General features: G+C 47.8%; 28 protein-coding genes and 2 non-coding genes across 30 annotated transcripts; 16 read left to right on the top strand and 14 right to left on the bottom strand.

Moving 5' to 3' along the window:
• Nucleotides 1-3575: 3575 nt before the first annotated feature.
• On the top strand, nucleotides 3576-5656 carry CLUP02_16749 (HK97 family phage prohead protease; the record flags this gene model as incomplete). The annotated part of the gene is made up of 5 exons (XM_049295667.1): nucleotides 3576-3708; nucleotides 3773-4005; nucleotides 4071-4211; nucleotides 4272-5108; nucleotides 5171-5656. 5 exons carry the CDS (start codon nucleotides 3576-3578, stop codon nucleotides 5654-5656), a joined length of 1830 nt encoding a protein of 609 aa, XP_049152814.1.
• A 1107-nt stretch (nucleotides 5657-6763) lies between these two features.
• CLUP02_16748 (uncharacterized protein) lies at nucleotides 6764-12368 on the top strand (the record flags this gene model as incomplete). Its single annotated transcript, XM_049295666.1, has 3 exons — nucleotides 6764-6845; nucleotides 6937-7947; nucleotides 8497-12368. 3 exons carry the CDS (start codon nucleotides 6764-6766, stop codon nucleotides 12366-12368), a joined length of 4965 nt encoding a protein of 1654 aa, XP_049152813.1.
• A 1084-nt stretch (nucleotides 12369-13452) lies between these two features.
• CLUP02_16747 (uncharacterized protein) lies at nucleotides 13453-14922 on the bottom strand (the record flags this gene model as incomplete). Its single annotated transcript, XM_049295665.1, has 2 exons — nucleotides 13453-14295; nucleotides 14353-14922. 2 exons carry the CDS (start codon nucleotides 14920-14922, stop codon nucleotides 13453-13455), a joined length of 1413 nt encoding a protein of 470 aa, XP_049152812.1.
• Nucleotides 14923-15891: 969 nt separating this feature from the next.
• Nucleotides 15892-16428, top strand: CLUP02_16746 (uncharacterized protein; the record flags this gene model as incomplete). The annotated part of the gene is made up of 1 exon (XM_049295664.1): nucleotides 15892-16428. One exon carries the CDS (start codon nucleotides 15892-15894, stop codon nucleotides 16426-16428), a length of 537 nt encoding a protein of 178 aa, XP_049152811.1.
• A 1848-nt stretch (nucleotides 16429-18276) lies between these two features.
• Nucleotides 18277-19375, bottom strand: CLUP02_16745 (uncharacterized protein; the record flags this gene model as incomplete). The annotated part of the gene is made up of 2 exons (XM_049295663.1): nucleotides 18277-19272; nucleotides 19340-19375. 2 exons carry the CDS (start codon nucleotides 19373-19375, stop codon nucleotides 18277-18279), a joined length of 1032 nt encoding a protein of 343 aa, XP_049152810.1.
• A 2227-nt stretch (nucleotides 19376-21602) lies between these two features.
• On the top strand, nucleotides 21603-22484 carry CLUP02_16744 (uncharacterized protein; the record flags this gene model as incomplete). Its single annotated transcript, XM_049295662.1, has 2 exons — nucleotides 21603-21782; nucleotides 22071-22484. The coding sequence occupies 2 exons, from the start codon at nucleotides 21603-21605 to the stop codon at nucleotides 22482-22484; spliced, it is 594 nt and encodes a 197-aa protein (XP_049152809.1).
• A 113-nt stretch (nucleotides 22485-22597) lies between these two features.
• On the bottom strand, nucleotides 22598-23076 carry CLUP02_16743 (uncharacterized protein; the record flags this gene model as incomplete). The annotated part of the gene is made up of 3 exons (XM_049295661.1): nucleotides 22598-22638; nucleotides 22709-22795; nucleotides 22869-23076. 3 exons carry the CDS (start codon nucleotides 23074-23076, stop codon nucleotides 22598-22600), a joined length of 336 nt encoding a protein of 111 aa, XP_049152808.1.
• A 330-nt stretch (nucleotides 23077-23406) lies between these two features.
• Nucleotides 23407-23766, top strand: CLUP02_16742 (uncharacterized protein; the record flags this gene model as incomplete). The annotated part of the gene is made up of 1 exon (XM_049295660.1): nucleotides 23407-23766. One exon carries the CDS (start codon nucleotides 23407-23409, stop codon nucleotides 23764-23766), a length of 360 nt encoding a protein of 119 aa, XP_049152807.1.
• Nucleotides 23767-26344: 2578 nt separating this feature from the next.
• Nucleotides 26345-26923, top strand: CLUP02_16741 (uncharacterized protein; the record flags this gene model as incomplete). The annotated part of the gene is made up of 1 exon (XM_049295659.1): nucleotides 26345-26923. One exon carries the CDS (start codon nucleotides 26345-26347, stop codon nucleotides 26921-26923), a length of 579 nt encoding a protein of 192 aa, XP_049152806.1.
• Nucleotides 26924-26958: 35 nt separating this feature from the next.
• On the top strand, nucleotides 26959-28194 carry CLUP02_16740 (uncharacterized protein; the record flags this gene model as incomplete). Its single annotated transcript, XM_049295658.1, has 1 exon — nucleotides 26959-28194. The coding sequence occupies one exon, from the start codon at nucleotides 26959-26961 to the stop codon at nucleotides 28192-28194; it is 1236 nt and encodes a 411-aa protein (XP_049152805.1).
• Nucleotides 28195-29219: 1025 nt separating this feature from the next.
• Nucleotides 29220-33320, top strand: CLUP02_16739 (LEA domain-containing protein; the record flags this gene model as incomplete). Its single annotated transcript, XM_049295657.1, has 3 exons — nucleotides 29220-29292; nucleotides 29345-32958; nucleotides 33021-33320. The coding sequence occupies 3 exons, from the start codon at nucleotides 29220-29222 to the stop codon at nucleotides 33318-33320; spliced, it is 3987 nt and encodes a 1328-aa protein (XP_049152804.1).
• Nucleotides 33321-33452: 132 nt separating this feature from the next.
• Nucleotides 33453-35788, top strand: CLUP02_16738 (uncharacterized protein; the record flags this gene model as incomplete). The annotated part of the gene is made up of 12 exons (XM_049295656.1): nucleotides 33453-33470; nucleotides 33848-34127; nucleotides 34269-34326; nucleotides 34380-34476; nucleotides 34541-34622; nucleotides 34693-34838; nucleotides 34895-34992; nucleotides 35082-35171; nucleotides 35215-35248; nucleotides 35308-35362; nucleotides 35441-35505; nucleotides 35579-35788. The coding sequence occupies 12 exons, from the start codon at nucleotides 33453-33455 to the stop codon at nucleotides 35786-35788; spliced, it is 1233 nt and encodes a 410-aa protein (XP_049152803.1).
• Nucleotides 35789-36062: 274 nt separating this feature from the next.
• Nucleotides 36063-36759, top strand: CLUP02_16737 (uncharacterized protein; the record flags this gene model as incomplete). The annotated part of the gene is made up of 6 exons (XM_049295655.1): nucleotides 36063-36191; nucleotides 36274-36338; nucleotides 36483-36495; nucleotides 36543-36611; nucleotides 36668-36678; nucleotides 36741-36759. The coding sequence occupies 6 exons, from the start codon at nucleotides 36063-36065 to the stop codon at nucleotides 36757-36759; spliced, it is 306 nt and encodes a 101-aa protein (XP_049152802.1).
• A 220-nt stretch (nucleotides 36760-36979) lies between these two features.
• Nucleotides 36980-37906, bottom strand: CLUP02_16736 (RNA recognition domain-containing protein; the record flags this gene model as incomplete). The annotated part of the gene is made up of 2 exons (XM_049295654.1): nucleotides 36980-37736; nucleotides 37827-37906. The coding sequence occupies 2 exons, from the start codon at nucleotides 37904-37906 to the stop codon at nucleotides 36980-36982; spliced, it is 837 nt and encodes a 278-aa protein (XP_049152801.1).
• Nucleotides 37907-38967: 1061 nt separating this feature from the next.
• Nucleotides 38968-41197, bottom strand: CLUP02_16735 (GMC oxidoreductase; the record flags this gene model as incomplete). Its single annotated transcript, XM_049295653.1, has 2 exons — nucleotides 38968-40477; nucleotides 40554-41197. 2 exons carry the CDS (start codon nucleotides 41195-41197, stop codon nucleotides 38968-38970), a joined length of 2154 nt encoding a protein of 717 aa, XP_049152800.1.
• A 213-nt stretch (nucleotides 41198-41410) lies between these two features.
• On the top strand, nucleotides 41411-41771 carry CLUP02_16734 (uncharacterized protein; the record flags this gene model as incomplete). Its single annotated transcript, XM_049295652.1, has 2 exons — nucleotides 41411-41544; nucleotides 41633-41771. The coding sequence occupies 2 exons, from the start codon at nucleotides 41411-41413 to the stop codon at nucleotides 41769-41771; spliced, it is 273 nt and encodes a 90-aa protein (XP_049152799.1).
• A 34-nt stretch (nucleotides 41772-41805) lies between these two features.
• On the bottom strand, nucleotides 41806-43309 carry CLUP02_16733 (uncharacterized protein; the record flags this gene model as incomplete). Its single annotated transcript, XM_049295651.1, has 8 exons — nucleotides 41806-41886; nucleotides 41974-42129; nucleotides 42178-42202; nucleotides 42263-42324; nucleotides 42379-42628; nucleotides 42892-42968; nucleotides 43042-43201; nucleotides 43281-43309. 8 exons carry the CDS (start codon nucleotides 43307-43309, stop codon nucleotides 41806-41808), a joined length of 840 nt encoding a protein of 279 aa, XP_049152798.1.
• A 567-nt stretch (nucleotides 43310-43876) lies between these two features.
• CLUP02_16732 (uncharacterized protein) lies at nucleotides 43877-45398 on the bottom strand (the record flags this gene model as incomplete). Its single annotated transcript, XM_049295650.1, has 5 exons — nucleotides 43877-44414; nucleotides 44492-44895; nucleotides 44949-45016; nucleotides 45085-45217; nucleotides 45294-45398. 5 exons carry the CDS (start codon nucleotides 45396-45398, stop codon nucleotides 43877-43879), a joined length of 1248 nt encoding a protein of 415 aa, XP_049152797.1.
• Nucleotides 45399-47708: 2310 nt separating this feature from the next.
• CLUP02_16731 (dihydrodipicolinate synthetase) lies at nucleotides 47709-48665 on the bottom strand (the record flags this gene model as incomplete). Its single annotated transcript, XM_049295649.1, has 1 exon — nucleotides 47709-48665. One exon carries the CDS (start codon nucleotides 48663-48665, stop codon nucleotides 47709-47711), a length of 957 nt encoding a protein of 318 aa, XP_049152796.1.
• Nucleotides 48666-49343: 678 nt separating this feature from the next.
• CLUP02_tRNA301 lies at nucleotides 49344-49440 on the bottom strand. Its single transcript has one exon. It is a non-coding gene; the product is annotated as a tRNA-Pro (tRNA).
• Nucleotides 49441-50080: 640 nt separating this feature from the next.
• Nucleotides 50081-53929, bottom strand: CLUP02_16730 (hydantoinase B/oxoprolinase; the record flags this gene model as incomplete). Its single annotated transcript, XM_049295648.1, has 1 exon — nucleotides 50081-53929. One exon carries the CDS (start codon nucleotides 53927-53929, stop codon nucleotides 50081-50083), a length of 3849 nt encoding a protein of 1282 aa, XP_049152795.1.
• A 1214-nt stretch (nucleotides 53930-55143) lies between these two features.
• CLUP02_16729 (fungal specific transcription factor) lies at nucleotides 55144-60402 on the top strand (the record flags this gene model as incomplete). The annotated part of the gene is made up of 10 exons (XM_049295647.1): nucleotides 55144-55430; nucleotides 55486-55526; nucleotides 55576-56973; nucleotides 57046-57632; nucleotides 57963-58084; nucleotides 58155-58314; nucleotides 58579-58599; nucleotides 58747-58926; nucleotides 59001-59710; nucleotides 59784-60402. The coding sequence occupies 10 exons, from the start codon at nucleotides 55144-55146 to the stop codon at nucleotides 60400-60402; spliced, it is 4125 nt and encodes a 1374-aa protein (XP_049152794.1).
• Nucleotides 60403-60625: 223 nt separating this feature from the next.
• Nucleotides 60626-63206, bottom strand: CLUP02_16728 (uncharacterized protein; the record flags this gene model as incomplete). The annotated part of the gene is made up of 6 exons (XM_049295646.1): nucleotides 60626-61401; nucleotides 61498-61698; nucleotides 61766-61964; nucleotides 62026-62323; nucleotides 62412-62733; nucleotides 63179-63206. 6 exons carry the CDS (start codon nucleotides 63204-63206, stop codon nucleotides 60626-60628), a joined length of 1824 nt encoding a protein of 607 aa, XP_049152793.1.
• Nucleotides 63205-67028, top strand: CLUP02_16727 (uncharacterized protein; the record flags this gene model as incomplete). The annotated part of the gene is made up of 7 exons (XM_049295645.1): nucleotides 63205-63357; nucleotides 63424-65287; nucleotides 65350-65556; nucleotides 65600-65659; nucleotides 65722-65769; nucleotides 65828-65983; nucleotides 66037-67028. 7 exons carry the CDS (start codon nucleotides 63205-63207, stop codon nucleotides 67026-67028), a joined length of 3480 nt encoding a protein of 1159 aa, XP_049152792.1.
• A 1911-nt stretch (nucleotides 67029-68939) lies between these two features.
• CLUP02_16726 (rhamnogalacturonate lyase) lies at nucleotides 68940-71282 on the bottom strand (the record flags this gene model as incomplete). Its single annotated transcript, XM_049295644.1, has 5 exons — nucleotides 68940-69914; nucleotides 69977-70105; nucleotides 70163-70611; nucleotides 70679-70938; nucleotides 71146-71282. The coding sequence occupies 5 exons, from the start codon at nucleotides 71280-71282 to the stop codon at nucleotides 68940-68942; spliced, it is 1950 nt and encodes a 649-aa protein (XP_049152791.1).
• Nucleotides 71283-78568: 7286 nt separating this feature from the next.
• CLUP02_16725 (uncharacterized protein) lies at nucleotides 78569-78835 on the top strand (the record flags this gene model as incomplete). Its single annotated transcript, XM_049295643.1, has 1 exon — nucleotides 78569-78835. The coding sequence occupies one exon, from the start codon at nucleotides 78569-78571 to the stop codon at nucleotides 78833-78835; it is 267 nt and encodes an 88-aa protein (XP_049152790.1).
• An 847-nt stretch (nucleotides 78836-79682) lies between these two features.
• Nucleotides 79683-80929, top strand: CLUP02_16724 (pectin lyase; the record flags this gene model as incomplete). Its single annotated transcript, XM_049295642.1, has 3 exons — nucleotides 79683-80246; nucleotides 80305-80497; nucleotides 80562-80929. 3 exons carry the CDS (start codon nucleotides 79683-79685, stop codon nucleotides 80927-80929), a joined length of 1125 nt encoding a protein of 374 aa, XP_049152789.1.
• A 1292-nt stretch (nucleotides 80930-82221) lies between these two features.
• CLUP02_16723 (uncharacterized protein) lies at nucleotides 82222-85059 on the bottom strand (the record flags this gene model as incomplete). The annotated part of the gene is made up of 1 exon (XM_049295641.1): nucleotides 82222-85059. One exon carries the CDS (start codon nucleotides 85057-85059, stop codon nucleotides 82222-82224), a length of 2838 nt encoding a protein of 945 aa, XP_049152788.1.
• A 184-nt stretch (nucleotides 85060-85243) lies between these two features.
• On the bottom strand, nucleotides 85244-86279 carry CLUP02_16722 (uncharacterized protein; the record flags this gene model as incomplete). The annotated part of the gene is made up of 7 exons (XM_049295640.1): nucleotides 85244-85342; nucleotides 85412-85473; nucleotides 85537-85614; nucleotides 85700-85803; nucleotides 85889-86044; nucleotides 86100-86151; nucleotides 86267-86279. The coding sequence occupies 7 exons, from the start codon at nucleotides 86277-86279 to the stop codon at nucleotides 85244-85246; spliced, it is 564 nt and encodes a 187-aa protein (XP_049152787.1).
• On the top strand, nucleotides 85584-85670 carry CLUP02_tRNA316. Its single transcript has one exon. It is a non-coding gene; the product is annotated as a tRNA-Glu (tRNA).
• Nucleotides 86280-101372: the final 15093 nt, after the last annotated feature.

The following is a 101372-nucleotide window of genomic DNA, read 5'->3' as shown; positions in this document are numbered from 1 at the left end:
TTAATATCGTCGATTTCATTATAATCTAATTCGTTAATATAAGGGGTAAGATCTTTTTTATTTTTTAAATCTTTTATAAGGGGTATATACTTTAGGCCGCTACTTTAGTTACCGTTACTAGGTTCCGTGCCCCTAGATCTACCCTTATATATAATAAAGAATTAGTTAAACCGACGAGGGCTAGTTTTACTATCTACTACCCTCGACGTTTTATATTATTTATACGATTTAGTACGCTCTTCCTCAGAGTAGTTACTTAACTAATATCTATCCTTTTTATAAATATAGTATTACTTCTTCTATTACCCTACCCGTAAGTTAAATCTCTATTTATTTAATAAATCTAGGCCTCCTTACTAGCGATTGCTATATCTAGCCTCTTTTCCCTTTTTATTATACGTTCGATTAACTTAATATTATTAATAAGGGCCGTTATATACTTAAAAATAGGTTTAGCGTAGTATTTTTATTTTAATATTAAAACTAGATCTTAGCCTCGAGTAGAGCGTCTCGTAGTTTTTAAGTACTTAGTATAGGGTGATTTTTATCTCTAGTATATACTAAATTGCGGTATAAAAATATCCGACTTTCCGCTCGTTTATCCCCTTATTTAGCTAGGTTTTTATTAGCTTATCGATTTAATTAATAAGCTCTTTAAGGATCTCTACTCGTAATTTACCCTCTATTATCCTAGCTATAAATATAAAAAAAATCGCTCATAGCTTAGATAGGAGCTCTAGGTTCTTATCGTAAGTCTTGAAGCGGCTTCGGATTACGTTAATTATACTAAAAAAGTCGTTTTAATCGAGATTACGCACCGCTTCGTAGTAATAATTAGAGGCTTTACTTACGAGTACGATATTAATTACCGAATAGTACTAATATTCTCTAATTCTAACTTTTTTATAATAATCGTAAAACATTATTAGGGTTTTTTATAAGACCTTATACTTCCCCTTAGAATATAATTTCTTTTTTAAGAAGATCTTTTTAAGGTCTATAAATTACCTCGTATTCGCCGCTAGATTTTTAATATTTATATACGAACCCTACGTCGCTACGTACTATTAGTAACTTCGGGTCGTTTACTTCCTTTTTTATTAGCCGATCGGTACTAAATTTCGTATTAGTAGCGGTGACGAGTTATAGATCGAAATAAATAGAATTGTTAATTATCGTACTTCTAGTACTATATTTTACCCCGGTATATCCTTTTATAATAACAGATTTCTATTAGTAATTATAAAAAGGAAATCTAGGTCGTTTACCCTTTTTCTAAATTCGTTAAAGCGATTATACGTTCTATCGACCTATGCTTAGTTCTATAGTACGAATTCCTCTTCTATAATTATTACTATTAGTATTTCGTATAGCTCTTACGATTATAATTATACTAGTAATACCCCTCGCTTATAGAGGAATTTATTAACTACTTTTATAATTCCTAGGCTTGCGCTTACGAACTATTTATCTAGTTAGTAACTAAGGTCGTCTACGATCTTATAAAATAGGGGTTGCCCCTATAACCCCTTTTTTTTATAGACCTTAATTAAATAGATTAATACCGCGTCTATTTACTTATTATTAGGCTAATCTATAATTTTATATATCTACGTCCCCTAATAGTCCGGGTTAATATTTACCTATTTATAAAGGATTAGGATTCTATTTAAGATCGGGTTTCGTCCTCTTCTTTTTTACCCTAACTCGCTAAGGGTCGTGCTTTAGCTTATACTTATATTAATAATTACTAGCGTATTTAATTTTAATAAGGATATATTTAATCCGCGCGCTAGTTATAGTAAATCCGTACTTTTACTACTTAACGAATTTATTAGGGTCTAAGAGATTCCCGCTTCCTCTTACTATCTCGCTATTACTCTCGTTTTTACTATTTTTAGCGATTACTATTACCCTTCTAAATCGCTAACTATCGTACTTACTAAGATCTTCCTTTTTATTTAGTAAAAAAGGGTAGGTTTTAGTAGTTCCTTTTAATAATAATAGCGGTAGACGTTTATATTACTATAAAAAAATATAGTAATTAGTCTCGGGATCTTTATTAGTTACCGATTTCCGCTATTTTATATACTTCTAGCCTCCTAAGCCTCGTGCTCTTTATAATCTCTAAATAGCTTCCTTAGTTAATTTCTTAAAATTAGTAATTTCGCGCCGGGAGCTAGTATAAAAAAGAAGCCCTTTAGTAGCCCTCTAAAGGATTCTTTTCTTTTCCCCTTAGATCCTCGTTTTTTTAGCCTTTTCTTAAGCTAATAATAACTTTAGTAAGAGGTCGTAGGACTACTTTAGGGTAGCTACCTTCTTCTTAGGTTAATCTCCGAGATTTATAATACTCTTAGCTCGATATTATTAAGACCTCTAAATCCCCTCTTCCTTTATTAAACCGTTCCCTATATTATATTCCTAAGTAATACCCGGGGGGTAGTTAAGGGAGTTATAAAGAGGTCGTTTAGATCGCGGGCTTAAGGTCGTACTTATAAAGTCCTCGTAGTAATAAACTTTCTTATATACTATAGATCTCTTAGCTTAATAACTCCTATAGGGTTATTTTTATTACTAAATAAGAATATTTATATTTAGATATCCCCTTCTTTAATTACGCAGTACTCTTTTATATTATATTTTTACTAATTTAACTAGTTAATTTCTAATCGCGGGCCGGCTATAAAAAAATCGTTTAATAAAAAAGCTACTTAGGGTAATAGTAAAAGGCTAGTTACTTAAGCGGTTCCGTTAATTAACGTAGTTTAACATAATAAACGTCGACCTCTCGTAAGTAATAAAGGGCTACGATTACTTAATTCTATATAGTATTCGAGAATCGCCCCCTTTTTTATCTATTTTTATAAGGTTAATTAATACGAATCTCTTATCCCGTGCGGTATTAAGAGGTCGTCTTTTCTATATAATAAAATACTTTACTAATTTATAATAATAGAATTTAATTACTAATTAGTGTTAGTATCCCTATTATAAGGTAGTTAGTTCGAACCGTAGTTAACGAAGAGATTAATTAAACTATATAAATATCTGCGTAGTAGGTATAAAAAGGAGGTTCTAACCGTAGGTTAGGCTGGCTATGATAATCGTAAATAGGGCCCCCAATTGGCCCCTGCGCAGTCGGCTGTATGCCGCGGTCGAATTGGACTTCTAATCCGACAATAGCAGTATCTTTGATAGGGATATCGATGCAATGCCACGAATGCGGGCAGACGTTGGTGCGGAGAATGTAACTGCGGTTGCCTCTTCCAAGGTATCCGTACATGATGTTGGAGTACAGTGTCCCCATGGGAGTGCTCTGGGGATGCTCTAGGGATACCCGTTGCAGTCGTCTGATGTCACGTAAAGCAACACGTCTCAGCGAAACGAACTGGATAAGGTAGACTTCAGTATGTCGTCACACGAGGCTATAAGAAGCATTGAACTCCCTCGACTCTGTGTGTAAATTGGATAAATTGGACGAAAGAGCAGTGTTCATCGTGCTTCAACACCCTTCATATCATTATTATCCTTGTTTGACATTTACTTCTGAGAATTTGATATTGCAAATTCCAGACATGGCTACGATTACAGCTACCCAGCAAAAGAAATTTGCGACCGATCTGACGGACTATGCCAAGCGTCGTCAGACAGACGGGCCCTACGCCGATAACCTCGATGTAGATGTTCTCATCGTAGGCGGTGGATTTGGTGAGTGATCAAACCGCAAATCTTACCTAGTGATCACCCTCATAGACTAACATGATTATCAAAGGCGGAGTCTTTATGCTAAAGACTCTCCGGGAGATGGGCCTACGAGCAGTCATCTACGAAGCCGGAACCTCGTTCGGAGGAACCTGGCGTTGGAACCGCTACCCCGGTGCCCGAGTCGACTCAGAGGTCCCAGAGTATGAGTTCTCGTGGCCCGAGGTGTTCAGGGACTGGACGTGGTCAACCAATTACCCCAATTACCAGGAGCTTCGTCAGTACTTTGATCACGTTGATAAGGTCAGTCCACACAAGATAATTCCAAGGAATACACCTGAACAAAAGCTAAGATATAAGTCACACAGGTCTTGGATCTCTCCAAAGACTGCTCATTCGATACCGTCGTCACCGGCGCCCAGTTCCATCCAGACGAAGGCAAATGGCACGTAAAGACCGCCGACGGCCGCCTGGCCAAGAGCAAGTACTTTGTCGTCGCAGCCGGTTTCGTAAGTCAAACCCCCTTCTCACTCCTCACGTTGGCCATGAACTCACCATCAAAACTCTAGGCCTCAAAACGCTACATCCCCAACTGGCCCGGCGTCGAAAAATTCAAGGGCGTAGTCCACCACTCCTCCTTCTGGCCCGAAGAAGATGTACCCGTCCGCGGCAAGCGCTGCGCCGTCATCGGCACCGGCGCCTCGGGCGTCCAAATCTGCCAGGAATGGGGCAAAGCCGTCGGCGAGAGCGGCGAGCTCAAGGTCTTCCAGCGCACGCCGAACCTGGCGGTGCCGATGGGCAAGCGCAACCTCACGGCGCAGGAGCAGAACATCGGCAAGGAGTGGTACCCGCGCCTCTACCAGCTGCGCGAGAAGTGCTTCGGCGGCTTCTTCTACGGCATGGTGGAGCGCAACACCTTTGACGACTCGCCTGCGGAGCGGGAGGCGTTTTATCGGCAGCTGTGGGAGCACGGCGGGTTCCGGTTCTGGTTGGGGAACTACAAGGATATGTTGTTTGATGCGGATGCAAACAAGGAGGCGTACGACTTTTGGGCGAGGAACGTGCGGACGCGGATTGGGGATGCGAGGAAGAGGGATATTTTGGCGCCAAAGGTGGACAAGATGCCGCATTTCTTTGGCGTCAAGAGGCCTTGCTTGGAGCAGAACTACTATGAGCAGTTCAACAAGGCCAATGTGGACGTTGTCGACATTAGCAAGAACGAGATTGACAGCTTCACGGAGACGGGTATCAGGTTGAAGGATGGGACGACGTACGACTTTGATGTGGTTGCCATTGCCACTGGTTTTGTAAGTCTTCTTCTCTTTATATGCACAGGCAAGGGGATGGGATCTGGTACCAGTGTTGTCGAACGCGACAAAGCACAAGGCGAAGGACCTCAGTACCATGTCCTCGCCCTGCATGCGTAACGTTGCAGACCTCGTCAAAAAGCTAACACAGAATTTCTTAGGATATCACCACCGGAGGCATGACAAACATGGGCCTAAAGAGCATAAACAACACGTACCTCCAAGACGAATGGAAAGCCGCGGCAAACACCTACCTCGGCACCACCGTCAGCGGTTACCCCAACATGTTCCACATGTACGGCCCCCACGGTCCCACGCTGCTGAGCAACGGGCCCTCGACGGTCGAGGTCCAGGGCCGCTGGATCGCCGACTGCATCCGCAAGATTGAGCGGGAGAGCATCAAGTACGTCAACCCGACCGCTGACGCGACCAAGGCGTGGAAGCAGCGGATCAACGAGTTGAGCGACGCGAGCTTGTTCCCGACGACGCGGTCGACGTATATGGGTGGGTCGATGCCGGGTAAGGCGTTTGAACAGGTCAACTTTGCGGGTGGCATTCCGCAGTATGCCAAAGAGATTCGGGAGAAGTTGGATGGGTGGACCGGGTTTGATGTTGTCAAGGATACCAGGGATAAGAGCAGAATTTGAGTTGGTAGAGACCGTTTTCCGTTGATGTAGTTGCGAGGTTTTCATAGTAGTATTTCTGAAGAGGTTGTTGGCATCTCCAGGGAATACAATCTCTGAGATTACCATGGACATTTTCCCTTGAGTTGGAAATTATTATGAAGTGTCCATTTTCAGAGGGCAAGAGCAATGGAGCTGGGTAATACAAAGCGGCTTGACAAAGACCTGTCCAACAGTGATAGCGATTCCGACCGAAGGAATTCAAGTGAATCTTTCGGTGTAGGGTTCTTGAATCAAAGGCAATGAGACACATGAATGGTTGCATTAACATACCTTACCTTAGCCTATGCCGAGTAGTCTTCTTCTATTTGCTACACTCGCACGTGGTGATAAGTATTGTCTGGTAGCTCAACTGAGGGGCCAAATAGAACGCGTAGAAGCTCAATACCACAAAGAATTCATGGCATGTACTCCTATTGAATTACCTTCCATGGCAAATTTTATCGTCATCATATCATGCCACAACATGTCTCTTCTAGGGCAGTCAGGCAAGAAAGCAGGAGAATCAAAAGGCTGAAAGTCATGTTGCAAGCTCTGAACCACCTGCCAGAGAAATGTAAACCTTCTCTATCTGTGATACAACTTGAAGAACACTGATATAAACTCAGAACCATTGATCCTTGCTGAGTCTCACCTTCCGGTAATGGTGATCTTCTTTAATTACCCGATATGGATGAAGGTGGTGAACGAAAGGTGAATTATCATGCCCAAATTCACTGCGTCGCTTGAGCTCCTTCCTTGAATGAAGAACGGGTCTATGGTATATTCATCCACCCCATCTTTTGTATTCGTCTTAGCCGAGGCCTCGAATATTTCTCGCACAACAGTCAAGCTGGAGGAAAATCAATTTGTTTCTTTCTTCTATTCTCACTCCATTACCTTCCTCCCCTCTCTTCCCCTCATCACCAACCCAACCCATCGTGACTTGCCAAACACTTGCGATCTACGGAATCCCCCAAACCTCACTCCCATCCTCTGGCATTCAGTCGTTTGCCTTCAATCCCACTGCCAGTAAGTTTTCGTTGAGCTCGACAACTGTTTGATATTTATCTGACGTCGTCTACAGTAAGGATGGCCGCCGCCCGACTCCATTGGGCTCCCGGAGTCCTTTGGGTTCTGCTACTGTTCCAGTTGCTTGCCCTTACTCTCGCCCGTAAGTATCATCATCAATGATCCTGTTATTTCTTTCTATCTTCTTGCAATGTCCTTATGGCGATTGACAATGAGCTGATAATATTTTGCAGAATCCGTCCCGACCGTCACTACCGCTCTCGAGTGTGCCTGTGAGAACTTGACGCCCGGCACCGTCGCCCCCAAGTTCAACAACGGATCTTCCTCTGTCTGCCCTTGTGCCTGTGGAAAGACCACCTGGGTCCCTACCACGTACACTGAGGTCTACACTCTTTACGATTCCACGACTTCTGAAGGCCCGATTGTCGCCGCTCCTTCTGCTACGCTGTCCAATTCTTCTGCTCTCAGCAGCTTCTTCAGCAGCATAGCCTCGTCCGTTCGAAACTTTACGACTTCAATCAATGGCACCGGCATCGTCTCGTCGTCTTGGACTCACTTGTTCCCTAGTCACAATGTGACAAGTGTCCAGCATACTACTACGGCGTCTGGCATCTTCTGGACTGGACCAGGTAGCGGTATTGGTGGAACCTTCACATCTCAAACCGTTATCTGGAAGAACTCAACTACGAGCTCTCTGTTGTCGACGAACAGAACCAGTAGCATTCCCATTTGGATCAACTCCACCATGACTACCCTCAGATCTGGCGGCCACCTCTCGTCCAATTCCTCAGCCCCTTCGAGATCTACCATGTCGACTCTCAACTCTGGTGGATTCCAATCTGCCAACAATTCGGCCCCTCTGAGTGTACCAACGCCGTCTGTTCGATCCAAGCCTTCAGTCTCTTCATCCTCCGGGATTGGTTCGGGAACCACAACTCCTGTCCCAGTCAGCACCACTGCTCCCCCTGCCTCGCCCATTGCATCTAGCACTCTTCCACTCCAGACAAACTCGTCCGTGCCTACAACCGGATCAGAGAAGACGTCGAGCAAGGCTTCCGCTGCATCAACAAGTTCCCAGCCCACAGAAACATCCAACCCTGCCCTTGTCCCGCCTTCCGGCACCATCACCGTCGAGCCTCTGGCCGGAAAGAAGACAGATGGAAGCTTGAAGACCACCAGTGTCACCTGGCTGTCCATCGACGTCCCAACCGGGACTACCATCAACGGCGATGTCATCACGACCAGTTTCCCCGCCTGGCGATGCATCTCGCTTGATCTTTGCAACCCGGATTGCCTTGTCCCTGATGAGATCTGCCTGCCTGCCCCCTCGGCCAACCCCCTCGGCTATCCCTGGCCTGAGAAGCCTGAGAAGCCCCCGTCGTCGGTTAATGGAGTTACACTTCCTGGACACACCTCTACGAAGGGAGTTGCTATACCTGGCGATCCTGGACATGGAGGAGGCGGCGGCGGAGATGACGATGATGACGGCGACCACGGTGGTGATGACGATGATGATCATGGCGGCGATGATGATGACGATGATGGCGACGACGACGACCACGGAGGAGACGATGATGATGGTGGAGATGACGACCATGGCGGCGACGACGATGATGATGGAGGAGATGATGACCACGGCGGAGATGACGACGATCATGGAGGAGACGATGATCATGGAGGCGACGACGGCCATGGCAGCGATGACGACGGCCGCGGACACACAAGCGATGATGACGACGAGAAATCCCTCTTCGACTTCAGAATCGACCTCGGCCTCGACATCATCGACAAAGCACGCAACATCCTTGGCCATGGCATGGATATTGGCTTCGGCACCAATAAACCAGCGGGCAAAACGGAGCCTGATGAACCCGAACCCTCCCAGTCCGAGAAGGAGACATCCACGTCCACTTCAACCTCATCCTGCACCCAGACATACACCATCGCTCCTCACTGTACTCAACCATGTGTCGTCTCGCAAATTCGAAGCCAGGGAACGAGCAGCTTCACCACCAGCTGCGCGACAGCCACCTGTCGAACCACGCAGCTCTGTACTAGCATCGAAACCACCACCACAACCACTTACACGACCAAGAAGCCCAAGCCCACCGCCGGCTGCATGGCCGGAAAGTGTCTCTCATGCCAGGATGACAACAACAAGCTGGAAGCTCGACAAGGCTGGTGGGACGAGGACATTCTCACCGAGACCATTTCCGAACCTGAAGAATGGCACGAAGGCGAGTACGAGTGGTGGGAGAAGATGCGCCGCGTCGCAAAGTACTACGGTCCCGGTCTGGCCATGGGAAGCAAGACGGGACACGACTCCTCGGCCTCCTGGGAAGCTTTCGGTCCCACCCCCCACGGCGGCGGCGCCGGTCCCGTCTGGGGCTGTACCATCATCGCCTCCTTTTCCCCCGAGGGCGTCTACGCCAACCACCTGTGGGAGATTCCCAACTTCAACATCCCGCCTGATGAAGAGAAGTACTTCAAGGTCGAGAAGGGCTACCGAGAGCCCTACTACTTTGAGCAGAACGTCAACCGCTTCCTTCAGTATGGCTCGCTCGACACGCCCAAGCAGAAGGAATATCCCGCGCTGTGCCCGATGAACCTCCCCGGCGGTCCCCTCTACGGCGATAACTACCAATTCTTCCGCACAATCATGTTCGTTCCCATCGAGACGACGGGCAAGATGTACTACGCTCACCAAAACTCCATGATCATGTCGATTCTCACCGAGAAGTGCAAGATTGACAAGAAGTACATCACCATTTACGGGTACGAACCCAAAGAAGTGCTCGACAAGGACTTCCAGTACGATTTGGGCCGCGCCACACCCCCTGCCGACCGCCGCGCCTCGAACCCCTGGGACGGCCTCTTCAGCTGGCAGTACACGCCCAAGGGCCCCAGTGGCAAGAAGGAGCTCGTGGTTCGCTTCGAGAAGAGTATCATCCACCGAGATGCCTGGTGCGGAGACGGACTTGTCACGCAGCCGGAGGCCCCCGTCCGGTTTGACCTCAGACCGAGTCCCCCTCGCGATCCGAACCAGGATACGACTCGTCCTTCCGCTAACAATTCTCCCCCCCCTTCCGACGACGAAGATACTCCCCGCCCGTCCGACACTGGTACCCCTCGCCCTCCAGCAAAGAAGCTCAAGCTCAGACAAGATGAAGGAACCTGCCCACGCATGATCGCCTGCGGTCTCGGCTCTCCCAAGTTGAGCGTGTGCGACTACAAGAAGTTCCCTCCCCCGCCCCTCGAAGGTCCCTCGCGCCTCAAGCCCCGAGCACCCCCTTCCAACGACCCCGCCAAGGGCCCGATTCAGGCGGAGATAGATCTCGAATCAGAGATCATGATCGAGCCCAAGGACTCCATCGGCGGTGAGCGATGGTGGTACACCCGCATGCGCCATGTCGTCGACGAGCGAGGCCCAGGCTACGGCGGCGTCACCAACGTCCCGGAGATCTGGTCCACGAGTTCCATGGTCAGGTTCAACCAAGAGGTCGACGGCACGTACACGAACAGGCCGCGCTTTGGCGGCTCCGGACCCGTCTGGGGCTGCACCGCCGTGGTCGTCGCGTCCCCGGCCGGCGTCTGGACCAGTCACATATGGGAGATTCCCACCTTCAGCCTGGGTGCGGAGTTCGGCAGCGGCGACACGACCGAGTGGGCCAGGATCTACCCAAGATCGCAGATTGAGTACTTTGGAGAAGGCGTCGTGGACTTCCTCTCCTGGGGCAACAATCGCGGCTCCTACAGGCAGCTCAAGGACGGCAAGGTCCCCACGCGCAACCCGGGCTTCGTCGAGTTCGCGGCAAAGAACTCGGGCGAGCCCTTTGACGTCAAGACCAAGACGTGGCTCTGGGCCGGCATCATCACCCGCGCTCACAAGGACATGAGGGGCCCTTCCTTGCAGTATCAGGACTCGGCGATGCGGACAGCGTATAGCTGGCAGGTGGAGCAGATTCAAAACATCTTGAAGCAGAAGCTGGGCATCAACGACAGAGACTTTGTCAAGATCTTCACGTACGCGCCACGCCCGAACATGGCGCAAAACAACCCCGGCATGCCGCCCGAGTCCGGCCTCGTCAACTGGCAATATCACCCCTCGCACGTTGAGGAGGGCACGAAGCACTCGGAGAGGAAGCTGCGCATTCGGTTCGAGAAGCACGTCATCTTTGAGAAGACGTGGTGCGGTTCTGGCAACAAGGTTATCATCGCAGACGGATCCACCAAGCCGCCTCCGCCTCCGCCCCCGTCGAAGCACCGTCGTCAGGAAGATGAAGGTGGTGAGGTCGAGGCCTGTCTGTTGGCGCATAACTCTTTGTCAGCTGCCGCTTCCGCGTCTTCCGTTGCCGCCTCGGCCGCCTCCTTGCTTCCGCGCCCTACCCAGATGTGTACCGCCGACGCCCAGTGCGGCTCTCTTGCATGCCCTCAGCCCCGGTTCGGTGCCTGCTTGTATGGTGCTTGTCGATGTGTCCTCTCCGAGAGCCTCAGCTACACCAAGACTCCAGCCACTCCGGTGCCTGGGATGTACACCAACACTGCGTTGCCTGTGAACTACACATCCCCGACAAACCTCATCACGTTGTCCACAGACTCCCCGACAAGCAGCATCTCTTCCAATGGTTCTACTTCAAGAACCTCCTGGACTGGCGATAACGATTGGTTATTCCCCACAGCCACCAAGAACGGTTCTTCTTCCACAGCCTCCGCGCTGTTCACCGTCACCCTCTCGGCCTGGGACCCCTCCCAGACCTCCATCATCGGCTGCAACACGACCCAGGACTGCTCTTCCCTCCCCTGTGGTAGTAACCAGACATACGCTTGTATCACTCAGGGCGCGAATCCCAAGCCAACCTGCCGCTGCGTCAACCGCCCCAAGCTCTTCGAGCCCTGCACCGCGCCAGCAGACTGCGAACACCTGAAGTGCGACGCAAACCACTTCTCCGCCTGTCGCCCGCTCATTGACTTCCCCGGAGCAGACCCCATCTGTCTATGCGATGCCCTCACCCTCAAGCCGGGCGCCTTCTGCACAGTCGACTCCCACTGCGACGGCCTCCCCTGCGACGGCACCAAGAACCGCCGCGGCAAGTGCATCAAGCCTACCTCAGACGACACCGGCGGTGTCGGCCTCTCGGGCGGCTGCCAGTGCGACTACTACCAATCCGAAGGCGTCGGCTGCGCCTCGCACGACGACTGCTCCACGATCCGCTGCTTCGAAGACAAGCCCTACAAGTCCTGCACCATCCCCGACGGCCCCCTCGACAAGGAAGCCAACTTCTGCGCCTGTGCCGCCGAGAAGCCTCCCCGCCGTCTCGCCGAGGGCGACAAGTGTACCGCGCACAAGGAGTGCGCCACGATCGGGTGCACAGAGTACGAGGTCTCGGTCTGCGAGAAGGACACGTGCCGCTGCCGCTCCTTCATGTGCAGTGGCAGCCGGGACTGCGACTCGAGCGCGCTCGACTGTGCTGGCAAGGGGAACCTGCTGTGCGGTGAGAAGGGTATGTGCGAGTGTAAGCCCTGCACTGAGAACTGGAAGGGCTTGACTTGTTTGGTGGATTCGGATTGCAACCACTGCTGCAACCGCGGGACCTTGCCCAAGTGCAAGTTTACTCGTCTCGAGTTCTGGTCTGGTAATGAGTGTCAGTGTGATCTTTGGAATTAGATGGGGATCGTTTCTTGGAGGAGAGGAGGATGGCCTTTCTTTTTTCCGGTTTACGACCTATCTGAATACTGGGGAGTGCACCACACTGGAGGAAAATGAAGTCTTGGAATGATACCGAGATACCGCCCTCAAGGCAAAGATTGAGATAACGAACGAATGAGAAATTCCTCTTCAACATGATGCTGTGTGTTGGTCGGTATGGGTGGTGAACACTTGTAATATGTCAAGAACTCCCCTCGTAGGCTGGTACCGAGTCTTTCTTCGACTAAGTGATTGACCTTGAACAAAATTAATCGTAATCCAATGACCTTGAAAAAGGTGTCTTCAAAGCTAAGGGTTTGGACTCGAAAGAGTGAGAGCCACTCAGCAACTTGACTACATGGCATCATCAAGATGGCTCTCATTATGACCTCGAACCTTTCATCTATGGATCGTCCAAGCTTGAGTTAACTCTCCAGTAAATGTGATATATGGTCAAGTCATATTCTTGAAGCAAGGCCTTGCAATAGCAATGGATCAATAGGCTCAGCAATGGGTACTGCGAAACCGCAAGTCGACAATGCGGATTGTGTAGCTCTCTGGAATTACATGAAGCTTTCAGAAATCTGATGTAGCTGTAAATTGCAATGATTTCTCTCCGGTTCTGTCAAGATGATGTTTGTATCGCCTTATATATAGTACAAGAAAAAGAAACATTGCATTTGAAAGCAATATCTTGACATTCAAATTATTTCCAATGCCTTGAATTAGGCCATCACTTTTACAACCTGTTAAAATCGTCTTCATTTTAGAACTCAACTCTATCCGTTCAAAACTCATTTCAATCGAACTAGGAACAAGATATTGACACGCCCAGACTAAAATGCTTCTGTAATAATGCAAGTTCATAATCCGTGATGGTTCAATGTCTCTATTACTATGAAAAGTCGTGAGCCGGATTCGCCCCTTTGTGAGGGCAAGTTCCCTCATCTGCAATTCCCAAACGCCTTTCTTAGTGTTGTCATGACCCATGATTCATTCACAATAATCTCATCGCTAGCAATGTCTTGAATAAGGAAACATCCGCCTCCACTGTCGACGGTTCTCAGGGCTTCACGCCAGAGCTCGCCGCACTCTCACCAACCTGCACCTCCTCATCAGGCACACCAACAGCAACACTGCTCGCGACGCTCATAGCCGTCAAAGACCGCTCCCTCTCACCTCCAGGACGTCTGCTGGAGCCGGCTATACCAGCACCTCCAGTAGTGACGCCAACGCTGGTGGCATCCGCCGCAGCCGCAGCTGAAGCATTTGCGCTGCTCGTACTCTCGCTCCGCTCCCTTCCAGCGGCGGCGGTCTTCTCCCTGACCATCTTCTCCAGATCTCGAATCCTCTGCTTCAGCACCTCGTTCTCCTGCTTGGCCTTCTCTAGTTCCTGTCGGTGCAATGCTGTCTCCTCGTACCGCGACGTCGTGGTCATTAGGCCGGGCGAAAGCTGCGCCTCGCTGCCGCCGGGCGTGGCGGCGACCGAGGTGTTACCGGTATGCTGCTGCGGCAGACGCTGCTGCTGGAAGTATGTCAGGCCACTGGTGCTGGTCGGGTCCAGATAGTGTTGCGACGGTGCCGGCGAGGACGATAAGCTGTGACGGGAGGCCACGCTGTCTTGGCGACCCGGTTGTGGGGGCCGGGCGATGGGGATGGACATGGTGGATGCGGCGGCTGAGCCCGCTACGGCGGTTTGGCTTCGGGTGCTGGCGTTGGACGCGGTGCGGTGGTGTCGGCGGGAGCTGTTGGACGGGACGGCGGGGGTGGAGAAAGCGGCGCCGGAGAGGAGATGGGTGTCGGGTGCTTCGGTCGTGTTCGAGGCTGATGTCGAAGAGGCGTTGGATGCCACGGAGGCGTTCTGCGCTGTTCGAAGAAGTTGGAGCTCTCGTGTGAGGCGGTTCACCTATCACTCGTGGTTAGCCTTTGGTATTCCTGGAGCGTGTAAGTCTGCCTGGCGCACCACTGCCTCTTGCTCTTTTTCCAACTGCATGTGAAGATCGGACGCGGTGATGGGTCGCGGGTGACGGATGGGGCCTGGGCCGGAGACAGAGGGCTCAGGGAAGGCTGGCGGCGATGCTGCTACTGCTGGAGCCATCGGTGGAGATCCTACGGGAGGGTTGGAGGGCGGATGGTTGACTGTGTTCTGGTTTGACGGAAGGATGTTGAGGGCCGAGGAGTCGGAAGATTGCGCTGGAAGTGGAGGAGGCGGCATCTGATGAGAAGAAGAGCGCCGCGAGGTGCTATGAGGATGTGGCGAGGCCGGAACAGAGTTGAGGTCGGGCATCGTGACTGAAGGTGAGGTTGGTGATGTTGGTGATGGGTGTTGCTGTAATTCGACCGCTGATGCGAAGCTGATGCGAGAATGAAGCTTCTGTCTGGTAAGGAGTTGCGTGATAATAGCTGCGATATAGCTCAAACGCGTGATTGTTTGTTGCTTTGTTTGGTGGTCGCGGTCAACACGTCCTAGGTCGTCCAATCTCGCAACAGACTGTTTATTTGTCTGGGTTGCTTGGGTTTGGAGCTCCGTCATGCTTCATGCTCCCATTCATGCGTCGTTGCCCCACACACGGCCCCGCGATAAGGTGAGGTCAAGCCACAACCCCGCTTCTGCCACAATGGTGAAAGCCACCAAGTCCAGCCACAATATCTAGCTATCTTATCAATTCGTATCTACCTTATGTAATCTCACTCACTGAGGAACATTGGTTTCTCCTCCGCCGTGGACGCGGGTCCCATCGGCTGCCGTTGTCCCGTCCCAGTGACGCACGTTCCGCCCGTCTCTCCCTCTCCCTGTCACACTCAACTCTCACAACCGCCCCCGATCTACCACCATTGCGATCCGACGTTGTATTTCCGTGCGTGGTGCAAACTCTATGCGGCCCGGGTGTTACAGTTGAAATCCCATCTACCGCGAATAGCCTTACCAACGACAACATGCATTTCCGGAATGCACATGTTCGACTTCTGTGCGAATACAACCTCGCCGCCAACATCACATCAGCTCGAGATGGCCAGCGACACATGCCTTCGACGACAACGATCAAGATGGAGGGCAAAACCCAGCATGGCAATCCTCAACGCCGCCTAGTTCGAATTTGAGAGTTCTGGTTACAAGCTCTACTACGACCAGCAATAGCACCACCACAGCACCACCACACCAGAATCAAACGTTCAAGCGCCACACTCAGCCATCTTTCTGCCTGCCGGCCTGAACTCTCTGGTGGAGAAGTCTTCTGTTATCCTGGATCCGACTGCAATAACGGCATTACCCTTACACTTATTGTGGACGAAACACGGAGACAAGGTTGATAACGGAGTGTTTTCCACCGTTTTCTCGCAGATCACCCGCCGTTTTGCCAAATGTGGCTGCCTTCCTAGCGTCGGCGCCACACTCTTCCCCGCAGCTGCCCCGCTCCTGACGTTGTATGGGCCAAGCGCCCCTTGCGACTCCGTTCTCACCCCCTGACGACGGCACAGACGGCAGGATGGTTGGACGACCATGCAAAGAGATGCTATTCACCTTCGGCGCTTTTCCTCCGGACGTCTCGGGTATGCCACGCGTCCCCTGTCAACAGAGCTTCCCCCTCCCAAGCGCAATCTCTCCCCCGTCACTCATTGTCCAGTTCGAGCGGGCAGTTTGGTCATAGCTCCAGCGATGATCTCACCTCTGGGCAGCTTCTTTCGCTTCAGTCGGAAAGGAGGTCGGTTAACGACAGCGTTTGTGCAACGGCGGACACACAACGCTAATCAAAGTCGCTCAACGCTTGCGACTTTGACCGGTCACACAATCCCATTATTCTGGCACGATTGTCTTACCAGACGTCGTCCGAACAGAGTCTACCAACCGTTCTTGCCTTTTGGAACTGCACCCACCCGACGACCACTCTTCCCGCCAAGCTTGGCTTCCCGCCAAGCTTGGCTTCCCGCCATAACGTGCCCAAATATGATCGATCCCGCGGATACGACGCGGCGGCGGCGAAAAGCGGTACGGGACACGACTCAAAAATATGGAGCAGAATCTCTGCCATCGGTCTAGATCATTGCGGGTCATCCGTTGAGTACATGAGTACCGTCCTTCTGGCCCAGCCGCAGTGCCTCTTCCGTTCCCCTGGGGAGCCTGGGAGGGGGTGGCCTGCGATCGCCCGCTGTCAACATCGTGAGGAACTCGCAAAAAACAGGTTTTATCCCCTGCACCTGCTTCTGCCCGGTGGACACCTGATGAGGCTGAAATGTTTCATCATTGGAACTCGACCGCATTGGCACTTCACTCTTACTGCATTGTGATGCTGCACTCGGCCAACCTCGCGGATCGGGTAACGTGAATGGGCTTTGGGCAGGCGCGGTTTGCCATCCTCGTGATGTCGATGATGCGGGAGCGCACGCATCGGGTACGAGCACCGCATATTGACCGGGACCACACCAGTCACACCTTGAAGATATTCACCGGTAACTGACCCTCTCACCACGGCCGACGGGTGCGAATCCTCGCATATTCGTCCACGGGCATGATACGAGACTCGCCAAAATGCAGGTCGCCGTATTGGCCCACGGCCCCTGCTAGTCAAGACAATCTTCACCGTTCACGATACTCAGAGTAGTAGCTCACTTCACTGTTTGACACTTGACGGAATGGTAAACCAGAATCTAACGGACGGTACACACTCTCAGGTCATCCACTGGATTCCGCAATGGAAGTTCCAGCAATCTATGTATACTCCGTACTGTTCGGAAGGTTGGACTAGCTCATCGAATGTGGAGAATAGAAGACGACGAACACCTGTCAAAGTGGGTTCATAAAAATCTCATTTCGGCGGCTAAAATTACACTGGGGACCAGATCGTATCCGCCGCTAAGTCTGACAAGCTCGATTCGCTGTGGGACGTATTGGCACACCGACAAACTTCCCCATCCGAGAATAACACCGTCTTCTAAACGGAGACTAGCAAGCAAACACGCACGAAGCGGTCTCGCGTTCTGTAAGAATGAACAAAGAAAACTCGTTAACAAAAAATCCTATACCCGCTTACGCCTCTCCCTCTCTGCAGAAAGCTTTTCGCCTTTATGCCGTTAAAATTTGTGGTATGTTGAAACATTTCGATCGTAATGACTGATTTCGATGCTGGACACTCCCGCTTCCGCTGTCGAAGAGCAGGGGGAGTGCTTGTCGTGGTAGACGCGATTACCCATCTCTACATCATGTCGCTATGCAGTTAGCCTTGTGGACAAGGAATTCGAATCTTTTTCGAACGCAAAGATGACGTAAAGAGAATGCCCAGAGCGTTGAGCGGCCCTTGTTGGTTTCGGGTCTGTGGTGGTTGTCGACGTGCTTTTTTACATTGATCTAGGGAGAAACCGTCGCGGTCAGTCTCTCCTAAACCGCTTTCGCTCGGGTCTGATGGCCGAGGGGTACACGGATGCCGCATCTCAAAAAACGGTCGACGGACTGCGCACGAACTTTCGTGCTACTGCCTCGCCTGCCGAGATGCACCACCGACCTCGGCCCAGAAGAATTGTGGAGGTGTTTGTGTGTAGGATAGGGAACAACCGTTTCCTATCCTCTCCCACAGTTTGCCAGCTCTCGTCAAAAAGACAAAGGAAAAACAACGGAGACTGGACTTGAGAAGTATTCTGGCTGACTCGCCGCTGCGAACACTGCCCCCCCAGCGAGGCCCGAAAATCGGTCCCCACACGGAAAACGGTGATGGCATTACGTGACAGAGTTCGACAGCAGGTAGAAGCGCAGTGGGCAGCAAACGCAGAAAATCTGAATCGCGGACACTACTGCAGATTTGGGGTAACAAAGCATTGACCAACAAGAAGAGAGGGAAAAAGATCCAGAGAAAAGACATAATCAACCGTGAACAGAGAGGAAAAGAGGGAATACTCACAGCAATGCCAGCGTCAAATCACCGTGGATCTTGGCCTTGAGCGTAATCTCAATATCCAAGTTCAGGTCAAGCCTCAGCTTGAGCGGGTTCTTGCCCGCGCCGCCGCCGCCGCCCTGCATCTGCTGCTGCTGCTGTTGCTGCATCATCATCTGCTGTTGTTGCTGCTGCTGCATCTGCTGCTGGCGCTGGCGCTGCATCATCTGCTGGTTCTGGTTGCCGCCCTTTTGCGCAGTCGTGTAGTTGCCACCGTCGTCCTCTTCTTCCTCCTCTTGGGAGTCGTAGTCCTCATCATCGTCGTACTCGCCTTCGTCTTGCGAGTCGCCAGAGTAGTACTCGTCGTCGTCGTAGACCTCGCCGTCCTCGCCTTCTTCAAACTCCTCGTCGTCGTCGTAGTACTCGCCCTCACCTTCCTCGTCGTCTTGGAGTTCAGTGGGCTCCTCGAGGTCAGCTTCTCGTTCTGTGCGGCCAGAGTCGCGGGAGCGTACCTTTGCGGGCTCTGCTTGCTCCTGCTCCTTGCCTCCTACGGCGGGCTTCTTGTCGTTGTCGACAACGGACTCTGGCTCCGCTTCGTCTTCGACGCCGGCCTGGTTTGACGAGGCCTGCTTCTTGTCCGTGGTCTCTTGCCCAACGGGCTTTTGCTCTTCCGTCTCAGGCTTCTTGTCTTTTGACTGGGTGTCGGCGCCGGCGGCAGCATCTTCGGGCTTCACGTCGTCGCCGGGCTTCTTCTCATCTTCTTGTTGTGTCTTGTCGTCCGTCTTGGCAGCCGCGTCTTCCGGCTTACTATCTTCGGCCTTCTTCTCATCGGTGGTGGGGGCACCCTCGCCTTCTGCGGGGTTACCGAACTCCCCGACCGGTGTGGTACCTTCGGGCTTCTGCTCTTCCGTCTTTTGGTCTAGGGAAGACTGCTGCTGCTCCTCAGGCTTCGTCTCCTCGGGCTTGCTGCTATTGCCCGGCTGGTTCTGGTTGCCGGCGGCGCCTTGGCCTTGGCCCTTCTAGAGGAACTCACCATTAACACCGTGACTTACAGTGAGAGTGTATCGTAGTGGATGAGCGGCTTACCTTGTTCTTGTTTCTGGCCATTGTGTCCGAGTCCATTAATCTGACGGGGGTGGTTTATTGATATGTGGAAATGAGAACCTCTCAATCGCCCTTTCAGTGAGGTTTCTCGAGTGAAGCTATTCAGATGGGGTGTGAGTTGAATTTGGTGGTCGCGGTGTAGTAGGCGTTTAGCTCAATGTGTTTAGATATCTCCCCCCTTCCAATAAAGTGAAAAGAGATCAGAGTGAGTTTGTTCAATGAATATGGGAATCTTTTTCAAAATTGGAAAGAAAAAAAAGGTCATCTAAGAAGATTGGGGGAAAGCTAGGTACACAGGTTGGTATAAGTGAAATCGGATGCCATGAGAATCAACAGCATCATTACCTCACACCCCTCCCCCCTCAACGCCATCAAACAGGAATTTCTGCACAGGGACACAGGGACACTGGACAGCGAGGCTGAACCGCAATCCGGATCTTCGTCTCTTGTGACGCAATAGGGTGTGAATGTGGGAACCACGGGCTTACACACACCTACGCACTACCTACTCCCTACACGGGGATGGGTGGGAAAGGAGGACCCGGTGAACAGGCAACGTTGGCACAAAAGAAGGGGACCCAGCAAAAAGTTGGCCAAAGAAAAAAAAAAAAGTGGCATGGGCGGGTGGGAGTGAGACTCGAGAGAGGCAACGGGTTACAATCGAATGAGGTCTGGACCTTCGCGAGACCCAGGTTGGCCTCTGACTTCCGAGGGGAGAATGTCACTGTTGGCAGATAATACTGGGGAAACGGTACAAGGGGAGGGACGTGTACCTCCTGGCAAACACGTGTATAGACTTGGACCCGCCGCTGTGATATCACATTCGATACAGGTTTTGGATGAGAATCAAGATTTTTGATCTTCTGCTTCGGGGGAGCAGCGGCTGTCCGAACTCCCTCACCTGTGGTAAAGCTCACCGTATGCTGGCACCTGGTACGGGAAGAGCAGCGAGCAGGCACGTAGGCGACTTAAACTGCAGCCAGCCCGTCCTTCCCGATCGACAGGGTCCCTAGACACAAGAAGAGAGGGGGCGTGTAAGAGGTCCTTTGGCATAAGGCGATAAAGCAGTCTAGCAATAACGGTAGACAAGCACCAACTATGCGAGAGGACCAACAAAACAGAATGAGGATTGAGAGAGTGACGTCGACGGGCTGGGACCCGAAATGCGTGCTTGAGCCGTGGTTGGTCGAAACTCAGCACTCTGCTGCGTTGCGAGCAAAGAGCTTCGGGAGCTACCCCGGTCGATCATGTTGGAAAAGTCTATGAACCTAGCGTGAGTGAAGGATGGGGAGGGATCTGGAGTCAAAGCAGACTAAGCCCGAGTGTAATCCTCTCGAGAGAATGACGTCGATGGGGTGTGAATGTATTGCACTTTAAAGAGGATTCGTAAAATGTATCAAAGTATCGAACCGCAAAAAAAGAAATGGAGTATGCAGAGAACAGCGAACGGTCTAGACATGCATATTGTGGACCACACCAAACGTGAGCATTGGGTGTGGGCTGACCCCAGACAGGGGTACCCGAAACGGGCATCTCGATCCAGAATGACTTCCACTTCTCTTCTCGTCCAGGCGCTGGGTGCATGTGGCCCGCAGACTTTTGTGAAGAAGAGTGAGAGAGAGCCTGAGAGAGGAGAAGGAGAGGGATATTCGATGCCTGACCGTACCGTGCCGTGACCGCTAGACCAGCCGGCCCAGACCTGCCACGCCTGCCAGCCACTCCTCGCCGCGGGGAGGAGAAGAGACGCGAGGCACAGGGCGTGCGTGAGTCTTTCGATATGATGACCACACGAACCCCATAGAACATACCCCGTAAACCTGTTTCTTCTGAGAATCCATCAAAGAAGGTCCCTCGGAAGCCCTCTGAGACAGTGACATTCCGGTATCGATCTTCAGGACTCCAGCAGCAAAGAGAGTAACTCGGCCCCGAACCACGTCCCAACGATCATTGCAAATCCGTTGATCCATACACACGCTCGCACCGGTTTGACCCCACGGCTTGGGCCAACTTGACGTTTCCGAGTCCCGACGCGACACGAAGCAGACCTCGAGTTGTGAACAGGCAACGGCGAGGCTCCAAAGAACTTTGACTTCAACTCACTTGAGCTCGTCCCTGTGCCCACTCTCACTCGAAAAGGCCAACGTCTCCCACCGCCCACAGTCACTCGCCCGGATTTTCGTCCCTTGATTCCCACTTTACCCTTCCTGCATTATTAGTCGCCCACCTCGGAAAACAAGTTCGAAACATGGTTATCGGTCTGCTCGCCATCGCCGCCATACCCACAGTCATCGGCACTGGTCAGGCCGTAAGCGCTCAGAAGAAGCAGAATGCCGCTGCCAAAGAACAGGCCAAGTTCAGCCTCACGGCGACAATGACCATTGACGGCAAGCAAGAAGAGTGCCCATGTATCGTTGTTGACAACAAGGTGAGCAAAGCCCACAAACCAACAGCCAACAGCCCACATCCAACGCCCTTCACACTCCCTCCGACTTCCCTCTCGATCGCCAATCGACCCCCGTTCCCGCGTCTGCAGACATCTGCATGCTCTTTCTCTTTTTCCTTGCTTTTCTCTTTTCCCCGTTACCCTTTGCGAGGGTTGGCACACCCACTCGGCCAACCTCGCCGCGTGTTTTGACTTACACTAGCTCCCTCGCCAACTTGGAAACCTTGCGACGCATCTCAGTTGGGCTAACACGCACATCCTCCCCCGCAGATATGGATAAGTCATAGTCTGGCACCGGCTCCAGGGCACAAGTTCTCAGGGTATTACTTCAACTACCCCAGCGAACCACCAATGCGCGCCTTGGTATCAACGATAGCGGAAGACCCGCCCATGTTGAACTGGATTTACGTCGACGCTGACAGCAGAGCACTCCGCCACGGGGGCCGCAAAGATACCCTAGGCCATGTTATAGGACCTTGGGGCTGGACTGACGATGAGAGGTATCTCTCACTCAGAGGAAGCGGGCTCGGCTTCGTAGCCGTACTGGAGGAGGACGGCAGGTGGGCTGCATATTGGGATCCGGATGGGCGGTTGCGGGAGGGCTATGATCCCGAGGACTGTATGGAGATAGCTCTCAGGCGGCAGATGGCGCTAGGCATTGAAAGCGCCTACGTGAAAGGATAGGCGAGCCAGATCATCGAGAAGGATAAACTCAGTGTGTGTCAAATTTTGGAACAATCCGGGGGGAATCCAGGAGTCTCGGAGCTTTGGGGGGAACGTGCAAATAGAACAGGTCTCTAGGCGTTCTGCAGGTTGCAAGGATAGGAATAGTTGGCATCTGTAACCCGTGAGCCCGTACATCGTCAGTGCATAGCATTCAGCAAGCTTGCAAGCTCAAACCAACTTACAAGAAGCTTGTTTAGTTGCAGGAATAGAGTAATGCTGCGTCATGCCTGCATTGGCGGCACCAGTGATCGCAAGTCCGTGGTGCGAGTCTGATAATGCATGATTGGGTGCAAGCCAGCGAAAGGTGCGCGTTGAATCCGAAAAGGAACAGGGATGGCAGACACCATCTCGACCTCTTTGGTGTTTTTTGGGAGCGCCGGGATGTGTTGGGCTGGGTTGGCCGCGCTTCCTCCTCGACGGCATAGGCAGATCGGGGACGCATCGAGCATGAGACAAGACCAATGCCCCAGCGGCCCCAGTGAATCCGCCCCCCCTCCCCTCCGCACGCATGCCGCTTGGCCCTCTTCAACGTCATTTCGGTCCAGAACATCGAGAGAGTCGAGTGGTGTGACGCAAATCTAGAAGGGGTGAGAGCAGTGAGAGATGGGAATCCTGGATGCCCCAGGGTCCAACATGATCTCATCAGCTGGAAAGGGTGTAAGCTTTTACATCCTGTTTTGACCCCTTCCGGATACTGTCCGGAATCACTTATATGTTGCGTCCTCATCCAGAGTCGTTGGACAGAATCAGACTTTGAAGAGACACTCCAAACTTACCGGTAGACAAAAAGCCCTTAATATCAGTTCTCCCTTCCTTCACACCAAGGAAAGTCCATTCGCCCGTCTTTGAACCATCAACTTCATCAAACTCATCAGTCACAATGGCCTCCCCCCGCGAGAAGAACAACACTAAGTACGCCTCCGAAGATGAGACCTCGGAAGCACCCAGCGAGCAGCAGAAGCCTCAGCGCCGTCAGCGCCCGCAACGCAGGCAGATGCAGAGACGCCAGCAGCAATCAAGTGGCCCTCTTGACAACCTCGGTGGCATTGGTGATGTTGGCGGCGTGACCAACGGCGTGCAGAACACACTAGGCAACGTTGCTGGTGGTGCGTTGCAACAGCAAGGCGGCGGTGGTGGTGACAAGAGCGACACCCTTCGGTTGCGTCTTGATCTCAACCTCGACATTGAGATCACGCTGAAGGCACGCATTCACGGTGACCTCGAGCTGGCTCTCTTGTAAGTACCACTCATTTCTCTATCTTCCCCCTCACCCTCCACAGTTACGGCCCTCCCTCTTGTCTGCGCTAGGTAGAGCTCCGATTCGTCCTCCCTTCTTATTCGCAGGCAAGCACGGGCTAGTTAGTAGCTTGTAGCCAAGTTCAAGATGGGCTAATGGGCTTTACCTCGTCTTTTAATCAGGAACTGAGAGACGTTTTCCACAGGGACCAATCTTAAAACGACATTCTTATCGTCGAATTTCTTTACAACACGGAGTCGCGGGTCTGAACAGTGGGCGAAATGCTTTTCGACCCAGTCTGATGGAATGTGTGGGTTTCTTTTTTTGTCGCCCGCTTTTACAGCCCAACCGTAAAAAGAAACGGTTGGGCCAGCAAGGGTTCGAGGAGTTGGTGGACGGATGGGATATCGGGATCCATCTGCCGCGTGTATTATGAAGGATTTGTGCATCATCGACATCATGAGATACGGACGCTATTTCGGGAAGTTTTATGGGTATCCTATTCGACGTTAGCCAAAGCATTCTGAACAGTTTCTTTTAACGAATGATACTTGACCAAGACCAATCAAATGATGAGATGCTGCAGCCATCGGTGACAAGCTCCCATACACACGCCCTCACCTTCCCTCAACTTACCTCACTCATATCTCAGTATGCTGACACTCCCCCCATACTCAAGGGACATATCCTACAGGGCCTGAGAACGCCAATGATCCCAAGCCTCGATAGAACTGCGAATCAACTCTGTTGACAGACTTAGCGCGTGTCGTTGGTTTCAGCACACCATCAATGCCCTCAGCCACCCGCTAACTGCCAAGCTCGTGTGGAGTAGCGTCGAAAAAACAGGCAGAGCCATGTGTTGTGACATCCGCCGTCAAGCATGCCAAGGGGCGGAGACGGTGGCCAGCAACCGTTTGTAGCGCCAATTTCCACTAGCCTCCGTCTGTTTCACGCTTCACGTCTGGCGCCGTTGATCTCGGTGACGGGGCAAATCTCCAATGCGACGGTGGGGTGCTCTCCACCCACCCAACCAGCACAGTCAACAGTGTGGTTGCCCATTCCTTCCAGAGGCTAGTGTCATCGGGAGCGAATTACGAAGGCGTGGGAGTGTCGGCTGGAGGACCTGGAAGAAGTGGCTGGATACACAGCTGGAAAGCGACGGCGCCAGAGACTACTGCAGACAATACTCGTTGTGCCTTGCTTTCCATGCGTCGTTGCTCCTGGGCTTAACTAGCGTTAGTTTATTCTGCCCAGAGACAACGCATTCAAAATTTCAATGTCCTGACGGGATCATGCTGGGATCCTGACTTCATTTCGCGTCGTCAAAAGTGCTCACCGAGACATGGAGATAGAGGGAAAAAGGAAGAAAGAACCTTGGAGTTTGGCTGGCCGATGTCAATGGTCAAGCCACAGAGCGGCTTCGGCCCTCCCTGTCCGTCCAATGTTGCCGCAGCGAAGCAGCCACATGATGCGATGTAACTCAGGCCCAGTATTGAGTTGGTGTGTGAGTGAGTCGTCTTTTTTGGTCGCCCGCCGCCAAATGTAACGGTGGAACGGCCCCCCCTTGCTCCCCTCTCAAAGTCTCCCCACCTCATATCCGTAAGAAGGCCCGGTAAACGGTATCCACAGTACCGTCTCGACTCTGTGTGGCGGAGACACTCGCAATCGTACGGAGACGGTCGAAAAACGCTAGACGTGCAGGGTAACCGTGGCTGAACGGGAAATTTTTGCGTCGCATCCCGGCGCATCGGGTGGGAGCATCAGCCACTCACGTTCAACGTCGTCCTGGTCGCTGTGAAAATGTCAGTCAAGCGATCTTCACCAGTCTCAATCGTCAAGCCACCTGCCGATAAACGTATCGCGCCGATCGTACTGCCTCCGTCTCATTTCCAACGGTCTGGACTCTTGTCGGCTTTCTTTTTCTTCGCCTCTTTGCGTCTCATTGCCTCTTCAGGCTGCCATCGAGATCATCCTTCGCCAGCCTGTGTCGGTTGTGGCGTTGATGGCACGCGGCCTTCGTCCATTGACAAACTCGAGACGTCTCTGAAGGTCTGCTGAAGCTGTTCGGGCATGAGGACCAACCCGAGCTTCTGATGAAGCTGATTCTTCCCACCAAGTGCCCTTTGAACAATCATGAGCCACATCTGAACTCTGAGTGTTTCGGCTGGGTCAATGTCAAGAGCCTTTTCCAGAGTCTGTGGTCGGTGTGTGGTCGGTAAGCTCGAAGCTTCCTATGGGTCAACTGAGTACCCCCGGACTGCCATCAACCCAGCTGAGATAGCGTCGACGCACGTGTATGAATGTCCAGGCTCATGCTCACTCACCGTGCTCTTCAGCAACAGTTGACGGCTAGCCGTGCGTTCCGTCCGTACAGTAGCTCAGGCGCCAGCCTAACCATTCAGCACCACGGCCGTTCGCACAGTCGTTCGTGTTTCGAAGGAAAACAGGCTTTTCCAGACCTTGTTGGACCTTTTGCTTCCAATCTCAGTGCTCTTTCGGCGCCATCTTCGGAGTCTTGCCTCGTTCCCATTCTGCCATCTTCACCACCCGCCAACGATCCCTTCCTCTCGTGCTTCTTTGCATGCCGTTTCCGAAGCACCCGGTGGAGACATTTGCGTGTATCTGGAGACACTGTGGAGTCAACAGATCTCGGTTCGACAAGTCCTTGAACAGTCCCATCCTTGCACAGCAAGCCTGGCAAGGAGTCAACGTGAACCGTCGCCCCGTTCGCCAGTTCTGGAACCCCAAGGTTGCCCCAGTTGCCAGTCTCGGCAGACACAAGACAGAATCCACTCTCGATCTCATCGTTGACCTGACGTCACAACGACTCAGCCAACCCCCTTCTGCCTTGCAGGCCTTGCAGAACCGCTGCCCGCGCCCCGCGAGCAATCAGAAAACCTCTGCCCGCGTGTATCGACCAAGGGGTGCACCGAGAGAAACGCACTCACGCGCACTCGACAGCAACACCGAACACCGTCCCTCCTCACACCTCACTTTCTCTCTCAACCGCCGCCCAGACTCTCTGAAGCAAGCAAGCAAGCAGGTCGGTCGATCGATCCTCAGGTGGGTTGCCGGCTCTCCATTCCTTTACAGCTGGCGGTCCTGGCCTCGCTTCCCTTCCCTCCCCTTTCCCCTCTCTTTGAAAGCAAGGCCTAGCTGACGCGGAACATCCTTCTTCTCCCACAGAATCATCCAATGATGACGGCGTCCGCTCCTGCTCAGCAGACTCCACTCCAAACTCTCCGCGACGAACCCGACAGCCCTGCCTCGAAGCCGCCTGTACAGCAATCTATGCAAAGTCCTGTACCTGCGCGCCCGGAATCCTCGTCGCACACTATGCACCATACCGAGCCACGACCTGCGGCTGGAGCCAGCGATCATGATCATACTTCCCGGCACGATGAGTATGAGGTTGTCGAGGTCGAGGATGGACAGGCTGGGGTGGAAGAGGCGCCCAAAGCCACCTTCTCACGCCCGCCTCTGCCTCGTCTGAACTCCCAGTCGCGGGCAGCTTCCTCGCCGGCGCCATTCCATGAAACCAATCCTCCGGAGTATCCTCATCGACAGGTTAGCTACACGAGCACCCCACAACCAGAGCAAGGCGGGCCTGTCCACCTGCAGGGCTCGCGGGAGATACCTATCCCAATGAGGCCATCGTCTACACAATACCAAACGGGTCCCGAGGCATCAACACCGCCGACAACCGAGACCACAGACAATGGCATAGACGAGGGCTCGCAAGATGCCAAATCATCGTCGCAAGGCAACACCCCGAAGCCACAAGAAAAGAATGCCCCGATCGCGATCCCAAAGGTCACACCTCTGTCTTCAGACCTTAGGTTGCCCCCAAACCTTGCTGAGCTAGCGCAAGGTCTGGATGGCAAGTACGTTGATGAGTTTGGAAACATTTTGGACTGGAATGGTCAAGTGCTTGGACGTGTGGAAGGTGACCTGCCGTCCATGATCGGACGACCAGTCTCAGTAACGGGCGAGATCTTCAGCGAAGACGGCGAGGTGGTCGGTTACGTAGCGGAGAACGATACCATTCCACCAACGCCTCCGTCTCCTAAGCCCATTGAAGGCATGGGAGACGGACTGAAGGTGGACCACTTGGGGAACATCCTCGACAAGCATAACAATGTCGTCGGTCATTTTGACGGCGCTCCTCTGGCAAAGTCTGTTCAGCAGACAGGCCAGTCGAGTAGCTCAAACCAGTCCAGCAATCCTCGACCCGGTTACATGCCCGACACGCATACTAGCTGCCCTCAATGTACTGCTCATCGACAGTCTAAGCCATCAGCTGATACTCCCAGCCCGTCCGAGATATTCATGGACGTCAAGTCAACCAATGATGGTATTCAGCTCATCATCAAGATCCCAACTGTATTTCACGGTGGTGGGAATCCCAATATCCATATAGGAACCAGATGAGCCATGTAATGGGATTTACGTATTTTGGATGGGTTGTTGATCTTCAGGAGTTCTGGAACCAGCGGTAGATACTAGCAAGCGGCGGCGTTCAGACGGTAGTGAGATAGACATAGGCCAGGGTTTGAATCGTAGTTGCCATCCAGACAGAACTTGGCAACGAACCGTTTGCACAAACTTGTGGCTTCGAGACCCATTACCTGGCCCGATGTGTGAGGCTGAAAAGGAGAACAAGGGCGAGACTTTCGGATGCTTGCGGGCGCATAGACGCGGATGGTGATTTGGGAACTTGCAGAGCGTGACGAATAGTAGTTGATTTTTCGTGTTTCGAACAGCGTCATGACGTCCGCTGTGCATGCGAGTCCAGCCTTCATGAACTTTCGCAATCCGCATTTTGGAAAAGAAAGTTGTTGGAAGTGACCGGGGGGACTGTGTGTGGAGGAACTGACGAATGAATGATGCAGGGCAGGGAGACCCCCGGGAAGCACTAGCCACACCAACTGAGCGTCTCCAAGAAAGGTGGCCGTCGATCGATCAGGAAACCAATGGTAATTCCCCAGGCTGGCTGACTGTCACACCATACCCCAAGGTGCATCTCCCCTTCTCAAGTAAGGTTGCGTCATGATAGCTGGGATCCAGCCGTCCAAGGGCTCGGACGAGGTGTGGCTTTGCGTCATGATGGGCGACTGGCAAGCTGGCCATCCCTCCCCCCATGAAGTCACCCTGTGGCGCGAGCAAGGGCCAGAGCTTCGATAGACGAGGGAAGCTCCTCGAGCTTGAGCTCCCCTTGACGTAAGATTGGGAGCCGACGTTCAGCTGGAAACTTGATTTGCGTTGGAGGATTTGAGGTATAAGACGTCTGACCGGCAGGTCTTTGTATCGGATTTTGACTTTCCTCTCCCAATTCAATGCAATCATCTCATGAACAGCTACATTTTCTAAGATACCCTGTTAGCGCTGAGTACAACGAATTTTTATCAAGACACGAACAAGAACAACAAGAAAGAAACAATAAGAAGACAAACAATATGGTCGGAGCTGCATCCAAGTCAGGCAGCAGCATGCCCGGTGGTTGGGGAAAGGGTGAGGAGCAGAAGTCAAGTGAGTTCACTTACACACGACTCATGATGAGTCGAACACTGACCCTTCGTAGCATACTCGGTCGAGCAAGATATTCAAGACCATGGCGACAACCTCGTTGCCGGTGTCATTGGCAAGACCGGTGAGGTGGTAGACGAGACCGGCAAGACTGTCGGCAAGGTCACAGAAGGCGAGGCCGGAGAGCTTGTCGGCAACGTCGTTACCGCGACAGGCGATATCATCGGCAAGGACGGCGGCGTTATCGGCAAGGCTCTTCCCCTCGGCGAGTTGACGGAAGGGGGCGAGACCAAGGAGGGCGGTGGCTTCAGCATCATGGGCGCCACCAAGGGCGTCAAGGGCATCGTCGACACTGTCGACGGCACTGTTCAGACTGTCAACCGCACATTACCGCTTGTCGGCGACCTGACCAAGGGTATTGGTCTGGGCGAAGGCCAGGGCGGTGTGCTCGGCGGCGTCCTTGGTGGTGGTCAAGATGAGAAGGGTTCCCAAGGCGGCCTTGTCGGTAATACTCTGGGCAACGTTACCGGAGCTCTCGGCGGTCAGTCCGAGAAGGGCACATCTTCAGACAACGCCCTCGGCGGCCTGCTTGGAGGTGTTTTGGGCCAGAGCCAAAGTGGTGGCCCTCTTGGCGGCGTCCTCGGTGGCACCGAGCCATTGAACCGCGACCAGTCTGTCACCGACAAGGATGAGAAGCTCACCCAGCTTCTTGCTGAGCAGAAGGAGGAGGCAGATGACAAGGCCTCATTGACCGAGAACGCGAAGCAGAACCTCTTCGAGAACAACGAGACAACATCAGAGGTTGCCCCAATCGATCTCCAGGATGTCGAAAAGTCGCAACCCGACGTTGACGCTGATGGTAAGCTCACAACCGGCGGAGAGAACACCCAAACAGAGACTGAAGATTCCCAAGGCGCCAAGACAGACCTCACAGAACAATCGACAATCGACGGCAAGAGTGATTTGCAAGAGGTCGACGCCGAGCCCATCGAAGAGGCGACAGAGGGTGCCGAGACCGTCAAGGATGACGCGACTGAGAAGGCGGGCACTGCCCAGACTGATGCTCAGTCCCGTGTTCCAGATGACATCGCTACCCTCGACATTCCCGTCTCGCAGATTCCCGACGGTCTGAAGAGTGAGCTTCCGGAAGATATCCAGACTGCCGACATCCCCGTATCGCAGATTCCATTCGACGCTCAGTCCAAGCTTCCCACCGACCTTGTTTCCAAGCTTCCTTCGGATCTAGCCTCTCAGGTTGAGGACGCCAAGTCCGGTGCCGAGACTGCTCGTGAATCCGATGCCACTGAGGACTGGGCGAATCAGCAAAACCCCGAGGAGCAATCCGAGGTCCCCGAGGATGCTCAGACTGGCGAGTTCCCCAAGACCGAGGGTGTCACTGAGGGTGTCGAGGGCGAGGGCTTTGAGGCCATCGACGAGGGTGTGGACTCCGGTGTGGAGGGTATCGAAGATGTCGCCGAGACCGCTACTGCGAAGACTGGCGATGTTCCTGACATTGACGTCACCGCTGCTTCTGAGTCTGCTCCCAAGTCTACCATCAAGGATGATATCAAGAGCGTCCTCAGCACCATCCGCTCTGCCATTCCCGAAGACCAGCGCACCGTCTCTGTTGCCGGCGACAAGCTTCTCCAGCCATTCGAGAAGTTCCCTGGCGCCCAGGTTGACGAGGAAGGAAGGGTCGTCTTCGACGATGTTTCCATCGGTCGCATCGCCGAGGGCAACCCGGAGGAACTTGTTGGCATGACCCTCGATGCCGAGGGCAACATTGTCAACGAGCGCGGCAGCATCATTGGCAAGGCCGAGCTCAAGTCTGAGGTTGCTGAGGAGCTTCTCAAGGACACCATTGACTTCTCCATTCTGAAGGGTGCCAAGGTCAATAAGGCTGGCAACCTCGTCAACGACAAGGGTGAGGCCGTCGGTCGCATCGTCTCCGGAATCCTCAAGCACTTGGTTGGTCGCAAGGCCAACGAGCTCGGTGAGATCTGGAACGACAGCGGCAAGGTTATTGGCAAGGCCGAGCCCATTCCCGAGACTGAGCGTGAGGAGCTTAGCGAGCCTGCTCCCTTCGAGGACTTCCCTGGCGCAACCGTCGAGTCCAACGGACACGTTCTCTTTGAGGGCGACATCGTCGGTCGTGTCACTGAGGGTGACCCCAAGAAGCTCAAGGGCAAGAAGGTTGACGACGACGGTGACATTCTTGACAAGAGCGGCAATGCCATTGGCAAGGCCGAGCGTTGGGAACCCGAGTCTGAGCCTGAGCCTGAACCGGAGGTACCTGTTGACAACTCTGCCCTCGCTGGCAAGCGTGTCAACAAGGCTGGCAATGTCGTCGACAAGGACGGTACCATCTATGGCCGCATTGTCGAGGGTGACATCAAGCGCCTGATCGGTCGTATGTGCGACAAGGAAGGAAATGTCCGCAGCGAATCCGGTGACATCATCGGAAGAGCTGAGCTTGTCGCTGAGGGTGACCGTGAGGGAGCCAAGGAGGGTCCCTTCGCTGAGCTCCCTGGCTGCACTGTCGCCAAGGACGGTACCATTGTCACTCCCTCCGGGGACATTGTCGGTCGTCTTGTCCAGGGTGACGCCAAGGTTCTCTTCGGCCGCCCCATCGACGAGGATGGTGATATTCTCGACCGCAATGGCAACCTGCTCGGAAAAGCTGAGCGCTGGGAGCCCGAGGCTGCTCCCGAGAGACAGAAGGGACCTATGGAAGGCCGCAAGGTTAACCGCAGCGGCGAGGTTGTTGATGAGGATGGCGACGTGATTGGCAAGCTCACTTCTGGTGAGATTAAGGCCTGCGCCGGCAAGCCCGTCAACGAGGACAACGATGTTGTTGATTCCAAGGGACGTGTCGTCGGTCATGTCGAGCTTCTCGAGGACATTCCTGAGCCCAAGGGCCCCATGGAAGGCAAGGTTGTCAACAAGGAAGGTTTCGTCGTCAGCGACAATGGCGAGACTCTGGGTAAGCTTACCAGCGGTGAGCTCAGCATCTGCGCCGGCAAGAAGGTCAACGAGGACAACGATGTTGTTGACTCCAAGGACCGCGTTGTTGGTCACGTTACTGCCATCTCCGATCTTCCTCAGAAGAAGGGACCTATGGAGGGCCGCAAGGTCAACAAGAACGGTGAGGTCTGCGACGAAGATGGAAACATTATCGGCAGACTTACCACTGGCGAGGTCACCATTTGCTCCGGCAAGGAGGTCAACAGCGATAATGACGTTGTCGATTCCAAGGACCGTGTCGTGGGACACGTCACCCTCGTCGAGGATATCGTCGAGGAGGAGGAGACTCCCGAGGAGACCGAGGAGGAGAAGCAGGCTCGCATCGAGGCTGAGGCCGACCGCAAGTTGGCCAAGAACCTCGGTGGCTTGATTGAGCAGGGCTTGGATCGTCTCCGTCCCATTTGCAAGATGATTACGCAGAAGATTGAGGCCGCTGAGCGCCAGCCCAAGGAGGAGCGTGACGAGGAGCAGCTGGTCAAGGATGTTAAGCCTCTCATTGAGGAGGGTGGCAAGCTCTTGACTGAGTTGAACGGCAGCGTTCGTGCCTTGGACCCCGATGGACGCATCCAGCAGAACGCCAAGGCCAAGGCCCAGACTCGTGAGGCTACTCCCGAGGAACACCACCTCGCCGAGGTCCTTAAAGAGGTGAGTTTATCTCTGATACGAATATCATCATGACCTTGAATACATGCTAACGTTGATGACAGTTGACCGGTACCATCACCGAAACCGTCGAAGGTGCCAAGCGCAAGCTTGAGGACCTTCCCAAGGCAAAGGCTGAGCTCAACCCTCTCTGGGGACTTCTCACCGAGCCTTTGTTCCAGATTCTGGCTGCCGTTGGTCTTTTGCTGACTGGTGTCCTGAACCTGGTTGGTCGTCTTCTCAACGGTCTTGGCCTCGGCAAGATTGTCGATGGTCTGCTCGGAACCCTCGGTCTCAACCGCCTGCTGGATGGCCTCGGCCTCGGCAGCTTGACCAAGGCTCTTGGTGGCGGCAAGAAGAAATGAGCGCATCTAATGATTACATGATTTGTTGTACTCGCGCGGTGGATCTATCGGATACTGTTTTGACGATGGTTTACGGACATGTAATTTCTTTGGCGTGTCATTTGTACGGCTTTTCGGGGCTTTCTAGCAAAAATGTTTGGATCTGGTTTTGTAAGAATAGCAATGGTGTTTAGTAGTCTTAGCGACCAATTTGTACGGCCTTTCTAGTTATTTGTTGTTCATGCTTGTTGATTCTTGTGTTTCTTCGTGATCGTATGTTGCTATCGTGAAGCAAGCTACGGCTTAAGCTTGGCTGAATCGTTGAATCGAAAGAAAGGTGTTTGGGTGTGTTGGGATAAGAGAAACAATCGTGAGGGAGTGAAGTCAAAAAAAAAAAAAAAAGGTAGAGTTTTCCTTCCGACGGGGTCGCACCTTGTGCCTTCCTTCGTCAAACAAACAAAGGTCGTGTGGCAGGTGGGCAGGTGCGAGGTACAACCTTCCCGGTGGAAGCGCAACTTAAGGTACAAGGCACAAGACACTTGAGGCAGGGACCACCCATTGTTGTTGATCCCAATGACTCCATCACCCCCAACCCGCCCTTTCCTCCCTTTACACTCTGGAGTCTGAGTCTGAGGTGGGCTTTGCCTTCCCTCTTTCGGCTGTTTCTGGTCTTAGCTTGGAGCACCTGCCGCGAGACAACCCCGCTCCTTTCCCAATTCGACAAGGCAAGCAAGAGCCGCCTTCCCAGTTACGGACTCGTCGTTGATGATCGTCAACTCGTCGCTTCCTTCTTCGCTCGTCTTATTGTCCGTTTGGCATCTGCCGCTTGTTCTTAGCCAACTTTTTATTGCAGCTTGCCCCATCCGTGTGTTGTCCATGTGGCTTCCCGTCCTGTCATCCCTTGAATCCCGTGCATGTGCCGTGTTTACTAGTAGCCCCCCGTTTGTTCGTGGATCGAAACATTGCAAGCCGATCCGCCATCATCCACGGGCCATCTCATGGGCTTCGAAACCGCTCGGCCGAGGCAGTGAGACATGACACCACTTTCGTGCTTCCTAAGCCTGAGTAAATCACCAATAGTCGCATTTCCAATATCCCCGAGTTCCAAACAGACAAGCAAGCCCGTCCTTCTGCCATGATTACCATCAACGCTGTGCCTGTTTTGCCCGTTCGGGTGGTGTGCCCCGCGATTTAGACTTTTTCTTACTATTGCTTCCCTTGTCCATAACGCCCAAAAACAGGGACCCCGAAATGCCCCAATGCTCCCTCAATATCGTGCCGAAGGGCTGAAGCCTGTTTTTTTGCGATGCTCCAGGCCGCGTGGTGAAGCCTGAAGGGCCTGGAAGGGGCAGGTTTCTATTAATTAACCATGGCACCCTCGCACTCCTCGCAGCATTCAGGGCAGCATTTCTCTCCGTGTTCATCTGGATATGCGGGAGCGTTGGGGATGGGACGACCATAATCACTTGGCGCGCTCCACTGCATCACAACATGGGAATTATCGAATTGTTTTGGCTGCGCCGCTCGAGTTACAACACAGTCAACATTCGTACAGATCGGCATCGACGAACGGATACTATACCAAAGTCCCATAGTCCACGAACTTTGGATCCACGCATGAAGACACGGCACCACACACGGCACCTCACGGCAGGCAGCTACTCCGACTAATATTTGATTCGACTCACGATGTGTCTGAGGCGGAAACATGAGACATCCCATTTTCCGACAATTTGCAGAGGAACCACGACTTTGCTTTTTCCGTGCCTGTTAATTTCACAGCGAAGACGATCCGACCCCATCGGTGGGACAGAAGATGAGAGACGAGACTCACGAGAATGATCTTACCATCAATCGACCGCGATGGCAGGCGTCACCTGCGATGCAAGCTACCGCGACACGCACCCCTAGGTAGGTCCCTAGCCCAGTACCGGAAGGCGTCCGCTCCGGTCGGCTACTCTCCTAGCGACATTCTTCAGCGGGCCCTCCGCTGTCGTCCCCCTTGCAGCTCCTGCGCTCCGTCTTTTGGATTCCCGCCGAGCTCGGCGATATTCCCGCTCACTGTCCGGACCCACCAAACTTCGACAATGCTTGCTCGTAGATTAGATAAGATAACGGATAAGACACCTCAGCCTGGACAGCTTTATCGATAAAGCAAGCCATCGAATCGAGCGAGCTTTCCCTCCTCATCCTCAACAAACGGAAGGTGACGTCAAACCCAACGCCGCCCCTCGAGCTCCAAGCACCTACCTGCCCGTCACCTTCCATCCAACCACCAGCGCACCATCACTCGCATGCCGCATGACGGCATCAACATGTCAACCGCCGCAATCAGCAACCAGCTGCTAACCCCCCCCTCATTCGACCATGTCCCACCACTCAAAGAGCGCCCTTCTCTCTACCTCACCGAAGAGCACAAGGTAGGTAGAGGTCAGAGAAGCGCCTCCGTGCAACGCCCCTACATTGACGCAAGAGCCCCTCCATACTGAGACTGGACCGGCCTCTGGCCCCTCTTTCCTCGTCTGGATGAATATCGTAAACGTGATGTAGAATGATGTACCACAGGAGTATTCCCTCCGTCCTAGCATAAGCCGTGAGCTACCTGCCTTAGCCTTCGTATTTAATCCATGTCTCTCCATTCCTAAACGTGTCTCTCTTCTTCATCCACCAGCCTCATAAACCACGACACGACCAATCCATTCCGTGACAACTAAACTATTCAGTCACCTCAGACCAAACTCCCACCTTACACAATCACTCAAAATGCCTGAAGGACGTCAATCCCCCGAGCCTGAACGCCAAACCGGCGCCCAGTTACAAGATCCCCCCGCCTCAGGCAAGGGAACCGACAACGCCTCCAACAAGGAACAGACCAACAAGGAGTCTCTCGATGTACGTTTGCCACCCCTCATTATCAATTATAGCCAGTCCGCGATACATGTTCAGAGTCTAACCGGATTTTCCCTCATCACAGAAGCTAGAGTCCAACCCCAAGGGACCCCTCGATGACGCCCTCAAGGAGAAGTTCTCCAAGACTCAGTAAAGAAATGGGCATGAGCGTCATTAGTGGCATTTGTACAAAAAGGCGTTGGGAACATGAGGCAATGACATTGCATACTGCGATAGTGTGTGAGACTGTATTCTAAATACCTAAACTGCTCGAGAAGCTTCTGAAACAAGCAGCGTCCACTTTGCCGTGAATTCCAAAGATCATCATGTCCTGCCTAGTCATGATGTGCGTAGAATGCCGCGTATGAAATGGCACCGCCGGAATCGAGCCAGCCTGACTTATCCTACACCATCTCGACTACGGTGTCAATCACTCAACGGTTATTTTGCAAAAGTTCGTCAACCACCGCGACCCAAAGCCTCCAAAATTGTGAGGTTTTTCCATCATCCATAATAATCCAAACACGGTAGAGTCACCTTTCACGAACGAAGGACGGAATCACCGGCATGATTCAGATGGGCAATACACACAGCCAGGCCAATGCAATCACATCAAATTTTAAAGTTCAGCGAGTTGGACAAATGCTCGATGCTTTGATTTGCATTCAAAGTCATAACTACCTAAGTGCCAAGGAAAATCACACGCGTCGCAATCATGAAACGTTTGTGCCTAATGAACCCAGCCAACGCCTGCCTTCGAAACCTTTTGCAAACCAGTTCTCATCACTCTTTTACAAGGGAGTCTTCTCGTCGGTGGCGGCCGACGGCTTAGACAGAGGAACAGCTGTCGTGGGGTCGGGTTGGATGGGAGATTGAGTGCCGATGGTCTCGCCAGTGGCAGCGGGGGCAGCCTTCTCCTTGCCGAGGAATCTCTCGAGACCGGAGGCCTTGTAGGCGCTGCCGCCGTGCTCCTCCTTCTTGAGGTCGGCAAGGCGACGGGCCTCGGTGTGAATGTCCTGCACCTGTCTGGAGCCGGTCTCGTAGAAACCAACAATCTTCTTGCCAGTGGGCGTGCTGGTGGCCTTCTCAAAGTACGAGCTGAGACCGCCAAAGATGCCCTGGGCCTTGGCAGTGATGCCGTAGGACTGGTCCGTAGCCTTGGCACGGTCGGTTGCGTGGTACTTGGAGTCAAGACCTTGGAGGGTGGTCAAGAAGCGGTTGGAGACACCGTGCTGGCTGTCGAGCTCGATGGCGCGCTGCAGGGCGGCATCACCGACAACATATCCTTGAGCAAGGTACTCGGCAAAGATGCGAGAACGAGGCTTCTCTTCTTGTGTGATGTCGTCCGAGTCGCGGTCGGCGTTCTCCTTGTGGTGAGGAGCATCATCGGTAGGGTCGCCACCAGCGCTGGTGACGGTGATGTGAGAGGTGCCGAGCTGAGTGTTGTTCAGGAGAAGAGCCGTCTTGGCAGCAGTCTCCTTCTCGAAAGTAACGGCAGCATCCTTGGTCTCGCCGGCGGGAGTAACCTCAATGTTGGTGATCTTGCCGCTGCAAAATGTCAGCAGTTGTTCAATTGGAGCTACGGTAAAAACAGAGGTGGGTATCAGGCCATGGAAGAGCCGACAGGATTGAACTTACCAGAAACTAAAGAAGTCCTTGATCTCCTTGTCCTCGGTCGCCGAAGCGATGTTCTTAACGTGAACGGTGGTGTTTGACATGATTGCGGTTGGTTGGCGTTTGAAGTTATTGAGAGTGTTGTGAGAAGTGTTGTAGGAGGGAGTTTTGTGAGGGGTAACTGGAGACTGGATGGGGTATCAAGGGCGGTTATGTACGTTGTCTCTCAAGTTGGAGGGGTATCTGGGAACAAGCAGAAAATGAGTCGAGCAGGAAGAACGTGGCTCGAAATCGTGTGGATGATGGGTTTTATGTAAAAACTGGACGTGTCTGGATGGGAATGTTGGAGGCGAGTACCTATGATGATCAGACGAAGGGTCATGAGAACGCGCTTTACCTTTTAGCCAAGGCAGGCAACGAAAGAGCAGCCATCCACGTCCCGACATGCCAGCCCAGACTCAGGGACAGAAGGGGCGGCCTCCAGCTGGTGACGATGCTGGGCACCACAAAGAGCAGGGACCCTGTTGAGAGAGAGAAAGAGGGGCTACCCGGTGGTAGCTGCCCTGTCTGGCTGGGCATCGAGGAAGCAAGTGCAGGAGCGAGAGCGGCAAGCAAGGAGCAGGGGCCAGTCTGGGCCCAGTGCCAGCTTCCATCATCAGAGGGAGAGGGGGAAAGTGGACCAGGAGGGGGCGAGGTCCAAACGTCATCGCCTGCGGATTTGAAAAGCTCGTGCCAGGAGTGGGGAGAACTGTGGCTGTGCTCGAACCAGCAGCATGGAAGGAAGCCCCACTAACAGAGCCACACTCCAGCCACGTATCTCTCCCACCCAATCTTGCAGCTGAGATACCTTCACATGCTTCTCCAATCATCCCATCTACTGGAAGGCTCCAGAACATCAGACGACCCTGACATCCTCCCTTCATCCCATTCTGAGCGACACAGATTCCCCAACGAAAACACAAGGGACTATGGTAGATGACGCTCTTCGGTACGGATACGACACGACTGCTTTGAGGACACACTGCGACACTCCCATCCAGTTGTGTTGCGACGCGACGACAGGGCAACGCGGCTCGTGGCTGGCACTTCACATCTTCGCATCTCAGCATGCATGGAAGAACTCAGAACTTTCTCATACTCGATACCCCGCGCAACGTCGTCTCATCTAACTACCCTGGCTTACCACCATCATCTCTTGTGGCTCTGACGTTCCTAGACCTCCCAGCATCACATCTGACGCCTTCTGGCTAATGATAAAGGTCGCCACGGCAGGGAATGCTCCGGGAGCCCGCGGGAACACACTCGCGTCGACAACCCTGAGCCCGTCCACGCCAAACACCCGAAACTCGGAATCCACCACCGCCATGCCATCATCAGCCGCACCCATCTTGCACGTCCCTGTAGGATGATGCCCAAAAGTCTGCTCCCGGATCCAATCCTTATCCGACTCCGGGTTCGCATCGCCGCAGCGGCCATTACTCTCGACTTGCGCACACGGAGGTTCGGCCGGATCCACTGGACCCCACGGACCTTGGACGTCCCGCATGCTCCGTCGGCCCCACGCCACTACCTCCGCTAGTGCTTCAAGGTCGGTCTCGGCGCCTTCCTTGTACAGTTCAAAGTTGATCTGCGGCGGTTCCGTCGGGTCTGCGGACCGAATCTTGATGTATCCGGCTGTGTTCTGCGGATGCATCTTGACTGTTGAGAAGCCAACGGTATTCGGCGGATCGAGGAGCTCCGGCTGCTGCACCTCGGGCCAGAACCCGCGGAACGCCCTTGGCCAGCTGAAGACGAAGACATCTCGCTCTCCGGTCAGCGAAAAGTTGGACTTAAGAAGCAACGCGTTCGAGTTGTAGCCTGGCCGCATGTACGGGCCCTTTCCCTGTCGCCACAGCTCTTCACATGGGTCTCCGGGGCTTCCTTTGGCGCAGATTGGCTCGTTGGGATTTGGAGTAGCCGTGAGGTTAAGTTGAGCGTGGCCCACAACCGGGAATTCTTGGTTGTCTTGGAGGTTTCGCCCCACGCCCGGCAAGTCTGCCACGACCTCGATGTCGAGAGCTTCAAGGTCCGTTTTGTTTCCGATGCCGCTGAGCTGTAGTAGCTGGGGCGAGTTGAAAGCACCGCCTGCAACGATGACCTCCCGAGATGCCATTACTCGTCTTGTCTCGCCTGTCGTTGACGCGTTTCGCCGCACGTCGGCACCGTACGTGGAATTGCCCGCCAAATACTCAACGCCCACGGCCCTAGGCTTTCCACCCTCCGTCTCTTCAAATAGGACTTTCGTGGCCAGAGAATTCGTCGACAAGGTTAGGGGCCACTTAGGAGAGCCATCTGCGTTCTTGGCTGCCAGCGTCTCATAGATGTACGTGCGAGAGCTGTACCGCTCCCACTTATCCGTGGCATGAAACGACAGCCCCCACATGCCCTCCGTCGTGTCTCTACTCTCGCTGAGGAAGTTGCCGTCGCTGCCCACCATCTCGATGAGCTTCTCCGGGTCTTTCCCAATAGACCGCAAGTGCGACTTGAGAATGTCCATGAGACCAGGGTTATTGAGATACTGTGACCCATTGCCTAGATTCGTGTTAAAGTAGCCGTCGAACCCGTGACCCGGCGTGCCCTCAGGGAGATAGTTGTTCTTCTCGATCCTCTCAAAGATTTGACGAATGCTCTTGTGGCTTTCCCCATGCTTAAGTTAGCTATTCCTGTCCAAATTTCTTAAGATACCTTGACAATCACGGAATCAATACTCACTTCCATGAATCATCCCCCGTGACATTCTGCACAAAATCCCAATCCGAATCATTAGGCAACCACGTCGCCATCGCATTCGTCACGCTCGATCCTCCCACCGTCGCGCCGCGCGGGTACCACACCCCCAACAACTCTGCCCCCTTTGGCGCCCTCGCCGCGTTGCCGACCCAGTACGGTCCGATACCAGTTCCATTCTGCGAGGGCAGCCGCCACGTGAGGTGGTTGTTCCGCAGCTCGACCTCGTCATCCGCGTGATGCCGTACGAAAAAGGACCAGCTGTTGCTCGGGGTGATGAAGTACCCGCCGTTGGCGATGACGGTGCGGATGTCGTCGCGCTCGTCGTCGCCTGCTTCGAGGAGGAGGGTTGGGTGGCCTGCGCGGGCGAGGTTGCAGGCTAGGGGGCCGCCTCCTGGGCCGGAGCCGATTACGATGTAGGTGTAGGTTGAGGTTTCGTTTGGGGCGGGTTGGGCTGTGGTCGTGAGAGGGAGGTTGAGGAGAAGCAGGAGGAGGAAGGTTGTGAACGCTGTGATTGTGGAGAGGACCATGATGTGTAAGGCAGGTTGATGCTCCTGGAATAGTACTAGAGATCGTGAAGAGGAGTCTTTGAGGTGGGGTGTGAAATCATGAACACTGAACTGATGCATCCGACCTTAAATAGCCATGAGTCTCCCACATGTCCTTTGCCGTCCTCTTGCCCTACTTTCAGAAGTTTTCCATGACGCCTCTGTAGATCGTGGCTCCCCTGTCTCGCTTAGACATCTCCCCCGCATGAGGAAGAGCTCTCCAAAGCCCGATCTACATCCCGATAAGCTTACCGGTGCCTTGGCGGGTGTAACCGTTGCAACGACAAGGTGTCGATGCAGCTTATGGTCGACGCGGGGTTCAACCCCGATTGGGATTTACGAGGCGCGATGTTCCTCTCCCTGCAGATGGTAATGACGGGTTCTTTTTCTTCCCGAACGGCTTTCACAAAAGCCACATTACTCCCAATGTCTGGCTTCCTTTTACCGATGGTAGTAGTAATGTTTTGTCATATAGAACTGCTCCCTTACTCAGCCTCGAGTAAACTGATGGAAAAGGCCATTCAATTGGGGCGACAGAATTCCAGGGGAGCCAATGGCATTATCTACCTCCTATGCTACCAAGGCCGTCGTCTTTGCAACTATAGGTATCCAATTATCATATGGAGAACGGGAATCGACCATCTTCACGACATAAAGTAGGCCAGATGACTAATACTCTTTCGACTTCATCACGCGGAAGGTACGACCTTGATAGTGGTGATCGCGCCTTCCAGGTTCCCTCCCGAGACCTCGTCATCCGCACCTTCCATCTGAACGCACGAGAAGGGTATATACCCCCCCTCAAGTCCAATTCCGTCACCAGCCAGCAGGCGCCCCCTTGGGGGTCAGGTCAAAACTGGCTGGTTGGTGGAGTGGTTGAAGTCCACGAACAGCCTAATCGGTGAAGGCGAAGAGGTCCCGTGTTCGAGTCCCAGCATGTGCGCCAGAGATGTAGCCCCCAGCTCGCCACCGGGGGGGTGAACTCTTTTGTTTTTGTGGTTTTTTGGAGGCATCTAGACATGGTAGTTAGAATCATGATGTATTGTGCTGCACTATCTCACTTCTGAGAGGCTACAGCCTGCCTTGCTAGATATCAGTCAATGACACTTGGTTTTGGTGGCAGAATATCGACTTTATATGCCGTACTACATGATGGGAGACATTTCAACCTGGGGCCGAGTAACCTCTTTCAAAGAATGAGACGAGACCTACTAGCGCTCGACAGAACCGTTGACGTTAACGACAAGAGGCAGTTGTCAAACGCAGGCGAGCACAAGAAGAAGCGCCTTATGGAAATCGTCGAGGGATGGAACAGCGGCTGTTTTTGAGAAGCGCGGCCTCAAGGTTGTGCCCAATGGGCAGGATGATGCTGCCGCCCCTGCCGCTGTCTCTTCTACTGACGGCTCGCGGTTCAGCTTTGGTCCCGCGAAGTTTGGGGCCCGGCTTGGCGGGGGGATGTTTGGTGTGGATTTGTCGTCTGAGAAATCTTCTTCTGAGAAGTAGTCGATTGCACTTGTTTTCGATGAGCCCCCATTGTAGTTGAAGATCGAGAAGGGAGGGTTTTATATAGAGTGGGGAAGGCCAAGCTGCGGCATCATAATACGGTTGCAGAGTGAAAGAATGGCAATAATTACATAAGGTATCTTGTTGATCATATTTCGGCCATTGAAAACTTCTTATTGGAGCCGAAACACTTTGCCAAAACCCAACGTGCAAACGTGGGAACGAGGAGATCAACGTGCACATCCAAAAAAAAATATCTTTACGCTTCTTACCCGAACCAGAAATTCGCAAGGTAGACTTTGGCATATTGGATCATGGAGATTTTGGAAGTATCCAAATTCTCGATGGTCTGGGCGCGTTGGAGAATGTTCCAATGTAAGTAAGCCCAAATTAGAGATCTCTCTACCCTGGCAACGTCGGACTGAGCATTGAGTCAGCCGGGGTTGACGAGGGCCTTCGTTTGATGGATGCTTTGTGCCGGTATCTCGTGAATGACGGAGTTCGAAGCTTTGCCGTATCACGTGCCTGTGTTCCGGGAATAGAATAACACTGAGCAGATCCCGAATACATAGTCTCATCTGCCTTCGCATTCATTGTCACGGAGTCGATCAGTTCCGCAGAGATCGTTAGGACTTACTGCATCCGGCGATGAGGGGCTCACTTCCACGTAAGATGGAGGCGGTAAACCATTTTACTAATCTACTGGGCTGGAACACGGATTCGGAACATTTCACGTGCTACTTTATTGACGAACTGCTGTAATCTAAAGTTACTAATACATCGAATATGATAGGTTGTTCATTTCCAGTAGCCAAAGCATGCTTTAATGAGATATCTTAGATGAATGACACGAATTGAGAGTAAGACACCAGAAATTGATTAGAGTTCACTTTTCCTCCTGGTATTCTCGGCAACAATATAGGAAGAGGTATCTATAGTAATACAAAAAAGAGAAAAAATGAAATCCGAACACACTCATTCCTGTATCAATACTCCCGGATATCGTCGTCACGTCGTTAAATGTCACGAGTTATGGCACGCAGCAATGGGCATACGGAGTGTGGTAAAAGTGGCTTAACTATCAAAGTGGAAATAGACAAAAGGAAAAGGTCTATATACACGATATCTGAGATAGACACGTGATTCAGCACGTGACGGGCACTTTGTGAGGTGCGATTACTATCCCTGTTACGTGACATTAAAACAAGCACCTCAAATCACCGACCAGGCCGTCAGCGGCAACCCAACCTCTGTGCATCACACTATTTTCGTCGTCGGATCCGCATTCACATCCGTCGTAGTCTTTCCCTTCAAATAACTCCCAAAAAGCTCAGGCTCCTTGGCCGGCGGCATGTCACGGAGCGACGCCGGCACAGTTTCCACGTCCGTCGTCGTCTTGCCCTTGAGATAACTCCCAAAAATATCCGTCTGCTGCTGGTACTGCTCAATAAGCCCCTCCGTATCCAGCACGGGACTCTGCTGCGAAAAGGAAAAGGAACCGTTACTGCCTGCGCCACCGTTGGATAGCTCGAGGCACTCGTCGTCGTCGCGGCTCCGCGTCGTCTCGACTGTTTCCGTGGTGACTTTGACCTCGTGCGTGACAAAGATCATGCCCATGCTGTTTTGGAGGACGGGCCAGAAGACGGGGAGGGAGGCGCAGATGGCGGCCATGTCGATCTCGAGAATTGAGAGGGCCATGGGACCTGGGGCGGCCCAGGTTGGGTCAAAGGTTGGGTAGGTTCCGGCGCGCGAGCGGACTAGGGATACGAGCCGCCAGGCAGAGAGCATCAGGACTCTATCATGCCGTCAGTCAGTCAATGAGGAAAGTGATGGTATCATTGTGTTCGGAAGCTATTCTAGATGAGAACTTACAGACTGCCCAGCAAAAAGAGACCGAGAACGGTCTTACGGGACCTCTTGTTGGCCTCGGTGTTGAAGTATAGCGGTAAAGGAATAGCAAAGATGATGAAGTCAAGAATCATGTTGCTCGTGGCGTGTGCCTCATATGTCCGTATCAATTCCTCTGCAACCTGCGTTCCGAACCCCCAGCGTCCGCGGGTGGGTATTGACCAATCCCAGTAAGCTGCGACGGGAATGCATGGTACCCAGGCGAGAAACATGAAGGCGGCTCCCCACATTGCCACGAGGCAGATCATGACTATGGTGAGGATTCGTGATTTTGAACCGCGCTCAAATATCCGTAGGTACTGGAGCAGGATGGCAACCTTGATTAATGACGTTGAGATCGGTAATGTGCCGTTGCAGATGTAGAAGATCTAGTACTAGGCGGTTAGACTGAGTTATTGATTACAAGGGGGAGGTTGGTTACCTTCATGAACTGAATGAACCTATCATACTGTATGAACAATAGATGATCTCCGAGTCCATAGTCCATGCCTTATTCACTGGTTAGCACGTGCTGCGGACTAAGTAGGCAGGAGAAGATGCAGGATGGTCTGACATACATATGCAAGTGCCAATACTTCCAACCGAGATTGAGATCATAACGAGCACCAGAAAGAAGTCATCCCATCCTACTGCTCGAACAATAAAGATGCGGGTCCATATTCGCATGCCAGCACATAGCAGTGCTAGTATCTGCATAACACATATTAGGATGATATTCTGGGTCAGTATAGCGTAAATATGCCCGGTACCAGGAAGAGGAACCTACCAGGAATGATATCACGATGCCAAGCATAACCGGTTTTTGATTCAACGCAGGTCTTGGGTCGTTAAGGTTATTCACCTTGCCAACCAATTCCATAAAAGACGTCATGATGGAGGGTATACGAGTCCCAGTAAAGGGATATTCGTAACAACTGATTGGCTAAAACCACCTGCACATGAGGTCCCCGGGTTGATGTAGCCACGGGGTCGTCGTCGTTATCGCCGTCGTCGTTTGTCGAAAGGTTGAGTCTGTGTGGGGGGGGGGGGGGGGGGGGGTGCGTGGTCGGTTTTGGTGGGGGGGGGGTTGTCGTGTCGTGGTTGTGTTTGTGGTGGGGGGTGGGGGTGGGGGGGGGGGTGGGGGGGGGGGGGGGGGGGGGGGGGGGGGGGGGGGCTTGCAGACAGAAGAGTCGACCACGAACAAGAGAAACCCATGTGGAACAACCCTCCAAAGGGGGCACTGCTGAGACCTTATGGGAACAAAAGCACCGGAAGCATCCGGTGTGGCTTTCGAAGAACAGTCAACCAGTAGAGCATATCAAGCACATGGCGCGCCGCCGCCTCTTTGCTGGACCCGTGGGACGTGTGGCTCGTCACACGGCAACGTCGAACCTCGCGGCCGGCAAATGCTCTCCTACGAATTTACCACAACACCCGTCCGGGAAGGCCTTCCTTCCAGTTCCTCAACCTGAACGAACCAGGACGCTCTCGAACTTGGTCTTTCCGGCTCCGTCACCCCACCTCACGAATGATTGACAGCCCTAATGCCTTCTGACGGGCGCATTCACGCGGGAAAGAAAGGGGGAAACCACCGTGCTCGCCATGGTCCCAAAGCTCCGGTTCGTGTTAGCGTCCGCCTCTCATGTCTCTAGCGCCTCCTGCCCACCAGTCTGCCTGCCCTCTCGCAAAGGTGGCTTGCCGCGAGGCTTGAATCCGCTGCGCGTAGCTGGAGCGGCAATGAGTGAAGAGACTGAGAGGTTCGACGCATGCGGCGATCTGAGTGGCGGCGTGGATTAACCGACCCAGCCGCGTTGGGATAAGTCTATGTAAAAAAACGCCGCGGTTGTGTGTCGTGCTCGATTGGGAACCCATCATGTCTTGGTTTGGCAAAACAGAACCCCTATCGAAGGTTTGGATGCGAGGCCCAAAATTTAGCAAGAATTCTCTTCTTTCTTCTTCTTTCATTCTGTTTCCTGGGCAGAAAAAAGACGTTGAGAGTTATTCTGCAAGGGCTCTGAGAAATAGGAGGACCTTTTTCTTGCTGGAACCGCCGATCTCGTTAACCGTTTTCAGTCAGCCTTGGGTCCTTTTCCTCAAGCCTTTTTGCTGATTGTGGCTGAAATGAGGAAAGGCCTGGATGACGGAACGCAAGCAAATGGCCTGATAAACCATCCTTCGCGCCCTGATCAACTGTCTTACATCGCTATTGCCCATCGTTTCTGGGCAAGAGCTCTCTTACTCTTACTTTCTTTTATCCCTCCAAGTTTCTCCATGAACCGTTTTCCTTATTGTTCACCGTAGTCAATAACAACTTCCCCCTTGCTCGTGTGGCTTGCCCACTCTCCCCCCTTTCACATCCCTCCTACCTCACTTGCCGTGGTACCCAGGCACACCAGGAAATCCTTTGAGCTCGACTGCCGTCGAGAAATGTGGCGTATAGTTCTTCAAGAAAGGAGTCCGAGCGCCCCGCTATTACGCGTAGGATCGACAACAGACTCGTTCCTTATTCTTCCCGTGTGCCTGGGTCGTCTCTAGGGGTTTCGCAAGTGAGCTCGCGTAGGAGGCCAAGCATCAAATTGGCTGCTCTAGTCTGCATGTTATGCAAATTTTCCCACCTGTTTACGATAAACGTGGGAAGCACGGATCAATAAAGCGTCATCTAGACTTGATTCCTTCCACGCCACTTTATTTCCATCAGGGATGCTGTGGACTAGAAGAGCTCGCGGAAGCAGGTCCGTGTATCCCGGTGGGATGGTGGGATAATTAATCCCTTGCTCGCCTTGCCTTTGTCTCGGGATCTTCACCTAAAGAACACATGGATTCATCAGAAGGGGACTTGATCGGGCAATCCACAACTCAATGCGACGATCAGAAACAGCTGGGTGGTTACTGGAGACTGTTTCCATGCCTTCTTTATCATTTAGTTTCTTCATTTATGGTTCTATCATATGCTCATAATACACGGTCCCTCCTTGCCATCCCTGTCAGGCCAGATCCGATTGCCGAACTTCTTTGCCCTGGGCCTGGAATGTAAGCTAAAAATGACTTGCAGCCTCTGACGCACCCAGGGACCACACTCATCCTAGCAGAAAGACTGGCAATCTCTGCAAGCATGTGGTGCACACGTTGTCTTCAAGACAAGGCGCACACATTTTGACCGTTTCACCAACAACTAACATCTACCTAACTTGAGCAAACCCACTCAGCTGGAACCAGCAAGCTCCTCCTCAAGCTTGTTCAACTCATCCATCAAAGCGTGCACAGTCTTCTTCTGGTCCTCGCTGGCCTCAACATACGGGCTCCGCGGCGCGAACAGCTTCTCCTGGCCCTTCAACCCGGCCCGCGGCGCCGTGTACACGGACGCGGCGTACTTGATGGTCGCAATACCCGCCTTGGTCGCCTGCTCCGCAAGGGCGGCCTTTTGGTGCAGCTCGACGGCCTCCTTGAGCTTGCCCTCGTTGTGCAGCTTGTAAATCTGCACCGTGACGCGGGGGAAGACGTTGGCGAAGGCCGCGATGCAGCCCGCGCTGCCGGACGTGAGGCCGCCGAGGAGGAAGTCGGACTGGCCTCCGTAGGTGGCGAACTTCTCGGCGGGCAGCTCGGCGGCGAGGCGGACGATCTTGGCGACGGCGCCGCAGGTGAGTTTGACGCCGACGATGGAGTCATGCTTCTTTGCGAGCTTGGCGATGGTGCCGCTGTCGAGGTCGATGCCGTTGCAGACGAGGGGGAAGTTGTAAAGCACGATAGGCAAGGGGGTCTTCTCGGCGACGGTGTTGAAGAAGCGGTCAATGACCTGCGGGGTGGTTTGCTTGCCAAAGTAGGCCGGGGGCAGGACGAGGGCCGAGTCGGCGCCGGCTTCTTTTGCGTCGGAGAGGAGCTCGAGGACCTGCTTTGTGGAGTGCATGCCGCAGCCGGCCATGATGGGGAAGTCTGGGCCGGTGGCCTTGCGGGCGGTGGCGATGAGGGCTTTACGCTCTTCGCGGGTGAGGAGGAACTGCTCGGCGTTTGTGCCGAGGATGACGAGGCCTGCGAGGCCCGTCTTGGAGAGGTAGGAGTAGTACTTTGCTTGGGCTTCGAGGTCGAGCTCGTCTGTCTCTGGGTTGAAGAGGGTCACGGCCGGGGCCCAGATGCCTTGTGGGGGAACCTTGCTGGGAGACATTTTGACGGTCTTTGTTTCTAACTTTTAGTCTTTTGTTGTTGTAGATTGGTAGAGATCTAGAAGATGAAGGATAATGAGAGCTGCGTTGAAGAGAATAGATATATGAACGAGACAAAACACCTTGAAGGCTGAGAATATGAGCTGCAGTATCGAAGGCTTTAATGTTCCAACAATGTCAAACGCGCCGGGTATCGTGACCGAGGCTAGCAGGACTATTTATCGGGATGGTATCCGTTACCCTCGACCCCAGAATGGGCAGATAACTACGGGTTCCTATCGGATATCCGCTCCCCGGATCTTGACCCGATTCCCCCGCATTCGAGGCCGAGACCGGCCGTGCATGGACAGGGGTATTTCCGGCCGACACCCCGATGCTCTTTTCCACAGAAAATGCCGTCTCACCTTATTAATGGGGCGCTCTTCAGTCCTCCCCCTTCCATCTTTCTTCGCTTGTCGCGGGTATCGATTCTTCTTGCCAAGACTTACATGCAGTCTGCTGCTAACGGAATCTTTGCAGCTTTTTTCATGCAGACAAAGACGTGCATGCAAGACATAACCGGCCAGTTACCCGTTGTGGCGGATTTCTGCACGCAGCCACTGCCAGAAAAGCAAAAAGGAAAAAAAAGACGCGAAAGAAAAGATCACCACCACTTGATCACCAACATCAAAAGTGTAACGGGCCCTGGCCAGGATTCGAACCTGGGGCCTCTTCCAAGATGGTGTCTTGATTTTTAAGTAACCCTAAGGAAGAATCATACCGCTAGACCACCAGGGCAGAGGACGATGGAAATCCCACGATGTCTCGGTTGTGTAGCGGGGCTGTGCTGGAGTCGTCTTGAATTGTAGGGTCCCGCAGCAAGAGGGCTGAGATGTGGGGAAGAATCGTGGAAGCGGGTCAGGAAGAGGGCAGTACACTAGTGGCAGTTCGCGACGATAGAGTCAGACCGACCTGGTTGAGGAGACTGATGAGTTTCTGCTGGCATTGATTGGACAAATGCCTGCTGACAAGGAGTGTTGTCGGCGAAACTGCTTTGACTGGACGGGGGGGGGGGGGGGGGATCAAGACTTGACCTCATGGCTTGAGGCAAGCTTCTCATTCAACAGCTGGAACTTGTCAGAGGGATGTTCGTCGGCGAAGTGTACTCTTCTGGATGTGGAGTGCTTGGTCTGTTCCACATGAAATGAGGTGAGTTCAAAGTGTAGACATTGATGATATGGCTTGCAATGCAGGGAACGGCTTATTGCTAAAAAGTCAATTCACAGGAATAGACTGCACAGTCGATCAAACGAGTCGAGTTGCGATTGATACTTGATGAAAACTGAATTAATTAGTCTAAAAGTCATCGCAGAAATGAATCAGATCCTCCAAACTCCAAAATATGCATTCCCAATCAACTCCATCACTCATGTTCCGATCAAGCCTCAACAGCTCCCCACGCACCACCACCAGGCGACTGAATGATAACAGTCTCCCCAGCTCTCAACTTCGTCGTCGCCTTGGCCCCCAAGTTAACAGTCCGATCCTTGCCAGTCATATCATCCTTGACAATAACCAAATTCAAGCCCGCCTCGCCATCACCACCGCCCTCCATACCATACGGCCGCCGGCTCCGGCGCTCGCTCAGAATAGAGCACTGCACTGGCACCCGGAACTCAATCTCGCGAATCGTCCCGTCGCCGCCCCTGTTCTTACCTTTACCGCCCGACCCGCTGCGCAGCTGGAAGCGCCTCAAGATGCACGGGTACCGCTTCTCAAAGACCTCGGGATCTGTGATGCGCGTGTTGGTCATGTGCGTGTGCACGCCGCTCTGGCCCACCCACGTCGGGCCCGCGCCGGCGCCGCCGGCAATGGTCTCGTAGTACCCGAAGCCGTCCTTGTGCTCGCCCGTCACGGGGTCCTTGCCTCCCGTGCCAAAGGTAAGGTTATTGCAGCAGCCCTGGCTGGCGGCGGAAGCGCTGAACGCTTTGAGAACGACATCGGTGATGCGTTGGGACGTGAGGACGTTGCCGCCGACGACGGCGAGGCCGGCGCCCGGGTTGAGGATACTGTCCTTGGGGATCACGATGTCGATCGGGGCCAGGCAGCCCTGGTTAAGCGGGATCTGGGAGGAGATCAGGCCGCGCAGGCAGTAGATGATTGCTGAGTGCGTGATGGCGATGGGCGCATTGGTGTTGCCGAGGACGTGCGGGCCGGTGCCGGTGAAGTCGAATGTCGCGGAGCCGTCCTGGGGCGAGATGGTGATTTTGAGGCAAATGGGCGTGCCGTCGTCCATGTAGTCGACCGCGACAAGAGGCTCGGAGCCGAACTTGACGAGGGTGGACTGCATCAGCTCGCGCACAGCGTGCTCGGCCGTGTGCTGAATGGCGTACATGTACCGGTGAACCGTGGCGAGGCCGTTTTCTGTGATGAGGGCCTTGATGAGTGAGATGCCCTTTGCGTTGGCGGCGATTTGCGCATTGAGATCGGAGAGGTTATCCTGCAGTCTGCGGGTGCCGGAGCAGCCGTCGTACTGAGCGGGTTCCTCAAGAAGCAGACGGCGGACCTCGGCCTCGTTGAAGCGACCTTCGCTAACGAGTTTCGTCGACTCGATAGCTGCACCTTCTTGCCAGAGGGCGTAGGAGGTCGGCGGCATGGATCCGGGGAGAATACCGCCAATATCGGCGTGGTGACCTCGCGAAGCAACGTAGAAGGCTAGCTCTGGTCCGTCGAAGACGGGAGTGATGACTGTGATGTCGGGCAAGTGGGTGCCGCCGCAGGAGGGGTGGTTTGAGACGAGGACGTCGCCGTCCTTGAGCTTGCCGGCCCATAGCTCGTGCTGGTAACGGACAGCGAACTGCATGGATCCTAGGTGGACAGGCACGTGGGGGGCGTTTGCGACGAGGCCGCCATCAGGACTGAAGATGGCGCAGGAGAAGTCGAGGCGTTCCTTGATGTTGGTGGAGACGGCCGTCTTCTGAAGGGTGCGGCCCATTTGCTCGGCGATGGACATGAAGCGGTGGCCAAAGACGGTGAGCTGGACGGGGCTGAACTCTTCCTGCTCGCCGTTCGTCTTGGCAACCTTCTCAACAGGTGCGCGATCGATGACGACGTAGCTCTCGAGGACTGTTGCCGTGGTGGACGGCGTGACAAGAATGGTCTGGGTGTTGTCAATGATCAAGGCCGGGCCAGAGATACGGGCACCGACGGGGATGGTCTGGAGCTGGTAGACGGCAGTATCGAGGTGGCCGTGACCCTCAAAGTAGACGCTGTTGGTGCCGCTGGGCTGGGGAGTTGAGACGGCGGAGCCCTCGACGGACTTCATCTGGGCAAACGGGCTCTTCTCAACCTTGGACCGAGCTGCGCCAGTAGCGCGAACGCGAATGTCGTCGACCATGATGGACTTCTCGGGGAAGTGGAATCCGAAGCCCCGGCGATGAGCATCTTCGAATTCCGTCTTGAAATCCCAGTCTGCGCCCTTCAGGATCATCAGCGAGCTGCTGGATCCAGCATATCTCATGTTGAGGTAGGTGTCGTGAGTGATGAGATCTTCGGTGAAGCCCTGCTTCATTAACTCCAGAGTGGCCTGGGAAGACAACTCCTCGAGCTGCTCCTGGATGCTGCCCTTGGTTTCGTCAGAGTAGGTGATGGCAGAAGGCTTCTGAATTTCGTGGACAACGTCTGCAAGCGACATGCCGTACGCTGAGAGGATGGATGAGTACTTGTGGATAATGACGCGAGAGATTCCCAGCACCGTGGCGACGGAGCACGCGTGTTGACCGCCAGCACCACCGAAGCAAGCCAAGTGATGTGCGCCAGCCTCGTAGCCGCGAGCTTCCGTCAAAGCGCGAATTGGGCTCGCCATGCCCTCGTCGGCAACCTTGAGGAAGCCGAGAGCGACTTCCTCGGGGGAAAGCAGAGAAAGACCAGAGGCCTCTCTGTCCTTGTTGATCTCGCTCGTCAGCTCTATGAACTTGGCGGCTGTGACTTCTCGGTTCAACGGCTCGTTTTCCTTGGGGCCGAAGACCTTGGGGAAGTACTCCGGCAACAGCCTACCCAGGAACAAATTCGCGTCCGTCACAGTCAACGGGCCGCCCTTGCGATAGCATGCTGGGCCAGGGTGTGCAGAAGCGGACTCAGGGCCAACATTGAAGAGGCCGTTCTTCCAGGTCAGGATAGAGCCACCTCCAGCAGCGACGGTGTGAATATCGAGCTGAGGGGACTGGATGGCGATACCGGCGGTAGTGGTCTCGAAGACATGGTCATAGACACCGGCGTAGCGGGACACATCTGTCGAGGTACCGCCCATGTCGAAGCCAATAACAGGCTGGCGCTCCTCGTCATCCCAAGAAGTTTGGGCGTAACCAACAACACCGCCGGCGGGTCCGGAAAGAATCGCCTTGAGACCGCTAAACTTGCGGTAGTCGACGAGGCCACCGTCCGACTGCACAAACTCGATGCGCGTCGCGGCCGCACCAAATCCGCCCTTGAAGTTAGCCGAAATAGAGTCAATGTACTGCCGAATGACGGGCGTGAGGTAAGCGTCAGCCACAGCAGACATGCCACGGGGCACGACGTTGATCATAGGCTGAACTTCGGAAGACAGGGTGACGGAGAAGCCCATCTCAGAGGCGACCCTGCCAACCAGGAGCTCGTGGTCTGGGTAGGCGTAAGAGTGGACAAAGACAACGGCGATGGACCGATAGCCCTGTTCTCTGACCTTTTCGAGCTGCGTCTTGATTTCTTCCAGATCTGGCCTCTTGAGGACGCGGACGGTCTCGCCGGTGACGGCCGTGACGAGCTCAGGATCATCGGACGTCGGACTCGTCTTGATAGAGGCGGGATCCTCGGTGTAGTCCTCCATTGTGATGCGCTCATCGACTTCGACGACCTCATCAAAGAGGACCTCTGGCCGTGCAACTGAGAGGTCGAAAATATTTGGCCGTGACTGGTTGCCAATAGCCAACAGGTCACGGAAGCCCTTTGTTGTGATGAGGGCCACGCGCTCGCCTTTTCGCTCAAGAAGGGCATTCGTGGCTACTGTCGTGCCCATGCGAATGGACTCGACGTGGAAGAGGTCGAGCAGTTGTCCTCTAGGTAATGTCTCACCGGTCACCATCTCCAGAATCCGCCGGATGCCTTCTGTTGGGGCATCTTGGTAGTTGGCGGGGTCGACAGAGAGGAGCTTGAGGATGATGTCTCCCCTGCCGGGTATGGCGGCGTGAACATCGGTGAACGTACCACCTCTGTCGATGGAGATGCGAATGCGATGTGACTTGACCGTCATGGTGATGTGTGAATGTGGTGCTTGCTGCTTGCTGCTTGTGAGAAGGCTCGTCAAGAAGACGAGTCGGTAAAAGAAGTTTATTTGGAGTATAGCAGTGATTCAAGCAAGACAGCACTGGGTAATATTTGACGTGAGACAATATGTCGGTGATAGAAATGTGACGATGATGGCATGGTAAATGTTTATATTAAGAATATCTTCGCCCTGCCTCTGTCGTGATCATGTAACAATTTGCCGCTACTCAGATCGGGAAATGGGGCTCGGCAGGAGGCCGCGATCGGGTATCCGCTTACCTGGAAGTCACATATTTGCTAATACGCTTTCCGATGAGGCCATCCGGTCAAACTCAGAGAGTAAGGTTTACCTGGCCGGCGGCTGATACCAGGCCGAATCGCAGGCTTCTCAGATGCCATAGCCATATCGGCCTTTGGCCGGACGTCGCCATCGCAGTTGACCACCGCTGAAGAGTGAAATAAGACTCCTAACTGGTCGATGAGTCGGAGTGGGTCCCCGATCAGCCTTTCAGCAAATCGAAGTGCGGCCTTTGCCCGATACTTGATAAGGCATGATGATGGAAATCGGAGTCAAATGGCGAGTTGGTGTCGAAAGTGGGAAAACGCAATTGTGGAGTTTGTGGCCGGCAGACGCCCGCGTGTAGCCGTCGGAGTGGGTCCCCGACGATAACAGTGTATCCTCCTGACCTCATTGGTTGAACTAGGTAGCCATCGAATTATCTAGGGGCCGACGTCATCCGATCTCTGAGGCGGTACGTACCGAAGACCGAAAGGGGAAAGGCTCCATCATCGGCAAAACGACCGCCGTCACTCGTAACGCGAACTCGTCGACAGCTTTCTCACCCCTCCAGCAATAACCACGGCTGTGGGGAATTCTCCATAAACACCGATCCTCCAGCCCGATACCAAGACCACGATGCATGTTGGTCCTCCAGAACCAGGTGATTTTGCGCCGACAAATCCCCTCCGCAAGCAGGGTGCACGGCCAGGAAACTTCCACACCTTGCGTTCCCCGCGTTGAGCCTTGACAAACACCCCCATCCAAAGAATTTCCATTTGTCACAAGCTCCGTCTCGAGAACCTGGGGAAGTGGACGATATCAACGGATAACTGCATCTCCCGTGCCATGGCAAGGGGCTCGACCATCCCCACCTCTTCCAAGTGACTCCGTGAGAGATATGTCATATCGGCATTACCAAAATGCATGTCAGAATATGGCTCCCATTGCACCATCTCCGCCTCAAGCAGGGCCTTCATCATCCCTATGTGAAGTCGGAAACTCGAGGCCTGTGGCGTAAGTTCCTTGATTTTCTTCATCCTCATCGTATGGGCTTCCTAGAAGTGTTGCTGAGCTTCCAGAATAGATGTGCCAATTGCCGACAAAGACGATCCTACTGCTCGAAAGAGAAGCCTACCTGTTCACGATGTCGTGACAGCGGCCTGAACTGTACGTATGAGACGAGTGTCAAGATCACCGTCACAGAGGCGTCAGTTCAATAATTAGTCTCCAACTCGTGAGGTATGCAACTAATGCCATGATAGCTATCTACGAGAACTCGAAGCTAAGGCTAAAGCGTATGACGGTGAGTGACTAGCATTAATCATTTCAGTCACATACTGATCGAGTTCTAGACTCGCTTCTTCGGCAGTCTCAGCTACCAGCTCCGATCTCTGGAAAAGCGCCTGCCCACCGCATCTCAGCCGAAGAGCACGAGGAAGGATTTGAAGATGAACATCCCTTGCTCGAGCCGTTCAATCAGATGAGCGTTCACAAGCCCTCGACAAGCTTCAAGGGCCCTGGTAATTCGGACAATTTTCTACGCAGTGTGAGAAACCTTTCAGGTTTCTACGGCGACGACGGGAGCCTGGACGCCAACACAAACTTTTACGAGCCAAGTGCCCTACCTTCAAGACGTGAAAAAGCGAGGACGCAAGTTCGACTCCCGCCTATAGACATTGCCCGACGACTATTTGCCGCACAGTACACCTATATTGGGACGATATTCGCCTTTACGGATCCTAAAGCCAGCTTCGATCGCTCGCTCATCGAGGCGTCTCGAGGTCCTCCTGATCCCTCTGACAGAGAAGCATGTTTGTCATACGCAAAGGTCCTCATCATTTTGGCTTTCGGTCAACTCTACTCTGTCAACCAATGGGTCGATTTCAGGGGTCCGCCAGGGTTCGACTACTTCACGCATGCCTTGAACCTATTACCCGATACCCATGAAGAAGGATCGTTGTTGTGCGTGGAAACACTGGCCCTCATCGGGTATTTCATGCAGAACATGAACCGTCGTGATGCTGCGTTCTTGTATACCGGTATGGCTCTTCGCATGGCCATCTCGCTTGGGCTGCATCATGAAGTCGGATTTAGTGCGGCACCACATGCTTTGCAAGGTCAGGATAACAACCCGACCGCCTTGGATAATGCGACACGCGAACATCGTCGCCGAGTTTGGTGGTCTGTGTATAGTCTAGATCGCATCCTATCGGTCAAATCGGGAAATCCCATCACCATCCAAGACGAGGATATCGGCGTCGACCTGCCTTCGAGACTCCAGACGGAAGCAGAATATTGCCCAGCAGTGGTGCTTCGGCATTATACCGAGCTCTCAAAAATCCTCGGTGAAATCCACAACGCCATCTATCGTAAGACCAGCAAGACAGCGCCTAAATCTGGAAAACGCTTAATGGCATCGGTTCAGAGCATCGTTCTCAGCCTGTCCAAGTGGAATAGCAACTTACCAGATGAGCTTCGGTTTGACCCTGCTCGGCTTAGCATTAGCCGCGAGAGCGTCAGCACGTTTGCGCATTACTATCAGTGCATCAACATGACTGCGCGGCCCTTGCTCTTCCACGTTGTACAGAAGCGACTCCAAAAGATCCGCGCCAGCAGCGATGCAGGGGAGAAAGAGCGAGGCTGGAAAGAGGGATTGTCCCAAACGACTGTCAGGGTTATCGACATGTGCATCGGTGCGGCGCAGGACACTATCAACATCATGACCGTAGCTGCGCAGAGAGATCTTGTTGGTAAGTGCGGTTACACAACTTTTGCCCGATACCTGCTTCCTTTCATTGGCTGACCGCAAACGACCAACCCAGCAACATATGGATACATGGACGGAGAACATGTCTTCTCAGCATCCATCGTTCTCGTCATGGTTTGCGTCGCCTTCCCGACAGACCCGTCCAGCATCATGGCGATGAACGCCGGTCTCGATCTCCTCCGAGGCATGGGCGAGCGAGGCAACAGCTACATGGGCGCCCGCTACGAGCTCCTCGCCAACCTTCGCTCGGCCGTCATGTCCGGGACAAACGCCCACGCCGAACCCCTGCCTCCGTTCCCGACAAGCTTCTCGCCGACGGAATCGCTAGTGTTGGCAGGAGCAGGAGGAGGGCTTCTTCCAAGTACACAGCCGACTAGTAGCAGTAGTGTACTGCCAATGACTACGGGCGACACTCGAGGAGGCCACATGGCGATGCAAGGCGTGACGGGTCAGCAGCGGGTGACGTTCCCCGTCGTCGACAACAGCTCCCTAGGTGAACCCTTTTTCGATGAGAGCGTGAGCACGGTGATGGACTTTGGGCTCTGGGAAGAAGGCTTTGCCGACCCGGCGATGGACGCGAGCTTTGACTTTTCGCAATGGACTCACGCGGCTGGCATGACTCAGGCTGATGATAGGATGGATGTGTGAAGGAAACATATGGTATCTACATGTATATCTTACTATTATGATTTGATGATAATGCGAAGCTTTCAGTCCTTTCACTTGGGCTACGATAATCCGTTCATGACCCGAGTCCTTGTTTGTGGATACCGGCTTATCTTGCTCTAACCACGGAATCTGCCCATTTGACGGCTTGTCTGAAGGGGATCTGCAGGGCTGCCAGGGGGGAGGGGCTGATATGTATCAAGGGATCAAACTCAAATGGGTTAAATCCCGAAAGCTTCGGACAAGGCGCCCGGAGGCATCATCCCGACATCACGCCCGGTGGCTGGGCAAGCTAACTTTAGACAGCGTAGACTCGACGCCAATGGCCTGGTTAGAGTCAAGAAAACCCATCAACCGACACTGGACAACCCAAGCCATTATGGACAATCGTTATTCGTTACCGAACCGTTCCCCAAGTCCCAAACTCTGTTCAAATGTGTTCCATTCCAAAGGGTCCCTATAGGCTATTCGAATCCATCCTGGAGACTAGTTTGATAGGGGCGCCACTCCGACGCCGGGGGCCGGGTGGATACGAGCAACTATCAGCGCTATCAGAATTGTCGGTGGGGAAAGATGTGGGAAGTCCCAAGTTCCCCCGCAAGTATCAGGGGTCGGCGAGGACCTCCGATCTTCTTGGTTGGCCGTGGACAAGTTCGCGGTAGATGCTTTAGGTTATCCGAACGGAGTAGTAAGGGACCAAATGCTAGCCAAGGTCTCTTAGGAGTGACTCTCCGCGCGTGTCTCTCTCTAACCCCCGCGATGCTACCCTTGATACCGCGTCAATCCATATGTCCGTGCCTGCAAATGGATGGCTCGGCAAGAGATAGCGCGCCCGAGTAATTGTCGCTGACCATTCCCTTGGTGTTTGTGTTATCCGTCTGTCCATATCGTTCCATTATCGTCAATGGCACATCACGCATAGGTTGGCACAATCATAAAGGCGGTCTGCCCCATCGACTGTTTCTAGATTAAAGAGATCAACTCCTCACCACCTTTGTCAATCCCGAGACTTCGGTAGCGAATCTCCATTGCCATTGAACCCCGACTACTGCAGAATTCAAACTACCGGTCTGCTTGGGATTCTATCTAGGCTACAAGTTCACATCCAGAAGCCAGTTCAGCCATGGCGACCATCTCCACTCCAGACGACGTCTCCGGCGCCGGCGTGGAGAAGGGTCTCGGCAGCGACATTGATCGCTCTGAATCCAACAATGGCACAATGGCAATCGAGTCCCTTGATCCCGCGGCCGAGAAGAAGCTTCTCTTGAAGGTTAGTAAAATGCCTAGTCTTAAAATCCGTGCCATACCTTTATAGCAAGCTGACGCAATGACACTCCAATACAGCTCGACGCCTACTTCGTCCCAATCATCATGGTCGTCTACCTAACCTGCTTCCTCGACCGCACAAACATCGGCAACGTCCGCGTCGCCGGCATGCCCGAGGACATCGGCGCCACAACCCAAGAGTTCTCGACCGCAATCTCCATCTTCTACGCAACCTACGTCGTCTTCGAGCCCCCATGGACAATCATGATGAAGCGCATCACACCGCGCGTCCTCCTCACGGGCCTCTGCATCATCTGGTCCCTCTCCACCGTCTTCTCGGGCTTCATCCACAACATCGGCGGCCTCTACGCCGTCCGCCTCGTCCTCGGCATGTGCGAGGCCGGCTTGTTCCCTGCGCTGAATCTGTATCTCACTATGGTGTATAAGCGCGACGAGCAGGCTAAGAGAGTGTCGTATCTGTTTGTGTGCTCTGCTATTGCGGGCGCGTTTGGTGGGTTGTTGGCGTATGCGCTGTTAAAGATGGATGGGGTGGCTGGGTATGCTGGTTGGCGATGGGTGTTTATTATCGAGGGTGTTGTGAGCATCCTGATTGCTCCGATTCTGTGGTTCGGTCTGCCGAATGACCCCTCGAATGCGTACTTCCTCTCCGACGAGGAGAAGCGCATGATGAAGATTCGTGCTGCGCAGCGTGCTCAGTATATGGGAAGTGATGAGTTCAGCTGGGAGGAGATCAAGATTGAACTTCGCGATCCCAAGCTTTACCTGAGGTACGTTCAAACACCACCAAGGAGACATCTACCCCTGTCTTTTCTCGATAGAAGACTAACATTAGTGCAACAGCGGAGCCATCCAATTCTGTCAAGACATCCTCCTCTACGGCTTCAGCACATTCCTCCCTTCCATCATCGTGTCCATGGGCCGCACGAGCATCGAAGCCCAATACCTCAGCATTCCCGTCTTCCTCTTCGGCGCCATCGCCTTCCTGGCGACAGCCTACATCTCGGATCGCATCCTCGTCCGCGGCCCGCTCATCTTCCTTGCCAACATCCCAGGCATCATCGGCTATATCCTCATCATCTGCCCGACGAGCAGCGGCGTCAAATTCTTCGGTACCTTCCTCTGCGCCATTGCCGTCTACAACGGCCCCGGTCTCAACCTGACGTGGCTCAACGTAAATGTCGCGCCGCAGTACCGCCGTGCTACGGCAATTGGTATGCAGCAGGCTATTGGCAACTGTGCGGGTATCGTTGCCGGTCAGATTTACCGCAAGGCGCCGTATTTGCTTGGTAACGCGTTCTCTGTCGGTGCGCTGGGTGTTGCGCAGCTTTTGGTTGTTGGAAAGTGGTTCTATATCCGCCACTGCAATGAGATGAAGAGGAAGATTGAGAGTGGCGAGATGGAGGATAAGAGGAAGGTTAAGACTGGTGATTGGGAATTGGATTTCAAGTATCACATGTAGGAGGAGATGCCGCTGTATTAGAAGTTTCTCGTCGGCTCTTCGAGCGCCGAGTACTAGCATTGAATTTTGGACAGACATAGAAGAGAGATTTGAGAATATGACTGTAATTCTATGAGCCAACTTGCCAAGAAGAACTCGCTGTGATGAAGCTGTCTCCCGGATACATTCTTAACGCCATGATTGCTTCCATCACCTGCAAATGCCTACTACCTACATACAGTAATTATCTAACATCATCCATCTCCAGTATACACTCTTTTGGAAGCCACTTTCTGGCGTGATTACTCGTCGAAGGATGTGTAATCAACACTTTGACAATCACGCCGTAGTTTTGTTGATTCAGCGCAGTGACAAGATTCCTCAAGAACAACACAACATCCCCCAATCCTTGAACATGGCGGTTCAATTCGAGCCATAAGGCTCCGTCTAAGATCACAAAGACAACCTTATCTGTTGCAGCCAAAACCAAATGACGTAAGAGCATGCAGAGCACGTCAAGTCGCTGTGCTCTGACACCGTCTATGAAGCTCAAGTTGATAGCCGAGAGATCGACGTCCCGCGGTGTGAAAGACTCTGCGATGAGAGAATTCCAACACCTCAGGACGCCGCTGGCGCCAGAGTAAGGGTCATTTGGGCGATTGTGCTGGCCGCAGAGATACACCAGCGGAATGCTGCGCTCGGATTGTCTGGCTACCAGCTGGGCGAGAGCACATGAGAGCATTGTTAGCGGAGATGCTGCTTCTTGCTCTGAGCTAAGCTTCATCCTTCCTTCGATGAAAAGTATCTGAGACTCGTTCGACTGGAGCCAAGAGGCAAACTTCTTGTCGCGGAGAGCCAGCATGGCGTGGCTGATCATCTCTGGGGGGCAAACTTTCTGTGCATCAATCATAGACGTGACCATGTCTCTCTGAATGACTTTTGGATCGAATCCAATGCTAGAGCGAAGCTCATCAAGTGTTACAAACGCTTTTGCGACGAGATTTTCTGCTTTCGGGTTGTCTGTTGTTTTTAGGTCGTCAAAAGCAATACTCATTGTCTACCTCGAACGGGCAGGGTACTAAGGCAAAGTATAAGGTAGTAGAGGAACAGACTGACCTCGAACCCAGTCGGCGTACTTCAACTGGCTGTTCAGTTGCTCCTTTAGAGCCTTGAGTGATTTGTTGATGTGCTTATGTTGACTCATCAAGACGACATTGCGGAACTTGGCCACGTTGCCCTCGATATTTTCCTTAATAGTGTCTTCCTCCACATTCTTGCCAAACGTTGTCGGTCTCGTGAGTACCTTGAATGCTCTCTCTTTGAAAGTCAGATCATTACGCAGAAAATTTGAGATGTAACTCGAAGCTTTGAAAGCGGTCCTTACCCAGGGCTGACTTATCAATCCATTGCAGCATACTCTCTACACCGTCGAGGATTCCCAGATACAAGTCTTCGGCTGCTTTCCAGACTCTAGGGTCATCGTCATAGATTTCCACATATTCTTCCGTCTCTTCTACGATGTCTGGCAGACTGTCCAGACAGTTTAATATCTTGTTTCGAACTTCGTCTAGGCGCTTGGCTGCCTGTTGTCACAAAGGAAGTTATGAGCCACAAGACCAACGATATAGGAAACTTGTATCTTACACAGAAAACAAAGGTCAGAGCTCCGCAAAGTATTCCAGTAAAGTCACCGTTTGGCAGAAATGCTACAAGCATTTCCAGATTGGATGCATTTCGCTGGAAAGATCGCCCGGCCGCGCGAAAAGGATTGTGTCTCATTTTCGTTTTGGCATTGTCTTGCTCGACTGCCTCGGACGCCATGATTCTCACATCTTCCCATTGAAAATCTTTTTCCACGTCAAATCTCGCGAGGTCTTTGCGATTAGTTTTCTGCGCGAAAGTACTTATCAATGTCTTGAATGATTTTGTACGTTCGTGGACTCTGAGAGCAAGCTTTCGCGTCAGTATCAATCTTGACAAACACACCAGCTTTGGAATACATTACGAACCCGAGGAATAGGGCCACTCACCTAAGAGATGCCTGTTTTTGACGCCTCTTTTCCGAAAATTTGTCCCGAGCTGAGACTTGCCAGCTCCGGTCCCGCTCACCGGCGTGAGTTTTCATGAAGGTGCCGACATAATCAGCCATGATTGTGTTCCGAAGGGATCCAAACTTTCCTAAAAGTTTCGAGGAAAGACGTAGTGGAAATCCTTTCTGCTTCTTCTTCGACTGCCGTTTCACCTGATGGTAAGGCCGCGGAAAAGGGGGGTAAGCGTAAGCGCTGGCATCAATACCAAGATGGGGGATGGCGGCGTGTCTTGGCGTCAGCATCCGGGAGTCGGCATGCAGACCTGCTGTGAGGGGTTGGAAAGAGTTGTATCGCTGCCGGGCTACAGCTTGCCTGCATAAGATTGATTCTAAAGGGGAACAAGGCGCTTATCGTTAAACATCTCATCATCAGGCTGACCAATAGTTGGCAAAGCTGGCACCCCCCCTTGAAGTAGCCCGAACACTCTGTACGTGCCTGCCTCCGGCATTGAGGCTCCAGTTTATTGGCCTTTGATGCCTGTCATCCCAAACAGCAGACATGATGAAAACTGCTCACTCCCAGGTTCTTTGCTACTTGGGGTTCTTTACCTTGCTCATTGCGACCCAGCCACACGCGAAACGTTATCGCTACTACTGCTTTACCCCAACCTCAATAGAGTTGCTACCCAGCCGACTTGATCTTTCTTCTGGGAGCGATAGCTCATGACACCTCATGCTTCACGATTAATCAGGTCGAATGAGACATACTCCCAAGTTCCCGACAGCTAGAGAACATGTCTTCGACGTTGGATGTGTCGATTCACCCCCCAAGGGCTGATATTCCGCGGGCTACAACTTCTCATTCCACCGAGGCGTCGAGTCTGATCTCACAGAAAGATTCCAATACAGAGACTGAAAGCAAGGAAACGATATCCTCTATACCTCTTGTAAGCACCGCCATGTAACGGACGTAACGATGCAGAATTTTGCATCCGATGACTAATGCTCAACAGCAAAAGTCAAGTCATCATGACGCCTCACAAGAAACTCTCAGCCAGCAAGACGCCGAGGAATTGCCGTCTGGTACAGAGCCAGAAGTCGATCCTATTCCCGATGATGTCTCAAGATCCGATATACCCGACAACGTCAGCGAGACCTCAGATGGAAGTCTTATGCCCCGAGACTTCAGACTGTTCCGCGGCGAAGGGAATTTTAAATTGGTGACAGTTGCGCGAGAGCTTCAAAGCATGTCTTTGCATCATCTTGATGCGTCAAGGACATACCATCCTAATAGCGCGGCAACGTACTTCGCCAACCATCTGAAGATGATGAACTGGATCTCTGAGGTGATCAAAGACAGTAATCGACCTCCTCTGGTACCTCCGAGTGAGGTGAAATATGAAGAGAGGAAGCGGTACCTTTCCGGGAAAATCGAGTGCAAATGGAGGGAGTGGGTGGACTTACCTCAAGAGTACGCGATTGAGATTTTGATAGAGGAAGAGCCTCTAGACAGGGAATATTTTCGGAGCGGTCCCGATAGTCGGTCACATGCTAAACCCGTCATTCTACAGCCCCGGGACAACGATATTAAAGTGATCCCTTCGAGGATATCAATCAATTCTTTGGCGGTAAAGAGAGTCCTTAGTGCCCTGTCGAATGGAGCCCTGGTTCCGAACCATCCGGCCGACAATTACACGATTTACCGCCCTTTCAAGGTTCTCCAATGGCTTGAGCCCAAGATCCGCGAAAGATTGTCGGAGATCCAGGAACTCTGTCTTAGCTCCAAAGACAGAGACATAGAGATTAAAGACCCAAAAGTGTCGACTGAAGCCGAAGTCAGTGAAGAAATCGAAACGAAGGATGCAAAGCCAGCAATGACAAGAGAAACGAGAGACAACATTATATTCACTTCGGCGTACGATTGGAAATCTTTAACCCAAGATGAACTGCAAGAAGCATCTGATGACCTAGGCACCCTTGTGTCTTGCATTGATGAGTACATTCTTCCCTTGGGGAAAGCAGTTGAGGGATCAGGCGATGTCCGGGTCCACTACCAAGAACTATGGCATGTATTCAAACCGGGGAGTATCGTCTACGTCAAAGATCCAGCAGTTCCCCAGAAGCTGTGGCGTGTGGTTCAAGGCAAAGGAGGTCAAACACCACAATACCGGCAACCTGCGACTCAAGCCACTAATTTACAGCTTGGAGGTGCTTTGAACGACTCGAGGCCTCTCCCTTTTGTGATAGAATGCTATCACATAGACTTCGATGGCGTCCAGTTCATCCGCGTCTTCAAGAACTTTAAGTTCGAGATGCTCAGGGATCTGACCAGTATTCGTTCCCTTCCGATCATTCCCTTGAGAATCGCAGAGCGAGATGGCTTTGTTGACATATCAGGCTGCAAGGAAAAAGGACAAGATTTCATATCCTACACAAGATGGTCCTACAGTTATTACCGAGGTCAAAGTCTGATACACGAACCTGAGGGAACTATTCTACGCCGTCCTGAGAAGGGGGCGATCACTTCTGCTGTGATGATTTCGGAGGCTATTGAAAGCCCAGTGGTTGTGGATTTCCATCGTTGCCTACAAGAAGTTCCAAGTTGGAAGCCCGGAAGATCGTCCAGAGGCAGTTGGGGCTTGGCCGAGGTTACTGAAGAAAAGAAAGCATCGCCACCATATTCTGCCCCCCCTCCAATCATTCCCCCAGGAGTAGACGATGATCGAGTATGGGATGCTCGAATGGCGGAGGAAGTTCTCGAATACACCGATCAATCTCAGCCCGTAGAGGTTTACGGCCGAGAGTCTCCTGAAGGAGATGAGATCCTCCTGCTTCCCAACAGAGTTTTTGCTTTTGTTCTACGTACACGTCAGTGGGGTAAGTAAATGGACATTCTTTCAGCAAGAAGTGATTTGATTTCGCTGACATATGGAATCTAGCTTGCATTCCTCTCGGGTCTGGCTCACTTGATACTCAGGGACATAGCCTCACTAGAATGGGAGAAGACAAGAAGGCATGGGACTACCTTCAGATAGACGACAGTCACAGAACCATAATCAAGTCTTTGATGGCAACTCATTTTCGCAAGAAGAAGTCTGAGCGGCGTCAATTCGATATCATCCAAGACAAAGGTATTATCATGAATGGTGGACGTTTTTCTGAAAGACCTTAAAGACTGACAACATTCAGGGAAGGGCCTCATCGTACTATTGCACGGGGTTCCTGGGGTGGGCAAAACTTCAACTGCTGGTCAGTATTATTCTCAACTCTATGTTGGCAATTTGGATGTATACTAACAGTATGGATCGCAGAAACCGTCGCAGCCTACTACAACAAGCCATTGTTGCCTATCACTTGCGGTGCGTACCATACTGCGAAGTATGGATTTATCAGAACAAGGCTCTGACTCATAAACAGGTGACTTGGGGATGACTCCAACCGAGGTGGAATCCAATCTTCAGAATGCATTCCAGATGGCCCAAGCCTGGGATTGCGTTTTGCTCTTAGACGAAGCTGACGTCTTCCTGGCCGAAAGAAGCCAGGACAACATTGAGCGAAACGCATTAGTATCTGGTACGTTTGAAGCGGTATCTAGCTCCCATATTTGTGCTGATTCTTGAATACAGTCTTCCTTCGCGTGATGGAATACTACGAAGGAATTCTCTTTCTCACGACCAACAAGGTTGGCTCCTTTGACGAAGCCTTCAAGTCCCGCATGTCCATGGCCTTGTACTATCCACCCCTCACCCACGAGCAAACCAAGAAGATATGGGAAGTGCAAATGGATCGTACGGAGAAACTCTCAATCGCAGCTGCGCCGATGGACCCGTCGCAACACGTAACATTCAAGCGCGATGAGATCGTAGCTCTTTCTACAACTCTTTGGAACTTGCAAACTCTCAGGGATGACCACAAGCCAGTTTGGAACGGAAGACAAATCAGAAACGCCTTCCAAACGGCCGTGGCGCTGGCCGAATTCCATCAGCAGGAGAACAATATCCCGGGGCCCATCGTTGTGAAGGGTGAGCATTTTGAGAAGGTGGCCAAGGTGTCCCATGAGTTCAACGCGTATCTCTACTCCGTGAGGCACGAGCGCCTGGAGAACGAACTTGCCCACAAGAAAGAGCATCGCTACGACGACTTCAACCGGAATCAATTTGGCTTCGGTGGACAAGGGCTTGGAGTGCCTCAGCAGGGAGGGTTTCAGCAGGGTTTTGGGATGCCCGGAGGCTTCCAGAATCTGCATCAGTTAGGTATGATGGGAATGGGCATGCCGAACATGGGAATGGCTGGGCCTGGGTTTAATAATCTGCAAAATCAGGGTAATCCCATGGCCTCACAGTCCCCGCAGGCCGGCTTCGGCAACATGAATAACGTTGGCATGGGGATGGGCAACATCAACATGGGCATGGGTAACGCTGGCCTCGGAAACGCTGGTCTCGGCAACGTTGGTCTGGGGAGTGCTGGAAGCGGCGGCTCGAACGCAGCCATGGGTGCACAACAAAGTAATACCAACAACGTAGGTATTCCTGGCCAAACTTTGGGGGGACAAATGACTCCCCAACAACAGCAGCAGCTCCAAGAACTTCTTCGGCTCCAGCAACAACAGCAGCAGTAGCGTTCCCAGTAGTCATAATCTCTTATGTCATTAGTTCCTTGATTCTCATGGCTACTTGTACTCGTGATAGATACATGGATGTGACAGATGCCTTGGTAACTTAGAGCCATTCCAAGATGATGCTGTCATACAAGAAACCTCTCCACTGAGTGTAACGAGTAACAGTGAAGCCCACAGTAAGTCAAAGCACCCACTTTTGGGCACCCCCCCCTTTTGGGCACCCCAACAAAACATAGCATCCAAACATCAACACCAACCACAATCAATTAATTAACTATCTTCTACTACCATAATAATATAATCAAAATTCTCCCTAAGTAATTCGACCCCTACGAGTCAATTAGGACTAACTAAACGGTCGCTAGAGTCCTCCTAAGCTTTCTATACGTTCTAAATATCCGCGAACCTAGTGTTTAGGTCTAGATATATAGTCTTTTTTTTCTTAAGCCTTATGCGCTTAATCCTAGCCTTAAAAACTTAAACTTAGTACTAAAATGTGGCTAATAAGTAGGCCTGCTCTTTAAAAGCTTTTTTTACTTTTTAGAATAGTAGTCGTTAAGTACTATTATCTAAACTAAGCTCTATAAATAGCTTTAAGTAATTATAGAGCTCGCTAGCCTTTTTAGGAATTAACTAGTTAATAATAAAGGTCGCTAATACCTAGTTAAGTAGTCTACTAGTATTACTAGTCGTCTACCTAGCTTCTGTGCCCCTTTTAGATAGTATAACTTATATAAGTAGGATTATTAAGTTAAGAAGTAGCTTAGCTATGTTAAGTAGCTATAGTCTAGTTACTTTCTACCTACTTTATATATTTAACGACGTTAAACTAGCTAAACGAGTAAGCTAGTAGTAGCTTAAGAAGTACCGCTTTCTAATAATAGTAAAATTGTTTATTATATCCTCCTTACTAAGCTCCTTTTTATATATAGACTTAATAGGCTTAAAAATAGCTATATCTAATAGTTAGAGGATATAGGAAGCGTGTAGTAGTAAGAATAATAAGTAGACGTTATTTTTATAGTACTCTTATATAAAGTCTATTATTGTATAACTCCTATACCTATTTAGTACTAATAGTCGAGGCTAGTTTAGCTTACTAAGCCCCTTAATAGGGGAGGTCTTAGTTTATAATAAGAATACTTCTTTTAGCTAGTAAAAAGTAGTCTCGTCGGTTATCTAGCTATTATCTATTATTATAAACTTCTAACTATTATAAGCGGTAAGTTAAAAAGGGAACTACTACTATTAAACCGACTTTCCTTTGTAAATAACTAGTAGTTTAATAGCTCTACTATTAATAAAGATATACTTAATAATTATTACTTAGGTACGCGAACTAGGCTCTTTTTTTTATACTACTATGGCCTCTACTATACCTAAGACTAGCCTATTAGCTCCCTTACCCTCTATTATACTAGTCTTATTTATATTATACCTATTAGCCTATTTAATACCGCTAATCTTTAGTATATTAAATAATCTAAACTATTATTTAATTATATTAGTAGTAGCTTTATTAACGCGGTGCGAATTAATTAAATAACTTCTTTAAACCCTTATTAATAGATTCTTTTTAATAAAAGCGTTAATCTATCTCTTATTAAGTAGTTTATTATCCCCCTAGGACCTTAGAACTCGCTTAGTAAATTCCCTAACTTATTTATAAGTTAGTATAATACCTAGGTAATACTATATACGAATTTACTAGGCTAGCTAGTCTTCTTATTATAAAAGAAGCCTCTAAAGCTCTGCGAATACCCTCGCCCTTATCTAGTGGCCTCTTTTTCGACCCTAAAGTATTATCTTAAGAACCCCGAACTTAATCGAGGCCCTTTTAATAGAGAGACCGTTTTTAATAGTATTAAGTACCTATTAGAGCTTATTTTTAGTATACGATACTATTACTTACTAATTAGTAAGTGTGCTAAAAAGGAATGCATTTGGACGATTTTTATAATTGTTATGTTGAATTAAAATAATAGGTAGGGTTTTAATGTGGTGGCTGGGAGGGATTTTTGGGGGTGCCCAAAAGGGGGGGGTGCCCAAAAGTGGGTGCTTTGACTTATTCTGCCCAGCCTTGAGAACGTCGGTATCAATCTTGTACTGGAAGAACCGCCACTCGCCGCTCACCTTGCCAGACCGGTACAGAGCAGGATCGCTAGTCAACGTGTCCTTGCTCAGGGAGCCGTAAACCTGCCCGTTGACGTCAATGTCCAAAGCCGCGCTCTGCGAGTACCCAGCCAGCGACACGCTGAGCAGCGCAGTCTTGTTTGCAGCGAGGTCCGCCGAGGGAATGTCAAACTCGATCGTCCACTTTCCGATGGCGGACTGCGCAAAGTACCAATCCTCGTTCTGGGACTTGCCGACGGTGAAGGTCAGGTTTGCGGGGCTCTTCGCCGCCACGCCGTGCTGGTAGGGCACGCCGCCGTTCTTGAAACCGTTGGCCTTCTTGTCGAACTCGCCGATCTGGAAGATCTGCTTGCTTTTGGGGACGGTCCACGAGAGCTCGCCGAGGTTCAGTGTCTTGTCCTTCGTAATGGTCAGGGGCGCAGTGAAGTTTGTGTAGACGTCAGCCAGCTTGCCACCGTTGGAGGTGGCGTAGACGGCGTACCCGCCAGTGCGAACATTGTCGAAGGAGAATCGACCCTTGTCGTTGGTGTACGTCGTGTAGTAGTAGTTCTTGCCCTGAATCGAGGGGCGGATGGTCGTGTCGGTGTCACCGAGGAAGACAGCAGCGCCAGAGGCGGGACGGCCGTCGGAGAGGACCAGAGTTCCCTGGACTCCGCCACGAGAGTGGTAGGCTGTGTCCTTGAACCATGTGTAAGGGACGTGTTTGACTTCCTCCTTGTGCTTTTCCGCGGCGTCCGCTACGTCTCCATTGTTCTTTGCGTGCAAGTGTTAGCGATATTGGGACACTGACTTTTGCGAGATCAAGGTGTTCTTACGAGATACCACAACCAAGGTCCCCAGACCTTGCCTGCTGGCTGAGGCACTGTCTTGCCAACACGGAAGTGAGAAGTGTCCTGAACGACATTGAGCTGGACTGCATCTCCAGTCTTTGACTCTCGGTGGACCTAGTCATCAGGTCAGAAATTTGCCTACGAGATTGCAGGAGTCACCTAATAACTCACCGTCAAAGTTTGGCTCAGGTGGTCGCTGTTGTAGTACTCCGTCGTAGGATGGATGTACCACGACCCGGCTTTGGGGCCGTAGACGCCGTAGAAGTCACGATCCCTGACAGCATTGGACCAGTCGTACTTTGTGATGAAGGACCCATCGGCCAGTTGCCAGGTCTCATCCTGTACATTGGTCGCGGTGGCGTAGAGCGAAAAGTCGGGCAGGGGCTCATCTTTGAGATGCGTGCGACCGTTGAGGAAGACGTCGGGGGCCAACCTCCACAAAGTCCGGAGGATGCTAATGTCGGGGAGGGCCCGGTTGACAAAGTACTGGTACGCGCCGGTCAAGTCGTCAAAGATCACCCAGTGGAAGTCACCGGCAGCGGCGGAGAAGCTGACATCGATGTAGTCCGTACCGCGGGATGCGATTGTGGCGTTTGTGAACTGGAGATTGTTCTCCCCATCTTTTTTTGCAATATGTCAGTCAGCACAGCTTCATCAAGTAAAGTTGCGATGAGATGGTCGTCTTACCGTAGCCGACGTAGTGGCCGGCAGCCGAACCCACAAGATCGGCGCCCGGGACACCCTCCCAGAAAAGCTTGGTTGCGTAGAGCCAACCCTGTGTCAAGTTCCAGTGATCATTTCCAATGACCCAGGTCGAGTCATTAATCTGCTCGAGAAAGGGACCCTTCCCGGCACTGGCCAATTTGCCGGCCAAAGCCAACGCGGACAGCCGAGAGAAGTGCATGATCTTGAAGCCTTGAAAGCTGTCTTTGGGGCAGGTTCTCAAGCTGGAGACAGGTTGCAACGAGCGACTTGACTAAAGGTCGTCGGTTCGAGGTTCCGAATGGCTACATGGCTTTACATCTTATACTCAGCAAGTCAAACTCTGATATCAGACGGTCAATTGAAGCTTTCTCTCTTCGGCAGGAGCCGACAGCGTCATGCGGGAGTTGTATTGTCAATGGGGTCCTCAGTGGAGAGAATTGCCGATTGACGCATCGAAACCTGACAATTCGTGATAAGGCGTTCGCACTGTAGACTCACGCAGCAAAGCATAGCTAGAACACAGTGTTTCCAGTCCCTTGGGAAACTTGACGTTGTCGAAACAAGGCCGAATCTCCGCGATGCCCATGTCAAGATGTCAGTCTAAACCAATGACACCATCCGGGCTCTATCAGTGGTTGGTGGCGCTTATGAAAACCGTTGCGATGAACGCCATTGATGCACATCTTGCACCATCGGTTCCCACTCTTTCGGCATTTCTTCCGAAGAAACATTCTACGCCAGCCACCTAATTGAAAGACGATCGATTCCTCCACCAATTGGCAACATGTTCAAGAAACAGACGCGATACTAGGTTTTCGAACTTTGTGACCTGTTGTTAGTGTGTATTTTTTTGCAAGAGGTTCGTTCGACTTGAACTTTGCTGATCTCAACAACGAACATTGCGCGGCCGTGACGCACGCGCTGTTTTTCTTGCTGACACTGGCTACAGCGCATTAAACCTTAGACTCCGAGGGCCGACTCTTGGAGTCTTGAATCGGGAATCTGAAGTTACGTTTGCACTTTGGCCCCTCGGCATTTGATCGAAGTGGTTTGTCCAAACATTAGAAAAAGATCGAACTCTGTTCGATAGTCAATTAACAGAGAAGGAGTGCTAAGTTTCAAGTTTTCTTTCCCTTGTTCTTCCCCTGTGCGGTCATTCTGTGAATAGTCTGTCTTTAGAGAGCACTAAACAGCAGTACACATTTGCCGTCTCTGTCCTTTTTTTACCTTCAACAAAACGACACAAATACAAAATGTCTCTACTACGATTTGGTGCATGGTCCAATTTCAGTAATAAGTGCATCATTCCAGTCAAGCGATACTGGTGATGAACACTTGCAGTTTCCATAGCCATCAACCTAGCCAAGGCCGTACTCTCCTTATTGGCTGTACACTAGATTTTACAACCAATTTTCGCTTATGCCTGAGCAAGTTCAATCATACAAATGAGAGTCACGAATTTAGTCTAGGACAATTGAAAACTTGTGGCATCAATTAGGTAACTTCATTGACAACTCAACATGTATGCTGAGTATTCCATTCCGATGCGCGCACTTCCTCACCCCTTCTTGAAGCCATGAGGTATCCTGATCATTGCATGTACTCCACGTTCTGCCTGAGCATGAGCAACAAACTAATTCTTCTATCGACGGTGTAGATTGAGCTAGAATCGGCAATTGTCTCTTACTTATTGGCAGCCTGAGTCCGAGAGTGCCATTACTATTCACGCGCGCCTGCTGAATCAGTTCACTACATGTACGTATACACAAAATCAGAACATGGCCCTTCAAACGGAAATCTCCATTTTGAGAATTCATCGAGTCTGCTGTGGCAATTGTTCAAATTCGTGTTCAACCTCCCTATGACTCAAGCCAACTCAACACGAGTTGACGCTGGATGAATTGCATCTGTTGAGATGACTCGTGGGCCTCGCTGACGTTTGAGTTAATTATCTAGTTGTCTACTTCAAGGGTCGGAGGTCCTTTTATCCCATCCATATTGCATATCAATATGGGGAAATCAATTCTTTCAGTAATCGCGTGGTTCTGTCGTCACTGCCCACCAAACCCTTCAAGTCTGCCGTCAACCACTACCGGAAAATGATGATCAGCGATCTGGAGCTCTGCTCGCAAACCCGCCAAATGTCGAAATTCTGCCCGTTGAGCCTGCAGATGAGCGTTGGAGCCCTCCCCCAGCTTGGTGCAGAACTACTCCCACGATCACCACACCCACCCAAATTCGTACACCAGCAGAACGGATAGGCCAACCTACGAAAAATGTCTTGGCGGCAGTCAAATTGACTTTGCGCGTGCAGTGCGAGTTGAACTTTAAAGACACCACTGACGCTGGAGTTGCCGGTGCGCAACAGAGTTCGACAACTGCCCCAGACGTGCGCTCTAGAGAGTGGAGATGGTTTATCAGCAGAAACTTTCGGATTGTGGGAACGCAGCACCCCGGTTAATTTTGTTATAGCACTGTCTGTTATCGCCTTCAGCAAAGAGGGCTACCTGGCGATGGCGTAGCATTGTAAGAGAACCTTAAAACACAAAATCGAAAGCGTCCGATCCAAGCGCATGCAGATCGCTGTAGCTTCCAAAGAGGTTAATCTTAGGATATACGTGTTATATAGTCGATTAATAAGTAATCCGTAGACGGATATAGTCTATTTAATAATTTAATCTATGTCGTAATAGCTTTAACTATCTATAGCCTTACCGCACGTTACGTAACCTCGGTTATATAATTACTAAGGCTTACTTCGCTCGTACCCTTTATATTAAAATAAGCTTTATACTTATTTCCTATTTTTAATAAATAACCGTTCTTTTTATATATATTAATATCCTTATAATAACTCTATAATAATTATAAGCTTAGTTTTAATTTAGACCCCTATACTTTTATTAAAAAGTTATTTCTTAGGGATTATAGTTTACTATATCCTTTTTTATAATATTATTTAACCCCTATTATATCTATTAATTTTATTCTTAAACGAACTAATATTTTTTAAAAAGACTACTAATATTCCTAAATAAAAGCTTAATTATTAATAAGATTAGCTTAAATAGTACCTCGCTTTACGAGTTAAGGCCTAATTAAAAAACGTTTAGGACTTATTAAACTTAAACGACTTTATTTTTTTATTAAATTTATTACTTTTTATTAAGTTTATTTTTTTAATTAAGGAGTATATTAAAATATAAAATACTACTTAAAATTAAATATATAAAATAACTTCAATTAAATATTAACGAAGACTTAAGGAGTTTATTTAATAATAAACTAAATAATTAGAAAATAAGATTATAATCGAACTTTTTATTAAAAACGATCGAATTGAGTAACTAGTCGCTTTAATAAAATTAAAAGCCGTAATAATAAATTAAGTACGTTTTATTAAAAAATATACCTTTTTTATTTAATAAACCGCTTTTAAAACGATCTTTTATTAATAAAAAGAGAGATTATATAAATTAATAAATTACTAAATCTCTTTTATAATTATTTAAAAAATATTAGAAAATATAAAAGAGGAGCTTATTAATTCTTTAAACTACTCCCTTCGTATTATAATTAAAGTTTTTAAATAAAAGTACGTACTAAGTAATTTTAGTTCGTTTATAATTATGAAAAAGGAATTTAATATAGTTATAAATAAAGTAAACTTTAGTATTAACTTATTAACTTAAATTAAAAACTTCTTCTTAGCTTATTATTGAATAACGTAGCTTAAGCTACCCGAAGTTTAGGGGACCCTCGCTTTAAAAACCTTTTTTTATATAATTATATATTATTTTATTTTAAACTAATTTAACTAAGAGCTCGTTAAGATTATTAAACTAAAGTAAAAAAAAGAAGCGATCCTTAATATAAAGTATTATACTAAGATCTTTAATAACTTTTTATATAAAGAGGTAGTATATAATAAGAGTTATAAACGAACCTCTATAATATTCGTAATATTAATAAGTTATTTAAACTTCCCTAAGTAAAATAAAGTAATTCCTAACTCGTTTATTAACTATTTTTATAAAAAGACCTATTACTAAAAGCTAATAAACTATATAAAAATAAAGCTTATTTTAATAAATAAAACGAAGTTAGAATACGTTTAGCTAAGTATTAATAACGCTTAGAAAATAATTTCCTATTTAAACTAAAAAAGATATACCGACCTCTATACCGATCTTATTTAGAAAAGTTAAATTTATATAAAACCCCTTTTTAAATAAAATAATAATAACCGAGATTATTTTAAAAAAACGACTAAAATTAATAAGCTAAGTAATAAAAAGAACTCTAAAAAAACTTACCCTTTAAATATTATAACTATAATTATTAACGTCGGTCTACTCCCTAAGCTAAGTATAGAAATAAATAAGAATAGTAATTTTACTATTTTCTTTATCCCTTTTACTAGCCTATACCTCTTTTTTAAAAGTATAATTATAAATAACTATAGTATTATTTACCTTATTAATAACTAATCGCTTTTAAAACTAGATTTTATTTAATAAAATAATAGCTCGGAAAATATAAATTCTAAAACGGCCTCCTATTTTATTATTACTAAAGGAATAAGGATTATGTATAATATTTTTATAAAACTAAAGGGGCTTAAGATAAAGTACTTTATTTTTTATAATATTAGTTTTATTAAAAACTTTTATATAAACGTCGTATTAAAAGCTCTTTTTTAAAAAACTAATATTTAGTATTTAGGTTTTAACTATACCCTTTAGTTCGGTAGCAAATCTAAGAACGTTATTATTAAATAGCTTAAAAAAAAGGTTAATTTAGTTTTTTTAGAATATAAGCCCTATTCGTCCTATTTTTTATTTAGAAATTAGTTTTCGGTCGTTAATATAATTTTAATATATAGCGCTTAGTACTTACGTTTTTTATACTAATTAAAGAACGACTAATTAAATATAGCTTAGCTTTAGTACTTTAAATTTAAATATTTTATATTAATAATATTTAAAAAGCTCGTTCTAGCTACTCGGGGGTAAGGATTAAAGGACTAAGCTGTTTAGAATATTAATATTATATAATTATTTATATAAAATAGGTTATTTTATAATATACTTTAAAACGAAGAGTAATTTAACTTTATTATAAAGTTTTATAGGACCTTTTTAACTACTTATTAGTTTATAAACAAAGTAAGTAGTTAATACTAATTAAAAACGAGTATTTAAGTAGGATCTTTGTTTTTTTATAAGTTATAAAGACTTATAATATAGTATTTAGGGTTTTATGTTTTTTTAAATAATAAGTACGTATATAAAAAGGTATAGCCGTTTATAAGATCTAATAAAACGTAAAACGTATAATAATCGTAATTAATAATAAAACTCGTTTCTAAATATAAGTATAAGAGCTAAGAATAGACCTAGAGACTACTCCTTTATATATAAAAAAACCGAATAGAAAAGGGGAACGAGCTAGTTAAGAAATTATTAATAAAGTAATTAATATAATATTAATAGCTAGCTTATTAAATAAACTCTAAGTAAAAGCTATATTAGTTATAGCTTATTTATGTAATATTAGCCCTAGGTAACGTACTAACTAATTATTACTAATTTAAACTAAAGAAGTTTAATTTACTTATTATTTTAAATAATAATAACTAATAAATATACTAAAGCTCGCCCGTAATTTACGTCCTTATTAAGGGTAAATATATATATATAACTATAAAGCGTCCCTTTAGGGTCCGGTCCGCCTTATTAAGGGCTATCTTTACTTTTATGGGCAAGCTAGTCTATTAGGGTTAATATTAAGTATCTTTATTACGTACTTTAATAAAACTTTATAACTAATTATAGCCGGCCGCAGCCGTTACTAACTATTAATATTAACTAAACTTAAAATATTAATAACCCCGCTACTATAGTATATTAATTACCTTTTTAATAGCCGAATACTACCCCTTATTTTCTTTTTTTATTTTATTTAATAATAACCTCTCCTTAATATTCCTATTTAATACGCTCGCTTACGCTCTTTCTAAGCTCTTAATTATATTATTAAGTCTAGGCTTATTTATATTTTATTATATTAAAAGGGCGCTAATAAGGGCGACGCTTATTATAATATATCTATCCGTCTTCCGTAAGTTAATATTACTAATATAATATTTATTAAAGCGGTCTTTTTATAACTCGGGGTTATTTAATATAATACTTATAAAATTAAATAACTTCTAGCTATTAAAGAAGCCCTAAGGGTCGACGAGTTATTAATAACGTCTTAGTATTTTAATAAAGTATACTTAAGGTAGATAGTTAAATAGTAATAGTAATAGCGCAATAGTAATAAATAATAAGGGAAACGCCTTTAATTTTAATAAAAAAAACGAAGTAACGAATATATATATATACGAGTAAAGTTAAAATAAGGTAGATATTATGAGGTTAATATTATTTAATAATAGCGACGAGGGTATCTTTAATATTACTATTATAAGCTATTATTACCTAAAAAGGTAGCTAACTTAGCTAGGTACGTAAGCTCATAAAGTAGTAGCGTTAAGTACTTAATATTATTATTAATAATCCGTAGTTATAAACTTTATAAGAGGGAAAGTTAAAAAAGTAGAAAATCTAAAAAAAAATAGTCTATCGAGATAGTAGGAGTATTTATTAATACTATATATTACTACCGTATAATCGATATTAAGAATCGCCCGAGTAGCTAGTAAAGGCAAAAATAAAAAAATAAATAACTATAGAGCGTACCTTTTTAAAAAGGACTATAAAAAAGGAATTAATAAGAGACGTTTTAAAATAAAGTAGAGGGGATATATTAAGTACTTCGTAAATTATATACTAAACGCTTATAACTTATATAAAATCTAAATCCCCTCGCTTTTAAAAGTTATTATTACTTAAAATATAACGTTTAATAAGATAGTTTTTAATTTAAAAAATAATACTAAAACCGTAATTTATTTATTTAAGTTAAGGGCCGTAATAAATAAGATTTAATAGTTATTTATAATAATCGAACCTAAGTTCTAATTACTTAGAATTATAAATAAAAAAGAGGCTATATTAATTAATAATAAAGAGTAGTTATTATTATTTATACTCGTTTTATAAAAAGTAAATAAAACTATAAAAAAGCTTAGTTCGTTTTTAAATAAACGAAATAAGTAGCTATTTATTTCTAAACTAACCCTAGATTTTAAGAGTCCGGAGTTAGATACGAACCTTATTTAGCTAATTAAAATTACGAGCGAGGTTATAAAAAAAGTCGATCCTCTTATTAAAAGGATTAAAAACGTAATATATATATAAATAAAAATAAAGACTTCTTAAAGCTTTTATAAAAAGGATCTTTTTATTTAACTAAATTTTAACGAATCCCTTTAATAAATAAGCTTATATTAAAAAATAAAAATAATAAATAACTTAGTTAGCGACTTTAATATAATTAGTATATATAGTTATAAAGAGGATAAGTATATTAAATAAAGCTAGAGGTTAAAAAACTAATTACTAAAAGTATTTATTTAAAACCTAAGTTAATAAGAATAACTCGGGTAGTACTTTTTTTATACTTAAGTAAAAAGAGACTAGGACTTTTTTTTTAATATATATATACTTAATTAATAAAAAGCGGTTAACGAAGCGACTTAGGGGTATTAAATACTATATTATTACGTTTATATTATAATTAATAAAACGAAGTACGTTTTATTAACCGTAGTTTAATTTAACCGAATCTATATAAATTAATTAATTACCTTTCTAGGGAAGTAAAAGGATATTTTTAAAATATTAAAACCTCTAAGAAGTTAATTTATAAAAGTAATATAGTTACAAAACTTTTATCGTTCCCGTGCGTGTGTGTTTGTGTATGTATCCGTATGGTCCAGTCCTTAGTCGGCTTCGATTCCCTCTCTCATGTCACGTCACGTTGTGTTTGCTGGCACTTCTCCACCTGGTCGTTCCCTGTTCAGTGTCGGTGAGTTCCGAATACAGCGTAGTTTCAGACGAAATAAAATCCCCCACGATCCTTAGTCCCGGGTCCGGTGGTGAAGAGGGGAGGGGGCGATTCCAATGCGTGATGGCAACTGCCGTGCGGGTTCCATGTTGTCTTTCCTGCAGCTCCATCTCGTTGTAGCTTTATTGCCCGAGAGGCTGTCATGGCTAAACATAGAGGATACGAAAGCCTCGCGAATTGGGACTCGTACGTTGTCTGACAGACACCCCCTGAAATGATTTTGTGAATGTCTGATTCGGGTGGTGGGGGGAGTAGTCTCCGCTGCGGGAAGTCAGGGGTATTTTCACCAGTGCCAACACGGGCTTCAACGTATGGAAACTTGGGAAGTGAGCTACGGAGCCGCAAAGAACCCCAAACCTGGATGCTGATGGGATTTTTTGTGGTTTATGGTGGTTTCTGGGAGCCTGTGAGAGGCTCGTTTCCCTCGGGACGGACCCGCGTGGCAGGATGGGGTGGACCTGGCAGAATTAATGTCACACAGGACGTACTCCGTCTTGCGTCGATCGGAGCTTTACATTGATTAGGTCTGTGCCACGAACCGCCCCGACCACGCCCTCGACGTCCGGGATGGCGCTTCGGATGACCAGCCATCATTGCCTGTTTCAGTAACCGTTGGTTCTGCCATTGGATCTCTGTGTGGAGTGAGAAGCCCCCGTCATATATTCAATTCCATGGTTGTTTACGCGCCCGCATCACATACGGGGCCCGTACTACGCGGCCAACGACCAACAATCCATGTCATGGCCTAATCCATCGTGTTGTCGATGGCAAGCCGATGGACTCTATGGGAATAGGTGATCCAATGGCTCGGGTGAGCTCGTCGAAAGACCCAGTTTCCATCGCAGCCTTCAATTGTATATCAACTCGAGGTTGCCTTGCTCTGTCGATCTGTTCTCTCTTGTTGTTTCATTCCACAGTCACTCATTCTTTCATTCGTTCAACTCTTTTCTACACCCTTTTTTCCAAGATGTTCGCCAAGTCCTTCCTTTTGGCCGCTGCGGCCCTTGCCCAGCAGGCTGCTGCCGTCTCCGTCACCGGTACCCCCGAGGGTTTCGCCTCTGGCACCACCGGCGGAGGCTCCGCGACTGCCGTCACCCCCACCACCAACGACGAGCTGGTCTCGTACCTCGGCGACTCGTCCGCTCGTGTCATCGTCCTGACCAAGACCTTCGACTTCACCGACGAGGACGGCACCGCCACCGAGACCGGCTGCGCTCCCTGGGGAACCGCCTCCGCCTGCCAGGTCGCCATCAACAAGGACTCGTGGTGCGACAACTACCAGTCCAGCGCCCCCTCCGTCTCTGTTACCTACAACAAGGCCGGTCTCAACCCCATCAAGGTTGCTTCCAACAAGTCCATCATCGGATCCGGCTCCAAGGGTGTCATTGTTGGCAAGGGTCTGAGAATCGCCGGTGCCGAGAACGTCATCATCCAGAACATCAAGATTGAGAACATCAACCCGAAGTACGTCTGGGGTGGTGATGCCATCACTCTCGACACCACCGACAACGTCTGGATCGACCACGTCACCGTAAGTGCTCACTCGTTTGAGATCTGAGATTGCACACCACTAACAACCTCGAATCTAGACCTCCAAGATCGGTCGCCAGCACCTTGTTCTCGGCACCTCTGCCTCCGGCAAGGTGACCGTCTCCAACTCTGAGTTCGATGGCCAGAGCGACTACTCTGCCACCTGCGACGGCTACCACTACTGGGTCAACTACTTCGCCGGCTCCAGCGACACCATCACCTACATGAACAACTACATCCACCACTTCTCTGGTAAGTCAACGTGAAAGGAAAATTACACCAGCAAATGCAACAGAAAACTTACTCACAACTATAGGCCGTGCCCCCAAGGTCAACGGAAACTCCTTCGTCCACGCCCTGAACAACTACTGGTCCGACTCCACCGGCCACGGCTTCGAGGTCACCTCCGGCGGCTACGTCCTGGCTGAGGGCAACGTCTTCAGCAACGTCGCGACCGTCATCGAGGCCGGCGGCGACGGTGCCACCCTTGCCATCACCTCCTCCAACGCTGCCGACTGCTCCTCCAAGATGGGCCGCTCTTGCCAGGCCAACAGCTTCTCCAGCTCCGGCACCTTCACCGGCACCGACACCAGCGTACTCAGCAAGTTTGGCAGCGCCGATATCCCCGACGCCGTTGCCGCCTCTTCCGTCTCCAGCAGCAGTGCTGGCTACGGCAAGATCTAAGTCATACCCGCTTTTAGGATTTGACTTTGTTACGCTCTTCTAAAATAAACCATTTCGCCCCGGGTCAAGGTTACCCCCAGTGGCAGTGGGATTAGCGGCAGCTTTCGATTCTGTAGATACCTTATCTTCTTTACAGCCTGTATAAATGACAGCCTTTCTTGGAAAAAAAAATTATCTTGTCTTGTTCCCCTGTGATGTGATGTAGTTGAACCAAACCTGACTCCTTACGTGCACCATATTTGGCCTTCCCACGAGTCAGTAGCTATTTTTGTTTCCGATGTGAAAATAAACAATCCCTAGCAAAAACTCTCACAGTTACTACCCGCTGTGCGCGAGCAGCAATGTTCAGTGGTTCGTGCGCTTCTCTGCCCGCGCCGCGCAACATCATTTCTGCCCGGAACTCAAGTCCGTTCATCCGGGGGCGATTGCCGCGTGGCCATCCCACCGGGTTTTATTAGACTGGGCAGATGCAACTGCTCGACAGGGAGAAGAAATTTTCTTTCTCACATTCTTTTCCGTTTCGGCTTTTGGAAATCGTCATCCGATTGTTGCCATTGACACCACAGTGATCGACGAGTTGTGAAAGTTTTGGCATGAATCAGGAAAACTATCCAACTCCAGACAGATCTTCAATGGCGGTTCGATACTTTAGTGAGACCATGAGCATGTCATCCAAAAGTTGCCTATTTACTCGAACTTTTTGCGCCGCGTTGAAGAGCAATGGCGGTGAGTTGCGACAATGGATTTCGTGTTTAGTCAACTGGAGTGCTGAGACAACTGTCAGTATGGGTCCTGCTGGGAACGGGTACTGTTAGCGCTTAGGGGCTGCATCAAGTACAAGCGACAAGAACAGGGAGCAGTCTCGGAGTGAGTGCGACACAGAACGGATGATGACCACAGCAATATACCTGCGGGCTTACTCGTTCGATCAACAGCTGAAAATTTCTCGATGATCTTCTTGATAATACCGTTACATGACGTAATTACAAGCCCTATCAGACTTGTGTTATGCTTAGGTGCGCGATGAGAGCTGTTACATCCCACATTCAGAGTTGCGCAATGATATGAGTTAATCAGTTCCATCTCGACTTTGCCTACCTTAAGTACGTAGCAGCAAATCCATTAGGCACCAACATAAAGTAGTCAAAATGAGAAGCAATCATTAATTCCGTACAAATTGACTCAAACTGCAGATCTCTTCCCAACACATGTAGCTATCAAGAGGCTATCTTACTCGTGTCGTCTGGTGCAATCCGGGATCGAAGAGCCCTAGTTGTTACATGTACTTGCTTTCAACCAGCAACTGGCACCATCTCAATGTTGTCCAGCCAGAACGTCGCATTCAATCCAAGAGAGAAAGGACATCTGAACTGCGCCTGTATCAGCAAGTCATAAACAGGTGTAAAAGACCCCGACTCAATCGTCTGCCACTGTTGCTCGCAGCCGTCCATGATAAAATACCCAGCCACCTGAGTACGTCCCCCATCATAACTAGTAATCGACAGATAGCAGCCCTGGCTACTGACAGATCGAACACGCGTTCGCATCACGTACTTCTGATATTTCAAACCATCTCCGCCGTACCCAGCAAAGTAGAATACTGGTCCGCCAGAATTTGCCGTCAATGGCGGTTGATTATTGAACCATACACTCCGCGAGGTTCCCGCACCGTTGTACCCCGGTGACGCGAACCCGAAGACAGGCTTGGCCCCGTAGACGATGTTCCCTTCTGCGGGCTTCTTGAGCCAGCTAGGAAACGTGACTGCGCCTGAGCGAACGTCTGCGAATGTGAGAACTTCTCCGTTCACTATTGGTGCAACATTGGTGGTGGGCGTGATCATCTTGATTTCGAGTCTGTCAAGAATCACCCACGCCACTGCACTTCTCGGACTTGTCGCGCTGATCGTGACGGTCATAGCATCGAGAGCTGGTGTGAACACAGCAGTAACTGTTTGCCAGCTTTGGAGCTGCTGAGAGTCGGCTGACTGGGTCACGACTGACTGAACGGTGGTCGAGGGGGCGGCAAGTTGCACTGCGGCAGTTGGGGGTTGACTCGTCGTCCCGCCGAGTTGGCATCGGAGTGACACCTGATACGTTGCGCCTCTTACGACGTTGAAGGTCTGAACGAACTTTGTGGTACGGACGGCGTTGACGGAGGCAAAGGACATGTTGTAGGCCAAAGCATTTGCGTCGCCTTGGACATATGAATAAGTAGTTTGGGACGAGGTGGTCACCGCCCATGTCTGAAGGTCGGAGGCGCTGCCGAAGGTCTTTGAAAATGTAGCAGTTAGGTCGTTTCGGTAGCCTGGGTTGCAGGTGCTTGCTGCCGCTGCGGCCGAGCTTGTGGTAGAACTGGAAACGATGCCATTGCTGCTGGTTGAGCTACTACTGATGCTTGAGCTAGAAGATGAGATTGATACTGAAGAAGTGAAGGACGAGGTAAAGGTCGATGTTGGGGACGCGGATATGCTCGAGGTGCTCGACGCAGTGGAACTAGGGATTGAAGATGTTCCGGAGCTGCCAAAGATGGAGGAAGTCGAGGTTGATGAGCTCCCTGTCGTTTCCGATGAAGAGAAGGCAGTCGGTGAAGTCGTAGTCGCGAAAGACTCCAGGCCTGTTGAGGTAGTAGGAACTGCAAGACTGGAGGAGCTCGAAGAAGTATTCTCAGTAGACGAGGTTGATCCAGATGTGGCAACGCTCGCTGTGTCAAGTGAGCTGGTTGATGTCATTGAGAACGACGATGACGAGATAATAGGCGGATTGATGCTGTAGAGACTAAGACGATCGCCCCCTCCGCACCATTGCGAAGAGTCTCCCACGCAGACGTGCCCGCAGTCTTTCTCTGAAGCCATGGAACCCCCGACAGTGTTGCCGCAGTAGCACTCTCGGGAGTACTCCAGACCAAAGTAGCTGTACCCCTGACAGAAACTAGCACACTTCTCAGCAGTCATATCGTCGGCCCTGTAGTCTTTTGCAGAGAGCGAGCGACGCCCATCCACGTTATCGACCCAGCAAGAGGAGTAATAGAAGCCGCCGACAGTTGCTAAGTTCTTGACGACTGGAATCGTTGATGTTTGCGGTAGAGCATAAACTGATATGCGGTTGGCGTCGCCACAGATCTCTGTGCCGTCACCGCCGCACTTCATTGCACACGCAACCTCTGACTGTTTCGCACTGGCCGTATCTAAAGCCATCCCGCAATAGCACTCTCCCGTGAACTCAACGCCGAAGTAGGTGTAGTGGGAGGTGCTGCAAAACGAGGCGCACTTCTCGAGGGACATCGTGGGATCGCGGACAAGGTCTCCAGTGAGAACGCGCTGAGGCAGGTTATCGGTGTAGCAACCCTGGTAGACGTACCCAGAGACGGTAGCTGCTGCCGCTGGTGAGACGGGAGAGGGCGTTGAGCCTTGTGAGGGAGTCGTGCCGGGGAGCGATGATACCACCGGCGGTCCGTAAACACTGAGTCTCATGCCGGCGCCGCATAATTCGGCATCGGACCCGGAGCAAGTGAATGAACATTCAGACTCTGGAGCAGCAGATTGCGGCGCCACGTTACCGCAGTAGCACTCTCGCGACCACTGCGTACCGAAGTAGGTGTAACCCTGGCAGTGTTGAGCACAGAATGCCGCTGTCATGGTGTCGGAAGCGAAGGGCTTGTTGGGGAGCACCCGGTCGCCGTTGTCGTTGAAGCAACCCAAGTAGACATGGTCAACGAGCGTGGCGGGCTTCGGATTAGAGAACCCCAAATTGGTATAAATATCCACACGGTTCCCAGCGCCGCAGACTTCCAAGGGGTTGCCAGAGCAGGCGAAGCTGCATTCATTTCGGTCGACTGCAAGCGCTTGGCTCTGGATTGTATTGCCACAATAGCATTCTCTGCCGTACTCGACGCCAAAGTGGCTGTACTTTGTACAGAAGGAGCTGCATTTCTGAACTGTCATGGTGTCGTCGGCGATTGCTGGCCCTCCCAGTGTTCGTTGACCAGCGACTGCATCGGTATAACATGCTAAGTATGTGTACGAGCCATCGCGGGCCTCGATTGGAGAGTTGCTGGGAAGAGCTTTCACAAGGGGCAATAGAAAGAACAAGAGGCGGGCTGCCGTGTATAGATTCAAACGAGTGTGAGCCATGTTTGTGACACATGGAAGCGAAGAAAGGCGCGAGCATGACGGTGGATTTTTCTCTGGGCAAGGCGGGAGATCTTGTAAGATTTGTATCTCGGTTTGAGGTAAGCCACTTCGAGAATGATTAAATTACAGGGCACGACGGAATGAATAGTCACAAATCAAGGTCTAGTGTAGACCCGAAGACTTGTTACCCCTGCACTAGTACTTCCCCAAAAGCAAGTAGAGCCATGTGGTCGGAATCAGAACTCACTAGGTCTTCAATTAGAGTTGCTAGTGACTTGCCACCCTACCAACATGGCTTAGTGTTGGCGACATTCACTCTTCTCTGGGTTGGCGTCGCTCCGGGCTAGTTCACGTTGAGCACAAGCTCCAACCGCCACACAATTTCCACAAGCGAAAGCTGAAGATGCACTTCCCCTATTCAGAATTCGTTTGACTGTGGATAACTTCGGATTTCGCTATTCGACCCGATGAGCCAACTGATTCCTGCATACTGAATGATTCTAGAGGGCGTAGCAGTATCCACATCCGATATGGTGTAGTGGCCAACATGATGCCCTCTCATTTCCATGAGAGGTTAGGCATAGCCCCGAGTTCGATTCTCGGTTTCGGAATCTTTTGCCCTTGCGACCAGTGAACTCACTTTTGGCGTTCGGCAACAGCCGTCTGACTATTGAGGATGGTCCAATCCACTTTACTGGCGCATCGAGGGCCATCATTATACATCGATAGTCATGGCCAACCTGTCTTGGTTGATTATCACAACACCCATTCCCTCTGCGATTCCGGTAACTGTATCTCGTCTTAATTAGGTTTCGCTCTGCACCATGACTCCTCCCAGTCACGAATGGCCAGCTTCATGTCCTCTGTTCTGCGCTGTGTCGTAGATATGGGGGTTGCCGAGCGGCTCATCATCACAACCTCACCGACCGTGGGTAGATCGCTTAAAAATCGTTCCAATCTGAATGAGGAGACATCGAAGTCCTTTCTGTTTAATTGTTATGATGGGGTAGTAGAGTGTGTAATATTGACGCAAAACTTACTGAGTGTCATCGGCCATGGTCGCCAATGATCTGGATCTTTTTGACATTGTAACTGGAGGTGGTCTGGACAGAATTGACTTCAATTCGTTCCTCAATCTCGTTGTATTACGAAGTCGTAATTCTGATCAAAGTCTCTCTGCATCTATTTATGGACAACTCCATTCTACTTGATCTGAGCATCTCCTCAACTGCTTCTTTAATAGCTAAAATTTTCCAATCATGTGCAGTGCTCTTCCATGGCCAAATACCTAGTACCTACATGATCGCGATGTGAAGTCTTAGTCGTTGACCGCAAACCCGTCCAAAAGCCTCTAGCAACCGTACTACAGCAGAGCACAAGAACTTTCTTCGATATGAAGAGCACTATTGTGTTTTGGGTTCGTCGTGATTGGTAGATTTCCCTGCCTCCAAGTACTTGGTCGGGATCGCTCCAGCGAATGAGGCAGCGGAATGTGGCACCCTATTAGTATCCCTATTATAGGGTAGTTAGTTCGAACCGTAGTTAACGAAGAGATTAATTAAACTATATAAATATCTGCGTAGTAGGTATAAAAAGGAGGTTCTAACTATAAGTTAAGCTAGCTATAATAATTATAAATAAGGCCCCTAATTAGCCCCTACGTAGTCGGCTATATACCGCGGTTAAATTAAACTTCTAATCTAATACTAACTTTCTCTTTCTTTTATTAATTTAATTATTATAATTAGAAATATAATTCGACCTCGGGCCTATTTATTATATCGTTTCCTTTTTTTCTTTTTCTTTACTCTTTTTATATAACCTATCCTTCTATTTATATAATAACTTTTTTATTACTTACGAATTACTTTAATCCCTTATTTAATACTACTTTTATAAAAGCGTTTACGAGGTTATTTTTATTATTAATCTAACGGATCTTAAGTATCTCGCGCTTTTTATACGATTACCTAAGGGCTATAATATTAATTATAAGCCTTTTTTCTTTTATTGTTTTTAATTTAATAAGGTATTCGTATAGCGAGTAGGAATTAGTATAAATAACTATTAAAATAGGTAAAAAGCTAATTCGATCGGTAATCTTTTTTAGCGTTATTAAAATCGCATAAGAGAGGTTAACGCCGTTAACTATACTATAAACCTCTAATACTAACATACTTCTCATTACCCGCTTATTTTTAATTAATAAATAATAAATTATATTATTATATATAGTAAATTCGCTCTTACCTATACTCTCGTTAGCTAGGATAATTGTTAGATTACGAGGTAGAAAAGGGGCCCTATTAGGTAGTTAGGTAGGGGTAGTAGGTAGGCAGTCTGGGCCCGTGTAGACGGACCCTTTTACCTACTTATACTTACTAAGGGACCGCGGGCTCTACCTACGATCTTCCCCTCCTATATATATACGTAATAGACTTATACTAACTTATTAACCTAATCGTAACTAAAAGGTCTAACCTACTTACGTATATACTAATACTAATTAGTAATTAAATTATATATATATTTTTACCGTAAGTTAGTAAGGATATAACCGTAAAAAAGATAGCCTCGACCTACTTTACTAACTATTCTAACTTACTAACTTAGTTCCGTCTATCTAACTAATAATAAGCGGCCTAGTTTATACTACCTTAGCTCTCTTTTACTACTACTAGCCGATAACTAATTAACTAGTCGTAGGCTATTGAGAGCGTACTTTATTATATACGATCTCTTTTATTAAGACTACTACTATAAAAAGATTAACTACTTTACTACTATTATTAACCTTACCTCTACTATTAATATTATTTTTATTAGCTTTATTACTATTACTAACTTCTCTCTAATCGAACCGCTCGTAAAGGAATCTATTTTAAATATATTATAGCTAAGCGCTACTTTAAACTAGTAATAGGTAAGAGGAGATTAACTACTAAAAGATTAATTTAATAATTGCTAATATACTAGCGCTTAGTAATAGCAAGACCTTCGGAATTATAAGTACGTTAATAATAAATCTCTTATTAATAGCGAAGTATTCCGAGATACTAAAAAAAAAAAGATTTCGATAGTAATAATAGTAGGGATCTATTTTATATTATTAATAAATCTATCTCTTTCTAACTTAATAAAAGCTCCGAGACTAAACTAATAAAAAAAGGTACGAGAAATACTAAAAAGAATTACTAATTAGTAACTAATAGAATCCTCTATTTATTACTAAAAGTACGGTTATAAAAGGCCTTTCTTCCTTTTTTATAACCTTTTACTAACCTTAGTAACCTTCTATTTATATACTTCGTTAAAAGAGCAGAATTTTCTAATTAGTAATAGTAGCCCGCTTATTACTATTAAAACGATCGCTACGACCGACTTACTACTCTTTCTAACCTAACTAACGTTATACTATAATTATAATATAACGATTATATCTTATAGTAATCTTTTATTATATAACTTACCTCGTAAATATATTATAATAACCGCCGGCCCTAGTAGTAAATAAGAAGGGTCTAACGATTAGTTAATATTACCTCTAGCCTACTTATACTCTTAAATTATAGAACTATACTTAATTTTAATTTATTAATAGGACTACGTTAACCTAACTTAATAGGGCTTATTTAATATTATACCCGCCCTTATAAATAATAAAAAGCTTAATACCTTTATCCTCTATATAATAAGATATTACTATCGAGACGGCTTAATAGGCGAGGAGCTATAAAAGGACTTTAAAACCGACTTCTAAAGCTAAGAAGTAGGGGACTTTTTAAGAATAAAAAGTATAATTCTTAGGAAGCTAAGAAACTTTTTTATAAATAATAATATTAATTTAACGATTAGAAATCGTAGTTAAATAGTAAAAAAGATCGCTAGCGCCCTTAATACCTAATACTTCTCTACCTAGACTTTTAAAAAGATCGTAGCTTATTATAGCCGTACTAAATACTTTAATATATTATATTACGATCCTTACTTTCTCTATTTATTACTTTTATAGTTAGTAAATACTAACGATCTTATTTAGTAAGCTAGAGAGATAATAAGGGAATCCGTATAACCCTAACTCGCTTAATCTTAATAATTAAAATTCTAACTTTAGCCTCGCTATCGACCGACCGACCTACCGCCTCTTTAAAAAAAAGAGGAGGAAGAACTAAAGAATAAAGTTATTATTACTTAATAGCGAAATCCACCTTGTTAAATATTATATTTCGATATAAAAACTAAAAACGATATTATACTTAATACTCGCTAATTAATTAACCTCGCTAAGCTCTATAATAATAAAAATAAGTATAGTAACGAGAAGTACGATATTTTTAATAAAAAGCTTTGGATTTTTAAAGTACTATACTAATAAATAAAAATTAGCGGACGATACTATTCCGGTACTTTCTTAAATATACTTAAGAAAAGGGCGTTAACTTTTTATTTTAACTAACTTAGTAATACCTCTAACCCGCTTAGTTTTAATATAATATACTAGAGGACTTAAGAATACTTCGAGCCGCTTACGAGCTATTAAAACTACCTCGCTAAGCTTTATAACCTCTATTAATACTCTATAATTCGTAAGAACCTAAGTAAGTCGAATTAATAAATTCTATAAGCGCTAATTAACCGTATTATAATCCTCTATAAAGCACTAACTACCTAGAGATCTATTTTTAATATAAGTAACTAACTCCTCTACTACGTAAGTAGTATATTAGAATATAGACTTACTATACTTAACCCGGTACTTATATTTATTAATATTTACTACTAGCTTAGTACTTTAATTAATATTATAGAGAGAGAGCGTAACTATAGTAAGTAGTAGTAGTATTTTTAAAATAGTACTTATAATAAAGAGGTCCCCGCTACTTACTAGACTAACTATACTTATAATAACTCTAATAAAGGGACCCGATTTAATAAGTAGAATTAACGCAGCCGCGGCACTATTAATAAAAAGTATTTCGTTTATTATAAGACCGGCTATTAATTAACTAAGTACTTAAAAAAAAAGTAACGTTAAGTATATAAGAAGTATAAAAATAGTAAAAAAAGAAATAAGAGATCTATACCGAGCTTATACTTATAGTTCCTCGCCTTTTATAAAGGAACCGCCCTTACTAACAACGACGATAATAATACTATAATTTAATACTTTAATAACCTCGACTTTAACTATCAAAATAACTACGAGGACGAAGTCTAGATCTTAATAATATACCTTACGACTACTACTAGCGGTAGAACCCTTATAAACATCCTCGCTACCTAGGTAATAAAACATAGCCTTATTAATACTATTTTTATTAACGAGTTAACTAAGCTTATAAAACTAGCGACCTCTTTTTCGTTAAATAGGAAGTACTTATTAGGGGACTTTTAAAGTATTATACTTAATACTGGCGCTACGGAATTCTTAATTACGGGCTACCCTTAACTCCTCGTATTATAATAGCGACGACTTAAAGTTACTTTTAATACCTCTAGAGCTAGTAAAGTAGGTATTCGATTTAATAATAATAAACCCGTAAGGTTATTAGGATTTACGGTCGTTAGTACCCTATTTAGTAATATTACTTTTTATATCTTATTAACTAATACTCCTTTCTTATACTACTTAAAGGATATAGATAAGCTATGAGTATACTTTAATAATATTAATAACTTACTAGTTAAAGGAGATATTATAATACTTATTATTTATAAATAGGGATACCCTTAGCTTCTGCTCTTTAATAATAAAAAAGCTATTACTAACTACTTAATAGAGAGCGAATTGCGCCGCTTATATTAGCGCTTCGGCTACCCTTTAGTTCCTCGTTTCTTAAAACTACTTTAGTAATTTAGTAACGATATAGAGATCGTAGCCCTCGAGAAGCTTACGAAGATCTATTAATAATACTAACTTAACGCTACTACCCCTAGCTAATTTAAATTCACCCTAAGAAATAATTACGATTTTAATTATAAAGTCGTAATTAATATAATATATTTAATAAATTATAAGGGTACTAACCGACTAGTACTTTACGTTATTAATACTACTACTTCTTTTTAAATAGCAAAGTTCCTCGTAAATATAACTACGAAGTATATATAAGAAGCTCTTTAGCTATATTAAATCGACGTTTACCTCGGTTTACTAAACTAGATTATTATAAATATTAATAAGAACTTTAGCGCCGCAGAGTTTAAATCTTTTACTAAATTTATATTTATTAAGGTTAAGGAAATACCTATCGAAGCTTATAATAGTATTAGTAAGGCTAAGAAATACCACGCGGTACTTAAAAAGGTATATAATATTATTTAAAATAAATACTTATCGATAAGCGCAGAGGCTATATTTTAAGCCGTAATTAAAGTAGTTAACGATATAGTTAGCCTAAATAGCCTCGTTCTTATACTCCTTGTTTTCGGAGCTTTTCTACGCACTTCTAATAAATCTCCATTATTACTAAATATTACTTAACGTATAAAAGTAGTTAAAAAAGTAATAAAAAAAGTCCGCAGACTTTATATTAATAAGTAAATAAGCGAGGTACTAACTACTTAAAACGGACTAAATATTTCCTATATTATTAATTTACTATTATAGTTAGATATTAAAGTCTAGTGAGAAAGTAAAGGATAGAAAGGCCTATTTAAGCTCGTCTTAATAAATAGTACTACTTACGTAATTGTCGTAGAGTCACTATAGGGGCATCGACGTATATAAAGAGAACGGTTATTTATTAGAAATAGGAAATAGGTACGAAGCTCGCTCTAATATAGAGGGTGCGAGCGAAGTAGGCCTCGGTAATTATATAACTAAGGTTACGTAACGTGCGGTAAGGCTATAGATAGTTAAAGCTATTATGATATACCCCCCTAGACGAATGCACGTCTAAAAAAAGCGCGCCTAACTACCCGTATTATTATAAAAAGGTCTACTAAAAATAGAAAGCTAAATACTAATATATAGGAATCTATTTATAAAAGGAATTATAAAGTAAATCGGTCTGCGCGTAGAGTTATAAGCGAGGGGTAAATTAGCCGTAGATTAACCTCCGTGTTCGTTACTATAAGTAATCTTAAGGCTATATTATTAACAGAAGGTACGACCGAGGGACGGCCTCTTATTAGCTAAATAATCGACTTACGAGTTAAGGGTAGTAAATATATAAATTTCTTACCGCTACCCATAGTACTAACTTTCCTCCCCTCTTTAACCTATACTTATATTACTACCGTACGTATATACCCTTACTTTTTATTTCCGTACCCGCGTTCCTATGCGTACGCATTATTAAAAAAGGATTTTTATTAATAGTATCGTTTTTATTTAGATATTACTAAAACGATCGGCTAGAAACCGCGCTCGTACTACTATAGTACGAGAGGCTAAGAAGTATAAGCTTAAAGCTACGGCCTTAGGGAAGAGCGGCAGCTCCCCTAGCCCCCCCTATAAGCCCGAAATAGGTAAGTAATATTCCCTCGTCCCCTACTTTAGTTATAGTACGGCCTTCGTTTATTTAATATTAATCTAATTACTTTATTTAATAAGCGGCGGCCTTATAGCTGAACGAGTTATTTAAGAGGGTAATAGAGGTAAAGAGGGTTTATAGCCCCCTCCCTTACTCCCTTTTAGAGGTTAAGAAGACGTCCTCGTTTCTTAAGAGGACGGCGTAAGTAAAGAGGGTTTATAGCCCCCTCCCTCGCCTCTTTTTAAATAAAGAGGAAAAGAAAAAGAAGACTTTCCCTAGGAGGATTAGAGAGGTAAAGTAGGTTTATAGCCCCCTCTCTCGCCTCCTCCTAAAGGGTATAAAGTAGTTAACCGTACGTATAATACTTTTTTAACTATCGTCGTTTATAGAACTAATTCTTAGTAGCGGACCCTCTTAATACTATTTTTAGTACTAAGGTTTAATACGAGCCGGTACTTCTACCTCCCCCGTCCGGTTATAAATACCTTAGGTATATTAAGAGCGCCCTTAGTAGCCGTTCGGACGGTACGTACTTCTTAAGTTCGCGTATTAGTAATAAATACTAACGCTACTAAACCTATAAAAAGTCGGGTTATGCCCCTATTCCTAAGGGGTATATATAGTTCCTAGGTATAAAGTTCCTATACTTTAAGCGGGAGGTAATAAGAAAGTTAGTAATAGCTATAGCTATTAATATAAAACCGCTTATACTTTATAAAGTAAGTTCTAAGCCGTCCTCGTTTTATTTATTATTTATAATCCGATATATAGACCTTAACTCGCGCGACGGCGGCGTTATATAAGGCCCTTAAGTACGACGGTTTCTTAAATAAAAGAAAGGGTAAGGGGGTTTATATAAACAAGGCCCTAGTAAGAGAGGCGTCTATAAGCGCTCTCTTTATACTAAAAGCGTTGTTAAAAAAACTTATTAAGGACGTAACGGTATTAGCTACTTCGCTTACGAAGGTAAATAGTATTTAAATCGGAATTAATATTTTTATCGGTTTATATATCCCTCCGGGCGTATAGCCCGCGTTAAAGTCTTTTTTAAATAAATACGCGCTTACCCTCTTAAGTAAATAGCCTCTTCCTAGGTAACCCGACGGGGTCGCCGGAGCGACTTTATGCTCCCTAGCTATGGGCTACGTTTTTTAATTAAGAACCGGGCCCCCCGGGCCGTTTTGCTACTTTTTAAACGTCCCCTCGTTTAGTATAATTATCTCTCGTATATTTTTTATATTTAGGAGCGATACGAAGTACTCGAACCTCGCTTTAGAAAGGTTCTTTATAAGACCGTTGGCTAGTATTTTATTCGTCGGTATATAGACTACCTAGAATAAGCCTCTCGAGTGCTCTTATCGTAGTTATATATTCTAAATATCGACGTAGTATAGGTAAGTTAAGATACGTTCCCCTTCTTCTATTACGAGTCTAATTATTTAATAATTATCGTAATATACTTTCTATACGTTACTAAGCTCGAGCGAGATATCTTTAAAAAGGCGTTTAAGAGCGAGTATTTCCTTAGCTATATATTCTAAGCTTAGTAGTTCGGCCTTTATAATCGACGTAGTTATTATGTTCTAACGAGCTACTTTTTACTAAACGAGGCTATTAAAAAAGGAGATTATAAAACCCTACGAGGATCTTCGGGTCTCTTTATTATTTATAAACGAAGCGTCGCTTACGATTAGTAGTACCTAGCTACCCCCCGAGATCCCGAAGTATATTACTAAGTATCGTATATAAAAAAGATATTGTATAACCTAATTTATAATAGAATAATACTAACGGGATGGGTTCGTTAGGAACTAAGAGAGTAGAGCGTATATAAAAGCGACGTCGGGCTAAATTATAATTGCTATATATAATATCGATCCGACCTTCTCTTAAAAAGACTTAGTCTCGCTCGGGGATATAATCCCTAGGTTCTTCTTAATTAGGACCGTTAGTAACGGGGTCGTAAGAGTAGTAAAGTCGGTAAGATCGAACTTCTTAGCTACCCTCTTAAAATACTAATCGTAGGCTAAGTAGATCTTTTTATTTAGTTAATTACGAACGACCCTTATCCTAAGATATTACGAGACTAGCCCCTAGTCTTTTATCTCGTACTTCTTTTTAAGTCCCTCGGTTACTTAACTAGCCTCGTAGACATAGTCTTTATAATAGAGAACGAGGATATTATTTACGTAAAAGAGGACTAGGACCCTTTTAGCAAAATCTTAAAATAGGCACGGGTCCTCGCTTATAAGTAAGAGACCTAGACTTTTAAAAGTTAACGCTAGCTCCTCGTATTATAATAATAGAGCGTCGCGGGCGCTATATAAGGCCTACTCGAGTTCGACGCATATTCTTAGCTTATAAAAGCTATTTAGAAGCTTATAAATAATAGGGGGGTCGCCTAGCTTTCTAATTACGTTTAGAAAGGCGTTTATAATATTATATTAGTAAACTTCTAAATCGAATTAGGTAGTAATAGCTATAGCTACCCTAAACGTCTTAGTAGCTAGCGTCGCTGCGTAGGTCTTTTCTAAAAGGTATTATTCTTAAAAGTCCCCCCTAACGCAAATTCTCGCTTTATAACGATCGAGGTAATTATCGCTATTTAGCTTATAATTAAATACCCATTTAAAGGGTATCGGCTTAGAGGTAACCGACGCCCTACTAACTACTTTCTAAGTATTCATTTCCTCTAGCTTCTAGATTTCTAACTATACTACCTCTACGAATTAACTTCTTAGAGGTTCTAGTATTTTAAGAATATCCTTCTACTTCCCTAGAGGGGTAATTAATTAATCCGCGTGGATTCGGTTAAATTAAACCGCAGTTAGTAAAACGTACTTCGTTTTACTAATTACGGTATAAACGTAGTAATATAGTATCCGATACCCCTAGGTTACCTCGTTAACTACTTTTTACTAATTAAGTATATACGTATTAAAAAAGGAGTCCTAGTCTCTTTTTACCTAAGTATAGAAAGAGTACTACCTAAGTCGCTCTCGTCGACTCGGGTCTTAAATAAATACCTCTAGCGGTTAGTTTCTTAACCTCCGGCTTCGTTTAGTATACCCGTCCTCCTCTTAGCTATATATACTAACTATATTAGAGTCGCTAGCTAGGTCGTTTACTATTTTTATTTCTTAGTATAGGCTCGCTTACTAAAGGGGTTCGTTAGGGTTTAGTTAAGTAAAAAGATCCTCCCTATAAGAGCTCTAAGAAGTCTTTATTTTTATTTATACGTATATTATATCTTCGATCCTCTTAATAAGAGGATCGACTTCCCCTACGGCCTCGTTTATAACCTCAGTTAGCTAAGCGAGGTTTATATTTAACTCTAGACTTTTAAAATCTAGGGTTAGTTTAGGAGTAAGTAGCTACTTACCTCGTTTACTTAAAAACGAACTAGGCTTTTTTATAGCCTTATTTACTTCTTATAGAACGAGTATAAGTAGCGATAGCTACTTTTTATTATTAATTAATACGGCCTCTTTCTTATTTACGATTCTAAGTAATTAGAGCTTAGGTTCGATTATTTTAAGCGGCTATTAGATCTTATTTACTACGGCCCTCGACTTAAGTAAACGAATTACGGTTTTAGTATTATCCTTTGAGTAAAAAGCTATCTTATCGAACGTTATATTTTAAGTAATAATAACTTCTAAAAGCGAGGGGATCTAGATCTTATATAGGTTATGGGCGTTCGGTACGTAACTTACGAGGTACCTAATATATCCCCTCTGCTCTATTTTAAAGCGTCTCTTATCGATTCCTTTCTTACGGTCCCTTTTAAAAAGGTACGCTCTATAGCCGTATATATACGTCTACCCCTAATAAGGACGTAGATCGCGGGCGAGCTTCGGCGCATTTATTAGTTACTACTACTTAAAATAATAAGCGAACTAGACTTCTTTAGTTTAAATTAATAATAGCTAATTAGTGCGTTACCTAGGGCTAATATCGTATAAGTAGGCTACGGCTAATATAGCTTTTACCCAGAGTTCGTTTAGTAAGCTAGCTACCGATATTATACTAATCGCTTTATTAATAATTTCCTAGCTAGCTCGTTCCCTTCCTCTATTCGGTTCTTTTATATATAGAGGAGTAGTCTCTAAGTCTATTCTTAGCTCCCGTACCTATATCTAAAAACGAGTTTCGCCGTTAATTGCGATTACTATACGTTCTACGTCTTATCGGATCTTATAGACGGCTACGCCCTTTTATATACGTACTTATCGTTTAAAAAAGTATAAGACCCTAAATACTATATCATAGGTCTTCGTAACTCGTAAGAAGACGAAGATCCTACCCGAATACTCGTCTTTAATTAGTATTAGCTACTTACTTCGTTCGTAAGCTAGTAAGTAGTTAAAGAGGTCCTATAAGATCCTATAATAGGGTCGGGTTACTTTTCGTTTTAAGGTACGTCGTAAGATAACCTATTTCGTATAAGTAGTTATATAGTATTAGTATTCTAAACGGCTTAGTCCTTTAATCCTTACCCCCCGAGCGGCTAGGACGAGCTTCTCGAGTACTATTAGCGCGAGATATCTAGATCTAAAGTACTAGAGCTAGGCTATATCCGATCGGTCGTTCCTTAATTAGTATAAAGAACGTGGGCGCTAAGCGCTATATACTAAAATTATATTAACGAGCGAAGACTAATTTCTAAGTAGAAAATAGGACGAATAGGGCTTATATTCTAAAAAGACTAGATTAACCTTCCTCTCGAGCTACTTAATAATAATATTCCTAGATTCGCTACCGAACCGAAGGGTATAATCGAAACCTAAGTACTAAATACTAGTCTTTCGGAAGAGAGCTTTTAATACGACGTTTATATAGAAGTTCTTAATAAAACCGATATTATAGAGAGTAAGGTGCTCTATCCTAGGCCCCTTCGGTTTTATAAAAATATTATATATAATCCTCGTTCTCTTAGTAATAATAGGATAGGAGGCCGTTTTAAAATCTATATTCTCCGAGCTATCGCTTTATTAAATAGAATCCGGCTCTAGAAGCGATTAGTTATTAACGAGGTAGACGGTACTATAGTTATTTATAACTATGCTCTTAAAAAGGAGGTGTAGGCTAGTAAAGGGGATAGAGAAGATAGTAGGATTACTATTCTTATTTCCCTCCGTGCTTAGCTTAGGGAGCAGACTAACGTTAATAATTATAGCTACGATATTTAAGGGGTAGGTTCCCTTAGAGTTCTTTTTATTACTTAGCTTGCCGGTTTTAGTCGTTTTTTAGAAGCGACCTCGGTTACTATTACTCTATTTAGAAGGGGGTTTTATATAGATCTAGCCTTTTTAAGCGAGGTCGGTACGGAGGTCGGTATACTTTTCCTAGTTTAAGCGGGAAATTATTTTCTAAGTATCGTCGGCGCCTAGCTAAATATGTTCTAACTTTATTTTACTTATTAAAGTAAGCTCTACTTTTATATAGTTTATTAGCTTTTAGCGGTAGGTCCCCTTATAAAGGTAATTAGTAAACGAGTTAGGAGTCGCTTTATTCTACTTAGGGGAATCTAAGTAACCTATTAATATTACGAATATTATAGGGGTTCGTTTATAATTCTTATTATATACCGCTTTTTTATATAAAAAGTCGTCGAAGATCTCGGTATAATACCCTATATTAGGGATCGCTTCCCCTTTTCGCTTTAGTTTAACGATCTTAGCGAGCTCTTAGTTAGATTAGTTTAGGGCGAAGCGACGTATAGTTATATAAAGAAAGGTTTTCGAAGCGAGGGTCCCCTAGACTTCGGGTAGCTTAAGCTACGTTACTTAATAGTAGGCTAAGAAAAAGTTTTTAATCTAGGTTAATAAGCTAACGCTAGAGTTCGCCCTATTTATAACCGCGTTAAATTCCTTTTTTATAATTATAAGCGAACTAAAGTCGCTCGGTGCGTACTTTTACTTAAGAACCTTAATTATAATATAAAAGGAGTAGTTTAAGGAATTAATAAGCTCCTCTTTCGCGTCCTCTAAGATTTCTTAAGCGATTATAAAAGAGATCTAGCGATTTATTAATTCGTACGATCTCTCTTTTCTTAAGTAAGAGATCGTTTTAAATACGGTTTATTAAATAAAAGAGGCGTATTCTTTAATAAGACGTACCTAATTCGCTATTATAGCCTTCGGTTTCGTTAGAGTAACTAGTTACTTAATTTAAGCGTTTCTAGTCGCTAGTTCGACTATAGTCTCGCCTCCTAACTATTTAGTTTATTATTACGTAAACTCCTCAAGTCTTCGTTAGTATTCGGTCGAGGCCGTCTTATATACTTAATTTTAAGTAGTATTTCGTATCTTAACGTACTCCTCGATCGAAAGAATGGACTTAGTAAAGAGTAATAGATTCGATAGGGAAATAAGGTCGTCCGGGTCTAGTAGGTCCTAGACGTCCTTCGACCGGGCCTTAACTTATAGAGCGAGGTACTACTTAGGCTAGTCTCGTTAGTAATTAAGCTTTCGCCTAGGAGTATCGGTAGTCTTTTCGGAAGACATTAGTTCGTTTAGGAATAAGGTTAACGAACGTAATAGGGGTTAAATAATATTATAAAAAAGGATATAGTAAACCGCAGTCCTTAAGAAGTAACTTTTTAATAGAGGTATAGGGGTCTAAGTTAGAGCTAGGCTTATAATTATTATAGAGTTATTATAGGGGCATCGATATATATAAAGAGAACGGTTATTTATTAAAAATAGGAAATAAGTACGAAGCTCGCTCTAATATAGAGGGTACGAGCGAAGTAGGCCTCGGTAATTATATAACCGAGGTTACGTAACGTGCGGTAAAGCTATAGATAGTTAAAGCCATCACGATAGTAATAGAATTACCTTATGGCCTAATAAGCTTCCGGGCTACTATAATTAAACCTTAGTATTTAGAGGAAGTTAACCCCGAGCCGCTAGCTACGATAATAAAGTACGTTAACCGCTTATTAATTCCTATAATTAACTAGCTAACTAATAGTAGCGCTATTATAAACGAAGTCCTTAATAAGATTATCGTTATAGTTAACGATAACCCTTTATTATAAAATAAGAGGATTAAAAAAATATTAATATAGCGCGGCTATAGTAATATTTTTATAACTATAACCTACTTTATGTTTAAAGAGGAGGCAAATTTTAAGCTAGTTACTAAGCTCTATAATAAGAGCATTATTACTACCCTAGGAGCACTTTTTATAAAACTTACTAGTAGGGAGCTTTTAGGACTAGTAAAGAGAGGGGTAATTAAATTTATTTAACTTAGCCCTAAATATAGGGATATAAGGATATTTAAATCTCGATTTATTAACGAGATTAAGAACTTAAGACTTAACCCTATTAAAAAGTCTTACTTAGTTATATAAAGGTATAATAACGAGGGGAAGAAGGAGATCCTTATATAGTTATTAATAATTTAAAGAACTAGTTAATATCTAATCCTCGCCCTAGCTCCGACCCTAATCTAAAAAAGCTACGTCGTCTAGCTACGAGATATTATTTAAGTATATATATAATTAAGCTAACCTTTTTATTATAAGGTTTTTGTCTAATTACTAGCTCGGATCCGTTATTTATACCCTAAGGGTACTATTTTATATATCGTATAACTACTATACAGTCTCGTAAAATCTAGTACTTATTAATAAGTAATATATAATAAGTATTATTTAAAAATACTCTAAATAATAATATTTACGTTCAATCTATACTTACTAATCTCGATAGGAAAAAGCGGATTATTCGGTATTATTAGTATATAGACTAATAATATTATTAAATTATTAAATAAGACTTTTAATTAGAAAAAAGAAACTAAGCTTAAGCGCGCTAAGTTACTAACTAAACTAAAGTAATAACTATTAACTAACGAGCCGCTTATCTTTAATAGCGGGATTATCTTATTAAAAAGTATTAATATAGTACTTAAATAAAAGAACTAAAAGAAGAAGCTTAAGTAAGTTAACCCCTTAGTATTAAATACTAAATAATAATTCGTTAAATAACGAGCTCGAAGTACCTATATTATATTAATTTACTAACTAGAGGTAGTTTTTAATACGTCGTTTACCGCTTAATACTAAGTAAATTTATTATTTACTAACTACGCTACGCTAAACTATTATATTAAATAGTAAATAAATTACTTAAACCGAGGGCTTATATTCGTACTATTAAATCTAACTATAGCTAAACTCTTCGTTTTTATAAATAGGTTATTCGTAAATAATACTAATTATACCTCATAACTAGGTTATATTATTATCTTTATAAATAAAAAATAGATTAATAAGAGCTTTATAATTAATAATAACATTGTTTATTATAGCTCTATAAAGAGCAAAAGGATTACCCAGAGCGTACTAATATTAGAGGTTTACGGAATAGTCGTAGGCATTAACGTCGCCTATACTATTTTAACTACCTTAGACCTTATTACCGAATAACTTAACGTTCTAAAAATCCCTATTATAGTTTATATAAATTTATACTTACTATATAAATACCTTATTAAATTAGGTATTATAAAAGAAAAGCGCCTTATAATAAATATTATAGTACTTAAGTAATTATATAAACGCCACGAGCTTTATAAGATCCGTTAAATTAATAATAACGATAACCTAGCTAACGGGTTTATAAAGAGCATACTAAATAAGTCCTTTAAACGATTCGTTAGTAAAGGAATTATTATAGTTAAGATAAAAAGATAGGTAATACGTAGTTAAAATAGTAGTATATTATAGGTAGTAAGTCGTTTAGTAAACGTATATACCTCTCGGGCTTTAGCTTAAAAAAAAACGTACGTATTCGGGGCGCAGTTAGACTAACAAAAAGC

This window comes from Colletotrichum lupini, chromosome 9, assembly GCF_023278565.1.
Source record: "Colletotrichum lupini chromosome 9, complete sequence".
In the NCBI taxonomy this organism is placed as follows: domain Eukaryota; kingdom Fungi; phylum Ascomycota; class Sordariomycetes; order Glomerellales; family Glomerellaceae; genus Colletotrichum; species Colletotrichum lupini.
The sequence above is the reverse complement of the archived record's forward strand: the minus strand, read 5'-3'. Positions and strand labels throughout refer to the sequence as shown.